The following is a 144,179-nucleotide window of genomic DNA, read 5'->3' as shown; positions in this document are numbered from 1 at the left end:
GATAATTTCCAGACTGAACTTGGAGGATAAAAAAGGCCGCATTATAGTCCATAAGGTTTAAGAAGCAGTAAGACACCCTTCATTTTTAAAGGTCATGCTACTCTCAGCTATTGTCCCAAGAAGGCTGGAGCTGAGAAAAGTAATGGAGTAGCACTAACATTTTAGTTTCCAACTTTTTTCCACCCTGTTTTAAAAATGTAGGTCCCACCTGAGCTCACGGTCTTGGTACAGGTGACACTTTCTTTGTATTCCATGTTAGGTGTAAGCTGTGTGTAGCATTTAAAGTGTTTTGTTGGGACTTAGTATCACCAAGAAATGAGACAGCTCTCAGTACCAAGGTCTGGAAACACACTTTGTCTCACCATACTTACCCAAATCCAGGCATTTTACTGTTTTTATGCCCATTCCACAATCGTGGGAGAAAATGCCACCCATTTTTTTTTTTTCTCATACAAATGTACAACATTAAAACTGTTCTTCTGGACTTCTTATTAATGCCTCATCACAGATTTATAACATTGGAATAAGAATTATATTGTCTTTTCCAGGCCCTGGTATAGCTGCATTTTCCTGCTCTTATGCATGTGTATGTTGACTTCAAATAAACCTATTAACGGAGAATTTACACCTGCCATTGTACCTTTATCATAGCTATGATACCTGGTTTTGATCATTCTTACTTGGTATTATTTTCTCCTCCTAAAGTTATTCATTTTTATCACGAATGGTATTATGTTCCCCTGTCAGGGACAAAATGTATTTTCAGTCAATTTACTAAAATAGTCACTGCTAAGTGCTATATCTGGACAAAGTTGACACCTTTGACATTTTCTAAAATGGCAAAACTAACTGTATTTAAGGTATGATTTATGGGTACTGCATGTCAAAGGTATTTCTGTGTTATTGCAGTTTCTGATGCAGTCATCCCAACTCCTTCAACAAACAAATTCCTGATAGTGCAGCTAATTAATGCTTTATTAGTTTTCTGTGGTCAGTTATAACAGGTTATAAAAAAGTAAAATGGAATTTAATAATAAAGAACTGCGTGAGTCTTGTTTCTTTCTCAGGACTGCTTTGTTTTGCGCATGTGGAAGAAACAATTTCTACATAGCTCAGTTTTATAAGACACGTTTTCCCCCACTAAGAGCAACTCCCATGATTAAAAAGTAGACTGGAGTCTTTAAATGTCTTTCTGATTGCTGGCCTCTATTAAAAACTTCTTAAAATAATAGATAGGTTTAATTCCTCAAGCCAAAGAAAAATTATATCATCTTAAGTATTTTCCATATTTATTATATTGATGAGACTTGGCTATAGAGAAAAAAAAAAAAAACGAAAGCAAAATCTCTTGTATTGCAAGTTTTAAATGTACCAGGCTAAGGTTTACTTAATTAGAACCTCCAGGCAATAAAGGAGCCCTTTTTTAAATTCTGTGAATCTTAATATGCTAAATAATGCAAAGCTTCAGCTCTTCAAGCATGAGACACACATCTGGCAGCTTAACATTTAAATTACAGAAAAAAACCCACTTCAGTAGTAATTTTCATGAAGAAAAGAATGGGAAATGTATTACAACTAAATTTAATTTCTTTTTAGATTTTTCATCCTGTCTAATTGCAAGCATTTCCCATCTTCTCCTTTATTTATTTATTTTCATACAGATTTTTTCTGTACTTTTTATTGATCTTTAATTTGAGCAGCTTCTTACTGTTACAGCCATTGAAGAATTACATTGTTTTTACTTAGCAAAAATTGTTCAGAGAAATCTATGAGGAATTAAAGTAATGAGCTCACTGGTATAGAAAGAAAAGAACATTCAGAGCCTTACAAATAAAATATAAAGGGAGCATGTCATGATTAAATAACAAACTTGAGCTCCTTCTCCCACCCATTTCTTAAATGTAGAATATAATTGTCTTCTTTATTCTTTTTATTGTGCTATTTTTTTTGGCCAAATTAGTTACTGCCTTATTCATTTGTCTCCAAAAACATTGTCAGTCTTCATCACTTCAGCAAAGTTATTTGGCAACCCATTTCAGTGAGCCAAAATAAAAAAAAAAAATTAAATAATGAAAACCACAGTAACCATCTTTACAAAGGTATATTTATGTTTTAATAATGTATTTATGGGTTCATACATGTATCACATATATGGAATATGTGGAGACAATTTTTAAGTGTTTATATTACTTGTGCACACACGTGACATACCCAGCAGCTGTGTTTTAGCAGTTTCACTGATTTCAGTAGACCTCTTCTTTCACCCCAGATGTAAATACTTGTAAATACCTCATCCACTGTGAATGCTCAGCATATATACACCTATATATGTGTGTATATATAGAAGGTAAGACACAGATATTCATACATATATATACAAACACACAGGCTCAAAGCTGTAACATTGTGTTTGTTTATATTGTATGTCTACAAGTATAGCATCTAAGAGCAGCTGCTTCCTGTAGTGTGATCTTAAGTACACTTCACTGTCTTCTACTGAGGGGAAGCAGAAGTAACTGAAAAAAAAATGTAATATAATTATTAAGTATATTTTTGACTTATCCTCCACATGCTGTGCATTAAGAAGTATAATACAGACCTTTATTTTTATCACACCACTGCTTCTTCTGATGTGGGACTACATTTTTGTTCACTCGGCAGGTCACTGCTTTGCAGAACTTTGAGGGACACCCTACTTGAGTCAATGTTGCTTAGAGAACTGGTTATTTTGGAACCTTGTGCCTCATTCTCAATCCACAACCATGGCCCTACAAGAAAACAAACTTTCTCCTCTTTTCCAGAGAACAGATCCTGAGGTGGTGAAAATAATCTTCAGTGACATACTTCTTGTTTCTATTATTTGTTTATTTCTACTTCCCGCACACACACTTCATGTCTATACAATTGTAATTTCCAGCACCACGGTATCTGAAGTCTTCTCTGCATTTATAATCCTAACATTTCTGGAAGGTAGGAAAGAACTAAAATCCTAACATTACTGGAAGGTAGGAAAGAACTAACCATCTATTTAAAACTATGGTGGAGGGGAAAAGATGATCTGCCTGGAGTCATGCAGGATCTTGGTGGAAGAGGGAACAAAAGCTAGCTCCTTCCTTTCCAGAACTTTGTCTTATGTACCAATATAAAAATGCTTTTTTTTTGTATTTTCTTACAGAAAATCATTTTTACCAAGATTGCCATGGCTGTGCAGACAAGTTTTGCGTGAGGGAAGGCCAAGTAGGACATCACAAGGTACTGGACTTGGTCTGAACATTACCATCTCACTTTTTAAAACATTTGGAGCTTCTGCCAGGGCTATTGAGGAATGATTTGGGGGCTTGCTTCTTGTTGTTGTGTTTCTTTAATATATCACTGTGAATTTTGTTATGGCTATCATAAGGCATCAAATGGCCAAGGAGTATTGCTGTCTCCTGCATAGATCTGCAGAAAGGTAATCTCTCCAGCAAAGGAATTTCAAATGAGTAATAGGAAAGGCTATCCAGTAATCAGACAACAGCAGCTAGATCAAGGTTGTGCTGCAGGATGATATTATTTCAGTAATGGTCAAACACAAGATAGATTTCCTATGCATCTATAATCAAGCTTTCATGTCCTTGTGCATAAGATCCCTACATTCAGATATCTTCACTATCCTTATCTGTAGTATCTTAGTCAAGGACATAATTAGTTTGTGAACAAATATGGTGTCATCAGTACAAGTTACCATGAAATCACATCTGTATCATGTCAACACTGGCTGGGTGAAATACTACTGATGCTTTTCAATATAATGTAAATCCTGAGAACTAAGACACAAACACTGTATGCCTGAGAATTTCCTCTACCTGTATTATCTGTTCTAAATTAGCTATTTTCCAGTGAAGGATGCAATTTTTCCCTTTCTGTGTTGCTCTACTTCCCTCCTTAGATATGCTTGGCTGCAAACAAGAATATTCAAATTAATCATTCTGGCAATTTGTCTCACCCTCTCCTAGATGTATTCTAAAACATTTTTAATACTTTTAGTTGCCCATTGAAAAAAGTCATCATGGTATTCAGAGTACTACAAACTTGTGTACTATGTGTTCATACCTGTACTATGGCACAAATACTCAATAGGTGGGAATTGTAATCGCAACTTTGACTTCATTAGTGTGATGATCTACATATAAATGTCCATAAGAAAAATTAGATAGGCCATCTGCAGATTTCCTCCATTTTAAATTACGGGGGTTGCAAGTGATTTATTTCTTTAGGGAGGAAATGATAACTTGAAGAAACCTAACAGCACACTGATGTTTGCAATATGTGCGTGTGTGTGTAGCTTTATACCTATAGGAAAACCAATTTAAGGACTGATGGAGTGGGTGTAATGGGCAAAGCAACCCAACCCATGGGAGTGGCAGAGTGAAATTCATTTCCTACAATCCCATAATAGCACTTTGCCTTTGATCAAAATGCCACGCTCTTATAGGAACCTCAGTTGTGGGTGGCTTTCAAAGCCACATTAAAGTGACCTGGTTTCAGTAAGGTGCGTAAGCCCATGGGTTATTCAGCACTGTCTAGTCCCTTTGGACTCAATGAAATGACTCAGAAGCTTACAGTTATTGACATGTTTAAATAGATTTCTAAACTGAGCCTCTTATGAGAATACTTCTGCACAAAAGAAAAGTGAGCATGTTAAATCTCTTTTCAAAGGTTGTAAGAGCCCCTCTTTTTTAATAGGATGAGAGAACCCTCATCTTCAGAAAGATCCTTGTTTTAGCATGTTCAAGATTTAGGCATTTGGTATGAATTATGTCATTTAGACCTAATTGTATCTCTGGAACTGAAACCATCTTCTAAAATAATGTTATGCAGTAATCATATATTGGAAACAATTAAAGACTAATGTAAAAAACAGACTTAAGGCAGAAGTTCACATAGTGGATTATTCTCCTTAGCTGTCTTTTTTTTTTCTTTTTTGTAAATATATATATTTAAGTTTATAATTTTCTTACAAAGGCAACAGAAAAACTTGTGTATGACCTTACCTTTTGAGGGTATATAGAACATATCAGCAAAACCAAAGGTGTTATTGCTCTTACCGCCATCCCCAAATTAATTTATGCTAGGGAGTTGCCAGTAGTCTCCCAGTGAGTATCTTCTGAGTGATATGTGTTAGTGACAACTCAGTTTTTGTTGGTGTGCACACCATTGCATGCATTAAAGATATCGAGTGGTGGCTGTAAAGGACAAAGTGCTCCCAGTCACCGACTTCTGAGACACGTAAAATATATTCTGTGGCCAGAATTCCATCCTCATGCAGATGATTGAACTTCTGCTTTTGTACTACAGACAAGATCAAACACAGTCTCAGAGAAATTCGCTCATAATACTAACACCTTTATGTCTTAAATAATGTTTTTGTATCTACTTTGCACAGGGATAGTTTCGTGGAGACAATGTCAGTACCAGCAAGGTACTTTGGACACACTACCAACTCTGAAACATTGACTTTTCCTAGGCAATTAAGTTGGGCAGTCATGTGGCTGCAGTCTTATCTGTAACTGCCCAGTCTTTGTATTCGAAAACAGCTTTGAGCATGCAACACAGTTCTGCTCTGTGTAACTATTCATGTTTGCATAAAATTGTTTTTTGGCAATATATTCCACTGCTTGTCGCAGGTTTTCCAATGACCATTGAAAAGAAGATGATTGTATCATGTTTATTGATACTATATTTAGCATTATGTAGGTATGCATATGAACTTTTATCTGTTATGTCCATGAGCCTTAAGTTAAAATTTAAATTGTAAATGAGGTCTATGTAATCCAGACTTCATAATACAAATTTGATTTTTAGAGCAAAGTAGTTTACTGAGTTAAAAATAAATAAAATCTTTGTAGTTTTCATAACTAGCAAAATATACAGTAATGTGGCTACATCTAATGACAACACTGCTTTCCCTGGAAACCTTAAGATTTTTTGAGAATGATAGAGTAAACCTAGACATTTTGTTTGTTGCAGATTTCATAAATGCAAAAGTCAAAACTGACCTGAAATCATTTAAGCTGGCTTCTAGTATAGGCTGGAAAATTTCAACCACTTGATCCAAGAAATTGGCATCAAGGGTTGGAGAACCAAAATTTCCCTTTGTGGTTATCTCTAAACAATATACTTTTCATCTCCATTTCCATTTTCCATCTCTGTCTAAAAAAAAAAAAAAGAACAAAAAAGGAAGTCCTGTTTCTAGTTTGGACATAACAGGTGTTAACTTCCATCACTTTGCTCTCACGAGGATTTTTCACTAAATGTTAACAAACCCTTACAGAGTCTGGTTTTGTGCCTATGAATGTATTAATAGATAGATTCATGAAGTCACCTTCAGATGTCTGTTTGGTGAGCCAAGAGACACAATGACCTCATTGTGTCTCTTGGTGGAAGTGATGTTTGGTTCTCTGTCCAGGGGTGACAACATCAAGCATGAGAGGAGCCCAACAGTCACTCCAGAGAGGGGCAATGCCAATGCTGAATTAGACCCAGTGCATGCAAACATGTTATTCCAGAGATGAGCACAGATTAGAATTCTGTACTTTGTAGCTCAAGTATTATTTTAAATCATTGTAAACTGGCACCAGCACAGATTCAGTACTGTCCCTCTCCTTCCTTGTTCTGGCACCAGTGCAGGGTGGCCTGGATCAGAATGGGTCCAGCTGAGAGCTAACCCAATTAATAAAAGAAATGAAAAGAAAGAGGCCAAGTGGAATTAATTCCTTCCTCAGATCAGTTCTCTCCGTATGTTTTACCATGTGGGTGTCCAAATTTTTGTACGGATGGAGTGTGGTGCACAACATGGGAAAAAGTGAGCAAGTAGAGGAAGACTGTGGATGATTTCTGGTGTCAGCACAAGCTTACGCCTTGTTGAGAGGGCTTGTCAAACCTTTTACAACATAATTCACTGAATTATACTGTGTGTGGTTCTGGGCCCCACAATTTAAAAAGGATGTGAAAGTCCTTAAGTGCATCCAGAGGAGAGCAACAAAGTTGGTGCCAGGGCTGGAAGGGGTGTCTTGTGAGGAGTGGCTGAGGACCTTGGGCTTGTCTGGTTTGAAGAGAAAGAGGCTTAGGGGTGACCTCGCTGCTCTCTGCAGCTTCTTGAGGAAAAGAAAAGGGAAGGGAAATGCTGAGCTCTTCTCCCTTGGATCCAGTGACAGGAGGCACAGGAATGGTTCTGCAATGGGAATGGAAGCTCTGCCAGGGGAGATTTAGACTTGTCATTAGGAAGCATTTTTTTTGTGGAGAGGGTAGCCAAACACTGGAACAAGCTTCCTGGACAGGTGGTTGATGCCCCAAGCCTGTCAGTGTTTAAGAGTCATTTGGGCAATGCCCTAAACAACATGCTTTAACCTTTGGTCATCCCTGAATTGGTCAGGCAGTACAACTAGATGATCTTTGTGGGTCTTTTCTACCTGAAATAGTTTATTCTGTTTTTAAGCATTTTGAGACAGCTTTGTCATTGATGTTTTCCAGGTTTGTTACAGAGCGAGGAGCAAAACAAAGCTAGAAGTTAAAACTAGGGTGAACTGGCAGCTCTTACTTTGTTAGCTGTGCCCAGCTAATTACCTTACTATTCCAGCTTTTTTTTTTCCCTTTTCATTTAAAGATCAACTGGAATAACTCACCTGACCAATGTTATCAAGAAAAGTCAGATCCTAGGAACAGAGGAAGCACAGAAGAAGGGAAAGCGTCTGCAGAGACCAATTTTTACTTGGAGGAGTTAGAGAAATATACTTTTTCTGTGTGGTAAGTAATCTCAGCGTCAAATAGTTTCGTAACCAAAAAGTATGCCTTGTTATTCCTGTGTTATAGAGGTATCTACATTCAGGTGAATGTTGTTAGGCTGCAAAATCCAGGACAGTTACAATTACCACTGCAATGTCAGTGTGTCCCCTTTGTGTGTGCATGTTATGGTTATGACATCATCTGCTATTGCTCCACAGAGCTCATTTCTCTGGGTGTGTGCTATTTATTTGAGTAAATATTAAGGATTTTGTTTTCTGCTTTTTGGTCACCGTGGCCCCATGCCTTATTCACAACATGCAGACCCTGCCTGAAGTTCAGAATTACTGATATTGTATTTTCCTTCACAATAGAACTGTGCCAATAAGAGTTACTTTTTCTTTGTAAGATCACTGTGAAGTAAGAAAGTGGTGTTATTTTACCTTCACAGATAGGGACATGAGGTAAGACATTTCTAGCACTTGTAAGTAACCAAAAAATATGGGGTTTCTTTGACTACTTAGTGTTATTTATGATTGAAGTTGATTAGAAAAAAATTGGAAGCATTTTTTCCTGACAGTGCAGTTTTGACATGCCTGCATTGCTTTGAGAAGTTGCATCAGAGGGTGAAATGAAAGAGGATTTCTGACAAAATCCTTTCAGCATTTTAAGAGCAATACAGTACCTTTCTTGTATGTCACTTTAAATACAACTTTTTGCTGTTATAAAATATGCATACAAGGAATGACTTGGTAAAGTGAAATTAAAAAGACTGTATCAAAATCAAATCTTTTAATGTACATGTAAATAATTATTTTTCTGGGATTTCAACTTTTAGGTAATTACAAAAGTTGCGCAGTTATTTGTAATTAGTAGAAAACAATGAAGACCCAATCTTTCATCTAATAAAATGATCTGAATCTTTCACACAGCTCTGTATTTTGTTTCGTATATTTAAAACCCAGCTGTAATGTACATCCCTGGCACCTATGGGCTTCTGCACATCAGCGCCTAGAGTTTCAAATAAAGCATCCAGAGAATGAGCATTAGAATAGGGTGGATGTCTGGGAAAATGTAGTTTTAAATTACTTCCCTGTCAAAACATTTGAAAGGGGGATTATCTAATCAGGCAAGCCAAGCAGCCTTCAGCATCACTAGTCCTGTCATTCCCTGCTCTCACTTGCCACATTCTCTTGGTGCCTTTAAAGTTTGGCAGAAAGTTATGTAAAGATCGTACAAACACAAAGTGCGTTTTCATTATAGAAATCTGAACTTGACCCTAGGGGTGGCCAGCCCTGAGTGTTGCAAGAGGTAGCAATCAAGTGGAGAAATAACACACGATCATATAGTTAGACTGCCATAATTCTGCCAAATTCATCATGGTTATTTTTGACAATTATGGACTCCCCTATCCTGGCCATAACTAAAGAACAGGTTTTAGAGTAGCAGCGTGCATTCCATTATCCTTGCTCACTCCCACTGTTTTTTTTAACCTACTTCAATTTTCAAATTAAATTTACCAAATTTTCATCAACCTTTTCTACCTCAAGGAGCTTGCTTTCTGTGGCAGTGAACTTCACTGCCTCTTCCCTGTCTTGCAGAGTTACAGTGATAGAATAATTTTTTAGAGTCAGCAGCACTGATCCTTTGTTATTTTCAAAGTTGTTCAGATTTAGAGTGTTGGGAAAGGTGACTAAGCCCATCCTTACTTAGCACTAAAGCCCCTCGGGAGTGCATACTGGTTTCTGGTTGTTGTCCCTGCAGCAGCCTGGCCCCAGGCTTTGAAGCTGGTGGTCTTTGGTGCCCAGAGGAGCAGAAGGAACGGGCTTTTTATTAAGTTGGCATGCACCTCGCTGTCTGGTTTGGTGACCAAGAAAAAAAGGTGGTTCTTTCTTCTGCCTGCTTTTCCTTTACTTTTCTTTGTCCATTCTTAGGAAGCCTAATTGACTTTGGAGCCCCATGCCTGTTGGGAAACTAGCTTTGCTGGGGTTTCCTGGGAAGGTAGAGGTATGTTTGCGCACAGTAGGTTACAGGGCATGAACCATGTATTCCTGGTATGAAACAAAGGCTACAAGGCACACTTCATGGTGACTGTGCTGCCCGTCTTTCTGTCAAGACAGCTGGAACTAGTATTTTATTATTTTAATATGCTTCTCTATTTACTGTCTCTGTCATCCTGTCTGAAAGAAGGACCAGCACTTGCTTTATTTACTTACTTATTATGTGAAAAAGGACCAGCACTTGCTTTATTTACTTACTTATTATGTGAAAATCCCATGAGGTGAAAACATAACAAGATTTAGAGAATATTTTTTGTTTTCTGCTCTGCTTCGTGTATGTTGGCATATTTATCAGAAAGAAAAAAATAGGAAAACAAATTATTCCACTCTTGGTCAAGCAATATAGGTATTACAGTTAGCATGCCATGTAAAGTGTGTGTCCTTAATAATATATATATTTTTTAAACTTAGAGTTAATTAAGTTTGCCTGTGTGATTGAAGGAGTATCCGATATCTTATGAGCTGTTAGTTCCATCTGTTACTATACCAGCATGATGTTTCAGTTGTTATTCACTTCTGTCTGTCTCTTCTTTCCTTCTCTCCTACTTTCTCCATCAAAGGGCATCAACTCCTCTTTGTCTGTTTCCAGACCTTCCTCTCTGCTAGGATTGTTACCTTTTAAAAAATGCAATGCAAGATAATTAGCTACTACAAAAATTTTTAATAGGACTGTAGATCTGGGGGCAGCTTAGATCTCCATAAACTTCAGAGTTTTAGATGCTCCAAGATGCAGTCTGAGCAATTTCCTTGATCTTTTATTGCAAATGGTAAACCATTTATTGGGCTAGGTTATTTTACAAAATCCTCTTTAAAAACAAAATCCCATAAAATGTATTTATCATAAAATACTGCACAAGCAACAGTCTTCAAAGCTGTACATACCCTGTATTAATTAAAAACTAGTGTTGTACTGTAATAAGTTAAAAGTATCCATTCTGTCTTGAGCCGTCTCTTCACCCCCTCTCCCCCATCTCTCCCTGTATATTTTTTTTCCTCTCTCTCATCTTCTCTTCTCTTATAGGGCTTGCCAAAGGGAAGATCAGTGAGTATGAGCAAAATATTCTTTTGTGATCACAAATATTTTTCTGATAATTGTATATTTTTCTTTTTGTTTCCATTGCTTTAGCATGCATGTCCTTTACCATTCATATTAATTTGACAGTGGTGTCTCACGTCCGTAGGCCATAGTCAAACCTCCTTACAGTGGGCATTACACCCATATGTAATACAAAGATCATTCTGGCTGCAGAAGCCCACAGCCTTCAACTTCTATCTTGCAGCTTGCACAGAGTGACTTTTCCACTGTGCTTGCATACAGCCTTGCTGAAAACAGCAGCTTTTGCTTAGGTCCAGAACTGGTGGTGAGGGGGATGAGTCCAAAACATAAGACTAAGAGAAGAGGTTAAGATAGCAGACAAACCTGGTCACATATTACAGGAAGGTGCATGCTATTGAAGTAGTTGGCCATGTTTGTGGCCCCGTAGATGCTAAATGGTCACTAACTGCTTTCCAGACTTTCCTGGAGAGCTGGCCCCAAGACCTTGCCTTGCACCATGGTGTCTCTCTCAGAAAGTTGTGTTTCTAGAGATAAAAGCCCATGTAACTTGCAGCAGAACATGAATATGTTTAGTGGTTATAGTCTAAATAAGACAGGTGAACTCTATAGACTTGACAGAGAAAATGTTTGCAGGAATTAGACTCTTTCAGCTCAAAACCTGCTGTTGGAAACTTTCTAGCTCTGTTCTTGTGTTCTCTGAAACAAGCAGAATTTGAGGAAGAAATGTTTTTAATAGTTTTTTTTTTTGTCACTATAGTACCATATTTTCTGAAAGTGCATAATGAATACAGATCTGGGACATAATTTCAGCACTTCAGCACTTTAACACTGCTTTTTATGCCTAGTTTTAGGAGAGAGAGGAAACAGATCCCAGATTTCAAAATCTGTCTTCATACAAAAAACTAAAAAAAACCCAAAACCAAAAAAACCCAACAAAAAAAAAAACAAAAGAAGACATAAACACTTTCTGTGTCTCTAAAAATCTTCAGGCTTGAGTTTAAATATAAATAATGAACTGGCAGTTTCAATCACTAGCAACTTATCATCAAACACAGCTCTTAAGGGTTAATATTACACACTGATATAAAAGTAACGATCATCCTTTGTCTCCATGCAATTAGCTTTTTAACAATGTGCCTGTAGCTTGTACCCAGGCTAAATGCTGCTTTGAAATATTTTCTCCTGAACTCCAAAAGTGTCAAGCTGACTCTGGCCAGCTTCTATAAAAATAATTTATTGTAGGGTGCTGCCTTTTGTAGGGAAATACCCAGTGCCCCACGCAGCAGTGCTGAACATTGCCCATGGTAGCTTGGCTTCAGGCTTGTCTGTACATCATCTTAAGATAGAAGATGAACCAGTGTCCCTCTTCACGCAGGCCCCAGTAGGAAACATATCCTATCTCTATTTATATGTTTGCCTCTCTGGAACCTGGGGTTGGGGTGAAAGATCAGGCATTGCTTCTCACTTGCAGAAGTCAGGAGCAGATGAACCCCCTCTCCAGGACAGATAGCAAAGGGAGAGTGGAGAATAAAACTCCTGTTGGCAGCATATGCCAACCTCGGTAGGGTGGATGTGGTTGAAGAGCCATTTGTAGCCCTGCCTCTGAACCTGTAAACGTTATAGTTTTACCTGCTGATTTCCACCCCCGATCCCCACCCCCACAAATTGATTAGGAAGCTGAGAGCAGGAAGAGTTAACTGTAAACAGCACAATTTAGTAAACTTGTTTTTTAATAAAAGCAATAAACTTTCCTTTTATAATACACATGTGATTTGACATTGAAATAAATGCAGATGCTTCTTTGCTTGGTGTATTCCCTGTTGTGCTTTCTAAAACACCTTCACATATGGTTTGCTTCACTCCTGTGAAACTATTTGTTGTTTATGTCATACAAAGAGAACAGATTGAATTTACACTGAGTAAGGAGGGCATTGGAGGAAAATCGTTGTCTGAGTGTTTAAAATTGGTTCAAAATTAGTGTTGCCTGTTTGAAATTTTTCCCTGGATTCTCCCTAGAGCTCTACTAAAGATTTCATTAAAATAAAAAATCAATTCTGTGGCTGTCTATAAATGCAGCCTTTTATTCAAATATGTAACATTTGCCTAAAATCAAAGGTCAAATTTTAACAGTTTTTTATAGCTGTTCTAGTAGGATCTGTTTCATACACTATATGTAAAATATTGCCATTAAGAGTGGGCATTCAACTTTCTTTGTGAAAAGGAAACTAGTTCTTTTCACTTGCTTTAAAAAGTGCTAATCATGTAAAGGTTCAAGAAACAGTTTGTCAGTAACTTCTGGTAGTCCACCTAAACAGTTTCATTTTTTCTGATTTAATTTTGAAGTGCAATGTAGTTAGTATTATTCAAGATAGGTATTTATTGGCATGCCAAAACTTACCTATTTGAAGAACTCAGAAGTCCACCATTTTCTTTGAATGCCTTCAAATCTTTCACATCATTCCTAAAAATGCTTAAGTTTTGTTTGTGTGAGCACAGGGTCACCAGGATTAGTCCTGATTATGGATTGTTGTGGGAGTTTTGTTTTGTAGGCAAGTCACAGCAGAACACAGGTCATGGATTTTATTTCTCATGTAGTCAGATGCCAGATTGGTGGTTAGGTTGGTACATGTCCTCACGTCTTTTATGTTCAGATTTTTATAGTAGAGTAGCCCATATCTCTATGAAGTATTTGCTTTAGTCTTAGTTTTGTCAGGGATTTTTCTGTTGCGGTAGAAGTTATGTTTTGGTAAATGATCCTATGGACAAATCATTAACTATATATAATAACATCTTTCCTATTCTGAAAGCTGAAGCTGCCTGTTGCTTCTTTTATTATATAGTATAACTCAAAAATGGACAAATTCCAACGCACTGCATATGTTTTTAGAGACTGCATTACTTTGCTGCCTTGTGCAAATCCTGTACCTGTGCATTGTCGCAAAATGGTGGAAGTGAAAGGTGAATGACAAATAAGGTGTATCTCCTGCTGATGATTCACATGTGGAGGTGAAGACTGACAGGACCAAACTGTTTGAAAACAAATTTGAAACCAATGATAAGGATTATGTCAAAATTTGGATAAACTGCTGGAAAAATAGGAAACAACTTTAAGTATTAAAAATACACGCTAAGTAAACATGAGTCTTTATTCTGAACTGTTTTTTTACAGGAGTCTTTTTGCAAAGCCTTCCACTTTTTATGCACACACTTGATCTTATCAGAATTCGATGTTATGATGACAGGGAGCATCTACTATTGTGTATGGTACTTACGGACTTCAGTGCAGTTATGCTTGATGATAGTTTTATTTATATGTTCATGATATAGGGTTGGAAGCTGCTGCTCTTCTTCCTGCAGGTTCCAGACCTGCAGAACTCCACTAGATGGGATCTGACCTTGAACAACAGAGAAGAGAAATTGGTGGTACAAATCATTGTAGAGAGTGTGAGTGGAGAGTCATCAGTGACAGATATTTGTCTGTTTTCTCTTTTCTCCCCTTCCATCCCCTTTCTGCTGGATTTAATGTTCTTGAGCAGAAAGGAGCAGTGAGCCCAGCTATTGAGCAAACTTCAGTACAAAGCCCAAGTTTTCCTGGAGATCCTGACAAGACACTTGTGTGGTTGACATCTGTTTATACATAATGGACCTGAAAGAGCAGGCAAATGCTCTCTGATGCTGGAAAAAATCACAGTTTGACCTAGCCCTCTCCAGGAGAGTATGTTTATAACTCCCTGCCAAAATGCATTTTCCACTCTGTTCTTCCCTGCTAGAAAATTCCTATTTGATAGAAGTGTAAGAAGATGGTTCAAATTTGGCAACAGTCAGGGGAAAACTGGGTATGTTGACAGAATATGGCTATCATGCAGATTTTTGACAGAAATCAGTAGTTTCTCTTCTTCTTTAGATACTGGGAATGTGGACTCTGCAGTTACTGAACAGCCTGGGCTCCCATAGTAGTTGGAGCCTTTACCATGGGGGCAAAGTGCCTCCAAGAGAATGTTGCTGGCATTTCTCCCTCACAGGCATTTCACACCATTCATCCTGATTCCTGCTCAGCACTAAAGCACTTTTTGATACAGCTGAATTGTTTTTTTGGTTTATTCAGACACATAGGAAGGTAGAAGACTTGGCAAGCTGGCTGTGAAGCATCGGGTAGAGAAGGATGTGGTTGTGTTTGTCATTTAATATGCATTTAGTTTTCATGAGCTAGAAACGATGACATTACTGATGTCTAGTGGAGAAAAGAAAAGCTATAAGTGCTCCATACACGGTCATCTCTAATGAATAGAATGAATAAAAATAATACGTGCATTACATAGCTAACTGTCACATCTTCAGGGCACTACAGTAAATAAGTGGGAGTTATATATGTGCATTAGTAGCAAAATGGGTACCACACTTTGGATCCTATTGAGTACAGTGTGGAGAGAAAAATATGATAGATTGCTGCTTTTTATCTGTCACTGCTGTGGCACAGAAGCATAGACCATATGTATGTAAAATGACTTTGTTATTTCAGTAAATTTTCTAACTCTTTCTGTCGTAGCCTGTAGCAAAATGAATAAGTAGCTGAAGATCCTGGTGGGATAGTTCTGAATCTATCAGAATAAAATACCTCTGCAGAGGCATAATTATTTTTAAATATACAATGATGTGTGACAAAACAGCCAGATAAGTTAGCAGAGTCTCTGCCCTTACAAGTTTCCAGTACAAAATGAGACACTTCACAAAGGGTGGGAACAAGAAGACGTGGTGGTTAAGCTGAAAAGAGGAGGAGCCAGGAAATTTGGGCAAATATGGGCCTAATTGTAATTGGTGACTCTTTTTTATTATCTCAGAGGTGATGATAAAAGCGTGAGTGACTCTGAAAATCATACTTCTCAATCACCTTGTGAGACCAGTATTTCGTCCTATGTATTTTCTCTCTGCTTTAGGTAGAATACAATATCTCCCTCTGTGGTAATATCAAGCTGGGGCAGGGAAGACATGAGAAAAGTGAATATGAAAGAACAGAGAGGATCTGCCATTTGCCTGGCCTTGTATCCAAAAATCCAACCCAACCTGCCAGATTTGGGAGTCTGTTTACAATATTCTGAATTAAATTCAGTCTATTTACCTTTTGATTCAAGAGGAAATCCAGCAAATGGGAAATTTGCAGTTGTCATGCTTAATTGTTATGAAGGTGTGAATCATTGTCTTTAGCTTAGTTTTAAATAGGCTAGGTAGCTCTCTGATGTTTTGTCCTCATAAGCTTTTTGTGCTGGTACCTGGATCTATCCCAGTTTTTCTTTTGGATCTCTGCTGAGTGATAATGACTGAAAACATGCCAGGCAGTTTGTTTTATGGGATTCACAGTGATGAAACTCCTGGTTCAGCTGTTCTTTCTTGCAGCTGTACTGAATACTGCATCTTTCTCACAAAGGGCAGAGATGCCCTCTCTGACGGTTAATCCTCCAGTCTGAACAATTGCAGGGGAAGCGAGCTGGAGATGGAGAAAAAAAAAATATCCCATTCCTTCATCACTTCCATTACTCAGAAATAAAGGACAAGCTACTTTACAGAGCTTTTAACTAACTACTGATGTAATTTGTTCTGCATTGTTTGCCCATTAATCCAAAAATTACTGTTCCCTTTGAAGCTTGCTTTATATAGAGGAAACAATGCCACTCTTAACCATCATATGTATCATCTTATGCAGGGTAACTGTATTTGCCTTGCATTTCAGTTAAATGTAGTACAGGGGTCTCCTAATGTCTTTGGTTGCTTGGTAAGTTATAGTATTTCAAAGTTGTAATAATTTCCTTTTAAAAACATTGTATAATGATCCTCATCTTCTAAAAGACATCAGGATGTATGTGTATGCCACAAGTATTCAATTTAGCCTTAGAAATGACAGGAATTTTGAGAGCATAAAAGATTCTTTCATCTCTGTGTATCTGCCTTTCCCTCTCTGGCTTTAACATACATATATCAGATATAGAGCTTGACCTACAAAATATCAGCAGGTGAAAGGTGCATATTCAGTCCAGTTCACCACACATTTCACAATCCTGCACAGTGCATCTGGAGAAATACTTCCCTGTCTGTACATTTGTTATATATGTAAGTACATGAAGATAACCCCCAGATTTCCTGGAGATAGCTATAAGAACATCTACTACAGAGGATCTCTTATTCCTCAACTTTCAGGAAAAAACATGATAAATAAAAGGTTTAAGAAATCCATAATGCCTATATTTTTTTCATCAAGGCCAACACTGAGTAAATACTTAATTTCCACATTTGAGGTCTCAAAATAAAGTTACTAGCTGGTCTTGGAAACCAGTGATTTTTGGGTGGCTTTACATGGAAATATACTTCCTTAATATTTTTATTCAGTCCCTAATAAATGAGGTATAAAGATTATGGCAGCATTGTCCAAACATGGCCCAAAGAATGGCTTCATCCAGCATCTCAGTGGCTTCCAGCAATTCGTTTTGATTGCATATATCCAAAAGCTTAGCGCCAGCTGTGTTGCAGTCACAGAGATGTGACTGTAGTCTACTGCCACTGATCTGTGGAGTCATGGGAGATTAAAAAGCCTACTCTAGTTCATTGGTAAATTGGCCATTATTTTTAGTTAGTTCCCCAGGTGAATGCGTCCATGCTATGCTAATAATCAGTCTGAATTAGTTCTGGGAGAGAGTTTTCAAAGCAGCATACAGCAGGCTGGTGTCCCAGTGGTAGGTTCTCTCTAGTGTATTACTGTGGAAATGTATTACATTAAAAGCTCTGTTTGTTAGACTATCCTGTTTCTCTGAAGCACTGTGCCCATTTAACCTACTGTGCTAGTTATTTTCCTAAGGATTTCCAGACTTGTACTTTTCTAATAAAAATTAACAGTGGGAGAAAAATGGGTAGATGTGAAATTCAGTGAAACCTGACTTGGAGAAGGTAAGAAATTCTCAATCATGGAATCAAGTGATAAGAGGAGTAATATTGTAAGCCTGGCCTGTGCAAAACTGCAGCCATGTGGAATGTTCCCATTTGCCTTCACTGGGCTTTGGATCAGTATACCTGGAGGTACCAGCCATATTTCAAGGGTTTATGATCATTGCTAACTTTGGAAACACTGCCAGGCTTCAGAATAAGGACCGCATTCCCATTATACCAGGAGTAGTCTTTTCCTTACTTTGAGTGGTGTTACAGGAACAATAAAAAATTCTTGCTACTGGAACGCCAAGCTCTGTGGGACTTAGATGTGACCTGACATTTATACAGTTCATCACTACTGTAGATCAAGGAATGCTACTTTGAGCAAAGAATGCATATTCATTCTTTTTTGTTAACCTTTGCTTCAGTGCATTCATGACAAGATTGTATGGGTATGTAGCTGTGTTTTAACAGTTTTTTAATTTCAGTTGTTGCTTGAAGCACTATGCTGGAAATTAGACACTTTTAGTAGTTCAATTATTGTTGATTTATTCATCCCTCTTGTAGATACAGTGAATGTAGTTACTATAGTAAGGTTATCTAGTTCTGAATGCCAAATGCCAAGTTTCAGAGATTACATCTTGGCAACTGCAAGACTTATTGGCTTGGAATTTGTCATGCCAGCAGTACTGCCTTGTAGCATTTATTTCACAGATTTCCATTAAATGGGAGAAGACAAGAGAGAATAGTGCTACTAGTGACATTGTGCATCAAACTGTTTACTAATGTTACAGGGAAATCAGCTCAAAATAATGTACTCCAGGCTTCATTCTGCCATTTTCCTAGACTTTATTGGAAGAATTGTAGCATTAAGCTGAATGTAAAGATGTAAAAATGCTAATTGGGAAAAATATTTGATTTAATATTGCCTTTTTTTAAAAAAAATAAAAAAAAAGGAAGCTTAGAACATCGAAATAAACCAAAATGCTGTATAATGCTCAAACATTCATTAGCATTGTTCTAATTTCTCTTTTGGAACAATGAGTCAGCAGAAACTTGCTTAAGTTCCACCAGATTTAGCATCTGCTCTTAGTATTTCTTTAAAGACAGTGAATGCCGCAGTAATACCAAGGGGCAGATCCTCAGCTGAGGTAAGTTGTTAAAGTGCCATTTCCAGTGAAGCGACCACAATTTACTCTGACCAAAGCGTAAACTTTCATGCTAACCTACTGCTACCTAACTTTCCATCACACTGTAGTCTGTCTATATGTGAAATATAATGCACCTAATAGCATTTAAATTAACTATAATTGGAGGCATCTGTCATCCTATAAACTTTCCCACTTCTAACACTTGGCTTCCCTCTACTTTGCAGTAGCATCTCTTCTGTTGATGTTACTGTACACCTGGAGATATCAGCTCTTATCTCCCCTTGCCAATACTTCCACATGCAGCTTTAACCCATGCCTTTTACCCAGAGATAACATCTCATGACATCTATGAAGTCTTTCCTCTAATCCCATCCTCTCTAAAAAGGCAGCTATAAATCATTAACATCTAGCTGTGCTTAGAGTGTTGATCAGCATTAGACTAACAAGACTTTGAATGAAAACACATCCTCATACATAGCTTTCATCTTAAATTTGTGTTTAGTTCTTCACTGTGCAGTTTCAGTGTTGTATTATGATCTCTCTGAAGCATGAATTAACAATGTTGTTAGTTCATCCAGCACCTTGGATGCTTCTGGAGTAAGGTGCAGATCACTGTCACTGCACGAAGCTGATTCTAATAGTTTAGGCAAAAAAAGTAGTAGTCATGTAAGAATAGCTGATACACTCAACAGTAATCCATAGTCAGCTGATAAGAACACTATGTACTGTAGTTATTATTTTGTTTCAACAGCAGTCATCAGCTAAAGGCTTCATCTTTGTTTAGGATTAAAATGCAAAATCACAGATTTTCTTTCTTAATTCATAGTTCAAAGCTTATCTCCAAAATAACTAAAGCAAAACTTTCAATTAGAAAAAGGAGCATAAATTTTTTGCTATTCTGCTTATTTCTTCCTAGACATTGATGTCTGCATTTTACACTTTAAATAGAAAGTTTGCATTGAAGTTTTCTGTATATGGTATTTGCTACAATTTGGAGATTTTAGCTTTAGAAAAATGACACCTTTTGAGCTGACATTGTTTTATTCTTTGTTTTTAAAAATGCCAATGAAATATACATATATATATAAACATCAAACCTAAAATTGATCCACATTTGAATTTCTCTTTGTCTGTGAATTCTTGACCCACTAATACAGTAGCTCTCTCTTCTTTATCTGGTTAATTTGTGCATGTGAAATATTTCTGGTTTCATTGCTGTCCCCTTTTCCTTTTTAGTAGTTCTCAGGTTTTCTCAGGGAGCTGAAGAACACGTGCCATTGCACGATACTTTCTAATCCATGTTTGCCACTAACTGAATTATACATGGGTGGTGTAGCACATATTCAGTCTTTCATCCTTATCTGTTACTTCAATCTGCAGTGAAAAATGTGACTAACATGTTGTGTGGTATAAATAGACACTGCAGTTTGAGATCATTTATGCATGGTTTGAATTTTGATGAAATTTTATACTGCCCTGTGGGCTAAACACTTAACCTAAGTGATTGTCCCAATAATTTTGTTGAATCAAACCTTTTGAGATGGAAGTTTTACCTTTCATTATCTTCTAAATTGTTTACTATAAAGCTTTCCAGGAGTGTTAGGGAGCAAATAAAAGGGACATGGCTGCTATTTATCAGTGATTCTGTGAATCATTATCTTGTCACTATAAATGACGGGAAATAGGAATATACAATATATTAACTCAAAAGACTATGTTCTTACATTATTGCAGGCCATCCTCAACATGTTTCTTTCTTTTACACCCGCAAAATTGGGGGTTATATAAATGTGAAAGTATAAATGTAGAACTACCTATTTGCAAGTATTTATGTATAAATATATTTTTATTTGGTACAGTGTTCCAATTTCTGTAATTCTTAATTTTAATTTCTTAATTGCCACAGTTGTGTGATCTTCCCAGTTTTAGTTATTTTCTATTAAAATATCTTCATCAATATTTCTGTTATTTTGAAAAAAATTATGCTTTGGGTCTCTATTTGGGTTATTTATTATTTAAGTTACATTCTCTCCATGTAGTTTTATGGGTTTTGATGTTTAAAAGTCTAGAATTTATTGTTATGAGCCAAAAGCAATCACTGGACACTGACATTTTAAGTATGATAATAATGCAAATAATTGTCATTCACTCAGTTATTTCTGTTTCTTGCAAGAACCAATTACAATACAGTGCTCTTAACTTTTAAAAAGCATCTCCTTCAGTTTTCGGCTAAGTCTCTGTAGAGATTTTAACTGTTCATAAGCATGGTGAGCTGCTCTTCCAGCAGCACTCACTACTTTGCCTCAGGTAGTCTTAATATCCCTGTTTGTTAACAAAACTTAGGGAAAGGATTCTCCCTACCGCCAGCCTCCAGAAAACAGCAACTTTTAAAGAAAGTTTAAATATCCAGTCTAGAAGAATTAAGAAGCTCAGTTCAGAAAAGCTGCCGCTTGGTTACATGTCCACCATAGACAGGCACCACGGTACCCTTCTGTCCGCTGGTCCTCTTGATAGAGGTAGATCATGGGTTGGTCTCTTAATCTGCCTGTCTTCCTGTATTTCTTTGACAAAATCCTGGGTACATGCAGTGAAGATGGAGGGGTGGCACTCAGGTCTCATCTCCCCATTTTCCTCCAAAGCCAAGGCTTCCCAGGTAGGCTGCATGCATGAACTCCATGCAGCATAGTCTCTTAGCTTTTGTGTTGCACATTGGGATATTTGGTATATCCAAGTGAGGTGATCTGCCAAAAGCTCCTCACACAGCATGTGGGCTGTGCAAATGAAGAGCTGGTTACCAGTTCTGGTGGGAGTGACTGCTGAAACAAAGCAGTTTTATTTTTTCAGCACCAAAATCTGAACATTTTTTCAAGAAAAAATTCCCACAGAAAGGCAGTTTCCTGGCAAATGCTGCTAGTCGGAACTCTCAGTTCACCTTCACACAACAGTCTCAATGGAAAATTTTATGGCTAGCCCTAGTGCAGACTCTTTCAGAGGTGTTGAGCGCCCACTGTGCCCATTAATTTAAATAAGCCCATAATGTGGTTTACATTTAATAAAGTTGCAGCCTCCACATGAACCAGGTTTACTGAGTGTTGCCTTCTTTCCTGCTGGGTCTGAGTCTGCTGCTCTGGATAGTGTAAAAATATTGGACTCAAAGCATGCCTGCACCCCTTGTGTCCATTAGAAATCTCCAAGCAAAGACTACAGACAGTGTGTTTTCACAGAGTAGAGATGACTTTAAATCAGGCATAAATTTGTACACGAGTAAATTGGAAAATGAATAGGTTTGTACTTGGAAGAGCCCTTTTGTTGGCTGCCTTACTACTAATTTATCAGAATTGAACTCTGAGAATTCTGATAAATAACGGCAATGCATTGCTTTAGTACTTACACAGCACTTGAAAGATAGCTTACTATTAATTTTAAAATTTTCACATACAGTGGTAGAACAGAAAACACCGAGTGCATATTAAGAAAATAAGAAAAATGAAAACAGATCAGATACTTCAAAAGTGTGAATTAGGTTGCAAGACTGTTGGATTCAGCAGGGCTGTTAAGTCAGCTGAAAAACTGTTTAGTTGCACTTTCTACAAGAGGAAGTATGTGCTCTTTACAGAAAGGAAGTGTGAAAAACAATGTATGTGTGATTGTGTGCTGATTTGTTCGTATCTGCAGTGAGAGAGCCCGAGTAACTGTAGCTCACAGTAAGCATTCCTTATCTTTGGCATTCTGAATTTAAATAGACTAGTGGTGGATGCTTTTGTAACCAAACCTGGTTGCAGGCTGGCTGCATGTATTTCCAGCATTGTGTCATTCAATTCTGATCATAATAAATCTGACCAATTTTTTTGTTCAAGCCTCTGCACCAAGCCCTTGTCTACAATTGAGTCCCAGCTTATTTGTTACTAAGGAGGAAAGATCTGTGGGAAAACATTTTTAAAGTCCAGTGTAGACAACTGTCCAGTATTTTCAGTACTTTAACATCAACTGTTTAAATGGATACACAATCACCTTTTAGGTGATTGATTTGCATGGTGAAAACTTAGTTTTTCCTTTCAGTGGCATACCTGGGTGTGCTTTGCTCACTGTGGAGCTCTCCCCTTCCCTGTCTTTCCCAGAGACTTGTGAAGTATTCCCCAGTCCTCTGACACAGCCTCTGGCCAAGTTAGAGCACAGCCTCTCAGAATAAGGACAATCCACAGATTGCTTGGATTACACAATGGAAGATATATTTTCAATTTGCACTCATCCTCCTCCAGTGCAACTTCATGCCCTGCATGGTCTGCCACAACACTTGCCAGAGCAGTGCCAGAGTGGGTGACACACCAGTATTTTGCAAACTGTCTTAAGCTACCCACTGAAGTGAAGGAACCATATGACCCCATCAGAATCAAGGATGTGTGGTATTACTGCTGTGATTGAGGTTTTTTGGACAAAGCACTTTTCACTAGAAAACAAAGGCTTTCAAAAAACGAAACTGTGGGAAAGAGCTGGTATTAAGTTTTCTTCCAGTTCATGAAAGGATAATTTTAACAAAGCTTAGAGACTCTTGAAATATTCCATCTTGATATGTTGAAAAGAACATTTGTTTTGAAATTACTTCTGTTTCACATGTTTTAACGTATATAGATGGGTTCATTTTCTATTGAAAAGGTCAAAATCATCTCAAAGCACTTGAAACTGTTAAAACAGGTCTTCATTTGCCAATATATCAGCACAAGAACATATTTGGGTTTAACATTTTCCTATCAACTCTTGTTTTCACGTGAAGGGAAAGCTACTTCTCATCCATCTTTATGCTGCAATTAAAAACTTCTAAGAGACATTTATGTATTAGTTAAAGTGAGGTCCCATGCAGCATGAAATAAGTAATGCAAGTTCTCTTTGCCTGTGTTGGTAATCACCTTGGGTAACTCCTATATCTCAGCAACAAAGAATTAGATTCAGCATGAAATAAGACCAAATGGAATCTAAGGACAGCTCCCCAACCTGCTACTGGCTTGCTTTACCTAGGAAAATATTCTTGTTGTCTCTGTCTCAGCATCATTATTATATTGTAATTATGATGTGTATCATGGAAAAATGTTCATTCTGCTTCCTGTAGATGGTTTTTACATGTCCTCATTCTTGCTTGCAAAATCCCTCTCTGCCATTTCTGCCCATTCACTTATATTTTCCATGCTCTCTTGTTTCAGTTTCTGTCAAAATCAACAGAGTTCAGGCCAATGAGAGCTATGGTATTCCCTGAATTTTTCATAATGAGCGGTTGGGGTATTCAACAGTTATTATAGAAAGACATTCAGAGAATTATACCAAATTTTGTCTTCAGTTTCTCACTCAACTTCACAGCACACAGCTTTTCCCAGATTCTCACCTTTGGGCCTGGGTTGAAGCTGAAGACTTTCAACATCTGTTCAAGATGTCTGAACTTTTAACAGGCCATGTGGCAATTCCAGGTGCATCCATTTGGCTATACAGACTTGCTCTACAGCACATGAGAAGGGACTCCTCTGTGCCTGAGACTTGTTAGATGTACTGTGTGGACTAATAGCTTTCAAATGTACAAGAAATCTGGGGCTCTCTAGATGCCTTGGACTCACTGCACACATACAGATCTCTCAACAGTACTTCCGTAGTGCTTTCTTAACTATTGGGTTGAGTGTGCCTATGCAGCACATGCAAATCTGTTTCTTATGGGAAAGCCCATAGATATGAATACTCCAAGAGTGTGGCTGAGGTTACTTGAATGTAAAATGAAAAATATCTTAATGATTTTTTTTTCCAAATAAAATCATAGAAATCTGACCTACTGTTCGGTAGTGATTTTCATTCTGCACAGAGATGTATTTTTAATATAGCTCTGTATTAGGATATTTTTTACTAACTTCCAAATCACATTACTTAATCTACGTATGAAAAACCAGTTCCAAAGAAATCATATTGTAAACTTCAGCTTCTGGAATTACAGCTTAAAGAATCTCTCAATGTGAAGTTCTCAAATACTGTTTAATTTTGGGAATCTCACGGACTTTTGTACCACATTACAAACTGTAGATGCAATATACAACACATCTACTTCTCTGTGTTTTCTTTTCTCCCTAACTTTATCTAGGACAGAAATACCAAACGATGAAATAGTAGGGGCAATTATAAATTATTAAGTAAACTTAGATGAGCCTATATACACAGAATAATCATCTTGATCAAAGGATTTGCTGTCAGGCAAAGAGTTGACTAACAAGCAAATGATTGGAAACAGCTTTTTTCCAGCCTGTATTGGGTGATAATAATGTGGAAAGAATGGAACCTCTGAGGAATGCATTTTCACTGGTTATGTTGGAGAAAGCATGGAAGACTCTCAAAGGATGGAAGAGGCAGTCTCTTTTAGAGGGGAGACCATTGCTGGGAAAGGAGCGATAGAGAAGATCCTGACTTACTGAAAGAAACTGACCTCTGTCTAAGGAATGCTCAAGAGTGGTAAGGACATGCAGAAAGGCTGATACATTTAGGCTTTGTAAAGCTGCTGCTTTTTTTTTTACCACCATATGCCTCAGGAAAGATGCATCATTAACACAGAACAGTCACAAAGCCACAGTACTGCATGCAAGGAGGTTAGATTTCATCTGGAAAAAAGCTAAGGCAACTGGACTAATGCATCACATTTTTCTGGAGGTCTAACACCCTTGCCTAGAAACTACACAGAGAGAGGCCAAGGAAAGTAATGTTACTTCTGTGGCCTAGCAGTGTAACACAAGATCACGGAAAGAAAGAATGCTGGGATAATTTGACAGCTGACACATCAAGGCTTAGAGGCTATATTAAGAAAACTACTAGACATGTCAATTAATTTTCTTTTGCCTCACTAATGAGCATCTTAGCTATGCATCTTCTGTTTGAAGCAGCAAGTAATAATTTTTCTGGGTTCCTTGATGCAACAAGTTGCAGTCCTCCTGAGACATACATGAGACATGATATAATATAGTATGATTCTTGTTCCTAATTTCATGAATGACTCTTAACTTTCAAACTGAAGGGAAATTTAATACTTATTTTAAATGTTAAATGATGTCTCTGTAAAAAATAAACTTTTGCAATTCAGTGCTTTTCAAAGCACCAGCTTGTTCCATACTTTTAATTTGATTCTTTTGCAGTAACTGAGTTTATCCACCAACTTCAGTCTCAGATTCTAATCAAAGCCCTAGAAGAGAAAAAAACCCCAAAGAACAAAACAACTTACACCCCAAAACCAAAGCCAGAGTACACTCTTTCTTTTGCTATGGGAACTATGAAGTTGTTGATGACCTTCGTTAAATGCCACAGCGACATGCTCAGCATGTGAGACCCGTGACCCACAAACAGAAGGCCAATTTAAATCATGGACTACTTGTATTTGTATTTTGTGTATAGAAACCTGCTTTTCTGAGTGTAAAAATGTATCAGAAGGTTCACTAACAAAAGTCATTGTCTTTGTAAATTTTACCTTGGAACCTTGAGACCAGCAAACAAAACCTATTTAAGATGCAGACTAACCCTCCTCCCACCAAATAAAAACCAAACCCTAAACCACCAAAATCTTCTTTCTTTCATTTTTGTAATGATTTGAATTCTTTAAGCTGAAAGAATACCATCAAATACGATCTGTGAGCTAATTTGCCTTCAGGTTAAAACAGAAGCAAAAAAAACCAAACCAAAACAAAACAGTGTTTTAACACAATTTTAAGGTTACACAACCAAAATATCAACAAGAAACTAGGATATGTGAAAACTAAGTTTTAGCATAAGTGTAAGTTCTGATGCGTTGTGGATCAAGTAAGTTTTAGGTCCTTTTAGGTCTTTTTAGATCCTTAAGGAAATAAAGAGTTTTAAAGTTACCTATTAAGCAAGAAAAAGAGCCTATAAAATACTAGGAGCCTGAGAGAACATTACTGTCTGAACCGAGGCAGAGGTTTTCAAAGTAGTCTGTATCCTGTTGCCACAGCACTCTTTCTAGTAGCAGCTGAATTCATTCGATACCTTTGGAAACCTCATCCTGACTGTCCTGCCTGACTCCTTGAAGCTTTTGCTTCTATATGCTGCTACCAAACCTATGGAAACTCATCGGAGGGTGAGTAGAAAGCTTAGTTAACAAAACTGATATTGTATAAATGTATTTGATTATTAGGCTTTGCAATTAAACAAAAAGCTCTAGGTAAGAAGGAAGGATCAATAAGGATTCTGCTAGACCACCAGCTGTTGGAAAGGGAAGGAGTATCAGACCTGATGGTGTTGTTAGACCATCACAGTGCATTTTTACAAGGGATGGTTTGCTCAGGTGAGGAAGATATAACTATTTTGTAGGTGCTTTTGTTTGAATGACTTATCAATAGCATCAGTTCAAAGCAGCATGGTCTACTGCAAGTCTGTGAAATCTTGTCTGAATTCAGACCAGTAGCAGAAAACCGTATGTATCTAAGATAATGGGATTTTGCCCTTTAGGATTGTGTGGATGCCTTTACTGCAGATAGAAAGGCAGCAAATTAGTAAGTGTTAAGGCTGATTGGCAAACTGACTGACACATTCCCCCAGTAATCCAGCCTTTCAGCAGAATAAAGGAATCCTAAAGCTTAAATTCAGATTCACCTCTGTGGTGCCTCTTGAAGGTTATTTAAGTGTTTCTTACTTTTATTGTCTGGCTCCTTGAAAAACTGCAGTTGTGTCTTTCAGATATTTGGAGTTGTTTGAAAAATCTAAAAGGTCCAAGAAAAATCAGTATCATATTTTTATAACAAGACAATTAAAAATATTTTCTGTGCATTTAACTTTTTTTTTCCAATGAACTACATTATTTACAAATACGTTTGCAGACAAATATGCACAGAAAAAACCCCAACAACAAACAGAGGAGTTATTTGCATGGTAAGTTCAATACCTACCAATTATTGTTTATCAGAGACAGCAAAACAACAAGGCTTTTGTTGCCCAAATTCATTATTCTTTTGCTTTGGAAGCTTTGGTCTAATGCCTTCTGAATATCGGGGTTTATTTCTTAGCCAGGGTTTTTAGGAAAGCAAGGTTATGCAGTAAGGCTACATGTCGTTCTACCTCTAGTAAATTCTGAACCTGCTGGCCAGTTTTGGTAGCAGGGGTAGAGTAGGTACGAAGTACCTCAGTTATTGCCCTTTCAGAGTGAAACACTGACGTGGGACCTACTAGAGAGTCAGTTCCTCTGTTCCTGGAAATCCTTACTGTATGGGTGAAGTCTCACAATTGAGTCCGTTTTAGACAGTCACTTTCTAGAAACTGAATTTGCTGGATAAATAGTATAATACTTCTTTATATTCAAACTGAAGAAACACATTTATTACCATCTTTAAAAAGGACATGCTCCTTTACTCTTGAGCAGAACTTTCTTTTGGTTATGGGTGCCAAGTCCAAAATATTCTACTGTCAGTGAAATACTGTTCAGTGAAATGTTTAGTCTGATGAAATTGCAATTACCAAGGAGCCATACTAAAAGCTGTTTGAAACTGCAAAAATGTATATGGATGTCTATTAGCTATGTATTTTGCCAGTCAAGCTTTGTTTTTAAAATATATCTTTTTTAAAATATATCTTTTTCTACATCCTTGCTTTCTGTTCTCTCAGTAGATAAAGCTTTCTCTGAGGATGCTAATGTCTTAGGCCAGCACACTATGCTTTCTCTCTCTCCTGTCTGTGTAGTTGCACATATGAATGTATTTTTTGCAGGGACTTTTTTGTAGGTGTAATCTCCTTTTGGTACCCCAACATTCTTTACTTACTCCTCTGCTTCTCATTATTTGCCGATACTTGGTGTTTCTCATGGTGACGCTTTTTTATGTTTTGGTTCATACTGGAGTCATTTGGTCACACCTGGGTTAGAAGTTTTGAACGTGTCTGAGAGGAAATGCCCCCAAAGGAAAACACCCACAGCACATTTTTAGCTAAAGCACACAAAACACATAGTGAGCTTATTATATTATATTTTCAGTATTGCCAAACAACATTTCTATGAGAAAAAGGATGGCCCTTGTCCCATTTGAGCTTATTTTTTTACACTGTTAGGGCTATGTAGTACCATTCCAGATGTGCAGTAATTAGCAGGAAGTTTCAGGATTTCTTAGCATCAAGCAGAAAGGTTTGCTTCTGATAGAATATGTCCCCTTTGGGAAAGAAATTTCAGATGAAGAGCATTTCACTGGATCAATAGATGACACCAACAGAAAAGGAAGCCTGCATTTGTCTTGCCATGTCTTACATGCAGCTATGGGCAACAGAGGAAAGTATGTTATCTAGAGATTGTCTCTGATAAAGGGATATCCTTCAAACTCCCAGTACAGCTAGCAATCACACATTGATTTTTGAGAAACAAGATGTGGCAATTTTTTAATTTCTGTTTTATACTGTGGAACCAGAGGCAGAAAACCGTGACTTCACATTGAAAGAAAATTTGTGAAATTTCTTTCCAAAGGCAGCAGGCAGCTTATTATAACACTGCTTGAACACCTTGAACACAACTAGTATCCATTGTGTCATGTAGTATAGCGAACAGGAAGGAAAGCACTGCACAAGAAATTACACAGTTTTTCTTTCTTTCTTTTTCTTTCTCTCTTTGTCTTCTTAAAGGCGAGAGACCTGATTTCTGTAAACAACCCCCTAAAGGTACTCCCCTACCAATAACAGTCCACTGTAAAATAGATAAGGTTCTCATTATGTATCCTCCATGTCTTGATCATAATTTCTATCATGGTTGACATTCTGGTCCAGTTATATCAGGTACATTCTGTGTAAGTCCTTTAGAAGACCGGGATAAAACCCTGCTGAATGCAGGATATTTTGCCTTGGGGAGAGAGTTAGTCAAAGTGCACAGTTCAAGGTGGATTTCTAGTCAGCTTCTGCAGTACTGGGACATTCTGAAAGAAATATTTTTGAATTGAACATAGCTCAGAAGGAATTAAATTAGTTCTTTAATGCTTGGTTTTCCTCCAGAGCCATCAACACAAATTACTTTCTAAAATAGGCAGCTAAATATAATAACGCAGCATTAAACTGAAAAGAAAAAGTTAATACTGTTGTTACATGATGCATTTTGTTTGACTAAATTGTATGGATAATTTCCACCATAATTTCAGTAGTGTTTTTAAAGATCTTTTAAAAAGATTTCAGTTTAACATTTCCTATAGCTGGCTTTTTTCCTAATGTAATTGAATTTATCAGTACAGTATCTAAGTTTTTTCATCTTGATAACTGCTTAATGATGTTTTAAATATAGTAGTATCCTCAAGTATTTTGGATATGCACATAACTCCCTTACCTTCCTTTCTAAGACTCTTAAAGATTTAATTAAGCTGGCCTGACACAGATTTGCTTCCTTCAGAAAACAGGTTGTATTAAGGCACAAATGCTTTATTTCAAATGCAGTGTTATAATATCAGTCATCTGCTTAAACCTGAGATAGCTCTCAGTCACCAAAACCTGGAAGAAAAGTTCTTCCAGAATGGTTTGTTATTTATAGCTACATTTGGACAAAGTATACCTTGTAAATACTTGAAATATTTCAGACAAATTTCTGGTTTTGAGGTTTCTTTTTAATTACATTTTAATTATATTTTCATTGTAGTTTTGTGAATTGTCATATCTGACAATGTTTAAATCCACAGGAATTTATTTTTAACTGTATTCTAATTGGTGTTACCAGAGTCATAGTATATTTCATTCTCTTCAAGGATTGCTATTCCTGTGTCAAGCATTTCTGTGCATGGACACGTTGGTGTACAAAATAATATAAACTAAAACAAGGCAACTGATATAAAGTAAAAAAATATTTCCCAATGTCAAAATTGCTCTAAATACATGACCCATCATTCCCTCTAGACTCTATCTGTTTTTCCTGCTTAGTTCTTACTTGTAAAATTTACCATGAAAAAGGAAAGGTAATTTTTTTGTCAGGTCAGTACAGAAGCTTTTAGAGATTTGACTGATATAACACTAATGTACAAGCTTGCAGCCATAGATTCACTGTTTCTTCTCATCTTTACACTCACTATTCTTATGGTGCAAGTCTTATGTATCTGCACATGAAGCAAATGGTGCATTCAGTTTCATAATTGGCATCCCAACTCCAGCACCTTCACAAATATACAATGTAACTGTGGCAAGGGGAACAATACAAGAATGAAGGAATTAGATTTCTGTTTCAGCCTGTTGCTGTGAAAACCAGGTACAGCTGACAAAGTGAAGTGGGTTTGACTTGTGGCTTGTCTGTGTTTGTATAAGGTAAAGTTTCATCACTGTGCAGCCAGACAGAAAAATGACTTTCTGAAATGTAGGACTGTGATGTGCAATGTGTCTCCTGTCCGCTCTGTCCAAGGCAGGCATGAGTCTGCTGGTTCTCACTGAAGGGAGGTGGCTGTACAGACCCACACTCCTAGTGAGATGTTGCTATTAATTAACAGCAGGATGGAAAAGATCAAAGCTATGCCCCCCCCCCCCCAACCCTTTTGCTTCCTTCCTTCCTTCCTTCCTTCCTTCCTTCCTTCCTTCCTTCCTTCCTTTCTTCCTTCCTTCCTTCCTTCCTTCCTTCCTTCCTTCCTTCCTTCCTTCCTTCCTTCCTTCCTTCCTTCCTTCCTTCCTTCCTTCCTTCCTTCCTTCCTTCCTTCCTTCCTTCCTTCCTTCCTTCCTTCCTTCCTTCCTTCCTTCCTCCCTTCCTCCCTTCCTCCCTTCCTCCCTTCCTCCCTTCCTCCCTTCCTCCCTTCCTCCCTCCCTCCCTCCCTTCCTTCCTTCCTTCCTTCCTTCCTTCCTTTTTTTTGCACCCCACACACCCCCCACAAGGCTCTTTCATATTTTGAAGCATCACCGTTCTCTGCTCCAACACTCACTGGAACTCACCTGTTTGTTTGGTGGAGTTTCGACTGGTGCTGGGATGCCATTTTAACTTGGCAACTTCAGACTCTTGTTTCCCAATGGCCTGCCAGCTAAATTGGTGTGTTACAGATGAATGCACAGCTCACAGATGGTGTTTGAGTGTTTAGTGGCTCTCAGAAGTAGATATGTATTTGGTCAGGAGGAAGATTGCATTTTTCCTCCAGACAGAGCAAATATCCTTGGGGAGGTTTTCTGTGTCAAGGTAGAAACTGTTCTACACATCAGGTACAGGGGACTCTTTCAGCTTAAGCAAGAGTACTACCTATATATATATATATATATATATATATATGTGTATTTCTTTTTCTCCTGGGTAGGGTATGCTGCTACTATTAACACAAATAGAACGTTTTTTTTATCTTGACTCTCCTGAACTTCTGTAGATGTTTTAAGCCTAACATCTCTCCTCCTTTAGTTTTTCTTTTCTTCTTAACTGAGATTACCTTGAGGTGTATTTATTACTCTCTCACTGTAGTCTTCCTCTAGGTCCTAAACTGTTTTGCTGCTCATGCACAAGGTTGAGCATTTGTGCTTACTTACTGGTAAGACAGCTTTAAAGATAGCATTGTGTGTGTGAGATCTACACCTCTGCTGACATCTCACATCCTCCCCTATGTGGGTCATGTCTTTTTCTCATTCATTAATTGTCTTCTTATTTACTTAAAGCAGTCAGAGGGCAAGAAGTAGGGGAGGAGTTACATGCTTTCTTTTGCTTCTTGACTGGCCTAGTCATGTCATGAGGATGAATAACAGAGGCTGTCCGCTGCCTTTTGTTCCTTTCTAGAATGAAATATAAACCAGAGCTTCTTAGAAGTTCTGAAAGCTGCAGTCGAGTTTCCTCGTTTCATGTTTGCTCCCATCCAGAGCTGGAAGCAGACAGGCTGGAATATTTTAACAAAGTCTGTTCTTGTAAGATTTCCAGACTGCTTTGCCAAGCCAAAGGCTCATGAAAATGCAGTTAAGCATGAAATAGGCAAAGTTTTAGTTGCCTACCTAAACTGCAGGCGTGACAGTAATAATTTGTTTTTTGTCATTTTTGCTTTGTCATTGTCAGATGCTGCTCAAAGCTGAAATATGCAAAGCTCTGCCAGCTCTCTGCAAGGAACCACACTGTCCTCCAGCACTATTGCTACTCTGCTTACATTTTGTGATTCTTCTTTCCTCCTATGCTTCCTTCCCCAGCTTGGTAAGAAAACTCTTCTTGTGAATCTCAGTTAGTTCCCTTAGGAAATTCTTAGCTAAAGGCAGGAGATGCGGTTCTCTGCCAGCCTTATACCATTGGATAAAGGGACTGCTGAGGACACAAAGCTGCTGTTGTTTGCCAGATTTCTGTTGTCATAAACTCTTTTATAGTGAAAGCTGAGTGTCCACCATTTTGAGTCTAGCTTAGATGCATCCAGAGGAATACGAAGCTGTCAGCACTTTCTTCCCTTCCTCTTTAATGAATACGTCTTGGCCCATTGACCCACAGTGTCTGTCACTCAGTATGGAAGAACACAGTGGTCCCTCCAAGGCAACAGCTGTGCCAGCGTATAAACCCATGAGCTTGTTGGCATGAGTAGGTTGTAGGAAAAGTTCAGCTGATGTGTTTGTTCTGGCTTCTGGCTATGCACGTGATGCAGAAACACCTGGGCTGTTGTTGATCCAGAGCTTGCTGCCTGCTGGCCATCTCCTTGTGAGCTGGCACAGCCTGGACCTTGGAAGGAACTCAGCTACCATCATCCTCCTCCTCCCCAGCTTGGTGGGGCAGTGTGGGTGTTGCCAGATGCATTTGCATACCTGTGTCATGTTCTTTGCAGCAAACCAAAACAATTTTTGCAGCTATTGGCTGACTATTTTTCCTGCTTTGAAAGGATGCTTAATTCCTAAAGCTTTCCTTCAGTGTTTTTGGATTTTGCATGCTTCTGGCAGTTTCTTTTTTCCACCACAGGTGCACCTGAAAAATAAACCTGTAATGATTTCCAGCATTTCTTCTGTACCATGATTTTTGATTTTTCAGCAAGCTGTAGAAAAAATTCTCTTATGAGCATTTGTATGTTAAGGAATTACCTAATGTCCCCTCAAGTCTTTTGTCACCCGTCTTACTGCAGATATACCCTAAACAGCTCTTGTAACTATTTGTGGTACCTGCTTTCTTGGCACTTGCAAACTGAAGACCATGATGCATAAGTGTGTCTTGGGAAAAGATGAGAAAAACCAGTATATTCATCCTAGGCAAATGTTCTCCCTGGTAATATTCACTTTGCATACAAATATTTCATTAGGAATCCAGTGGATAGAATAATGGACTGTAACTCAGCAGAGTGCAGTTCACAGCTCTGCTGTTTGCTTATTGGGCAAAGTCATTTGTACCATCAGGATACAGCCTGGGATAAAGACAATTTCTTTGTAATGTAATATGAGACCCATAATGGAAAAATACTATGCAGAAGGAATCAAATAAAAATAATAAATAACAATAATAAAATAATTATATATTTTATATATATGTTTATGTTGTGAAAAATGGAATGAACCAGATTCTATTCTGCCTCATTCTTCATCAGTGGTGCTTATAACTTGCTTTCATTTTAAGGGCTACATGTACTGGTGTATTATTTTAATATGTACCTTCAGATACAGGTGTGCTTTTCCACTGAAAATGTATAGTGTTTTATTGCAGTAACAGTGGGCAACACTCCCTGCATCTTCATTTCTTTGATAAGCCATAAAAGACTTTACACCAAATTTAAATACCTACCATTTATAGTGATAATGGGGAGGGTTTTTTTTATTTGTGAACTGGGTAAATATGTGGCACAGTTTCTTGGGCTGTCAGGACTGTAGGACTGTGATTCCCTGAAAGTAATTTGCATAAAGTAATTCATGTCTTCATTTGCTCTTAAAATCTTCTCTGGCTCTATGAGTAACATAAAACATTTATTTTGTCTTATTTTATGCAATGTAAATAATAGATATGTCCAGGACTAGATGTTGAATACCTTAGCTGGTGTATACCATTGTAGCTCTGGAACAAGCAGGGCTGCACCAGCTGAAAAACTACCCCACTGTCAGGTGTAAGTGCCACGCTTGAGATGCATTATGTACATGTTCATCATAGTTTGTCAGCAGCAAAGCTGTCACCCAACAGTACACACTGCCTTCTATCAGCCATTACTTTCCTGTCATCATCATCATCATGTGTAGCTTAAGAGAATCTGTGCATTGTTTCTTTCCTTCTGAACAATTTTCATTGAAATAATTGACCTGCTTTTATGGTAATCTGGTCTCTGCTGTTTGTTACTGCAGCATTTTGCAAGGAAAATGCAAAACTAATGCCCTAGAACAGAACATTGAGCCAAATTACTTACCAGTAATCCAAGGAATCTTGGATAAATCCATTGCTCAAGTGGCTTCTCATTTGGAGTTTTTTATAGTTTTTACCCAAGGGTTGAGATTTGTTGGTTTTTGTGGGGGTGAGGGGGTTGTTTTGTTTTTGAAAGGTAATACTCATGCTCTCTGCCCTACAGCAACTTTATAGAAATCTATTCAGAAAACTGTATCTGCCAGCACTGTGACTCCACCCACAAGCTTTCACTAGTAGCACCAGCTAAAAATATTTAAAGGGGCTGTTCCCACTTGTTTAGTGAATTTCATTTAATGTTTCAGCCTCTTCCTTTCTTCATTCTTCAAAACAGTCAATAAAGGATATAACTTATACAAGCGTTTTGAAGTGACAAGCAGTAAACAACCTTATAACATGATTAATGAGTACTCAGGAATAGTTTGCTGTAACTTACAAGTAAGTTGGGGGCCACTGAATTAGTTTTAAAGTAAGTAAAGAGATTCCAGTTATGAGTTGGGGCCTTCACTGAGTCACTGGATATGCTGTATTTTCCATCAATTTCTACTGTTTGCTGATGGTGTTCATGTCAGGGTGTTACACAGTCACAGGGAAGTACAAGCCAGTGCAGAAGTGACACTCAGAATACGGACTTCTGCCGAGTTAAACAGTAAGGAGGACTTTAATTTCAGTTTAAAAGCTGGAATGATGATCAAGGTGTATGATAAAATCATGAAGTCTTTAAAAAATAATTGCTGTTTAAAAAGTAAAAATTAATATTGTTTGGTTCTACTTAATGAATTTCTTTTTCTTTATTTCTTTGACTTACAGCAAGCTTGGCTTTCTGTGGAGTTTCTGGGCTGCTATTGCTTTTTTCAGAAGAAAGCTGCACTGAAATAAAGACATCATAGATATTCCCTGCTTGTTTAAGCAGGGTCATTGCCAGTAGAAGGCTTCTAGAGTTTGACAACAGCAAATGTGTTCTGAATTTATCTACTTTTCTTTGAAAGTTTGTTGAGTAGGTGGATTCCCTTGCTGAGAGAGCCAGCATCTCAGCAGGGATGACATAGCTTACAGATAGAGACATTAGGTCTCTTTCGACTTCTTGAAAGTGGAAGTAGGCTGGGGAGAAATAGTGATGAAGGCACAGGCTGAGTATTTTCACTGCTGCCTCAGTCTTAGATAAGTTTTATAGCCACACTTTATGGTGTGCTCATGGTTCTTACACAGGCAGCTTCCACATAATGAATAACAGAGCTGGAATAAGTGTATTCATGAAACTGCTGTGAAAGTACTGATTTCATTGTCAGTTCCTGCCTCTGTGAGGAAGAAGTTATCTTACCTTCCCAACGTAGTGTTTCTCAGTGTTGCTGGCACTCCAGAACTGTTGTGCATGAAATAAGACTCAGTGTTTTCAGCATTCTGAGCTGCATGTCCTCTTTCTCAATCTGTGTGTTGGGTTGGAGGAAGGATTTATGTCTTGAAACATTTACAAGTAGTATATTGAGCATTTCACTCTGGTGTTGCTTGTTCAGAAGTAGCTTCATTTAGTAAATTGATCCTAAATGATCTGATAGCAAATGGCTCTTACATGAAATGAGGTGGTGATCTAAATCCAGACTTTTGTGGAAAATACATGGTTGCTTGTGCTCATGGCACAGAGATGGGGATTGTCAGTGATCCTTGTTGGACGTGAATTTATGACATGGGTGAGGCTGGGTGGGACATCTATGTAATTCTGCTTGTTTGATGAGGGATCAGAAGTGTATTATGAGCTAAGATAGCATATATTTTTTTTCTTTTTGTTTTCACAAACAATAAATTATTTGGTCTAACTAAAATAACGTCTAATCCTGCCCTATTAACTCTCCTCAAGGACTGAATACCTTGAAATTAGATTTTTATGGAAGTTATTAAAGATAATTTCTTTATATTAAAGCAAATGTAGTGCAATATAGCTTCAGAGTTCAGAACATTCAGGATGCCATGGTTATTGTAGTATAGTACCACAGTCAATGATATTTCTTATTTTACATTTTTCTTTGTCTCTTTCTCACACAAGACTAGACTGTGATTTCATAACACTAATGAAATGTGTTGTGATGTTCCTGTAGACTTCTCTGGTAAATATCTACAATATGAGGAAGGTAACTCATAATGTGGCCTTAAGTCTGTAAATAGGACACTGTGACCAAGTAATTTTTAAGCAAAGTGGACTGCAGTGTCTTAAAAAGCCCTTCAAAAGCCCTGGCAGATCAACCTGCAGTCACTGCAAGGATCTCATCTCTCAGCCCAGCAAGTTGCTTCCGTGAAAAGTTTTGGTGATTTGTACTTGAGGCCTTCTTAGTGACATAAAACATGGGTTTTTTTTGTGGTGTGTCCCTGATGATTCCTCCTGTTCTTCAGACAAACAGGTAACTAAAGCCTGAGCCTTCTCATGAGAAAAGGGGTTGGCTGACAGCATGCCTTTTCTTGCTACACATGCATCCTGCTCAACACTGAGGATCAGGAGTAGCGTAATGCTGGTCTCAAAATCTAGACTTGCGGCTGGCAAGTTGGGTTTATTTTTTTTCTTTTTCATGCAAACCTAGACCAAATGCAGAATACTTTTATTTTCTCCACTGTTGTTCACAGTTCTTTTTGTGACTGCTGGGGAAAGAAATGTATGCAACAACTAAATTCATATGTGGAGGCAGGAAAATATTTTAAAATAGCATAGAAGATTTAAGAGTATAAAGTACAGTGCAAGTATTGCTGTTGCTTCTTCTCAAGTCATACACTACACTTTAAAAAGCCAGCATGTTTTCTTCCACAAAAAGATCTTTATATTTCTGAACTTTCAGAAGCCTTAATCAATATAAATAACAGCTTGAGCATGATGACATCATTTTTGGTTCTAGAGCACATCTCAACTGCTTAGTCATTTAAATCAGTGGAAATAATCATAACAGTTAGAAGTTTCAAAAGGTCAAAGAAGCCACTGTCTTTTCAGCTTTGAATCAGCTGAGATACTCCAGTTTCTTGGAAACATAATGCCAAGTCTGCATCTCTGCATCTCATTTCTTCTGCCTTCCCCCCTCCCCCCCCTCGCCTTTGAAGCATTATAGTAATTAGCTTAAAGGGCAAATCACGCCGCACTCAGTAGCAGAATACTGTACAGTGCAAGTTGCTTTATATTTTCTCTTTCACTTGAAACTAGTTTAAAGAGGAGTCTTAGCCCACATTGTGTGCTGAAATATTTGATTGAAGTTCTCTTACCCAAATGCCAACAAGCTGTTCACATTTTTCAATAAAGTGAATACTTTTCCAGTATGTATATGACAAGTTCTTTTACCATTTTCTCAGAAAGAAAAAAAGTAATAAAGTGTTCATTGGAGAGCGATCTGTGAAAAAAATTAAACAGAAAAAGAGAGCAAAAGGCTTTTAAAAACTTAGTTGAAAATGTTTTCTTTATAAAAGCAGAGGCATAATTTCTGGGAGGAAGCCATGTATCACCTAGACAGCAACAGAAAAAATGCGTTTTCTACTGTTAGATACATTGGTCTATCAGAAACTGTGCCATGTTTATCTGTATATCAGAACTCTACAGTGTTTTAGCAATTGCTATTTCTTGTATGGTTTTCTGAATGACTCTTATCTTTATTTTCATGTATCTCCAGCTGCCGTTCTGCTGCTGAATTGAAACTATCCAGACAGGTTGCTGAGCGTTTCCATTTCGTGGTGTACACAGCCTTCTCAGAGCTGGGAGCTGGACATTGGCACTCTGGGGACTTCTGGATGCTTGTGCTGCTGGTGGTTTTGCTTTGGTTTGTGAGACTTTACCTGCATTATTTGAGCCAATGGCTCTTCCTTCAGTCCATCTCAGTTCCTGTCACAAAGTAAGTCACCCTGCCTTCTTTCTCTGTCTGAATGTTTCTACAAATAGCTTCATCCAAGGCAGTTCCTCTGCACTGTTTAGAGACATGATGACTAAGACTCATGCTCTTAGGCTGAGGGCTCTGCATGCAAGCCCGGATAGGAGCCTGCACAGACAAGGAGAACAAGGACCACCTCCAGACTTCAGAATATCTTATATTTAAATGTGACCTTAACATAAATGTGAAGCTGTTAAAACTGTGAGTTTTCAACCCAGAACAGGATGTGTCCTTTTGTTTATCTTGTGTCATAACTACCTCTGTCCCTTCTGAGATACTCAGCAGGTTATGTATCTTCCACAGGAGTCATTTATCATTTTGGATCAAGTATTTAAAAATAACTAGAAAGTGCACAAAACTAAGGTATTTAAAACATATTTGATGTTACCAAAGTGATCTATGTGTAAAATACTTTGAAGAACTCAATTTTGATATATCAGTTTTACTGTGAGGGCTACAGTGGGTTGACATATTTTAACTGTATGATACATTAGCTTTAGCTTGGGATCCAGAGCTTAGAGTGTTCCAGGAAAATCATTACTTGTCACGGAAAAAAAAATAAAGATGGAGAACAGGTCCTCAAGGTGATACATACCTGATTCTCCATATCTCCATATGTTGCTATGGGCTAGAGAAGGGGTTTACAGAGCAAAAATGATCAGTCATGCTTAGGGAAGGGAAGATTTCTCCAATAGAAACTTCTTTTTATCCCACTTTCAAGTGGATGCAAAGCTCAATCAGTCAGTAGGAGACCCTAAGTAGCATACAACTCTGTGAGCTATGTCTGCTGCAGTACTGGGATTACTGGCTAAAATTTGAACAGTGTATCTGAGCAGATTGAGCAGCACTGGAAATTTTTAAGGTGGTCTTCTAAATATTAATATTAAAGCAGCTGTCTCTCACTTCTGGCCTTGGACAGTCCAGGTGGGCTTGGCCAGCTGGCATTAAAACTTCTGGGAGGCCAAACATCGAGAGTCTGAGAGAGCAAAAGAAACACAACAGAAGGAAGCAACATGTGAGAGAGAGGTGGTCATGTTCAGAGCCACTAATCACAGCTGTCCTTGGCAGTCAGCTAGATAAAGAATTATGTTCTCAAGCCAAGATGCCCTGGACCAGCATCCCAGTCTGTAGCTGTGTGCCTGCAGAACATGAGACTGAGTTGAGGGCTTCCTAGTTCCAGCAAATACAGTGGGACTGTTCAAGAGTCAGAACCAAAATGAGAATCAAACCACCCCACCTTTAGTTAGAAGAAGAATTTAAGCTACTTTGATTGGCTAGATATTTCTGCCTTAAGCTTTAGCATCTACATGTAGCTTACAATACCATGTAGTTCCTGCTTCCTACACTGCCAGCTCATGTGCTAATTGTATGAGCTTTGCAAGTCTCACCATCCCATGGTGGCAAGAGGGAAATTTCTAGTGACTTTAGGGATGTTAGAAGCTGTGTCTTCCATATCACATTTTCCACTTCGTGCAGAAAGGACTGAGCTCCTGGGGCCTGTGCTTACATTGGTGCTTCTGGGAGCTGATGTCTTTGTATAGCCCTTTCCTACACAGTCCCAAGGGCCTGGATATGCATCCACTGTACTGAAAGTCAGAGGGGATCAAAGGACATAGAGGCAGGAAAAGAAAAATATTTGTTTTTTTGAGTAGCTTCCCAGAGTTTTTGGTCAGAGGGTTGTGACCAAGAGAGGGAAGCAACTTTGCAATGCAGCATGCTGTATGCATGATTCTATTAATTTTAATGGTTTACCCAGGAGCACAGACAAACTCTCTCCTTTTGCTTATTTACAGATTCCAGATTTTTCCTCACACTGTTGAACTATGCTACCAGAACTCCTTGCTGAGGACCAGTGAAGAGTTGATCATGGTTGTGGTGGGACCCCTAACCTTGAATGCAGGGCTGCTTCTTATGGTCCTGATCAGATGGGGCTGTCAACAGCTGTTTGACTCATTCCCTTCCCTCTTGTCAAAGTTTATCATAGCTATGGGACTCTGGACAATGCTAGACCCCTTGGCAGTGTTCACAGTGGATTCATTCCTGGGGGTAAGTCACTTAAAATAACTTGGACATGAGACCTTGACGTAGAAGTTTGTTTTATTCAGTGAATCACTGAAAGATATGAAATTCCACCCCTGGCAATGGAACATGAAAGTTAAAAAGAAATTAAATAATAATGTTATACATTACCTTTTTATTAACAAAATTCCCATCTAATGGAGTCACTGTGTTTCTGCATAAAATTAAGAGCACTCTACAAGCCATATATGGTGATAAGAAAGTAAATCCACTAGTGTAGAGTGATTGCATCTGCTTTGAAAAGGATTACTGCAATTTTGGATGTTAATGGAGATGGGTTAATGAGCAGTCCTGGTTATTAGCACTTCAGACTTTTCTAAGCACTGAAACAGACAAGATTAAAAAATAGAGGTTATTGTGCACTTCTCTGACATGCAGGGTAGTTAATATAATTTGCTGGCACACCTAAAAAGACTTGAGATTGAAAGACTGGAATCTTTATGGAAGAACTTCATCATGTGTAATATCATCAGAGCAAAGCTCCCAATTCTACCTACGTATGCCCTGTGTATCCCATCTGTACATTGGTGGCTGGGAACTTCTGTCATATCTGAGGTAATGCCCAGTTTCCCAGAGCATGCGTTTCAGCTTTGGCTCTCACTATGTAGGTGACAGAGGGTCCTTTCAATGGGTGCAGAGTACTGAGAGCTTTTCTGGGGATGTGGTATTGCTGTTCTTCTCCCCTGGGCTGTTTTTCAAAGACATCTTTGTTTCTGTTGCTCATTTCAGCAGTAATGCACAGTCCTTGTGTTTCAGGTTTTCTCAGGTCTCTTGGTTCCTCATCTAACCTGTGCTTGGCTTTTAAGAAATCCTGTTAAAATGTGATTTTCCACTGTTTACATGCTGTTTCCCATTTCAGTGGCTTTGAAAATTAAAATTCAGCTGTTCAAGAAATTTAATTGCAGCTCACTTGGGTGGTAATTGTAATATTTTAAGCATGTGGCAACACACTGAAGTTTTCACTTGGACAGCCTGCTTTTTTTTTTTTTTTTAAATTTTCCAGTGTAAAACATGCACAGGATTGAATTCTAATTGTTATTATTCTGATTAAGATTTTTTTTCCTAAGAGAAAAAAAATTACCCAATATTCAGGCTAGATATATTTAAATATTATAAAGTCTTTTTGCTCTCTTCTAATAGTGGTGTATTCATAAAACCTGGAGGAAAGGCCTGTCTTTCCCACAGTTGTGTGGAGAAAAGTCATTGCCATTGACTTCAGTGGATTTGTGCTCAGTTATCATCAGACTGGATTTGTTAACAATTTCAAATAGGGCTTGGTCAGAGGGAAACATGAGATAGGAATAAAGTAACTAAGATTTTCATTATAGCATTAAAAAAGCACACTTCCATCTGTACTTCATACCAAAAATTTGGCAGTTTTACCCACCAAGATTATCTTTGGTAGAAACTCGTTTGTTCAAATATTACACAATATACTGTGTGTATCTTTTCCAAAACGAAACTATATCTCTTACATGTGTTTTTGTTATTGCATTTGTATTTTTTTTCTCCTGGCATTCTTTCAGCAACTATTTCAGATTGACTTGCCAATCTATTTTAGATCAAGCATTTTTAAAATGTTGTGTTATGGTAATATGCGTTATTTTAGTGCTAGAATGTATTTGGCTATCCTAAATAGCCTTAATACTTATGAAAGATGACAGATAGCCCTGGAGACAGAGGTTTCTCTGTTTACTAACTAATGTTTCTTTATTGTTAAGAGAAGACTAGAGAACAGTTGCAAATCTGGGGGGTTTCAAGGTATTATGTTGTATGTGTGATTTCAGGTTTGCTTTACTGTCAGCTTGTAGAGGGATGTTCCAGGGGTAAGAAACTTTCCTGTGATTTTGGAGAATGCAGTTCAAGTTCCAGTTCTGCCAGAGCTGTCCCAGGATGACTCAATTCACTCTTTGTAGATTCTAACTGTAGAGAGTAACACCACTTTAACCACATGTATATGTGTCATCATCAAAAACATTACAAACTGCAAGACACTGTGGTGTGATAAGTACCTGAGATAGATGTTGACAAATGTTAATTAAACAATTTAAAATGAATATACCTTTCTTAGATCATGTCTTTGAGGACCACAGAAAGATTGGCACAATCTCTTTGTTAGAAAAAACTGAGAGAAAATTATGCTTCCCCCACACCATTTTTGCCTTGCCAGAAAGAGCTGCTCAGATAAGAGAGGAATTTATTCTTATTTGCCATTCAGACTTTTGCCTCTCTGGAGGGATGTCAGAACGTGACTGCTGTACAGAGGATTTTCGTTGGTAGACAATTTCTTTGGTAAGAAAGCAGTGAAGTGAGCCAGCTTTTATTGCAAGCAGAGAAGATAGAACAGAAAGATAGAACAGAACTGGAGTATTTTATTTTTTTTGTGATGAATATGGAGAGATCTGAACTAGTGACTAGTCTTTATATGCTATTATGTGTCTCCTGGGGACCTGTAATTTCCGTTACAGAAACCTGACAGTGTTGCAAAGTGTGGAAAGAGAGCAGAAATATATTCAATTATCTCAGTCCTTGAATAGCTCATCATTGGATTTGTAACTGCCTTTCTGCTACTACACATGTCACCTCAAACATAGCCAAAAACAGGGAGAAAGATTTGACTGTTCCTAAAGATTAGTCCAGGCAAGTTGGTCAGGAAGGTGCTGGTTCCTTGAAGTCTAAAGGTCACAGACTCCTTCTCTGAATAATAACGACTAGAGTTTTTTGTGTTGAAGTTTCACATCCTTGAAAAATGTGTCAATGTGATTTAACAGCTGTCACTGTGTCACTTTAAAAAGCAAAAGGGGAAGAGAGAAATTTATCTCATCTCTGAGCAGAAGACCTATGATACGTAGCTGAATTCTTCTAAGTTGATCCAGCAGAGGGCAACAATATGTCAATACAGGAGCCAGTTCTTAATAGCTAGATATGGGGGGATAAAAAACAAAGTCAATAATAAATTTTTGGAAAACCTTTTTCTGCATCTTACTGGAAGTATAATAAAACATAGAGTGCTACAGAACCCTCAGGAATCTTTTTGAATCTTCGCAAAAATGAACAAACCACCTTATTCCCAATTAAATTAATATTTTATTTCTATGAATATTAATTCCTTATCATTATTTAGTATGATAAAGATTTATTTCAGCTTCAGTAGAATGAAAATAGTTATACATGTTTTTTATTCTAGAGCAGTTGAATATAAACTATTAATAGCATATCTAAGTAGGGTGTATGACAGTCATGTACCTTTGGAGAAGCTGTTAATGGTACAACTTGTGACTGCTATTTTGTAAAGGTAAGAGGTGTCTTTAATTCTACCACAGCAGTGGGAGTATGATACAGTCAGATCTCTTCAGAAGTACTGTTCTCTTTGAGTCTCTATCTCTTCTCAGGAAAGAAATAAATGAAGATGTCTGATGTTTGTTGGTTCTTCCATGTTACAGGCTATTCTTTGTGGCTTCCCAAACTGGACTGACTGGACACTAGGAATGGAGGATGAAAGGAATATCTGATTTTCTGACTTAAAACATTGCAAACAGACTTGATAATGCATGTACATAAATTAAAATACTGTTTCATAAGGAAGAATTTGTCTTTCTTTCACTGAAGAAAGGTCAACCCCTTTGGGCAAAACTTAACAAAACCCTTCTGGTGCCCCCTGTTGATCTACTTGTAGTTGCTTTCTCCATTTTTCTCACCTCATTGGGTATCAGTCAAGCTTTGTGAACCAACTACCTTCTTTGGCTGATGTTGTTATTTGCAAAGCTAGTGGAAAAGCTGTGCTAGGTGTCAGCTAGCAACAAGCACAGATGCCCTGACACTTCCATTTGGCATTTCAGATAACATGATGGTTACTTTTGTTTTCCAGTGGTAGCACCAAACACTGCTCTGAAGCTGGGAATTGGTGTGTTTACACCCCCCAAAGTGCACATGCTCAAAATATTTGGGATCTTGCTGAGTCTGAAAGGAATCAGCATTTTTCTTGTGACAAGGGCAAGTCATTTTGAGACTGGTCACTTTGGAATTATGCACTGGCACAAGTGTTTTCTGCTCACTCAGCACTCCTAAAAGCAGAAGTATAAATCGTTCAATATTATACTTCTCTGGTCATTGAAATAAGGCAAATTTAAGTCTTTTTCTTACTGCACTTTTCCTGAAATATGTTGATAAATCTCACATTGAATATTTTCCCTGTGACAATAAGCCACCTATATAGCCTAGGTTTTAATTGTACTTAAGTAAACCAGAAAACAGAAAATATCTGACGGTTAATTTCAAATTCTGTGTAGCAGAATCCTAAATTTCAAGCTGTGTCCACCACATATTACAGTTGAAACCTCATAAAGAAAATAATGTTTTTTTCGTGGTGCCTATAGGTAAAATAGTCTAACCAGGTTTGGCATTGTCTCATGTTGATTATTTTCCCCCATGACAGCGACTTGGGAACAGTGTAGAGAAACCTATTGCTGATGCTGCCAAGCTCTCTTGGGTCTTTCTAAGAGCAGAGGAGTCGTGGATTCCTGGAGCCTTAATCACTGTGATGCTTTATACAATCATATTCATCATCTCATCAACAGTGTTGTATCTGTACTTTTTAAGGTATGTCTCTTTATCTCATTATTCCCTCAGGAGTTTAGGCTCAAGTCCATTCTTCTGTAAGATAAAATAAGGTGACATGAGAGAAGACATATCAGAGTCACATATCCAGAGCCCAGAGTTGTAGACAATCCAGAAGGGGTTAACTCCTTCTTAACTTTTAATGCACTGGTATTTGGTGGGCACAGCGAGTCAGAGAAGGAGCCATTTATTTCTTCAACCAGAACACAACTGATATAATGATTTTTCACGGATTCTAGGAGCTTCGGTTTCTTTAGCTTTAGACAATGGTGTCTGTCAAGGGTTTAAGCTCTGAAGCGTGTATATCTTTTATACAGGTACTTTGGAGGACTTTTGGTCTTCCAAGCAGAGTTTTGTGAGAAATAGGAAAAATTCAGAAAGCAACATATGATGTGATGTACAAAATCTCTGAGTATGCAGTGACCCACTGAGTCTTACAGCCTTTTGATGAATAAGGATTTTTGATTTGATATGACTGAGGCTTTAACCCACTGCATGACATGTCTTAACCTAAATAATTTTTCCATTATTTTAGCCCATTATCAATATTCAGTTCATCCTGAAATTTAACCAACTACCTTTCTCTCCACTTTTCTAGTAGACACCATTAGCTGCATTAGTGATTAGGGACAGGTGTGGGACACTGAAAATGAACAAGATAGGTTGCCTAATATATCGAATGAAAAAGTGTATTTTCTTTTGTCTGAGTGACTCATCTATAATGCAGTGTGAGTTTTGTACTGACCCTCAATTCACTCAGTGATGAAGATTGAGTGGTGGCAAGTACCTTTAATGCATTTCCATATGGAAATGCAAGATGCAGGCAGGTGTAAGAATACAAAAGCTCAGCATACACCCTCCATCTGACAGAATCATCCCCCAATCTCCTTTCCACAAACTCCATTGCAGCAGGCAAAAAAAGATAAATGGCAATTTAAATTTCTGCAAAGTATTTCAAAGCTCCTGCATTCCTGGAAGCCGTACACAACTCCAATGTACTGGTAGTCTAGTTAATTAGTTTTTGAGATGTTAATGCCTTCTTAATCATTGACTTAATAGTTTTGAATAGCTTCATAAGTTTTAGCTGCTGTCGTTTATTACTCAGGAAAATTAATTTAAATTAAAACATTTGTAAGGCAGGTTTTTATGAGAATATTACCAACATCTTCATTGTCTGGGGAACAGGTGCATGATCATCAAAGGTTCCTTTTCCTTCTGGATCAATTTTCCCATAATGTTTTCCAATAAAGGGGTGGGGGAAGAATGTTACTAGGGGAAAAAAGTTGTCTTAGTAAGACACATTTTAAAAATGATTCATAGCAAAATGCAAAAGCAAAGGGAAGATAACAAAATCTGTTACGGTGCATAAGGTCTTTGAAGTTCTTTGCTTGATAACAAAAAATATTTTGAATACCAAAGTCTGTACAGAGTAAACTTAAACTCTGAGCTTCTGAATTTGGATCCACTTTGTCTTTCTTGTATGTCCACAGCCCAGCACACTGGGAATCTTAGACCTGGCTAGGGCTCTTGAGCAGCACATTGTCAGGCCACTACTGATAACATTAAAACCTTTTAAAATGTTTTTAAAGAAAGCATCTCTGCAATTTATTACATTGTTTCCTGAATATTGATGTAACAATAGTGGTGAGGCACTGGGGTGGGTTGCCCAGGGAAGTTGTGAATGCTCCATCCCTGGCGGTGTTCAAGGCCAGGTTAGACACAGCCTTGATTGATATGGTTTAGTGTGAGGTGTCCCTGCCTATGGCCGGAGGGTTGGAACCTGATGATCTTAATGTTCTTTCCAACCCTAACTATTCTATGATTCTAAGATAAAACATTATTATAACCAAGGCAGTATTATCCCTTTGTGTGAACATTTCTCAGGTATTCTATCTCAAATATATTCAAATTGTAATGTTGATTGATGCAGAAAACATGTTTTGTTTTGTTTTTTGACATAGACATCTATGACATCTTTATCTTGTGAGGTAAATGAATATAAATATTGAGGGATGTCTTCTGTGCCCTAACACACCAGTCTACAGGGAACACTTTGCCTCTTTGATAGTGGAGTTAGTAGCATTGCTTAGAATTACTCAGCAATTTCCCATTTAACTGAAGTCTTCAGCAGTGTATAAAAAAGAGATAAGAGCAGTGAACCCACCAGACCACCAAAGCAAACAGGGGAAATATCTGTTTCTGCCACAGCTAGAAAGCTTCATGGCAGCACTGATGAACAACCAGGAAGCTAATGAAATCATAGGAAGGGGATAAGAAGCAGAAGGCATCTATTTGTGTCTTTATAAACGAACATACCTCAATAAGTCTGGCTTCCCTTGGGTGTCTTGGAAGTCCATAGTACATCCGGCATGGAGAGATATTCTAATTACTTTTTGGAAAAATGAAGTGGCACTGGTTGCAATTCCTTCATTTTAATTCTACTAGAAGTTAGAAACAGTCAGGAACTTGCTGGTGAAATGTTTTCTGCACTGTGAGAAAATGCAGACCCATCTCAAGTAAAAGTGTCTGCTGGAAAGAGTTTAAATGTCCTGGTATTGATTTTTTTTATTAAAAAGCTCTTAAAAATATCTACATTTTTCAATGTTAAGAGAAAAACTATTTTTTTAGTTGTTTTCCTAAAAAGGAAAGAGAAAGGCAACTGTTTTAAACCACTGAAACCACCCTTCAGTTTTTGGTTTATGTAAATTTTTGAGAAGTCAGTTTTTCAATCTGACTCTGGATAGCAAATCACTTCAATATTTTCTTCCTTACAAATAAATGAACTTGTAAGGTATTATATTGGGTCTCATACATCTAGAAAATAGCACATGAGTTTTGTTTTGCTTTTTATTGCATTAGCAATAGAAATTACTACTGTCACATTTCTAAGAAGCCATGTTAAAGAACAAGAAGAAGTGTTTTATTATGTTTTGTGCCAAAGAAAAGAAATTAAACTAGGTAAAGGAGCAGGCTGAGTACTTTTGGGCAAAAGGAACAAAGCTGGAAGACAGGCTTCATGATTTTTAATTAATTCAAAGTTAATTATATAGTTTAGAACCATGTGCTTAAAATCTTCATATAGAAAATGTTTATGGCAGCAAATAGACAGTAATTTAACTGCATTAAATTTTACTTCATTTGAAATAAGAATGTTGCATTAAGTGAGCTTAAATAAATGGCAAGGTCTTTTTCTTGTTTAGCAAGATAAGTGGCAAGTCATTTAAACTGCTGACCTGGAATTTCAAAGGCGAACACCATAGAATATTGTTGTTTCAAGATGAGCAGAAGGCCAGAAAGCCCACCAGCTGGATTGCTAGTTTTTCAACTAAGCACGAGACAATTCTCATTTATGAGAACATTTGCAAAAATGTATTTATTGTGTCAAAAGAATATCTGATGTAGATCCAAGGATTAAGAAACAAACTTTTCTTTGGAGAGACTCCAAAGATTTTGGACTTTGGAAAATTAGGGGTATTAGGCATTTATAAAATAATTTCTCTAGTGTGTTTTAAGATACTGTCTTACTCTGCCTTAACAATGACTTGCATTTCACACTTTAAAGTTTTCTCCAATATTTCTTGGTAGCTGGTTTGTTTATATTTCCTACATCTTGATCAGTTATCTTCCAGCTGCTCTCCTCTTTTGATAAGAAAATCCCCAAATGACATCTTGGGAACTACAGCAAGTTTAGGACTGCAGCTTCAAAAAGAATGTTTCATAAAAGGAGTGTGGGGAAAAAGAGGTACAGAGAGCTCCTTTACAGCAAAGCAGGAGATACATGTCCCTAATCTGATGAGGCAGGCTGCCAGACTTCAGTATCAGAATAGCTACTCCACTACAGAAACTCTTGGATACGGACCTTGACTCTAAGATACGTATTCCCTTTTGAACCGAATGCTAAAGCTCCTCCTGAGAGCAAGTTGAAATACTTTCTGCTGGTGCATCTTATTTCTGTTCCACACTAAATCTCATTTGTGGGCAAAATAGTACTAAGCTGCTTATTGAGTGTGCTTGTCTGCAATTACTGTGTGCACTGTAAGGAGGGATGTACAATTACTGTAAATGTGAACTTCATTCTGATTTACCTCACCTGCACACATATTTATTAGCATATACAAGCCACTTGCAAGACTAAATAATACAGATCAGTCACAAGATCTCCATCTAATGCTGCCATACATAAGAAGGATGAGGGCTCAGAGGTCAAAGAAGGTCTGCCTGTGCTCTCTCTCAGACCTGCCAAGACATTAGTGACTTGGACAGCCCCACAGAAACTTTGGCTTTTTATTGATTGGAGTGCCACACAGCAATCCCTGAGCTTCTTGTGACTACCCAGTCAGACTCTGGGCAGGACAGAAAAACTGAGATTGGCACCAAGCAATGGCTGAATTGTAATAAAGTATTCGCTTGGAAAAGGCTACAAAAGGAAAGACCTCAGTTCAGTATCCAAGATTAAGATTCCAGATTTTCTGATCTTTATTTTCTGAACCCCTGGTTTTGGAATAAAAGTAGAATGAGAAAGAGATGAACTTGAAGAGGTTCCATTGAATTAAACAGCAATGTTTTGAAGTTCTAGAGTTCATCTAAGGCTAAAAATGTGACACTAGGCTTTTTCAAAAGCCTCACAATATTGGTTTCACCTACATTAAGAAATACCACACAGCAAGCTTTTCTTGTGGTAGAGAATTTTATTGTGTAGCACTTACTCAATTCCCTACCACAGCACAGAAATGTCATAGAAAAACAAAGCCAGCAAGCAAAATTAACTTTTCTAACATCAAAAAATTTTTAAATTGTACAGACTTCAGGCTTGGGGTTAAAAAAAATGGTGAGTGGTTCCTTTTTGTATGCTGTGGTTTGCCCATTATTGAACACTGGCATAGCAGGACTTCCATCTATGCCTAACTGAGGAACTCCATGTAAGCACTGGAACTCCATGTAAGCACTGGAACAGTGCTAAAGACAGCCCAGTGGTACCAGGCACTGGACATGTCTGAAGGAAAAAAATTATCAGCACCTTTTGGAGAAGTCAGTATCTTGAAATACTTAACAGAAATTGTCACTTATGTTTACGTGATTTGATTAGGGTATTGTAAAGTCTCAACATGGTTGGGGAAGGTTCTCTTGTGGGAGAGAAAAAAGAAGATTCTTACTTACGGGTAGAGAACACAGTTGGGAAACGAAACCCAAGACATAGAAGTCTACAAAAGGGTAAGACAAGTTTTTTTTTTTTTTTTGCATGAAAAGTCCTTTCAAAAATGAACTTAATGTGCATTTCTATTCTTAGGCTACACAGGGAAGGCTGGCTTTTGGATGTATTTCAACGTCTTCATGGTGAGGAAGGCACATTCTTAGTTCCACTGGACTTAGAGATTTCCGGTCAGGAGCTGAGCTACATTATGAAGAGGGCTGAGCAGTGGAGAGGAAGCAATGGTGAAAGACGAATGGTGAGTGGTGAATTGTCTCCAAAAGGAGACTGTTACATACTGGTCCAAATTAATGCTATGTAATTCTGGGTATTACTTAAAATGACATAGATATACAAGACAGTTATTCTTGGGGTCCTTCTTTGAATGGAGAAGCTAAGAAGCATGTTCAGGAGAATTTTGTGAGGTTGTATGTGCATTGTCTGAACATCCTTAGGGGTTATAATCTGCTTAATATCCAAAGTGTTAGCGGCATCACTGATGTAAAAAATTATCTATGCCATCTGATGGTTCCTGACGTGGTCATAGAGACTTACTACTTGTTTAAACAGAAGTATCATCCCAGATAACTTTTCAGCCAGCTCAGCAAACTGGGGACATGCACAAGTAAGAATGTGCTCCCTGCAAGGGCAAGGAGTAGGGGGTGTGATTTTGGTCAGTCAAATGTGACAGCCATGCTCTCCTTCCTGGCCCTTTCCTTCTAGAATCACACAAAGGAATGGGCCTAGCTGGAAATGTGGAGGGGAAGGTAGTAGATATCTGAAATTGATCTGCTCTACTTGGGTTGTCAAAACAATTCCTTTCTTTTCCATTAAGCCACTAGTCCCGTATACAGACTTTAAGCTGTGATGTGCAGGAGATATATCTGTTTGTAAAGTGTCCAGTGTTAGGGACGCCATCTACACATGAGGCTTCTGGTTATTACTGCTTTCAAAGAATTGAAAATAACAGAAGTAACATGGTGTCATGGTTTAAGCCGAGTCAGTAACTCAGAACCACACAGCCATTCATTCATTTATCCTTTCACCCTGCTCTGGGCTGGATGGGGAGGAGAATAAAAGAATGTAAGCCCCACAGGTTGAGATAAGAACAGTCCAATAACTAAAGTAAAATATAAAACTACTACTAATAACTATAACAAGGGGAGAGAATATAAAACTGAAAAGGGAAAGGAAAAAAATAAATTCAATAAACACAAGTGATGCACAATCCAACCTCTCACCATCTGCCAACTGATACCAAGCCTGCCTCAAGAAGTGATCTGGGACTTCTGGGTGACTTCCCCTATTTTATATACCGGACATGATGTACTGTGGTATGGAATACCCCTTTGGCTAGTTTGGGTCAGGTGTTTTGTCTCTGCTTCCTCCTGGCTTCCTGTGCCTCTCCTCACTGGCAGAGCATGAGGCTTAAAGTCCCTGATCAGAGTAAACATTATGTAGCAACAACTAAAACCATCAGTGTTATCAGAGTTGTTTTCAGACTAAAGCCAAAACAAAGCACTGCACCAACTACTGGGAAGGAGAAAAATAACTGTTACAGCTGAACCCATGGTCAGAAGTCTGTGAGGGACATTTTCTTCCTTGTTTTCTAGCTTTGAATCAGCATTATAGATTCCCATCGGACTATCTTATAAAACAGTTCTTGGACAATAGTGCTCATCAGTTGGATTTATACATCTATGAGTACCTCTGTGTACAATGCTTTGGTAACTCTCCTGCTTCAGTGCAAAAATGAACAGATTCCAGATAGGAAGCAAATTAGTCCTCTTAAGTATGTATGAGTTGTTTGTTTTCTTTGTTTTTCTAACCCATTCGAACAAGTGATTTTAGATTAGGGTCTGCAGGTTTTCCAGTCTCTATAGCTAGCTTTGAAAGATCAGCAGTTTATATAAATATATAGCCTCAGTTGTCACTGTTATAAACATCTGCCATAGCTGTAATTATTTTCCATCTTTTTTGTGATGACAGTTTGGACCCTGAAAGGAAAAATGAAAAAGGTGAATGTGCCAATTGAATGAAAAAGCAGATACTCAGTAAGCTTAGCTTTTGTAGGAAAGTACAGCAGCATCACATTGCATTCCAACAGAGCAGAGGGAAAAGGTTTGAAGGAGTGAATGTGCTACCAAAGCCACCTGACTCAGACATTCCCACTTTTTATACAGATAGCCATTATTTGTTTTACACCAGTAAGCAAATAATGTTATTTATTTATTTATTTATTTATTTTTACTTATGAAGTTTCTACAGTAAGTCAAAACATAACCACTGATGACTGGTTTCTATTACCTTTGTTACAAGTAAGGTCAAACAAAGAACGTAAGATATAATGGACCTCATTTTACCTGCCAAGACTACCAATACCATATGGAAAAATTGGTGGATAAGGCAACTGCAGACAACTACTTTTCTGTTTCAAGTACTGAATACATTTCTAATGATATTACCAGCATATAATTTCTTGCAGAAGTACAGAAAGGGCTGAATGGGAGGAGGAGAGGATGGGGGTACAGTCAGATGGAAAAGAATGGAAATAAAAATTACTTCTCTGTACACAGTCTGTCCCTGAATGGATGAAATTGGGATTGCCCAGATATAATAAGATATCATTATATAACAATATAAGACAACATACTTTAGAGGACAGAACACTAAAAAAAATGACCCATAGCTATCAACATATGTGTCTAGTTTTGCTCTCAGTACGCAGATTGACATGTATGAAATGCTACGCTGAAATGTGCGTACCTGACCATAGTCCAAGGTACTTTAAAATGAACCCAGATTCAGCCAGATCCAGCAGCACAGAGTTTGCAGTCATCATAGAGGGAAGACTCCCTACGCTGCATAAGGAGCAGTGTGCATCTTATTCAACAAATCAGTGCTGCACACTTTTGTCTTTAGGTCCCCAAATTTCCAATTCCTGTTCTGTTTACATCCACACTAATTTCATGCCTCTGCCTTTATATCAGCCCTGACCAAATGCTGTGAACAGCATTAAACATTCCTGGTCTCTATGGGAAACACTGTGCAGACTATACAATGTAAGCAGATAGGAGTAATGTGGGAAGAGTGAAAGTTTGCATCACTGGCATCAGTAGGAACTCTACCATTCACTTCAGTGGGCACAGGATCCACATCACAGTGAGGGAAACTGGTGAGTGGAGGCTACCGTCCGAAACTCCTGAGCTATCTGTAGGAAACATAGATACTGTAAAAAAAGGATCAAAGTTCTTCAGAAATTTGAGATCTTCCCCTTCTGCTCCAATTTTTTGTGTATCTTACCTTGATGGAAACATTAACCATCAAAACAAGTTTCAATAGCAATTTGGCAGATTTATCTTTGTAATAAAAACTTGCTCTGTTCCAGAAATATGTTCCCCACATGGAACATCTCCCTTCAAGACCGAGAACTATATTTTCAGGTCTTTTATGCTCCTAGGCATTGCAGATACTTGAAAGACCTTTTTTCCTGCCGTGAATTTGCATAAGGTATTTATCTTGTCCCTCTCTTTTTGTATGTCTAATTGTACAATGTAATCAGTATGGAAGACACATCACTAGGCCTTATTGCGTGCATTATTAATGTGTTAATTTTTAAATAAGATACCAAATTAACTGTGAGCAATTTTTATAAAGGGAAGCATAAGACTGCCGTATCATACATCACTCCATATAAAAAATATATTTTAAATGGAGGTCATTCAAGTAAATAGTCAGTCAAACCTTCTGGAAAAAATAGGTCTACGTTTTTGCAATATTTTCTTGCTATTAACCATGTGCTTCTCATTTTTATTCCCGGGATTAAAAATTGCCCCATAAATGGGTATTTTATAATATGCTTAATTTCCTATTATTAAATTGATAAATGCAGCAGCAGAGGACACATTTACAGTATGATGAGAATTTAAGGTTATTGCATTTTATAATTTTTATATTGTTCAGAGAAGCGATTTGTCATTTGTGGAATGACATCTACACCACCTTTTCGAAGTATTTTTAGCGTTCTTTAGATAGGAAAAAGGTCACTTTCTGTAGACTAGGAAGACATCACTCTGTTAAACTAATTTGCCTACATGCAAATTTTGTCATTTTTGCCTCATTAACTATTTATCATAGAGTAAAAAAATATATATATTCATGAAGGGGCAGCTAGAAGCCTGATGGAGCTGGAACTAATATTTTGCAACTCTAATGATTTTTTGCATCCTTAATTAGATAGCATGAGGTTGATATGATTAGGGCAGGATGTAGTGTTTTTCATTAAAATACATTTTAGAAGCTGTATTCATAATCTGCCCTTGCAATTAAATAATGAGCCTATGAGTTTAATATTATCGACCCAATTATTATCCCATGGAAAAGTATACCTTTAATAAATTTGTGCCGTAGGACCTTCATTAGCAACAAAACGAATTATTTTTCCAGGTACACAGATTACACGGCCACAATCACATTTATGTAGCAGTTTGGAAGGCACTGTGGGGAGAGAGCCACCAAAGCCCTGTACCATACAAAGACACACTTGATTGATTATTTCAGAAGAAGTAATTTACAATATCTTTAATGAGAAAAGCTGAAAAGAAGTAAAAATGCCACCTACAGAGGCAGACAGAAGCATCTGTAGAAACAAACATTTGTAGAAACATTGTTCTGGGCACCCTCTGCTAAGAGGAAACCTGGACCCCCATTCCTCAAGTTGTTATAAATATGGAGGCAGAGATGAATATTTACTGCTCTTTTGTTGAAGGTGAGTGTATGTTAAATGTATGCCAAGTTCTAGCATCAGGAGTATCAGGACCATTGGCAGATATGAATTCCTTAACCTGCCATTAATAACAGCAGATCAATGATAAGGTCAGGACTCTGGATTTTAGCCAAGCCTTTTTTGGGTTTGGTAGATGCGACTAAAGTGACAATGTCCTGCTGTCCTCACCAAGGAATCAGTTTCCCAAAGTTAAGTAACAGTTCAGAACCAAGGTATGAAGTGGGGTTTTCACCTCCCAAATCAGAGGGGTTTCATTTTATTTTTTTAAAAAGGAGGAAATTATTTCTAGTTAAGCAGGTTCTGACCAGGGATGATTTTCTGTTATGGCTGGATTTGCTGTAGTTGTACAGAGACAGTGCATCACTTCACTCATGTTTAAAGCCTCTGAACTATTTTTTGGGTCAATTGCTATCAACAGGGATAAAAAGAAAAAAATCTGTCCCTCGGTGATTTTTACTGGATTTAGCCCTCAAGGTACCACCACTGCTCGCAGTTGGACCTTTTTACATAATGCTACTAATAATGAGAAAAGTTGTACAAGCAGTAAGCTGAAACACCACCATTACTATACCAAGCGTAGGCCCAAAAGGTTTGCTCATAGAGAGGGTTTCAGACAAAAATGCAATCTCTATAGGCAAGAAGATAATGTGAAACTTACAGTTCAAATAAAGCCTGATGCACTGCAAAATTATTTTAATGAGACTAGGGTTAATTTTCCAATTCTAAAATTATATTATAGCAAACCATAAAAAATTACCCGGCAGTAGTTTTTTGAAAGGAAAATATATTTGTAATTATCTCGAACACAAGATTACTTCAGGGCCTATTATCGACACAATTTTTGGTACCACTTTACACTAATTTACATTTATTACTCTCAGGCCAACTATTAATATGTTAATAAATAAGTCATTAATACTTGTTATTTAATTGCTATCTATTTATTCCTGTTCAATAATGTATTAATTACGTGTGAATAGTTGAGGGCAAAATCCTGCCCTTGCTGGTGGAATCAGCGATGGTGAGAGAGAAAATTGACACAGGATGTGTTGGCATTCTGAAAGCTGGCAGAGAGCAAGTCATTCAACCCATTTAACATGAGGAGGTTAACTTCTTGTAGGGGAAGCTTCATGAGCCTCCAGGCAGTCTGCAAAGCTGCTTGGCCACAGGCTGCTGAAGGCAAGCAGTACCACACCTGAGATCACTGTAATTTGCCTCTTCTTATGGTCCTGTGATTGCTTCCATGCTGGAGTTTGGACTCTGTTTGGAAAGACAGGTTGATAATGGACAGGGAGAAACCAAGGGTAAAGACCGAAGTCCTCAGAGTGCCACCACTACATCTAGGAAATCATGGCACATAGGTTGTAGTGGGAAAGGGGAATAGGCACATTGCTTTCTTGCAGTTGGATATTGGATCCAGAAAAAGGAAGATCTCCTGTCCCCTCCTCCTCTTCCTCAATCCAAAACCCAGACACAAGATCTTTTTTTCCCCTTGTATAAGTAGACCATAGTGTAGATCAAAAAGTGCTAAAGAAAATATGACATAACATGTGTATTTTCTATTTGAAGGCTTAGCAGTACTCTTAGTGTGATTTCTGTTTTTGGAGAAAGATGATATCTAGAAATGGATAGCAAGGCCAGGTCAAGTTTTGAACACAAATTTCAGCCTGTATCTGGATCTGATAGGTCTGATCATCTTAAATCTGATCTCTCTCTGAAGTTGCAGAGTGAATTTTTTGCATGAACACAAATAGAAATTTTGTCATTGCCTTTGATGAAGCCCATTTCCAAAAGATGCATGAAAAGTTGCAAGCATATTTTGGTATAAAGCAAAATAAAAAAAAAAAGAAAGGAAATTATCTCGAAGAGTTAATACCATGGTACAAAACTGTGGGGTCCTGAAGGAAAACCTAGCAGAAAAGAATAGAAAGTGGCTCAGGAATTTGTGCAGAGGACAGAGCCATGCCAAGAAAAATAGAAAGAAATTGAATGAAATGCCAGGTAAGAGAAGTTTATGGAAAAAAATAGGTATACAATCATGTTACTTTTGATTCCCTTAAAAGAATACTCGCCTTCTCAAATTGCTAATTTAGATATGACTGGTCTGCAAATAAAGAAATGAAAACATGTTGAGAAAGCAAAAGATTCGAAAGTATAAGTTTCTTTTTATTTGTCCACTTCTGTTTGCAAATTGTTTCTGACTATGAGTTATACCTTATATATGTAAGTTTTACTTCAGCTATTATATCTTTAAAAAACAACAAATGGCTGAGATCACTGAAGCAGCAGTAGAAGATACGGTCTTATAATTTTGATTTGTGGTTTCTTTTCCCTAAACTTGCTTCAGTGATGTTTTAGAAGCTTAACATTTTGTGAGTTCACTATCAGGTTTCTCTTTCCTAACCTTAACCCATATCGTAAAAAAAATTAAGCTGCTTACTGGAGCTCTCAGTACAGTGTCTCCAGCAATTTAGATCCTACCAAGAATCAAAATGAAATTTTCTATGAGAGTAGCATGGTTGATTAGAAAGCAGTAGCAAAACTGACTTTGAGTATATCCAGAAAAACTGGCAGTTATATGGAATTTAATTCTTTAAGTGCCAGTATGAATAAATCACTGTTGATGTGGGGTAATGTACAGTTGTTTTAACCAGTACAAGTAAACCACCCTGCTATCCAGGACAATTCAGCTCACCATGTTGAGATGACAAGACCAGGCAATAAGAAGTAATCACCTATCTGCTACAGAAATTGTAGGAGGGAAACCTTGACCCCTTTACAGTCTACAGCAAAACTTGCACTGACTTCATTAGGGCCAGATTTTCCATCTGTCTAAGTAAAGGAGAAGGGAGGAAATAGGGCCATGTCTCACTGAACTTCTACGTGATCTGTGTATATAAGGTCAAATTCTCATCTGGGACAAATTATTGAAGGCAGAGTCTGTATTTCCTTTTTTTTTTTAAAGATTAAATAGATATTGAAAGTCATGAGATGAGCAGACAGAAGGCTCAGCCCAGTAATGGGATGTTGGAGAAAGGGATGTTGGAGAAAACAGAGCAAATGTAAGGTCAGAAAAGAGTGTAGCACTCTGTTGCCTCACAGATTTAAAATATAATCATTTCTGTATGAAACAAGGCCTTGAGCTGTGTAGTATCAAATTGGCCAGATGGTTCTGAAACACTTTGCTTGCTATTCTTTCAGAGTATTTAGTCCACAGGGATTGGTGGGCAAAAGGAAGAAAGGGGGGAAATGTGGATGGTCAGAAGCATCTGGAATAGCCAGGCATATGCTGACCATACCCAGGCATGCTATTAAACCTCACAACAGTTGATTAGTAACTTGTCAAGTGTGTATGTGCAGGCTGTGGAAAACAAGGTAATGCAGCCTAGGTAAAGGAAAAGTTTCCTTTGCCTGTGTGGATAGGTCTAACAAGTGGAACTGCTTAAACAGATGTGTACAAAAAAGATGTCTTGTAATAAATTGTAACAGTGGTAGAATAGGTATAATCAACAACTAAGCTAATGAAAACAGCAGTAGAAATTGAGTCAGTAGTGTAGCACTGCACTGGATTTTCTTCATTCCATCTTGTATACCATCTTAAAGAAGAAAAAACAAAAAAGGAAAGAGATGAAAAATGGATATAACCCCCAAACAGCTATGCAAGCTTCTCTGAATCTGAAAGTGGCATGACAATAAATTAATAAAAAAAAGTAAAAAAAAAGGCATACTATGCAGAGGCAAGTATTATGAGTTACAGCATTTATTTATTGGTTGCCATGCGATATCTCATATGATAAGGCTACAAATTGAAAGCAAAATGATATAGTTAAGCTTCATGGAATTTACTTAAGGAGATTGTAAACACAATCTTGTTTTTTGAAAACATGTATTTTGCTTCCCTTTTCAGTGAGAACTAATTTATTCAAGTCTCCTTTGCTGTCCCCATTAAATGTACAATATGGTATTTCCAGAGTGAATGGTAACAAATCATTTTAATCCTATAATCAATACATGAATTATATAAAGGTGTTAGTGCAGATGGACCAAATTAATTGTCTGCTGACATCCTTCTGGTTACTATACTGGCAGAAAGGTGCTAATTTCTGTAATACTTCAACAGACATCCAAACTGTTTTGTCAGAGAGCTTGGACAGTGATGGAGGAGGAGTACACTTAACTGTAATTTTTGTAGTAATTCATGGGAAGATTCATTGACATGTGCTAATGGCACTTCATTGCCCTCAAGATGTTTTCACAACAGAACTCTGCAAGTACCACATCAAGGTTTACGCAGTCAAATAGTTTTTTCTCCTAGCATCTAGATAATTTGTGACCACAGGCAAACTTTTGAAAATCCAAGGTGGTTTGCAACACTCCGTTGGGGTGAATCTGTCAACAGCCGGCTGGTACTGATCGGTGCACTAATGAAGAGCAAGCTCTTCGGGTTTTTTGTCATTTTTGTGCAAGCAATCCATTTCATTTCTCCTCAGTGGCAGGGCATGTTATACATCTCATCCCATATAATCTGACTTACATTATAATTTGATTCATACACAGCCTTTCCACAGAGATTAATTAGCAGCAGGTTTGAAGTTTGCAAGTGAAAATATGATAATTAGTTTTCTTGGAATGTTAACATTTCAGCACTTCAGGTTCTCTCCATCTTTGTCTTCAGTGAAGCTGCAGTAAACGAGCACTATTTCTCTTCTAAATCAGACTCTTGTGAGGTTTGAAATACAGACATTTTCATCAAGCTGGATAATTTCCATAGAAAATTTACTAGCTCATGAAATATTGCAGGAGTAATTCATACAATGACTCCCTCCTCCCCTTGGTAGGTTGAAGTATGATGTGAGCAGTTCTGAAAACCCCCAGGACAGTCACTTATTTAACAACAGTGATTCCTGTTCTTTGCAACAAAAATCAGCTGACTCTTCATTTTTGCACAAAGCAGAATTAACCAATAGGTCTCTCATGCAGTTGTCAAGTAGTGTTGTAAACAAGGTTACATTACCACCTCTGACTTCCTGCGCTCGTTCTTTCTGCTGCAGTGTATAATGCAGGTAACTCATTGACACATACAACATCTCTAAGTCCAATAACTTTGTAGGATCCTGAAAATAATTAGCAATTTAACTGAATAATAAGAACACTCAAAGTTACAATAGTGAGTAAAAATGTTACATGAACTATCAGCCCTGATGATTTAAAGACATAATGTAATTGCTAACAGATGGAGCTGAAGAAGAAACTGACATTATGGAAAAGTTATTGTGGTGTTGTCCATTATGGGTGGGTGTAGCTGTTTAAAAGATAATATTTGCTTAATTCTTTGTGATTTATCATCCTTGGTGTTGTACAAATTTATTTTTTTCCAATTATATGATTTAAAAAAAATCTCAGCCTTTTCTAATTACTGGCTCATCTCAACTTATATCTTTGACATCAGTCATCCTCTGAGCTTGGTCAGGGTACTGTCAATGCCTGTTGATCTACTCAGGTAAGGGGTGGTTCAAATTCTTCTACCCATGTAACATCCAAATCACCATGTGGTTATGAGCTTGCATATGCAATTGCATGAGTTTCATGTGCCAATTATGTTTGTAATTGCAAGCGTGTTTTTGCAGATCAGGCTTTTAATTTTCTTCCTTTAGAGAAAAAGGCTTTACTATTATTGTGTGATTGTTGCACAAAAGGCTGCTAAGAAAGAGTGAATTGGTTTAGGTACAAGTGTGTTAGATAATACTTGAGACATGTTACAAAACTGAAGCCTCAAATAGTTTGCTTTCTAATAATGACCTTTAAATATTCTGGGATCAATCTATATTCTTTTTCTTAAATGTAAAATTCCTCATAGTAACAGCAGAGACTACTGAAGACACTTGCACATAGCAAAGCAAAATCTTCTTGTCCACTGAATAGGGCTGAAGGGACATAACAAGCCTTGAACAAGGTCTGGTGGTATGTAAAACCAGCTCTAGGAGGCTCAATGAGGAGGTTGAGGTCTTGCCACTCTGTATCTGTCTGTGTGGTGAGATTAGCAAAGACTTACACATTCTTCTCAAGACCAAACAGGTCCATCTTCTTCTGTCTTAACCTGAGCTCAAAATAAGAAGCAAACTTCATGCATGAGCCTACAAGTGAACTTTGGCTAAGCTAAAGCCAAGTGTGGGCAGAATGCATGTAGTTCACTGGACTTAGCAAAGACCCATGTCTTTCCTGGTGCAGAAATTCTGTGGTCTACAAACCCCAGCTCTGGCACCAGATTTGAAGTAGTTGCCCTTTGAAGCTGCATGGGGACCATATTAGACTTCCTCTGCTGAAGCCTGTCAGCTCTGTCCAGCTGGAATTTTCTGAAGGGGTCATGATTTTCACCCTGACATGTCAGGACAGATATGCACTCTCACTGTGCTTCCTATTCATATATTTTTTTATCTTGGTGATACCCAGGGCGTTCAAACCAACAGTAGTTTCCTGGGTCTGTCTGAAGCCTGGGATAGTGTCTCTGAGGTCAGCCTGTGAAACTTTGTTGCACGGAGCCTTGTTTTCTGCTGATCCACAAAGAGGGAGAAGAAGCCCTGCCCCAGGGAGCTGAGGTTGTAAGGAATTCCTGCCAACAACACAAAAGAGAAGGAGGCAAATTGACTGTTTTATTAGGAACATGATCTGTAGTGTTTTTCGTCTGGAGAGGGGATTGTTGCATGCTGATGAATATGTGTATCTTATCACAAGAGTGCTAAAATGCCCCTGAGCAAGTATGTTCCTTCAGCTCTCCTTCAGCAGCTCCTGCTATCCCAGCTACTGACCTGTGAAATGTGAACGTCTTCTGGATTTTTCCTCTATTTTGAAAGCTGTTCTTTTCATTTCTTAAAATATCACCCTTAACAGTTAAATGGGAGTTGCATTTGCAAGGCTTTGTGTATTAGTATTAATGGAAAATCTGACAGGTGGTCAGAATCATGCCATTCAGTTGACATGTAAAAACAGGGCATATGGATTTATTGTTTCAAAACTTGCTCGATTTTGTCTGAAACAAAATGGACTTTTAAAAATCAGCATTTCTGAAATAAAACCATGCAATTTTGGAGAGGGTATAAAGAAATGATCAACAGGAAAGGTGGGAAGCTGCTAATTTTGGCCTGCTTTGATGACAACAGAGCCAAACTTTGAGCCTCACAACACCATGATGCTAGTGGGCACTGTTCAGACAGTCTCCCTTCCACATGAATCCTAGGAACCTCTCCTGCTGGCACTTCTCTCCTGCAGGTCCTCTATGGCTGGCTTTGTGAACCACTCACTGTGCCTGACCTAATGTTTTATGATGATCTTGACAGATCTTCTGAGGTGTTTTTCTCCTTCTGTTGACTGGGTGCAGGGACTTACATCTCAGGCTCACAGATTATGGTCCTAAATATGCATCTTTTATCCCTTAACACTAGCATCATCATGTTGATGTAAGACTTTTACTGCTACCATCAGCTACTAGGACTGAATTCTAGTGTTCTCAAAACAAGAGAGGGAAAGGGCAAAGGTAGGCAGTGCCCCGGGGATCTAGGCTCCCCCCAGGCCCTCCCCAGGCTGCAGCAGTAGAAGCAGCCTCTCTGGTTTTGCAGGGCATTTGTCTGGCCAGAATAAACATAAAGGGTTATTTAAAAATAGGAAAATTGTACTTGGTCATTTAAAACAGAACTATTTGTTGTGCCTGTCATATGAGCAGCCATCGAAATCAGCATGTTGGCCATGACATGAGCAATTCTTTGATAAATCAGTCTTTTTGCATAGAAAATTATTCTATCAGAAACACTTTGTGTAGCCCTAGTTTGCAGGCTTGAAGCATAAGCTCAGTCAAGGCATAAAAACCTCCCCTGCCTTGTTTTCTTTTACAGCCAAGATTACCCATTTAGGACTCCCCTTTTGTATTATGGGGTCTTGCCTGGGAGAACAAGCCTGACAGCTGGATCCTTACTTCACTAGTTCACAAAGAAGGATGCTTATTTTACCTGTATTGAACACATTTGGACTCTGTGTTTCTATTAAAAAAGTAGGAAATAATGTAATAAGGTAAAAAACTGTTTTCTGTCTCTTTTAAAGTCAATATAGGTGGAGAAAAAAAACACTCAATAGTGTCTTGTTAAGCATTTTTAGGATTACTCTACCCTTTCCCTTGATTAGTCCCTCTTTGCTGAAGTCTGATGAGCTTCAAATAAACTGAAGGCTTGTGAACCAGGGAGCCTAAGCCTTCCTGCTGCTAAGGAAAGGTTTATAGACTAGTTCCTTTCATTATCGCTTTATAAATGGCATTGTTTGAAGCAGTATGTAGTGCAGCTTGAATAACAACTTGGAGGATGTTAGTCAATTTGCTGTCTGAGAACTAGTGTCTTTTCAAGCAGCTTTTTGGAGGAGTCAGGTAATTGTTAGTATTTGAGACAGATGGGAAAACTTTTGTCAGCTAATGTTGTCCCGCATTACACTCCAGTCTGGTCTACGTCCACTGTATTATGCTGACTTTCAGGGCTACAGATACGCAATGAGTGCCTTTGGCTCTATACGTAGGTGTGATGCTGATTTAACTTATGGAGAGCCATATGTGATTCATCAGGTCCTTCTATAGGATGAAAGAGCCAGAACCTCCCCCAGCTCCTCCAGCTGCAGCCCAAAGCATGCAGCAGACTTTGTGGATCTCTCTTCCTTTCAAAGAGTAGTGCCATCATTGGAGCAGCATATTCACACAGAGCCTCAGTGCCTTCCTCTATGGGGTGATCTGATGCTGCTTGGTATCGGGAGTGTGCTCTGTTTTAGAATATCTGAATCTGGGGTGTCTACAACACCCAAATTCTTTTTCCAGGATCACAGAAAAAGATCTTTTGAGATAGAAAATGGTCTCAAACACCTGACTTTGAAAGCATCTTCTTAAAAGCATTGCTTTTTCTGCCATAGCCTCTTCTCACTTTCTTCCAAATAAAATTTGGTGCATGTTCCTGAAAAATTGATGTATTCTCTGAATTTCAGTCTCCTTTCTCAATACCATGCCTTCCTTGACTGTTTTTGCCATCTCTTGCCCCCGGCTATGAGACGAGTAGCTAGGGACCAGAGTAGCCTATTTGTTCAGTACCTGAACAGGTGTGTCTGATATCCATGGTAGTGCTGGCTCAGTATGTGTGTGTGTAGAAGGGTGATTTTAGGATTTCAGAAGAGTTCTTCAAAGAAAATAAATCTGCAATTCAATATTTGAAGGAGGATGAGCACCCTCTGTGGCACAGGTGAACCACAGAAAAGCACTGCGAGTATTTGTGATGAGTTTAACTAATCAGATGTCCTGACAGTAACTGAGAGAGTGCTTTAGCCTTAATGGGGAGAGCAGAAATCTACTGAAAAGCTTTCTAGCAAGTTGAAATGGCCACTTCTCACCACAGAGGTCCAGAAACATGCTGGGTCAGAGGCCAAGGTACTGTGGATCCCCATGTGGTATGATCTGTGACCAGGGAACCCTATACCATGTAGGACCTTGCAAAGCAGCTTGAGGCACACAGTTGGATATTGTGCAAAGTGACAAAAGAAAAAGAGCCCCAGCAATAGCAAAACATTAAAAGTATTTTCTTGTTCAGTTTTTACAAGTAAAAGTATAAACACATGTGTGTGAGCAAGAATGATGTGACAGTGGATTATGACTGTTTTGGAGTCTTTACCCTCAATTTCCTCTTGCTGCATTTACACTATGAAATGCATGCATGTGGACCAGGATTCTTGTCACTCATGTATACATCCAGCCTGAGGAGCTATAATCAGCATTCAGATATTACAGGAGCAGTTTTTACATTGCTTGCAGTGTCTCATTGGTGCTAATTTATCTGTATGTGATGTTAAATACTTGAAATCAACCCTTCGGGTAGCTTCCAAATGTGTATTTTGTAATGAAAACTAAAGACAAGTGGAATGAAGAGGGAGGGGAAAAATCAGCAATAGTGGCAAACAACAAACAAAAAACCTCAAAACCAAATGACAATAAGAGTATCTATGTGCAAATATAACATTCTTCTGCAGTGTTTGCAGTCCAAATGCTGGGCACTGGAGATGGTAAGCAATTGGCAATGAGACAAAACTTCCTTCACAGTTATTTACATTAAATGCTTGTTACTTTTTACTTCATCTTCCAAGGTGAATGCTAAACACCATAAAAATAAGTAAGTAAAATTTACCAGAAAAAAAAAAATCTGTTTGCTTTTGCACTGGTGATGATGCAAGAAATTGTATCTGCTTTAAAAGTCTGGACTCTGTCTCTCATTTGTGCTCCTCTGACATATTGAAAAAGCTGTATATTGGCATAATGATGTGCCAGATCTCTGTGAAAAGGCCTGAGTTTACACAGGGAAAGGAATTTATGATTTTCAAACCTGACAGGGGCTTTTAAGCTAAGCATGGAGGAACTCTGCTTCTTCTGCCATGTATTGCTTCATCTCTGGCCACTAAGGTTTACTATTGTCATTTGTTGAATGTGTAATAGGATTTAGAGATGGATTAAGCTAAACATCTTGGCTTTAAAAGTTTTGGGGTTTTTTTGTTTTGTTTTTCTTTATTTTCATGTAACAAACCTCTTCTCTGCTTGCACAAAGAAGGTTGTACAGTTTAAACAAAACCTAATGGAAATTCTTGAATGAGGCAAAGATGTTGTAGTTCAAATACACTCATTCTGTTTTAGTGGTGATGTGGCATCATCATGACTAAAGTTTGTTGTTTCTTTTTCTGATTGATGTGTAGCCAGGAAAAGATTCTGACTTAAAAGCTTAGGATTCAGACTCCCAGCCCAGGCTTTTTTGAGAATCATTATCACTGCAATTGGGCAAGGAGATGCTTTATGAAACAAACAAACCAACAAAAATAAACAGAGAGCTCACAGTATTTTTTCATGTTTTCAACCCCATGACATTTTGTTTTTCATATCTATATTAAGCATGTGCAGTTGAAAGTTACCACAGGTCATAAGCTTTTGCTTGTTTCCTGAAGGACTCCAATATGTCATTGTTTGTTTGTTGTTTTTTTTTCACAGGGGAGTAAAAATTGTTTTAGACAGTGTACAAGCAACTGTTTTCATAAACCCCCTAAATTCAGAGTAATAATGATTCAGTCAACTAGGATGTCTAAATGGACTACTAAACCATGTTTACCATCATATTAATCCCGTTCTAATTCAGTTCTTTCAACTGGAAGTTTTCTGCTCTAGTCTAAGCTGACTTGAAAGAGAGAGAAGGGACAATTCTTGTTTCTAAAGATCATGTACACACACATAAGTTGTTACTGTCAGGAAGCTCAAAGTCTTCCTGCTGCCTTGACATCACTCTAAGTACCTTTTCTGATCCTTTCAGTACAAAGTTATCAGGAGAGGCCTTAGGCAGATATTTTTGTGGCTGGACTGGCACAGCACTGTAGTGTTTCCCTGCCACATGGTTTGTCAGATCAGGCACAATTCCCGTATTTGCTTTGTTACCTCTGGAAGGCATTTTCATCTCGCACACAATCCAGGGATTTGTTGCTTTTCGACTGCAACAATCACAGAAAATACAAACCAGAACCATATCACTGCACTGCGTTATTCAAATGAGAGGTCAAATTACCCCCACTGATGTAAGCAGGGTTGCCAAGGTCTAAATGAAGACACAACTTGGCCAAAGGTCTGTTTCTAATGTGAGGTTTGAGGGTTGGTAGGTCTTGCATCTAATATCAAACAGCTGCAAGACAGTACCAGCTCCACTGGAGAATATGCATATATTTCTAAAAAAAACCCTACTAAAACAAAAACATAAACCCCAACAACCCCAAATCTTAACATATTATTTAAGCCTTGCCAGCTTAAAACTAAAACTATAATTGCTCATTATTGCCTGCTATTTTAGTTTGAGTTCCCTGTATGAGTTTACTTAGATACATTAAAGCATGCTAGGATATTTCAGTACAGTGCTGCTTCTCCCCCTGTTCCCACCTCTCCACCCCACCCCCAGAAATCTCAAGAGCCTTTACAAAAGTGCAAGTGCAATTCCTGTATCATTTGCACCCCTGTAGACCTGTGGCAGTTCCTCTTCATTTGCATTTGGTAACAGAGAACAAGCTCAAGATGTGAATTTGGTGTACCATTAGCATGAGCAAAAAGATAGCTCATTTATTAATCCTTAGTTTCATTTTGCAATGCAGCTTTTGGTGTTCTAAGATTACATGAAAAGACACTGTTATAACTATAATCACTCAGGAACTCAACTACAGGCATACACAATAAATATGAATACTTTGCTCAGAAATTGTTAATGGCCAGCAAAATATTCTTTTTCTGAATTACTGCCAAGTTTCAAAACTGCATGTGTCATCTTATCACGTACTATACATTAAGTGTTGGTCATGTAAGTCAGATCTGCCCTCTGGGTATTTTAAATTGCAAACATAACTTTTTGGAAACTATTGTAATGGTTTTATTTTGGCTTGGTTTCTAAATCAGCGTAATATGTTCATACCATTCTGTTGCTTTTACCTTATTCTTTGCCACTTCTAAATCCTTTATCTGAACAAGAAACAAAGATCAAACAATTTGTTAGGTAGCTGAGCATCTAACGCTGCCTAAACTCTCTATAATATCTGTAGTAAATTTATGGTATGCTCTTTTTCTTTATTCATATGGAACCAGTATAGAAGTGGAACTTAAACCAGCTTGCAGGTTAGCCATGAAAGAAACATAATCTTTTTTCCAACAAGTATTGGCAATAATAAACTTGAAACATCTAAGATAATAATCTCAAAACATTTGAGTTTATGCATTTTTTCCTGCTGTACAGTTTTATTTTTGTAGTTCAGCTGATACCATCCTCCTGCATAATGTAGCTCTTAGTTTAGATGTAGTCCCTGCTATGATATCTTTGAGGCTTCAAGCCATTGTAAGTCTTTCCTCCTGCCTGAGACTGACTGACTGTGCTGCACTCTAAGGATGCTCAGTTCCTTTTTAATTTTCCTTTTTTTTTTCCTACATTGTGACTGACTCTAGAAGCAGCCACCCTCTAAGTTCCCAAACCACCAACAGGAATGTGAGGACTTGAAGCAGTGTGGTGTACCTGAACCTAATGGGGCTCTTCCTCTCTAGAATGCTATCTGTTCAGGACATTTTTCTTATGTCACCCGTTTGAGAACTAGAAGCAGAAGATCTTGATGTGCAGATGAAAGCTTCGAATTTAAATAGAATTATCTCTGAAAGTTATGGGTGGATAAATGGATCACAAAACAGTCATGTATTTCATCTCGAAAATATTTGTGAGTTACAAACAAGCTGTGAGGCAAACACAAGAATAGAAAAGTTGTTTGTTTTTAGAAAAGAGAACTGCAGCATCTCAAAGCACAGAAGATTAAAGTAGTACTTCCAGGCATTCTGTTTCAATGAACTCTTGTAAATATAAATCCATTTGTGCTGGAAGTTGGGGAGGCCATTCATTTCACAAATACTAGTGTTATCCCAGGAAATGGGACTACAAAAATTATTAAACATCAGACTTTAGGTTTTAAGATAGCTCCAGCTCCAAGGGCTGAAATGCAATCTGACTCTAGGAGGCAAACTAGTGTTCTGTTGAAAAGACTTCTGACAGACAGGACACTATAACACTGGACTGCTTTAAACTACATCCAGAATAACAAACCTCATTGTCGTCAGTCTATGTTCACAGCATGCCAGTCCCAGTGCAGGGATCCTTCCTGGCTGCTGTAGCAGACATCAGTCTGGCTTGCAAGGGCACTGCTGCAGGTGAAGTAGAGAAGCAGAATTCATCTCCCAGACACCTGCCTGCTTTGCTTATACCTGCATCTGGTCCTGCTTCAAGGCTGCTAAAGGTCTGAGCAGAATCATTCATAAATATAACTTCCTGATCTTAACACCCAGCAAGTAAATTTTTCCTCAAAGTAATTTTTCCTCAATATTTTTTTCCCAAAATAAGTTTTAACAAGAAAAGCTGGAGCATCCACATTTTCTCTGTGTTAAGACTTTCAAAGTCAAAAGACTTTTGGTAATATTTCCATAAACCCAAGTCATAAAAACATGCTTGAAATTGGAGATATGCTGAGTATTTTCTGATCTTTGAATGGGATTTACCTATCCCATAAGACACATAACGAGAAAAGGAGCCAGCAAAAAGCCAAGAAATGGTACAGAGTGTTCTGGTTGGAAACTCACACTTTTACACGAAACAAAAACCTGGGACAGTCAATTGCATCAGTTTTAGGCAATCGGTACAAAGAAAACAACTCTTTTCTTGCTGCTTTCGATCCTTGAAAAGTATCAGCTCAGTGTTTGGTAACTGCTGACTTAAGAAGGCATTACACTGTTCTGGGGTATAGCTGCCCTTGTTCTTAAATACTAAACACTTTGAGTCATGTTTTTCTATGCTTAGCATTCTTTTGCATGATATGTTTTCCTACTAAGTGGGAAAAATGTTCTGATTACAGTCAAATAACGTAAATGTATAGAAATGATTCATTCCTGTACTATCACTTACTGTAATTTTACTTGATCAGAGAAGCTACACCAACATAAAATTGACAAAGTTGCAATGAAACAAGCACACATGTGAAGCAGAAAACCACAGTAGTTTTAAATGAGATATTAAATTACCTTTGTGCATTATTTAAACTACCGTAAGGTGTAAATTTAAACTGAAATTAAAGATGTATACAATTTATAAATTGTATATATAAATTTATATACTGTATATATAATTTTAATAACTATAAGAGGCATAAGATTTACATAGAACAAATAGGAAAAATATTTTTAAAACTCTTTTTGATTTTATTAATAATTTTCTCAAAGGTTGTCTTTTTGAAAGGAAACATCAAAGCTCTGTTTCTGATTTTATTAATAATTTTCTCAAAGGTTGCATTTTTGAAAGGGGTGCTTTTTTTTGTATTCTCCCATGTAGCATAAGCTGAATCAACTTGCTTTTTCTTAGGACAAAATAATTTTCAGTGTTCACTTTTTCTATATGTAACAAAAATCTAGTATAAAATAGCAACATCTCTCATTAGTTCTGTGAGTGGACAAGAGACCTGTCATCTATTAAGCTATCAAGACTGAAACAAAATCATTAGGGAGTAAACAGTTGTCTTCCTTTCCAGTATCTTTTATGTGATGTAATGAGGATGGCGGACTGACATGCTGCTTACGTTCCTTACATGACTTGTGGAAGCAGTTGCTATTCAAGCAGAGCAAGAAATAGACACTGGTGTAAAACTTTGTTAAAATTTAGACTTCCAGATTTGTTTGTTTTGCCAACCCAACATCCTGCATTTGTCTGTCTTCGCTACTGTAGTCTTCTATGCAGACTGAGCTGCCTTTTAATAGGTAATTGAAATGAAGCAAAGTAATTTATTTGAGTTTCTTTCCCACACTTTTCCATTCATAGCTTCTTATCATCCATACTCCTTATACATACATGAGTTTATGTACTTCTTATAATACAGGAGTGAAATATAAGGTGCATTCACATAGGGAAATGATACTACCTCTCCCTGTCGGGAACTGAGAGCTCAAGTTAGGTTTTTCCAGTTTGTGGCTTTCCCAGACTCTCTTCCCTTGGCCCACTTGTGACTGCTCATCAGTGCTCCCAGGGAATTTCATCTGGCCCACAACCTGACTCTTGCAGGCTCCTGAATGACTCCTATGAGAGAAGGCTGTCAAGGTTAAATTGTCTAGGCAGAAGCCTTGTCTCAGCTGCCCTCTCTCCAACTGCAGTTCTGAGCTGCTCAAAGCTACTCCTGGAAGCTGGTGCTGTGGGGAATACCTGTGCAGTGCATCATGTCACAGGCCTTGTGTTGCTTTTTCTCAGGCTAGGAGGGAAGAGATGTGCAGCAAACCCTCTGCTTCCTGGGGTTGGACCTCCTCTTTCCTGTTAGGTCAGAGGTTCAACTGTATGCCCTGGGAGGAAAGATAGTATATAGTCTTTCTCTGCAGGAGGGAGAAGTGGCATTGTGCTCCTTTCAGAAAACCTGGCCACCAAGTTAGAAGCAATCGGAAGGAAATGGGCAGTGATGTTTTCTGAAGATGATTAAGATATGTTCAGGGAACATACATTTTATTATAACAGGATCTTACTATGAGTAATATTGTTTCCTAATTAATCACAGGGATGCATGAGCTTTGCAGACTGAAAGAGTGAGCATAGGAAATGTCCCAGTTCTGTTTTTAATCAAATTTATGTTGTTGTGACTTGATTGCTTTTGCAAAAAGTTGCAGGGGTAGCTAGTCTTAGGAATTACCTGGGGGGCATGAAGGTACACCCCATTATATCCTTGTAACATCTCTGGGGCTGTACCTGTTTCTCTTATGAAATAATTTTTCTACAGTATTAGAACATGCTTTTGAGTAGACATGGGAATGGTAGATGATCTCATTACCTCTGTCCTCCTTAGATCTGTTCTAGGGCTTTTCAAGCTCACCAGGGACTGTTTTTCCAGTCCATGTACACCCTGGCTGGGTCATGAAACTGGAAACTGAACTTTTGCATGCAGATGGTGATGGATTTGTAATAATGAAAACATTCAGCTTTTGAAAAAGCTGTTTTGGATTTTTATTTTTTTTTCAATATTCAGAATGGAAAAATACTTTTTTCTTGTGTGGATCAGGTCAGAATTTGACTGTGTAAATACACACACCCACCAGTGAAGTACTGGGGACCTGTCTTAGGAATGAGGCAGGAATAGCTGTGTAGACAAGTACAAGGCAAAGCTGTGTGCTAGTACAGATGAAAATATCAAAGAGAGAAGAAGAAGAAATTGGAGCCTAGCTATGAAATTTAGTTGGGGTCAGCCAAGGGCTATGTGTCAACTAGCCTCACAGTTCAACAAAGGACAAGAAAGGGCAGCATTTAGCAGAATTAATGTCAATAGGGTGTGACTGGAGTACACATTTTAGCATGTTTCTTTTTCATGGCAAATCTATGTAAATAAACCTGTTACATCTAGGAGATGCATAATGTTTTTCTGGCTTATGGCTGTTCCACAGCTGAGGATATGCCACTCATTTGTGAAAATTAGGGAGTATTTACTTTAAATATAATTACACTAATCAAAAACTCTTAAAAATTGCACTGGATTTTTTCAGTGTTACAAATAAGACCTGCTGCTTTCTGTATAGGTATATGTAATTATTAAATAAAATAGTTAAGCAAGATATTTTTATATTAGCAGTAAGGTATGTGCATGTTTGGGTAGATGTGAGTACTACCTTCACACAATAAAAAGTAAATTCTAAAAAGACAAGTTAGTTGGACCATGCAGCAACTGCTACTGTGGGAAGCTGCATGCTCTGAGAGGAAAGTAAAGCAGACATGATAGAAGTCTGACTGGCAGAGATACTCTTCAAGGGCCCATGCCACAACTTAATGTGTTGTCATTGCCTTCCTCTCAGGAAAATAGAGTGAATTAGTGATCCAAGAGCACTTCTGTGATCTGTCTTGGAGGCACTGATTGTGCCACAAGTCAAAGTCTCTATGCTTATACAGTTGTGGCGATGCACAAGTGTTGAGAGGAGCTCTGTGTAGTGGGCACCTGCTGAGCCAAAGATTTGAGATGAATAGCACCCATATTGATTTGCCTATAATGGAGTGGAAAAGAAAAATGCCCAGGTTTTGTTGCAGGTATTTTCATGGGGTATTAAATTGGTGGATTAGTTGCAAACAGCAGTACTGATAAAGTCTCCTGTCCATCTTGATGGTTGGGCCTTTCTATTAAAATGACACATAAATAACCTATTATGTCCCCCACCCATGGAAATTCAAATGCACCTGTCAACTTGATAAAGCACTTGCCTGGAGGGAAGCATTGTTTACATTTTCACTCCATTCTTCAGAAAAAGTGAGATTCTAATTATTTTTCCCACTGTAAATTAATGCTGACTATGATGGTTAGCATATCTCTGTATTGTTATATCTATGCAAAAGTTAAATAATAGAACTGATCCATCATGTATTATGCAATGTGCATTTTTATGACAGGCTTCCCTCTGATCTTATTATGCCTTTCTTCATAAATACTTACTTCTTTTTTCCCAGCAGCTGGGGGAATCTTTGTTGACTGCTAGTTCAGAAGTTGAAATCTGTCCTGTGTGAAAAGGAAAATGCAATTTACATGTTTATTGGATGCTGAACTCTGCTATCTTCCGAGAAGGAAAAAATAAGAATATAAAAGTACATTTCATTAATAATAATCTTCATTATAATAGACAATTGGTTACAGTACACTATTTTTCTACAAATGAAGCACACCAAATTCAGTAGTACAATGCAATTGTTTGTGGAAATCTTAGACAGTAAATTTTAATTCAAGAAGGGCAAGCTAGTTAAGGTGAAATCAAAAAGCAGCACAATCTTTCTTCCATGCATAAATTTACACCACACTTTTGGCCAAAACTTGAAGCTGAAATATAAACCATTTGTGAGGGTTCTTAGTAGTCAGTGTTACTTTGTTTATAATTTTTTTTTTTGTGATGCATTTAATGGTTCCTGCTTGAGCTGAAGGCAAAACTGCTGAAATACCACAAAGGGGGCTGTTTTTCCAATACTGTGCTACAAGTGGGAAATATTACTGTCAGAAGAATTTTTGCTATCTGCTTTCTTAACTCAAGCAGGGAAGAAGGCATTGCTTAGGGGCCTTTGGTGCACTCGGAGGGCCCCAGGAGGCAGCCTGATCTTAAAAGTTCTTTTGACAAGTTTTGCAGACTCAACTGGTTTGATACACTGTCGAGAATTTATACAAACTGCGCTGACCATTTGGCCTTTTGTCTACTTGCTACAGTAGATCTCCACCTCTAGATTTTTAGAGAAACATCAGTGCCAGGCATGGCTAAAACATTTGTAAAAGAAAAAAAACCCAAAACCCAACCAACCCAACAACCTAGGTGCAGAAAAAGGAAGGAGTAAAATAACAAGGAAACACCTTAGGAATTGAGGCACTTTTGGACTATGTTCTGTTGCTTGCAATTGGGGTGGTGGCCCTATGGACACAGACAATCCTTGGGCTGAAGATAGCAGACAGGATGGGATGGGAATGGGGAACACTAATCTTGACCACAAAGGAAGACCTGAACTTTTTATTGTATTCTTTTTTTGTTCTTTCCTTCTTTTCTACAATGAAACCAGCATTTGTTTTACTGTCATGGAACATCAAATCCTTAGATAAATATGCCAGGCTCTTCCACTATTGTCTGTTCTTTGAGGAGTGCCATGAAGATGATCAGAGGGCTGGACTTACCTCACCTTTGAAGACAGGCTAAGAGAGCTGAGGTGGTTCAGCCTGGAGAAAAGAAAGTTGCTTGGAGACATTGTAGCAGCCTTCCAGTACCTAAAGGGGCCTACAAGAAATCTGCAGAGGGTTTTTTTGCAAGGGCAGGTAGGGATAATACAAGGGGGAATGCCTTTATACTGAAAGAGGGTGGATTTAGATTAGACATTATGAAGAAATTCTTCACTATGAGGGTGGTGAAGCACTGGAACAGGTTTTTCAGAGAAGCTGTGGCTTCCTCATCTCTGGAAGCGTTCCAAGACCAGGCTGGACAGGGCTTTGAGCAACCTGGTCTAGTGGAAGGTGTCCCTGCCTGTGGCAGGAGGGTTGAACTGGATGATGTTTAAGGCCCCTTCCAACCCAAACCATTCTGTGATGATCCTGCCAGGAAAATGGCTCTGAAGCACTTTTTATTTTCATTTTTCCCTCTATGGCCTACCTCTACAGTGATATCTGCAAGAAATCAGCTAATTACTGGCGACTATTTGGAATAAAGGATATTATAATTTAGGGACAGTTGAAGCAAATAGCCATATATATGGGCTACTGCAGCTATTATTTTACCTCACTGTGGGTTGCTCTTTTTAATGTGGGCAGCCTATTTTTATCTGTGTGTAGTGCAGCTGCAGCAGTGGGGCTGCAGTGTGCATGAGAGTTACTAGATGCCTCTGTGGTAAATGTGTTTGTATGCACGTGGTCCTGAACACAGTGAAGGAAATCTATGAACACAGACTTACTTCTTTTAACTAGCTTTTCTTTGTATTTAGTCTGTTCCAAACACTAAATGTCTAAGATAAAATGTGCACTGCAAATAGGTTAATTGACAAACTTAGCTTCTTTGTTTTCTGTTTACAGATTTTTATTACTATGTTGTTTTTCTACAGATCTTTTGGGGCTATTTTCACATTTTTTTGGTAAAATGTCTTCTGTGGGCAATTTTTAATCCATAAGATGAACTGGTCCATTAATCTACTTACTCTTTGTTTTTTTCTGGTGTACGTTTGGTCACCGAAGTCATATAGTAGTATTTCTGCTTTCTGAATGCATTACGTTTATAAACAGATGAGTAATGAATAACAAATGTTGATGAGCAGATAATGAATAGCAGACATTCTTATTTACACAGATATGCCCTTGTATGCATTAAAATCCTGACTTCCATGGGGAAAATAGCTTTTCCTAAACACTTTTGTATATAAAATCCTGTCTGTATGAAGTTACTGAAGATGCTTTCTTAAGTAACTGATTCCAGCATCCCTTATAAAATATGGGAAATGAGGCATAGAGAGTGACTTCTCTTACCCATATGAACCAAACCCATTCTGGGCTTGAAATACAGCAGGATTCTCTGGAATAGGAAGGGAATGTATTTTATCTCCTTTCCTTAGGGCAAATCAATGGACAAAGGCACTGCTAAGCACAAGGAAATGCAAGAAAGCTGTGGCCTTTAATTTTCTCTCACTAAGATTTTTTCTGAATTGAATATCAGTTTTCCTTGACTTAATATTGAGATTACTTTTTTTTTTCCCCAATTTGTTGCTGTTTGGCAAAATCTATTTCTACATTTGTGTGTTAGTTATGGAAGACTCAAATTTTGAGACTTAAAACCACGTTAAATCTGAAATGACGGAATGATAACCAGCAGACTACAGTGGCAATGGGAGCATGGTGGCTAAGAAATATGTGACTGCACTTTGTAATATCTAAAACCAAAAAGACTGTTTCCTAGTGTTACGATGCTGAGCAGCTTGCCATAGATCTATTCTGGGACTTCTCCTTAGTCATTTACAAAGAGGTTATTCTCAGTATATGGTTATTTTAATCATTTAGTCTGTCCATGTCAGTTTATTAAATAAATCAGGGAAGACTGTAACAACAATGCTTTAGGCATTCATAATTTGACTGAAATGAACAATTTCCAGATACTACCGGTCCATTATGTTGGTCCATTATGTTCATAAATAGGACAATTTAGAAACAAGTTATCTATCTTCAGAGTTACTACAGGCAGTCATAGGTGGGGATATTGCACTGGTCTGAAGCAGTTTGCTGCCAATATGGTTTTGTAGGTCAGAGTACAACAGTTACATTACATGTGCCTGCAGACCTTTGTTAACCTAAGACATTTACATACTTCACTATTGCCCCAGGCACGAGAGCAGCATGCTATCACCCCAACACATTACAATGTATATGCATGTGTACATACTTATATACATTTAAGTATTAAATATGAGAGTCATTGGTGTAACCAGCCATGACATTCTCATGATGGTATGACTTTTGCCATTCTTAATAGCTTCTCTTGTTCATGCTTTTGCTTTTAATTTCTCCAATTTAATGATTTATTCAAACTGAGTTTGTTTTCACTTCTTGTAAGGTACCATATCCTTCCTATGTTGCCTTGAAAATCTTCCCCACTGTAACAGCTAGTCCTGTGTGAGGCTCAGTGTTAACCTTACTTGAACATGGATGTCACCAACGAGCTTTTGACACAGCCAGCAATGGTGGTTTTAGGAATGTCCATGTAAGTACTTTTCCCAGAGTTGCTGGCAAGGTTTTCAACAACAGCACGTTGGAGATGGGGTTTGCAAAACTTGAGGGGTGCTGAGCTTCCCTCAGAGGTTAATACTAGCCAGCTTTTGGGTTTTTTAATTGTAGAGCTGCACTGGTTTAACAAAGATTGCCTCCAGGACAGTAATTCCCATATTTACAACTCATACCACAGAAAATGTGCTTACCGTGTTTATGAAAGTTACTTGAAGTAACTACAGCACTCTCAACTTTTGATTTTTTTTTTCTATGATTTCAACACTTTTGCCCTTTTGTCTTAAGTTAACAACTTGTAACTTTTGCTAATTATTTGTCATGACGAGCTCACAGTTCTGCCTATTCTCAGCTGGTGTGTCTGGTCTCTATTGCTCATTTTATGAATTTTCTTTGAATGCTGCTTTCAAACATATTTATATATTTTGCAATGCATAAAGCTGGACTTGGTTCACATGACATTGCTAATAATAAGGCTTTAAGCAGTTAAAAATCAGTGCTCCTCATAATAAGCATGGACATGTATATTTCTCAACTTCTTTAAAATAATATTTTAATGCTGATGTCTTTGTTTCTAAGACACTAAAATTCAGTCTTCATTGCCAATGTTGCTCAGAAAATTCGAGCAATCTTTTTTCTTCTTTATAAAAGCTGTCAAACAATAGAAAACCTCAGTAACTTTATGCACTAGCATGACATCTTCGGTACCCTGACCTTCGAAATATTAATAGCAATTGTGTCATGAGTATAACATATTTATAAATATACATTTATTAATATATTTGTATTAAAAATGTGATTGAGTTCTACTTCAATGACATATTTCTATACACTTAGTATAGCATGATACAGTTATGCAACAAAGTACACTTGTATGTGTACTTTGAAATGTATTTTTGTATTTTGTTCTAGGTTATGAACTGGAATTTCCAAAGGGTGACTTAATTTACCTTCTTTACCTTCTTACCAAGAAGCATGTTCCACTCCTTTAAAAGTCTGTACATTTTTACGTCACATTATACGTTAAAGGAGCAGTGATTAAAATCATTGTTGTCAAGGAAGAATATATTAAAATTATTAATAAGACTTAAACCCACATGAGACTTACTGAATCATCTGATCTGACCTAAATTTATGACCCTTCCTCCCAGTTCTTTCCTTTGCATACTTGCACAAAGACAGGAGGATCGAAAGGAGAAAAGAATTACCACAATAAAGATGAGTGAAAACTGCATATTTACATTGTAACATGTTGTGATTATAATACTATAAACAAATAAACTATACGGGCATTCACATCAGACCTCATTTCAAGCTGAACTATTATAAAGCGATTAACAGCCTCACACTCCTGCTTTAATTAAGTTATGTTGTGAAATATTCAGCATTTGAACCTGTTCTGTCCTGCCTCTTTTATCATTGAATTACCATGCTTAATGTGTTTTTCTGCTGAAAGATGAATTTCATTTAAGGATTACTGTACACTGCTCTGGCATTTTGTGGTTTCTTGTCAGCCCTTGTGAATCTAGATCATAGCCAACTTCAGTTCCTCTGACATGTCCTATATGCACAGTCTCTTGACTAGCCTGTCTCGGTGGATTTATTAACTCATATTGTGTTCCTGTAGAAATGAATGGACATTTTTGATTAACTTAATGATAGAAATTTCAGATGACAGCAGAGTTTACTTTTGGAGCTTATTTCAGGTTATGTAGGCCACAGCAGCTCTCTAGTGACCTATCACTTCACTGAAATGTGTTTTGAAAGTTTCAAGGCAGTGGACATCTGTCTGCCAAATACTTTAAGATGGTGCTAGTAAGGAGGGAACTGAACAGTCCTTCAGAGCTGGGGTGTCTAAATTCACAGCCAGCCCCAGCACTGCTCTTTCCTTTCCCGGGGTTGGTCTCCAGCTGCTTTATCCCACTGCATACAGCAGATTCTGCCTTTGGGCAAATTCATGCTACCAGATGACTTTGAGGAAAGGTCAATGAGTGATGCTCCACCCAAATGTCCCGTTTCCCTCCTTTATACTTTTTGCCTGCTCTGGACCAAGGCAATGCAAGATGGTGCCTTTTCATTCTCAGTTGTCTGATGATCAGACTGTGCTTTTAGGAAGGGGAGAACATGCCAATCAATACTGTCATGTTCTCTTGGCTAGTCATGTAAATGTCCTTAGAGGGAGTTCATTAGATCTTGAAATGTGAAAACAGGTCAGGTGGCTTTGTTTACTTCTACCACCTTGCAGATCTGTGCTCTCAGGGTGGGTGACAAGACAGAGGATCCTGATGCAGTACCTGGTCCTATGTGGATATGGTGCCACAGGGATGGCACTCAGAGCCAGGAACTACTGAAGGAAGCCTTTGCCCTGGAAAGGCAAATGTTTGCTCAAGCAAAAAAGGTTTAAACGGCATGGCTTTGGCTTCTAAAATGGTAAACTGACAGCTCTGGAACTGACTGAAAATATGTGTGGTAGTTTACTTGTGTGAAGATAATCTAAGGTCCATACTGTCCATACAGCATGCATATCTCTGTCCCAGAGCTCACAGCTTGAATGGGCAAAAGAGAACCTCACAGGAGGGTGTGGTGTTCACAGTGAATGATCCATGGCTTGCAAAACACATGGTAAATAAACCCCTCTACTTGTTGGTAGAGACAAAAACAAAAGAAGGACAAGCAGAATTAGTGAAAGTGAGCTATGATGAAGGTCAGAGAAGCATCAGGAGAATGTGGACGGTTGATTTAGGAGGGAGGAAAACACTCTGAAAAAGCAAGCAGTAGAGGTGAAAATACATCTAGCATAGTAGGATCATGACAGAGATCTTCCTGTTTGTGCTGTGGATCCCCTGCAGACTGAATTCCTGACCTGGTTCTCCCACTCATTTCTGTTCCCTGAAGTCAGAGATCAGGGAGAAGGCACAAGGCCAAGAAGGGCTTGGTAGTCTTGATCGGACAGGTCAGAACTCTCTGTTTTGAGACACTGGGATGAGAGGGGAGGGTAACCATAACATGGTCTTTGTTCCTTGTTTCACAAGGTGTGGTGTGGCAGCTCTTGCAGCTGCTTGTCCCTGCTCTAGCCAACACTTCCAACACAAGCTGTCTTTCTGCTTTCATGAGAACATTGGCCACCTCAGTTCTTAGGCATCAACTGTGTATGGCAGTCATGTGAGACACGTTTGATTTGCAGGAAAAAGAAAATGCAGGGCTTGTCCTGTCCCTGTGGCTGCTGTGTGTTCCAGATAAGTTTTTCTGAATGAAAGCCTTTTAATCCGAGATTTTGCTGGGGGAAACTCAGATTTTGCATATTTTACCTTAAATTTCAGACAACCTTTTCTTGTTTTGAAATGTTTATAATTGTTTAGGACCAATGCAAATGAAAGCTGTCACTAAAATGGAAGTTTCCTATTGTTCTGGTGCTCCTGGAAAAGAGTTGGTGATAATTTTTAGTGCGTGTTCTTTCTTTCTTAACTTACGTAAAACCAATTCTCTCCTAAGGCAGTTGGTCAGAATAGCAGCATGCATGTCAGGATCGTGGCATCGGCATACTGTGTTATGGGATTCCTCGTAATGCGTAAGAACAGCTAAGGAAGCTTGAACTGTAACGCAAGCAAACTGAGCTAAATCTAACTTTTCTCGAGTGTGGGGAAAAATTTGTATCTGACAATTTTGGTGTCTCTTGTAAAAATCTGAGCTGTTTGTTTCAGGAGATTTTGATGCACCTATCTTAAAGCTTTTCTTTGGTAACTTCATGGGTGAGTTCCAATCAATCATTTCAGCCAGTATAGTAAGTTTTCTTGAAAGAAAAACCATGTGCTAGACCAGCAAAAGAGTAATTTCCTCTGCATTAAGTAGAAATGTTTGGGAAGAACATGCAGGTGTATTGTAAGGATTTATCAGTGTCACCGGTCCCTTCCTACTGTAAACCGTTTGTAGTTTCTCATGGGAGAAAATGAGTGACACAAAGGTCTTGCAGAAGTGAAAGGTTAAAAAGCCTGCACTTCAGTGGGAGTATAAAAACAATGTATCTCATCATCAGTTCAAGTTAAGAATAAAGGGTGCTTAAACTGTGCGCTGTGATCCATCTGAAGTCTTGAATTCTGCTCAGCCTGCATAAAGAATTAACACAAAAAAAGGTTAAATGGAAATTCTGGCTGATATTGAGAGGTACAAAACCTGCCCAAACAAATGTGTTTAGAGCTAACTGGGGAACTCTGTAACTCTGTCAACAAACTAGCTTTATACAACATGCTAAAATACACCTTATTTACTCTGCCTCATTTACAATTCAGTTAGCAGTGCAAGGTTATTTTAATACTATACAGAGATCAGAGATGAAATAATGCTTGTGGGTACAGGTGCAAAAGCTTCTCAAAGAGACAGAAATGCAAATACTGGTTCACAAAGTTCTCAGGAAGCTTTCTTTTTTAATCAGCATTGCCATTTTATTGTTTAACCTACCCTGCTTGATCTCCCTACTTTTGGTTAATACGGGAGTCAATTACAGCTTCATCTGGCAGAATTAACTTTATAGAATATACACTAGGGATTTGTCTATCTCCTCTATTTAGATCTATGTCATAAAAAAATATGTAGTAGAGAACTCTGTGCAAGCACTGCATATGGTACAGGCTTTGCAGATTTATTGTAAAATCATTTTAAATCGGTTAAGCTCTTGCCAGAAGTTAATTAAATATGTTCCTTTGGTGGGGGGTGGGGGATTCTCTGTGCGTGTGTCCGTGTGTGTGTGTATGGGGGGGGGGGGGCTTCTGTCTCACTAGGTGGCAGTGTCTGATTACATCTGGAAGGTCCATGCCAGCAAGCCTGGTGTCTCCAGCTGTGACCCCCAGCACCAGGATGAAATCCCTGACTCTGCAATTACTTCAAGAGATAGCACCACTGTTCACATCTCTGTCTACACTGTTCACCTCAGCGGCTTCCAGGTGCTTTACAGACACTTCCTCAGGCTACCTGATGGGGCTATCATTGAGGTAGGTGTAAGCAGACTCCTCATATCCAGATTTTGCAGGCAAAGAGGTGCACATCAGAAGTAGATCAGTGTCCAAATAGAAAAATAGGCCTGCTTGACCCTGCACAGTATATACACTGAAATCTTCCATAGGAAGACCTTACTCCTAAGCAGTAGTATAAAATCAATGCATTAATGCATTTGCAGTGCAAAGTAGCAATTTAGAATTGTTTGTAGAGCCATTAAAAGGCAATTGTGCAAGATACACATTGAAACTACGCACATAGAAATATTTTATAAAAATAGATATTGCTTAGAATCACATAAGGAATTACATATAAATATGTAATGTAAGTATTGTGCGCATTTATTATACAGCTAGTATTACAGGTATGGTTATTCATTTAGTTTTTCCTCAGATACACAGAGCTAAGGCACAGTTAGATTACTTACTGGCATCTTGCAAGTTTTAGATTGAATCCTGAATGTTGTCAGACTTTTAGCAGCTTGTGCACTAAAATACAATACAGGATGGCATTAAAAAGAAGTATCACCCATTACTTGTTTCATAAGCTCAATTTTGTTTATTGCATTGTCATTTTTGTTCTAAGTGCTTAGAAGTGCATTTCCTTGCTACCTTTGGTCTTGCACTGAGAGACCTTTAAAAAAAATTGCATCTAAGAGAAAGCAGAGTAAAAGGATATTACTTTACCTACTCAGATAAGAAATGGGAGCATCATCATGGAGGTCTGTTTGCTATCACAAATGAAGTTTTCAGCTTCTCACTTCTAAGGTGAACATTAAAGTTCATCTTTCCAGCATAGGGAAATGTTGCTTCTGCTCTTTTGGTGAATATTTCAAGGCTGTTTTCTTCATTAAAAAAAAAAATTTATTCATAATGTCTTTGCCCTACTTGGCTTTTTAAAGAAAATTTAATTTAAAGGAAACTGTCCTCAAGGAATCCAAACATAATTTTCTGCCCCGGGAACTTGTGATTCACCAGTGTAAAGACACCAGAGTTTTAGAGCTGGCCAAAGAAAACAAGAGAAGGCATGTGGCCTACATGAAGTAGAACTTAATTATTGAAACAAAGAAACTGGCAAATCCAGGTCCATGCCTAAGTCTGTTAAAGAAACTCTTCATACAAATAATTGGCTAGATTTTTGCTAGAACACCTTTCCTGTTTGAGGTCAACATTCCTACTTTCTGTCTGTTACAAACAGTAGATTTTTGCAGAATGATTTTCCCCAATTCAGTTCTCAGCTTTTTTGTTCAGGAGATTTCATTCAGCTTTCACAAGGCTATGGAAGGCTGAGCTTCGAACACCTGAGGCACTTTTAACCCAGTGTGTTGATTCAGTTCATTAATCCCTTCTGTATTTCTGAGAGAGGAGAAACACATTCCCATACAACCTGATCAGTATCCACAAGGTGAGCTCTGCAAAATGTGTCTCAAGCCACTTCTGTAGTTTTCTGCACCAGATCAGAACATAGTCTATCCCTAAAACCTACATGGCTGAGGCTTTTGTCATTGTCTTGACAGCTGCATTTCTAATTTGGAGGATCAATGCCTGCTTTACAGACTATGCACTTGTAGATTTAAATAAACATATAAAACATAAAACATATAACATATAACATATATAAACATATAAGAAATGTGCTTAACTAAAAACTGCAATAAAACTTATATACAGGACTTATATTTAGCTGATAATGGATGTAATTATATATTTGTGTATTTTATAGGTCAGAGCTTTCTACTTCAGTTCCAAATTATGAATATTGTGTAAGTTAATGAATTTAAAACTATACATTGACTAGTGAGAATCTTGCTGCCATGGAGCTAATGCACCTAAGCTTCACCACTTGGTGTTGTGGTTACCCCTTAGGAACAGATTTTTTTTGCATCTGTTCCAGTTAGACAAGTGGTGGTACTTGAGTCGGTTTAGAAAACCTTTTCAGAGCTAAAAGGCTCCATTGCAACCTGTAATACATTTTTAAGGTTGTAGGAAATGAAGACTACAAGGGCTTCTTGGGATAATCTGTCCAGTCTGCTTTTTCTGTGGACAACTCTGTGTATAAGCATTTTCAGTCTGAATATTTAGGCCTAGTCCTAGATGTTCAGGCAGTTTACCTAAACCTAGTCTACTTTGGGTATTTTATTCCCAGTGATGCAGTGGAAAGATCATTCTGGAATCTTACAGTCTATTCTACACTCTTCCCTTATTCTCCAGCCTCAATATATTCATTGTCAGATTCAATGTATTTATTTGGAACATCCTTTAGTGGAAATAAGACTTATCTCTTTCAGAAGTTTACCTACGTAATCTAATTCCGTAAACATTCATTTTCTGCCAGAATGGCTGCAACACTTCACCAGAAGAATCAAAATGGGCTCCCCTTTTGGTTTTAATACCGCTCCTCACTCTAGCAGCAGTGAAGGAGCCACAGTAGGGATGGCAGAGATTGCCACATATCCAGCTGCCTTTTCTCTTTCTTCCCACCAGAGATAAGACATCAGTATGAAATGCTGCCTTTGGACTGTAGGAACTTGACCTGTAGGAACTGGGGAGGTCTGTGGAAACTGTGACAAGTTCTACCTTTGTACAGACATCTACTTTGTCTGCAGAGTCCACAGAGGAGAAAAATAATCAATTTTCACTTATTTTTCCTCTCTTCTGGGTGAATTAGTGCTATTGTACAACTGCGGAATACAAGGAGTAATTCAACAGCATCTAGGAACTGGGGGCTGCATGCACCTTCTTCCTGCAAAACAGACATGCTTTTTATTACAGTAACCTACCAAAGGTGAAAATGTAATTATTTCACTGTAACTTTTTGTTTCCTTGCTCACTTTTATTAAGAAGTTCTGAAGGCAAATAACTCTGAAGACAGCAAGATGAAAAGGCTTTGATTTTCTAATTTCTGTGACTTTCAGGAATCCTACCTGAAAGAGCCATAACACCTATTCCTAATGAGTGGGACCTCATTAATCCAAGCATTTGGGACCAAGATCTCTCCTCTGGATGTGGAATGTTTTGTGCCATCATAGCATGATGGTTACTGGTATTGGCAGATGTTCTTCAGAAATAATATATATAATAGTAGGAAATGAGCTATTTGGCAGAAAATTGCACAGAAATGATAATAACTTTACTTGTGCAAATATAGATATTGTTCAAAGAGTACCACCAGCATGAGCAGTAGGGTCTTAGCATTCAACTAAAGTGTGTGTTCAGACTAGCAAGCTCTGGGTTATTGGGGTGGCAGTGTATCTTGTCAAACACGCTGATATGAGAACAGTATTTAAATCACCAGGCCAAATTCCTCCTCAAATTCATGTGTTCACTTCCTAGTGACTTTAAACTCAGATATGTTTTTGTAGATGCAGACATTCTTTGACAGGCATAAGAGGAATTTTGCATAATCTTGATTTAAAGTCCTTGGATGATTGTAGGGAATTTACATTATATTCACAACCTCTTCCTGCTCTTTTTTACTTCAGTGAGAGCAAGATTTTCTTCTAGCCCTAATTCAGCAAAACACTTCAGCATAAACTTCCTTTAATCCAAAGAACTGAGACACTTACTTTAATAATACCTTTTTTTTTTTTTTACTGTATGTAAAGCCACTTTGTAAATGCTGTCTGCAGAAGCACACTGGCCAGGAATAAGTGTCTATCTATGCAACAATTTCCTTAAAATACTTATTTCTTTAAGTATGGTATTCCTATTAAAGGTCCAACTTTGCTGGTACAACTAGAAATTTCATGTCTGGTATGAAAGGTAGTTTTATAGTTTTCATAATCATGAGGCAAAAATAACTATTTTAAAAGGAACATTAAGCACAAGGTGACGTATAAATTGCCCTAGAAATGTTAAATAGAAAGATTTCTTTTTGAATGTACAGCATAAAAATTATAGAGGTTAAACTTGTAAGTGCAGTCCTTTTATCATAAGCATTGTAAAACTCAAAGAATTCACATGCAGTAAAACCCATTTCCCTTTTTGCCTATAATATATTTCTCCTTTATAGTATTCAGTTTAAGTGTTAGCTAACCAAGGAATGACCTTCCCAAAATAAATCATTTTTCATGCTTTTCCTTAGTCATTAATCTTTTGTTATTTTAATACACAGGAAATTATTGAGTTTTAGCATTTTAAATGTATTTGAAATCCATGCACAGAAAAGTTAATGATAGTGGTACGTGCTTGCTGTCTACGTGGTGATAAGACTAACTCAGTGATTTTTATCTTGACTTTTGCTGACTGGAGTTGATTTCTTATTAAAAGGGCAAAGATAAGTCACCTTAACTCAGCAAAAAATCAGTTTCTTATTATAGGCCTAGTAAACCTCAGTGTTGTAGAGAAAGTTTTTGTATAGTACGATTTTATCTATCCAATAAACCTACACAAATGTCAAGAATTCATCCAATTTAAACTTACTGGATAAGAGAGATCTGTTTTCCCTAATTGCTTGAAAAGTACCTAGTAGTAATAGGATATGACAGCGTAGGTGACTAGCCAATTACTTAGTTTAAGCTATTTACATCAATCCATATGCTATAAATTATGTCTAAACTCTCTTACACTTCTGGAAAAGTGAATAAAATCATATAAGTTTATTTTGAATACAGGATCAGATATGGTATGCCGAGTGACACTTAAAAAGAATGAAACAGTAACTGTAGCTTATTTTCTGAAGCAAACTTGACACTAATGCTAAATTACAGCTTGGAAACATCTAGCATTTTTACCTTTATGAGAAAAGGCTTTTTACATATTTAACATAATTCTAGGGAAAATATACTGGAATTATGTATAAAGATATGTACACTGTAACCAAAGGGCATTTATATTCCCCAGTAGAATACTTACAACAATTTTATTGCCATTTGGTGTCATTTTCTAACAGATATAAAATACAGCCGGTAAACAAACTAGGCTTTAGATTTAAGCTGACAGCTGTTCCTTCAGAAGCAATATTCAGATATTTAATCTTAAGAATACTGAATATTTTACAATTGTTTGAGCAAACTATACCTTCAGCATGTGAAGGACTGCGTGCTTTTACATACAGTTCTTGGATCTGATAATGACACTAAAAACAACCTTAGAATAATCTACACATTTGTTGTTTCTTTATATTCCCTGGGCAAATCAACAAATTGCCTCATGTTTTATTCTTAATTCTATAAATTCTTTTTATATAAGCAATGTTACTATGAATATTGGGCCCTATTTTTTTCCTGTATGTGTGTAAACAGTTGACTCCAGTGCAGTTTATGCATGTATCCGAGTGCATCTTTTCCTGGCTTAACTTCATTAAGGGAATAAATTGGCCAACTTTACTGCAAAAGCCCTGCATGCTGTTTTCATAAAGAGTCTCACTGCGGTGGTTACTAAAGATTTATAGAGATGAGAAAAGGTCAGATTACTCTGGCTCAGTAACTGAGGTTAGTACACTACCTAATGGCTTCATCATCGTATGGCTTCATCATCTCACCGGACTGTGCAGAGGGAGCAGAAAAGCTCTGGTGTTTCCAAACCATAAGCTGGATCAGTTGAGGTGAGTTGATGATGACTTCTTGGCTGGGCAGAGGCTAGGCAAAGGTAACTTGGTGTAAATTAACCCATATTAACTGGCTTCAGCAGCATTATGGCATATCATCCACAAACATGGCCAGTTGATGAATCAATTTACTGGAGATCCAAAAGTAGAGATTAACAGCAGAGGTTTATCCATCACAAGAGTGATTCCACCCACAAATAATGCATGATTGTACGTACTCCTGGGCTGAATGGACTTTGCTGCATGCTGCCCACGTAACTCTAAGATGTAATCTTGCCCCACTGAAGACAAATAATATTTTACAACTGCTTTCAGTGGGAAGATGATCCCTCCCGACATGCACTGAGATTCAGTTGGGAATCATAAATGATAAGTCAGCTAAGAGATATTCCCATGGACACAGGCAAACAAATCAGTAAAGCCTGAAAACTAAAAGCACTTTTGTGAGGGTCTGCAAACAAGAAGTAAACCAGACTGTTTTAAGTTATCTTTACCAGCGTATATTTCTCCTTTAGTCCTATAATTCAATTAAAGATAATCTGTTTAAAAAATAAAACAGTTGTCCACATAGCTCTTTTTACCTCACTGAAAAGAGTTTTCCTGGAGAAATCTTGCATTTGTGTGCTTTTCTCCTAAACTGATCCAGCTCATCTTGCATGTGACATGTGAATCCTGTCCTGAAATGGACAGAGTCTATTGCTCCTTGCCCTTCTGATGACTAAGCCAACCAATTTGCTGCAGATGAAGAGGACATTCACACTGTGTCTCAGCCAAGGAGAAGTTATGTCACTGTACCTTTTGGTTTTGGTTGTTGACCCTTTCAAATATAAGATTAAGTCCTTATTTTTTTTCAGTCAATTGAGGTACAGTCTTAAATGGAAACTGTCTATTAATTATTAATCTATTAAGACTGTGATCTACAGTCAAGGCTATGCTGCTGCATGAAACAGGATGGAAATGTAGGAGGCAGCCTTGCATCATGTGGCCATTTCTTCCCTTTAATTTTCTCCAAATCCCATCTATGAGATTTCTGTGAGTTTCTCTAGAAACTCACAGAGCCATGGGGAAGAAATGTATTTCTATCAAGACGCCATGTCCTGCTTGTCTGTGGTAGAGGCTGCTGCCCAATAGAAGGATCGGGAAAGTGATGACACCAATGGCTTTCAGCAGGACATACAGGATTTCTGATAACCACAAAATGACTGAAACGCCTACATTGCAGCACTATTCTGTATACGGATATGCAATTTTAAATCATGCTGGCTTCTTCATTACTGGCAGAGAGCACGGGTGAGGAGCAAGGGTTACATATCTAGCCAACAGATACACAAATATTTTATGGATGTTTATTGTTCCATGGGGGGCTGAGGAGTTAGAGCAGTTTCCTTTGGAAATGCATTTATTCAGTCTGAGCCAATGCTCATGGGAAAAGTGTTGTCACATAGTTGTGCTGTAAAATGAACATAAGGCTGATATTTAAGGGGTATGTTAAAGTACTATTTTGTATTCAAACGCTTCCCTTTCAGTTCAAGCCCACTTTAAGCACACAGATTTGCTGTATTTTTAGTGATTTCTGAATGACTTTATGCTGCAAGGGTAGTCACTGATTGCTGCAGAAGGTATTTTGTACTCTTAAACACTTATAATCTTTATTCATCTATCACATAGTTTTACATGAATCAGCAGTAAAATCTCTGAAGTCAAAGGATAATTGCCAAAGCAGCATTAAATTATTTTATCTGAATAAAAAAATAACCTTTGAAAAAGTACCTTGCAGCTATACAGATTGACAAAATGCATCAATTATATTTTTTCTCACTTTATAATTACACTGCAGTAACTGAGCAATGAACTTTACTATATGGTTGATTAACCATAAGCTTACTGCTATTAAGCCACTCTCAGAAACAACAACGTGGACTTTAAGTTAAGAACAGAACTCTGCATAACATCTGATCAAGTCTAAAAATCTGATATATCTATATAAGCTTCAGTTCAAAGTATACAAGTAAGCAATAGTACCTTAAGTGTAGTAAAGGGTTTCTGTTGCTTTGGTCAGGCATTCTGAGTGTGTGAACTATTGGATTTGAAAGATCTTTTGGTATATACTAACCAACACCAATGGAAAGGCTTTTCTATATCACAGAATTATAGAATCAACCAGGTTGGAAAAGATCTTCAACCTGTATCCTCTTTTTTTTGCATAGAAACAAGTCATACAAGGAGCAGCTGAGGGAATTGGGGTTGTTTATCCTGGAGAAAATGAGGCCCAGGGAAGACCTTATAGCTTTCTATAGCTACTTGAAAGCAAGATGTAGTGAAGGGGGTTGTCAGTCTCTTCTCCCTGATAACAAGTGAAACAGCCTCAAGCTGTGTCCAGGAAAGTTTAGGTTGGATATTAGGAAAAATCTCTTCACAAAGAGGGTTGTCAAGGGTTGGAACAGGCTGCTCAGGAAGTTGTAGAGTAGCCTTTCCTGGAGGTATTTAAAAGATACGTAGATGTGACATTTAAGGACAGGGTTCAGTGGTGGATTTGGCAGTGCTAGGTTAATGGTAGTACTTAATGATCATCAAGGGCTTTTCCAACCTAAATGCTTTTATGATTCTATGAAATTGGTGTTCCAGCATCTGGGGATTTAGGATTAAATATCCAGGTATAGTCTGACAATATTTCCACTTTTTTTCTCAGGTTATTGCAACAGGAAAAATGTTGCTGTTTCTTATAGCTCACTATAGGCCCCCTTTTTGTCTTCTGTTTTCTTGACTTTGTATATCGCAAAAGTGTTGCTATAAGGCCCTGCCATGATGTATCTCTGACCTGCCCTGAAGATCATCTATGCCATGAGAGAAACAGTTTAGGACAATCTATGACTGGACTATCTCTTAGTGTAAAAGAATAAAACTGAAAAGTAGTAGTTGTTCTGTGTAAGTGGTACCTAGCTAAGAAGAAAGAGTAGCCTGGTATAAAGAAACTAAAGGATGTAGGATGCACAAGATTACTCCAATGATCAGTCACAGTTGTTTATATGAGGTAGGGAGTATCCCATTCATTGCCTATATCCCCAGAGGTAACAACACTTCCCAGCTTCACCAGCTATCAAACCCAGAAGTACAACAAAGATTTTAACATGTTTCATCAGACAGACCATAAAAGTACACAAAAATACAACAGAAATTAGAGAATATTCTCATACATAAGTAAGTCTTTGTATAATTGATTACAGCTGAGCTAAATCAGGTTGAGAATAGCAAAATTCATTAAAACATTATGGTATTACTGGAGCAATCTGCTTGTTTCATGCTAGAATTTGCATAACAGCAGCTAGACAGAGCTGAGGCTCTGTTACTTCTCAGCATCTGAAATCTGATTTCTGCTTACAGTCATCTAAGCAAAATTTCCCTTATACTGGGCACTCCAGAAAGTGAAAACAGTTGGAGCCAGGACACATTTGTGCAAAATGCCACCCACATGACACAAGCTGAGGATCTGACTTGAGATGTGGTAACTGCTAATGAACTGAGCTGGATCTGGTGCAATGTCTTGGCTTTATAACCAGTTTCCAGTTCTATGACATCATTTCCTTCTCATGGCCATGAGTTTCTTTTTTGAAGCTCTATTCTTTATTCACTCAAATCTTCTCCATGTGTCAAGAACATCATAAGAAGAAATTATTAAAAGCAACGGGCGTAAAAATCCCCATTCCACTGCTTTACTAAAGCATTTAGAGTGAGAAAAATTAGGTGAATTCACATTTCACATGTGTTTAAATTGTTAATCTCACTGCTCTATCTGTATTAGTGAATACATTTACAGTAACTTTTACTTTATAATATTTTGGCAGAACTGTTAGAAAAATTGTTATAAGCCTAGAAGTGGAACTGAACCATGAAAGCTAAATTGTAAGCTGCTGTAAAGCTGGGTTATTAGTATGACAGAATAAAATTTCACACACACAAAAGCTTCTAAGTGGCAATATTTTGAAAGCAACACGAGAGGGGTGGGGAAGTGTAGTCAAAGTCATCTATGTTCCCTCTGATATTTCCCTGAACGCTACTGTAACAGTATGTTTGGTTTGTCTGTTCTGTTTTTTTCAGGCATTTGGTGATATTACTGGAGAAAGTCTTCTGTGTAATGAAATGAGCACAGCCCAGGAGCGCATATGCAAAATGGGCAGCGTGCTGCATACATCTTCGTCTATCAAGTTGAGGGAGAGGAAGAGTACCACAAGGTGGAAAGGTATTTTCAGTTTCTGTACCTAGCTGGAAAACAATGCTGATACCTAAGCATAAAAATGTGGAAGGGGTAGAAGAAAAGAGATCATTTGAAAACAGTTTATTTTGGAAAGACTAAGGTGTGATTAGATAGAGCTGGAATTTTGCATTTGTGTTTTCCAGTGGGTTGCCATCCTTGGGTAGTTTCATAGGTCTGTTACAAGAGTCCTGAAGGCTGAAGAGCTGTAATTTACCCAAATGCTGTAACACTTTCTGTTCAGATACTCAGTATAGTAATGCAATCCAGAGTGATCTATCTTGAGCAAGGGCCAGCATTTAAAGTATGCTGAGGACTGGTTTACATCAGCTACGTTATATATATTATGTATGTCCACACATATTAGTCTGAGTGTGAAAGTCCTAATCTGTCAGACTTGCAGTTTGTTTTTCATCAAGTACTGAGAGCCACTGGACCCATCACAGTACCTAGAGAAATGCATGTAGAATGGAACATACCCATGTGCATCAAGTTGGTAATGAAGTTGCTGCTGATCAAAGTTAGTTGATGAGAGAGAATTATGAAACATACTGACTGTCCTTAGACATCACTGTTATTGCAAGTTACCAGTTTCCTCTCATTCCTTGCCCAGCGACTCAGTGCCAAATCTGGTCCCACTGGATTCCAGCACTTGGCTGAGTCCTATTGTTTTCAGTTTTCTGATGCTGTCTGAGGAATAAAGTTCAGTTAAAAGCATCTTAGTGTTACTTTTAAGTCCACAGAAATCTTGTCTGCTGACAGGGAAACCTTGGAAAGTTCACATGAGCATATAAGACAGGTTTTCAAAGGAAAACTGATAAATTTACTGTATGGGATCTTGCTTCTGTATTGCTTTTTTAGGGGAGGGAGGTCATCAGTACACTGTTGCCTGTTCATTTATTTACATCATATCTTTCTCTACATTGTTTTTTCTGATCTTCAGGAAATCACATTGTCTCCAACAAGAGCTAATTCCTGCAGTAATGCACAGTCCACAGAGTTGTTTACATCCTGACCCACATCCATAGTATGGTTACTGTCTGACAGGATTTACGGTTCTGAAGTCCACACCTCTGTGTGTACAGTGTTGTCCTACAAATGCTCTGTTCATAACCCTTCTGTGACTTCAACAAGCTTTTCAGTATGGTGAGATCACTGGATCATATCATAGATTGGATCATGTAAATATTTTTTCTAAAGATTTTTCTTCCCTTACCTAATAGTGGGACATTCCTAGATAGGTTTGCTTGCTCCTGCTTTTTCAGATTTGCTTGTACCCACTAATGGTGGTGGTGGCAGTGAAAATGTTGCTGATTTGTCTTTCAATTTTCATGACTAAAATGTTGACAGTGTTTTCAGTAATTGTTCAAAGCACAACACTATTGTAATTGCAAGGCTGCAAAGATGCCCAGAAGAGGAACAATGATGGCTTCATGCCACCAGTTCTGTAGCCAAGCCCCAACAGGCTGCAAAATTTACAAGATCCCAGAGAAGATCATTTTGCTGGGGTCTTAACACTGATCAGATCTGCTTCCCTAGGAGCTATACCAGCTTAAAGCATCCTGGAGGTTACCCTCATGCTTTCTTAGTAGTGTTAAATTATTGCTTATTAGTTTGAACTGGTTAGTGCCTATTCTATTTGGCTTCATACAAATACATCCAAAATTAAGTTCATGCCCCAAAGGCAAGGACTATGAGAGACAACAGAAGGATAAATTGGGAAGGGGAACAAAGACAAGAAAGGTGAAGTCATTTGTCCAATGCCATCAAAGTCAGAAGCAAATGCAGAAATGAAGGGCAGACTGCCAATGCCCTGACTCTTGGTCTTCCCTGTAGTAGGATCCTTTTTGTCCTAAAAATGCAGATGGAAAAGGGAAAAGTCTTACTGTCCTATTTTGAATCATTCAAGTAAAACACTGTAATCAATTAACATAGTGACATTTTTCTAACACAGATGACTTCTGGTGTTTGTTTGTTCACACTGGAATGGCAAAACTTTTAAAGATTAATTTACCCTTGTAAGATCATTCCCAATGTCTTGAACATTGTTGATTAATTTTGGTACTTAAATCTATGGTTCTCCTCCATCTGAATAATCACTAAATGACATGTAACCTGGAGGTTTAAATGTCACTTCTGAAAACAGTTTTTCTTTGGGTTTGCAAGGTAACAATTTGTTTTCTGCTTTTTGGTCTTACTTGAATAGATTTCTGTGCATGTACATATGTGTGTTTTTATGAGTTAATCGCAGGAAGAAATGCTGTTAAAAATCTTCTGAATGTCTGCAAGATGTGATGTGATTTTTGTGGGTTATGTTGCCTCAGATATTATTTGAATGACTTTTCTCTGTTGTAACAGGAATAAATTTGCCTTTTTAATGTTTTGGCTTGCCTGTTGACACTTTAAACTGTTGTACATAATTTTAAAAAACAAACCAACTGAAGAGAAACCATCGAGTTCCAGAATTTTCTTTGGATTTTTTCTACCTGAGTAGAGTTGTGCTTCTCATGAATCACCCCTGATACTGGGGTAATGGCAATTACACCACAAAGAGTGAATTACACAGTGCTTGTTTACCTGACTATCCTCTGCTACGAGTTAAGGTGATCTGTAACCTGCTGCAGTTTCTGGGTGACAGTATCAAGAAGACAGCATGCTGTAGGCAGCATCCTCTTGATCTTAGTTTTGTCTTTGAGCATGACTGAATGTAACGGTAAAAATCCCTTTGGGCAATGTCATATCCTAAGTTTCCCCACCACTGAGTTATCCCAGTCTGGTTATGTGAGATTTTGACTCTGATATTGATAATATGCTGTTATTTAGTCTGATGGTAAGACTGACTTTACATGTGGAACCATAGAACTATGCTGATTTTTTTCATAAAGGTGGATCTGGTCCTGAGGCTTCACTCAGGATGAAGGGCTTGACTGACCACTTTTACTCCCCCCGTTACATTGGCATGTCTCCACTGACTACCATCTGACCTGGGATGTTTAGTTCTTCAACATCACATATTATTGAAAAAGCCAAATTTAAAGTATGCTTAAATATTAAGTAAATTCACATTACATTTTTGTTGAAAATGTAGCATCCTACCTATTTAGGACATATATTATAAAATATTGACAATTAATTTTGTCTATAATTAATATTTTAATAGCTTACATAAGATTATTTTAAAAGCATATTATTTATAATAATTAATGTTGACTATATTAATTTTGTTTACTTACATCTTATGAGTTCCCCTGGTTGTTGGTCAACATACACTGGCTGGCATTGCCTTTGAAAGTGTTTTCTGAAGTTCTCTTCTCACCAACATCATCCATAATGCTCAGTTAGAGTTGGATAGTAATTGCCTGTCTATGCAGTGTTCCTTTGCAGCAATTTTCTCCCGTGTAGCTATATATATGCAGTCATTACTGAAAAGTGTAAATAAAGAATCCTTTTAGTGGTGTAGTTTCCCTGGGTACCTACTGTGCTCTTATTATCTAAAACATACTCCCCATCTGTAGTTCTGTTCTATTAAAAGATAAAGACATAAGTATGAATTAAAAATTAAAATGCATGTTGTAGATTGGAGATCAAGGTCTATTAGAATATATCTGGTGCTAGGCTCATAGTACAGTAGATAGATTATGCTGAGCACCAGTTAAGCAAGGGGATGAAAAATGAGTGATTTTCATCATTCAGTTAAATATAGTGCTAAGTGGTATGTGCTAGCATTAAAAGTAAATTACTTAGCACTTCACCAATCACAGCATGAGAGCATTCCATTGGAAGCAGTATTTCTAGTGATGCTCAGTCCTCAATTTTATTAAATAAATCAGCTGTTAATGCTTAAGGAAGCAGTTGAAGACTTATTGCTATGATAATAAAAAGATTGAAAATGTAAAAATAAAGAGAAGCAGTACCTCATTTTAATTAAATGCTCTAAGAAAACCTCCCTCTCTCTTCACAACAAAACTCCAAAGTGGTGGTAGATCTGTAATATTTGTATCTTCTGTACCTTCTTCGGGTCTTCTTACTAATGAATATGACCTTTCAATTTTTTTTTTCTTCATTTTTATAATGACATCTTTTTTCCTCATAAATCTGCTGCCATGTCATTGAACATTTTGATGAGCTTTTCTGATTCCCTCTTATATCTCCTTGATAGGATATTATTATGCAGTAATTTAGAAATGGGGAGCCTGATTCTCAGCACAGATACTTTTTAGCTGCTCAGTGAAAGATGATGGAGATGTGAGAATTCACACCAGAAGAGCTTTTGACATTGAGAGCTACCTTTATATCACATTGCAATATTATTTCCTCTACAGCAAAAGGCATTGGGATACACTCAGATCTGCTGTTTGAGCACATGGAAACTCTGAGAAGTCATAAACCTTTCTGAGTCTCTGATCATTTCTAAGCCTTCTCCTTCTCTTAAACAGGAGTCACCTAGCAGGAGCCACACAGCAAAAGTACTGGGGATGACACATAGAGGAAATGGCCCAAAGTACGAGCCACAGGTGCATCTTCACCAGCAAGACAAAACATTAGAAAGATAAAAAATTACAGCTCAGGTATCAAAATTACAAGATTAGAGACACTGCACAAAGCTATCTTGAGTCTTTAATTTTCCCCCTAGTGTTATACCTTGGGGAATCCTATTTTGAGTTTTCTTTTGTGACTAGGTTTGAAGCTGTTTTCTTTATAAAGTGTATAGTGTCTGGCTGAGATGGAGATAATTTTCCCCATGGCAGCCATCATAGTTCTGTGCTTCGTACTGGTAGCTTAAAAAGTGTTGATAGCATATCAGTAGGCTGGAGATGGGCAAGACCTTTGGAAGGAACATAGCCAGGTCAGCTGACCCAAACTGGCCAAAGGGATATTCTGCACCATATGGTATCTTCCCAGGAACAAAAGCTAAGAGAAAGGAGAAGGAAGAGGGGGCATTCATTATTTACAACATCTGTCTTCCGGAGCAACTACTATGTGTAACCTTATTTCCCAGGAAGTGGCTGGATATCACTTGCTGATAGAAAGTATAGAATAAAATATTTTGTTTTCATTTCTTTCCACATGTGACTTTTACTTTCACTTTATTAAATTGTCTTTCTCTTGACCCATGAGGATTTTTTCCATCTTATTTTCTCTCCCCTGTCCTGCTGAGGAGGGGAGTGATAGAGCAGCTTGGTGTGCAGCTGGGGTCCAGTCAGAGTCAACCCACCAGATAAAGATAAAAGGGTAGGAAGTGAGGGACAAAATAAAAAGATGAAAACCAAGAATCTCCTGTCAGTAGATCCATCTTCTGGGATTCATTGTGAAAATGATAATCGGTTGTTTTCTGTGGGCAGGAGAGGAAGGATAAAGGCAGTCAACTTAAATTTCTTGCAAATAGTATTTCTTTCTGTTTTTTGGGAGACAGGGCAAACAACCATACCCAAGGGATAAGCTATATATAGTTATTCAATTTTTAGTACATAGGTTGGATGGAGATGTTTTGGGTTTTCTTCTGGCCCTATTTTCTCTGAAAATTATGAGATCTGCCCAAAACAAGTAGCTTCTATTTGTTCTTCACTTATGTTTCACTCATTTTTAACTTGGGCTTAATACTTCAGTGAAATCAGTGTAGCCTTATACAGGAAAAATCTTTCCACTAATAGTGTAGGATGATAATGTTGGACCTGAAATAAATACTTTGTGAAATCCTGACTGATTTCAAAATGTTTCCTTGTGAAAAAAAAGTCAATCTTTTATATGTCCTAAAACAAAGCGTTTAAACAATACTTCTTTCTTTTGCTACACCAGATTTTCATTCTCATTTCCCTATCATCTGTTACTTAGATATGCACTCAGAAGATCTTTTTTTTTATGTTGTTTTATGAGACCTTTATTCAAAGTATTTCCTTAAACCTTAAAATGACACACATTCTTTTTTTGTACCAATATAACCTTTTCTCCTTAAAGTATTGAACGACATGATATTTAACCTAGTTTTCAAAATATAGAATTCATTTTTTCATTTTCTTAGCTGACACATAATGGTTCTGATGCATCTTTTCTGGGTATGCCAATCCTGTCATATACACTAATATGAAATAATGACACAAGGTTGACTTAACTAGACATAATAGGGTGTATTTCTAAAACATTCTCTATGTGAGGTATATGCACAGATCTTGCTACTTGTTAATGAAATTGGAGAAGTTCCTCATCTACACTACAGCACATGTTTACAACAGCCTCTACTCCAAAGGTGCGGAGTCCTTACATAATAAAATAATAAATATAAGAAAGAAAGAACTCCACACAATTTGTTCCAGACAAATTTTAGAACTTCACCATGCAATGGAAAACATAATTTGGAGCAACAGAGAACTATTGTTCCATCTAAAACCAGTGCATGAATTTGTATGTATGTGTGTTTTCAAGTGTATAGAATGATAGCAGGATAGATTTCAGTGGTAAGGCAAACCTCTTCAGAGGTTTATCTGATGTCCATTTTGCTTAAGTCTTTATTACCTATTTTTTAATTAAAAATTGGTGTTTGAAGGCTTTTGCTTTGTTTTGTTTTGTTTCCCAGAAATATTATCTGTGAATATACTACAGAAGTTCTAAACTATTGGAGAATGTATGTTACCTTTTCATAGAATCTTTCAAGTTAGAAATGGAAAAGTCTAAGATTTTTAATGGTCTCATCCAATGAGTTTTTCTCTTTAATGAGTGGTGGATAGGAATTGGTTACAGCCTCCTCTTTGCCATTCTCCTCCCCCCACCAAGCATTCCCATTTAGAATAGCTTGCATTTTGGTTTAAAAAATTGCATTGACACTGGGAAGCTGACCACATTACATTGACCTACTAACAACTTTAAGTGCTGGTTTTTCTCTGTGAAGCAATGGCCATATGCACATGAATCCAGCTTATCAGGAGCACATTTCACTCAAGGCTGGGTCTGTACTTATAAGCAAAGGTCTTGTCTGTGCTCCTCTGGCAGCCAAGGATTTCACAAGAAATGTTGAAAGAGCTGTTGTGGACACAACTTGGTCCAGAATGAAAAAAGCGAGACCAGATTGAGAGCTGTGCCATTCAGGTTTCTAATTTTTAGCTTTCCTCCTGTACCCTTGCTATTGTTGTGGACAAAAGCTCTCCTTTGAGCACAGCTGTGCACCTGAAAACATCATCTGCTGCAGATTTTTCATGCAAGAGGAGCTCCCATGGGAGCTCTCCCTCACCCATTTTAGGATGAGCAGCAAATACCTTCTGTTCCAGGCATTTTACCCAAAACAGGTGACAGAGCATTTGCATGAACAACTCTACTAGCAGCTCTTTGAGAGAAGGCTGGTGAGGACAGGTGAGGCTGATGCTGTTATTCCTTCTTCTAGCACAGCTGGCAACTGAAGTGTATTTCTGCTCTGTGTGTGTCTGTCTCGTTTAAAAGTTTAATTCAAAATCCTATATTTCTTATTTGACTACAAATGTCACAAGTGGTAAGGCACATCTTTGGGCTGAGACTCCTTAAAGACAGCTAAGTGGCTGGGAATGAAACATGGACTTTAATGCTCATTTTAGAGATGAAAAAAACTTGTATGCTGTGAGAATACAACACTAGGAGACTATACATACATCAGCAGTAGTACAGGACAGTAGGAATGCATCTATACAGGAGCACAGCTAGTGCTGAAGGTGTGGCATCTATGATTGTTGGATTCTACTTCAGACTAGTTGTAATCTGGTCCTGTGGACTTAATGCCCATTAGGCGCTGGAGTAAAATAGATTGATTTCTGTAAGAAATTGTCAGGAATAAATTGGAATAGCATTCCAGCCTAGTTTCAACTAAGGAACACAGTAAATGTGTCCCAGTACTGCTACAGGGCACAGTAAGTGCGGGCATTGGGAAGATTTGCCCTGAAAGGTCATCTAAGACACTAATGTAGAAATGTCCAAAGTTACCCATGCCACCTGCTTTGGGAGCAGGCAAGACACAAAATGTCAGTCCAATGGACCAAAGGTGACGGCTGTCCACTAAGGTTACCTTATCAGCTCTGTAGTGGCTTATGCTCCCAGCACTACTAGGGTTGTCAGCAAAGTCATTAAGCAGCTATATATTTTAAAATTCATAAATAATCCTACTAAGGTATCAGATTTCTCTCTAATATTGCCATATCACTGGTCACATATGTCCTCTTTCAGTGATATATGGGGAAGACAAATGGAGAATTAGCTCTATTTAGTTCAAAGTTTTGTCCATCCAGGTATGTGACAACCATATATTAGGTAAGAATATGTGAAAAATATGTTTTATTTTTAACCACATAAATATATTTTCAAAAATAAAAAAAATCAGCTCTGTTTTATGATTTCCTTTTATTGTTGTTCTTTCAATGATGCACTCTGCTGCTGCCATTTTCATAATTCCTTTTGTCTGCTCTGAGGGAAAAATTCAATCCATGCTTAATCTGCAGCTCATGTACTTTGGGATAGAAAATAGCACTAAAATGAGAGTTGCTAATTAACTTCAAATTTAGCAACACTGAAGAAAGAATGGAATCATTTGCATCCCCCTTGAACACAATGGATATTACTCTAAAAAAGCAAATAGGCTATCGGTTACGCCCTTGGCTTTCTCTAGTACCCTTGCCAGCCGCTCTATGTGGCTGTGCCTGATGATGTGCTGTGGATGCAGAGTCCCATTCAGCCTGCAAAATGCAGCCCTCTGCTGCCTGCTCAGATGGGGCATAAGCAGTCCTAGCTGTTGTATCCCCTAGTAAGACAAAATGAAAAGATGCTGTTTCAAGTGAAGGACCCAATTGGAGGACTTTTCAAAGCTTCTGATCGGATGGGACCTGAATGAGAGAGGAAAAGGGCCTCATACAAGGTCAGAGCTTTGTCAGCAAAGGCTACAGTGTTTTTACTGGCTTTACAATGTTCCTGAAAAGGAGAGTGATTTGCCTGAGTAATTAGGTCAGGATTGTAATAGTTTGGTTTCCTTCTATCCTTGTTATATGGATAACTCAGATTTATATTTTCTTCTCCACAGAGTCAGCAGTACAATTTCAAAATTGACACAGTGCTTATCAGAAGTTAGTAATTGGACAGTGGAACCCATTTGTTTGATAAAAGTGAACTGTTCATTTTCAGTTTCTAAAAGCTAATAGGCATTGTTCCTTCTCTGACATTTGATTTTAATGGCTGTAATGTTGCTCCTGTCTCAACAGCTATGTGTCTGGGTGTTTTCCTTGACTCCACGCTTTCTCTGCAGGCTGCAGTAGAGCATTTTTAACTCTTTAGCTTCTGGCATCTGTGGTAGTTTCCTCACTCCTCCAAATGCTGCTGTATCCCATGGAGCTGTCAAAGGCAAAGTGCTGAGATTCAGTAGCGAATTCAAAGCTGAAGGCAGAGGTACAGTTTTTGCCACACCTGCACTGCTCTAGTTAGTTCAGAAATAGTGTAATCTCAAAAAAAATCTTCATTATAGCTTTGTGCCAGTGTGATCCTATGAAAGTCAGTGGGGTGAGACAAAACTTGTATAAAAAAGGATGCGTAAAACTCCTCTGACTGTACCATTTGCTGCTGATGGAGTTCTCCGAGGTACCACTTTTGTAACTATTGTACTGCCTTACTGCATCTCCTTTTACTTCGGCCTTCAAGCAAAATCAATTCATGAACTATGCAACACTGCTTTAAGGCTCTTTTTATGAGACTAGCCTAATCTACATATGGCATTGTCCTTACTTTACAGTCTTTTAATTGGCTACAAGCAGCTTACCATATTGATTGAAAAATTCTTCTTGTTCCATTTAGAGCTATAGCTAATTATGATCTTTCTCCCCTCCTTGTCTTCTTGATTTGTAGTTCACATCTTCTCAGGAGCTCCCTCCTTTCTCTTTCAGCCCAGAGTCTTCTCTAGTAGAATTTATTCCCACCCCAGTTTCATGAAACCTCATGTTTAAGCTTCTGCTGTCAGCAAGATACTGAATAAAACAGACCTGGGGCTGGATGGCAAATCCTGTTTGCCAAATATACTGGGCAGCTCTTGATGGCATCATTATGTTAGAGAAGATTGGCTGTTTAGGGAGTATTTCAATAGTGAAATAGAAAATATAAATAAAAAAAAAATTAACCTAAGTATTTTGTGTAGTTTTATGGGTCTAAGGTCAGCTAAAAGTTCAGTCAGTAAATAAAATGCATATTTCTTTACAGTTAAGTAAACAGAATCCTTACTGAAAGGGCTGTTAAAAACAACAGTTGTCACTTTTGATAACTGTAAATATGTAGCAAAGTTAATTTATTAGCATTATTATGGAAGAAACACCAGAATAATATGCTATGATGAAGTATTATTTTCCAAAGCTCTGACTGTAGTAATTTCTTCTAGATTATGATCCAATGATCCATGAACTTCTAACTCCTGCAAAAGAAGGTGATAAATAATGCAGAATATCCACCTTATTTTTAAGACTGGTGTGTCACATTGCCCTACAATCCTCACTGCTGATGTAATCAATGGGAAATCCATCTAAACATGAAAGATGTGAATTGGCATACCACACTTGTGTCATGACTAAAGGTGATTGATTGAAAAAATTCTACTTGACACCCTGTATCACAAACTGGGGACAGCAATTTTAGCCTAATTCAGGAATTCAAATTTCAAGATCTGGAAAATGTTCCCATCAATCTCTTTGGAGGAAAGAGTATAAATTATTTTTATCATTCCATGTCTTTAATATCCATATTTCCATCTCTTATGTCTTATTTTACACATTTAATTCAAATAAGAGCAAATGTGTTCTGGCTGAATGTCATATATATATATTGTATATAATAGAACTATGATTAACAGTATGAATAATTACCACTTGCAACTAAACAATTCAGATTGATAGTTTCATTAACAAAACAACATGGGGTCATTATAAGGTTCTGGTCGCTGCCCCCAATCTTAGAAAAAAATATAGTTCTCTGAATCGCCAATCTGATCTGGTGATAAAATATCCCAAGTAGGCTCGCATTAAGCTGGATAATATGCAGGCTGCTTGATTTGTATTGAATATGTGTCTGGTGGCTGGAACCCACTGTAATGAACTACCCCACAAATCACAGCTTAATGGGAATCTACTTATACGTATTGCTTAATTAAAAGTTGTGAGCTTATTAACATGTGTCTTTGGCACTGAGCTTTGGGGATGTAATCTCTGTGCAAATAACTCCAGGTTGTAAAAGTTTTATAGATTGACAATGATATTAAATTCCATACCTTAATAACCCATAATTTTCTCAAAGCACAGCTCCTATTCTGTATTTATTCAAAGCTGTGACAAATTATTTGTTTGTAATCCTTTATAGTGTGGGAGTTCATGTTCTTGTTTTATCTCAGAAAGCTAGTGCTGCTGATGTTTCATTACTTCTGTCTAGTTTTTTGGGTGTTGCTAGCTATTCTGGCTGGCATACAGGCTCAGAGACTTTTTTTTTTATTACAGAGACACCCCATGGCACAACACCACTAGTTAGGATTGTGCCAGTGTTTCCATTATAAACCTCTGTTTTCATGGGTTTATAACTCTACTGTAAAAATTTGCTTCGGGCTCAAACTTGGACTAGAAGTTCTGAGAGTAGGAGAAAACATTTTTTAACAATTAGAACAAAAATCTGCAGTATGTTGCTCTTTACTTGGTTACATGACTTTCTTCATTTCTGTATAACTAGTTTCAGAAGTACTTCTATCCAATTTTATTTTTTATTCTTGCTTTACGTGACATCTTAGCTGGACAGTTTTTCCATCTCAGCTAATTCCACTTAATGCTCATTATTGCTTTAATTTTACTCAAAAGAGAATAAATTAAATAAATCAATGTCTTGTAAGACTAAAAAATACTTCTGAATGCAGTAGCTCGTCATGCTTTATGGAAATATTTAAGTTATTTCACCCTATTTGGCAACTCCCTCTAGAGTCTTTGCAATAAGATGGTGCTACAGGGGAGAATAAGGCGCAGAATTCATAAATGGAGATAGAGAAATAAGCTTTCAGAGGTTGTTACAAGTCACAGATTCCAGTGGGTTTTATGAATATCACATACACTATAGCTATCCTTTCAGAAGAGAATCACACATTTTTGCATTACACCCTCTAAATCACAGCTCTGTTCTCCTTAGTTTTGATGGCTTCCTCTTCAAGAACACCACTTAAGGAAAGGACTATTAGCTGCGGTTATTCCTCCTCCCTTCATTCCTTATCCCCCATCCCCTGCTTTAATGTTGCGCTCAAAATTGGTTGGTTTTCCCCAGCAAACCTTTTTGCTAAAAAAGGGTTAGAAATTCAAATAGATGTACTTGATCACGTGAGAAAATTGTCTTCATTGCCAGCATCAAGTCACGGAGTAAGTGCAAATGAAACCAGCTCTCTTTAAAGGACTTTAATGTGCAAGGTGAGGACTTGACTCTCTATGAAGGACTTGAACATGGGAGGTGACCATCAGTCTGAGGGGAATTGCACTGAGCAGCATGGTGTTTACCAGAGGCCTATAAAGTTGTTCTAGCCTTTGGGAGATTGGAGGATGTGTGCTATAGCTTTGTCTCTGTGCTTTACTATCACGTAATCCCTGAAAAATATATCCAGGGGGCAAAGGGGGATGGTTGTTCAAACATGTAGACTGGCAGGATTCTGCTGTGGCAGATCCGTCAGATCTGATATAGGCAGTCTGAGACCTGTGCAGCTGAGTCCAGCCTGAAGTTTTTCTGCAACAGCACTGTGGTATCTCTTTCGTGGTATGCTGTCACCAAACTAGGATGGTTAGCTGTCTTTGGAGACTGACACCATGACACAGAGCAGAGCCTCATGTCTGAGGTGCCTTACAAGAAGGCATCACTTCCAGATGTGCTAGAGTTTTTTTTCAGCCACTATCATGACACACAAACGTTCTTGTGCCTCTTAAAGCTTTGGGCTGAAAGCTTTTAGTTAGATCATTACCAGAAGCCTACTACTGAGTGAGATTTTTCTTGAGGAGAAGGAGGGAAAGAAGGGTTTATTTCTGCAAAAGGCTCCTGAGTGGCCCGGATCTAGTTTCTAACCCAGTCCTTGGTACCTTGCACCGAATGCTGCAGTAGGTCCCATCACAACAAATTGAGGTCCAGCAGCCAGTGGACCTGGACTAGGCTGTGATATTTCACAATCCTGATCTGTACAGAACCTGACACAACAAGGCTTCCTCCATCATTTTTTACAGCGAGCACTATATAATGTGGAAGTACTAATCACAAGCGACTAACAACTAGATATTTCTTCCTAGAATAGAATGCAGATGATATGTCATAGTTGAAGTGAAGATGTAAGTATTGTTTTCAATATATATGCTAAAATAAACTGTGTAAGTACTCTGTGCTGACAGCAGTTAGCATAACTGCATATGACAATTGAATGAGCTAAGTTATAATAAAATACCTGTGAACGATTTTGTTTTGGAAGCCCACAGATTTTGAGTCCTGTACATAGACTGCTATTATTTCAGTTGCTTTATTTTTGCATTTATCGGCCGTTCTGGCAGTTTAAAAAATAATTATTTCAGTTTGGCACAAAACTCAGTTATTCTGAACAACTGATTAGAAAAAGATCAAGTCAGACGTGGTTTTGATTTCAGACTTCACAACTGCACAGCAAAAAGGAATTTTGAAACAAATGGTTGTTTCAACCTGATTTGTCAAAATGTTTAATTAAAAAATGAAGGTACTGACAACTGAATGTTCTTGAAGGAAATTATTTTTACAAGACGTTCAGCAACACTTTTATATTTTCATAAATCCATTTGACGACACATTATTGTCTGACAAAAATTTTCCTGCTTTAATACCAAAGCCGTACTCTTAGGACCTGTCTCAAGAAAGCAATGAAATACCACTGAAGTCTGTAGAATTTGAGAAAGTATTTGAAGTCTTGAACATGCTAAGTTTCTGGCCTGATTCCTTCTGAACCTCGTGCTTTAAAATCTACTCCGTCTTAATTAATTTGATTAAGTAGCGTTTTGTCTGAGACACCCTCCATTGTGAAGAAAAGGAAAGTAAGAGCTGTTGGCAGTTAGACTAATGAGAAAATGATAATTTCTCTAATACCCTGCCAGGGTCCAGTAAAATACTATTTGCATTAAAATAAAAGTTATATTTCCCTAATCTTTCAGAGATGTGCGATTCTTTCAAACTTATATTAAAATCAAAGACTTATTACTATCCCAACCCTCAGCCTATTAGTTCTAAGAGGTATGTTTCAATTCCAGGGAAGAAAAAGAAGAATTAAGTGCAAATCTGTCTTACATGCTTTTGTATTGTATTCTTTCCACTTGTATTTTTCTTTTAGTAGTAAAAATGAACTTATGTATGCCTTTTGAATACCCTCACTAATTGAGCAGCCAAGTATTGCATTAGAAGCAATGTTTACATGCTATTTTACTTAGGTAGGAAACCCAGAGACAATAACCCCAGCCCTCGCTGTGTAATACAGACAGCTGAGCAATTAAACCTGAGCTGAGCATCCTCACTTAGTTGCACTTCTCATGCACATACTGGTTGTGAGGAAGTCTCACGAAAGGCATCCAGAGAGACAGCAAAATCAATGTCAGAGTGCTAGGAGAACAAGGGACAGCCAGAAATGGTGTCACCATATGGGAGGTGTCCAGGAACCTGGGGAGCAGCAGTGTGCTGCTTCTGGAATCAGCCAAACCTCATCCTCTCACGCTGCCATGCTCAGTGGCTCACCAAAGCATTCAAGGAATGTGTACTTGTCCCACAAAGGGAGTATCCTTATTCTGTAACCGCAATGGGCAAGACCTGAGTAAAAGCCAGCTATTAGTGTGGCTGACTTAGGCAGGAGATTCTCTGTTGCTGCTCCTTCTGTGCTTCAGCAGCTGAACATAAAGCAACATGCCAAGGCCAGAGGAAAAGCCAGACCTAAGCAAGGACCACAGACACTCCTTAGCCTTTACGCATCACACATAGACAATCAAGGACAAGCTGAAGTCATTAACTCCATGCTTTTCAAGTCCTCTGTGTATGTGACTTAAACTCTCCTTAATACAGCATATGAGCATACTTTCTCAAAGCTCTAATTGATATGCAGACAGAATTTTTTTGTATTAATGGAATTCACAGTTAATCTTCAGGGGAAAAATCAGCATTTTTATGTGAAATTAGGTGTATATTGCTTAATCAAGGCTTTTCTGCTTTAATTCACTAAGTATTCATGCTGGTTCTTTTTCAAAAGTCCCTTTGTTTCAAAACAGCTAATAATTTTCACACAGTTACAGCTAATTGTCAAAGAAAAACTGATGAGGCTGTTCATGGCATAGTGCAAGAAGTATTTCTGTTGTGATATACATTTTTTGTGAAATACATCGTTTTTTGCATTTGTCTTCCATATTGTAGGTATCTGAGGAACAAATTGTGTCTTATCTGCTACCCCAGAATGTCATTGAGCAAAATTCTATTTCCCACCAAAAAAACCTCTGAATACCCCAGTGCTTCACAGAAAGATGACTCAAATCCTTCTTTCATGAGTACCACATCAGTTTTCCGCCCAGACACTGGACCTTATAGAAAAGATGTTATGCAATCCAGACTACAGCACCAGGAATGTAACTAGAAGAATAATAAGGCAAAGAGAGGTGAGACCTAGAGAAGCACAAGCAGGTGGGCAGTAGGCCTTAAGGCCAAAATGTTGGCTTTGACCTGGCTGAAGTTTTCAGAGTGGGAAATATGGAAACAGTTATTTTAATCTACAGAGAAACCCTGCTCCCTCCTAAATCAGCTGGAATGCTGCCCACCTCTGCCAAGGAGCTGGCACTAATGCTACACCCGAAGCACTACATAGCAATCAAACAAAAGCGGCATGACAATATTGTAGGACATGATTCCCTTCACCTCACTCAGGCAAATAAGCAGCAATTACTCAGGCAGTGAAGGCAGAGTTAAATTTCCTATGTAATTAAGACAAACAAGATAGGGCTGCTGTTGTAATGCTCTGAGAAAAGCAACTTGTGCTAATAGTTCCCATGCAAAAAAAGAGAGACAGAGAATAATGATTCTCTGGATTTTTGAGTTCCTGGATAAAAAATGAGATCTTGTTTGTATTATGTAAACTTCTTGAGCTTACTGAGCAAGAACTGGAGGAATAAGAGGTAAACTTTCATTTATTCAATCCTGGTCTCGGAGGAGGTCAGTGAAGAGATAGAATGAAAGATGAATGATAGATAGAAGAGATAAATGAAAATGTTATTTTTTAAAAACAATAAAAAAAGAAATTTATTCTGAACTTAAATAGGTTTATAAAAAATCAGAATATCCAGTTTCAAAGTAAATCCACATACCCATGTGGGCATATCTAAAACACTCATTGAAGGATATACATTATAATGCTGATGATTTCATTGTTCTTTCTGGCCTTTCAGAACATGGAATCATAGAATCATAGAACAGTTAGGGTTGGAAAGGCCCTTAAGATCATTTAGTTCCAACCCCCTGCCATGGGCAGGGACACCTCACACTAAACCACGTCACCCAAGGCTGTATCCAACCTGGCCTTGAACACTGCCAGGGATGGAGCATTCACAGCTTCTGTGGGCAACCCATTCCAGTGCCTCACCACCCTAACAGTAAAGAATTCCTTCCTTATATCCAATCTAAACTTCCCCTGTTTCAGTTTCAACCCGTTACCCCTTGTCCTATCACTACAGTCCCTAGTGAAGAGTCCCTCCCCAGCATCCTTATAGGCCCCCTTCAGATACTGGAAAGCTGCTATGAGGTCTCCATGCAACCTTCTCCAGGCTAAACAGCCCCAACTTTCTCAGCCTGTCTTCATATGGGACGTGCTCCATTTCCCTGATCATCCTCGTCGCCTTTCTCTGGATTTGTTCCAACAATTCCATGTCCTTTCTATGTTGAGGACACCAGAACTGCACACAATACTGCAATTAGGATCTCACGAGAGCAGAGTAGAGGGTCAGGATCACCTCCTTCAACCTGCTGGTCACGCTCCTTTTGATGCACCCCAGAATATGATTGGTTTTCTGGGCTCCGTGCACACACTGCTGTCTCATGTTCATTTTCTCATTGACCAGCACCCTCAGGTCATTCTCAGAAGGGCTGCTCTGAATCTCTTCTCTTCCCAACCTGTATCTGTGCCTGGGATTGCTCCAACCCAGGTACAGGACCTTGTAAGATACTCCTTGAGCCATCTCTTCACCAGGCTTAACCGTCTCAGCTTTCACAGCCTGTCCTTATAGAAGAGATGCTCCAATCCCTTTGCTGGACTCTAATGTCCATGCATGTCTTGTACTGGGGAGCCCAGAACTGGACACAGCACTCTGGGTGTAGCCTCGGCAATGCTGAGCAAAAGAGAATGATCATGCCCCTCAACCTGCTGGCAACATTCTTCCTAACGCAGCCCTGGATATTATTTGCTGCTTATGCATCACATGCACATTGTGGCTCACATTCAACTTGGGTATTCACCAGAACCCCAGGACTTGCTTTCTGCAGAGCTGCTGCCCAGCTGCATGTTCCCATTGCCTTTCCTACTCATGGGTTACATAGCCAGGAGAAATTAGTAATGTCACACAAAAGCCTTTTCAAAAGATGACATGAGTTAACAGAAGTTGTTTTCTGGCAATAACTGTGGAGTGGTGATGCAGAGCTTAAGTTCATTGCACTTGCTTAGCTTCTCAGCTTCTGTTATAGTCCAGAAACTCCTGCTTCATTTTCACCTACTAAATACACTGCCTACAGCTCCTCTTTGGTTTATATCCAGAAATTAAAGGACTCTTTATTCATCATGCAACTACAGCTGAAGTGTTGCTAGGACAGGCTTTTCTGTCATGTCATACTAATCTATGTACCCCTAACGGTGGGATAATCATTAATTCTCTCTATGCTAGAGCACTCTGGACCGTGATATTAAGTGGGGGAAAAATGTATGTCCTATTTCTGAGAGATGAGACAAAAATACCAGTATTTTGCATTGTTCACTGGGTAATCATATATCAGTAAATGCACCTACAACCTGACTCATTATCCACAGAAGACAAAGGAAATATTTCAATTAGCTTCAGCTGGGTCCTTTGTGCTCTTGGGCTAGATTTTATCAACTGAAAACCACAAGAGAGATATTTGTGCTGCAATAGCTCCCTTCTGAAGCAACTACATAAAATCAACTGTTACATAAATATTTGAGTGAGACAGCTATAACTGAATCTTTATGTTACATTATTTGCTGTGTTCAAAGACAATCTAAAATATGCAGTATGTAAAATAGAGGTCCATATTTGCAAACATGGCAAGTGGCTTCTGGGGTGCTCTGTTTAGAGCGCTAAAATGTGCCGAAAATCTGAGATAACCAGACTCATAGGCACCTTTTGAAAATGCAAGACTTATTAGAAAACACTTACATGTAGTCATAGTTAGGACTGGACCAAAGCTGCCCAGCCCTTTTTAAAATTTAGGTTTTGTTGTTTTCATTATTCTTAATTAGAAGTCTATTTAAAATAGTGGAATGACTTCTTGCCAGTTTGTTATATTAAGGATTACAAAAATATATTTAGGAATACCTAGAATTAAATGCTCTGAATTAACCTTTCTAAAAGCAAATATGTATACTTGAGTAAGTATTTTGTTCTTTACAATCTTGGAAGTGCCAATTATAGGGGAAAAGAGGCTTTTTAATATTTTTAACATTTGAGCTCAGTTGATATTCTCACATCTGATTTTCACAGAATTTCTTATCTAATAGTGTAGAATCAGAAGGATTGAATAAGCATCTTAACATCTGAGATTTGCTAATTGCTGGCTATAATGAGCACCTGATGCTCTAAGATAACCAGACCCCTTTTCACCCTTCCCTTGTGAGGGCATATTATGTTGTGTTTCTTCATGCTAAATGGAAGACAAAGAGTGACTAGTGGTGCCAGAAGAAATAAAATCAAGATATCTCCCAATAACTTGAGAGCCAATATATGTCACTGCTCTAGCTCCCTATGCTCTTGACATTGTTTAAGGAGTTCTCTGTGAACTCACCTGGGAATGACAGAGACAGACAGCAATCAAGGCAGTCCTTCTTGAAGAAGCAACTGTAAATCTGACAGAGAATGAGTTTATTTACTCCTTTGCTTCCTCAGACCTTCACAAAGCCATTGGGAATTATACCAGGATGGATATATGAATATGGCCACTGTGAACTACTGGAAGAAATTTCTTATACTTCTTATTGCACACAACCAGGAAATGAAAATTCCTTGGGAACATGCAATATAAGGGATTTTACCTCTAGTCATCTTAAAATGTAATAAACCCAACATTTTATGATAAGAAGGAACTTACATTTAGGCAATGAGTTTCGCTTAGCACTGCTGACTGCATTTCTGCACATGGGATCTGAAAACAGCTGCTTTGTGAGAAAGCAAAGACTGCAGTGGATAAAGATCGTAAGGTCTTCCACAGGCTGCATTTTACCCCTTCTTAACTTGTGGGATCAGCAGTGCTTTACAAAGAGAATCCCTCCTGCCTTAACTCTGCATTCATATTTGACAATAGAGGTCTTATTTTAAGAATGACCAGCACTGGAATGAATCTCATTGCTGTTCACAAATGCTGATAAGATTGCATATGTCTTTCACTTATTAACCTTTTCAAATGTGATTGTACTCAGCAGCGCTGAGCACTGTCAGATGTAAACCATCAAGTAACTCATTACATTAGGCAATGACCAGCTGCAGATTCTGAGACTTCAAGCAACAGACGTTAGATTTATACAAGGGATGGAGGCAGAGCAAACTCTCTTGCCTCCACATCAGCCTGCAGGAGCAATTCATTTCCAGTCTGGAAGCAGCAGAGCATAGTGCTAGGTCCATACTGGCATATATAAATATATCATGGTGTTGACTTTGCTGTTCTTTCTCCATTCAATACTATATTTGCATGAAGACTGATCTCACAGTAAATCACTGCTCAGTCTGAGGAGGGGTAGGATCATATGCTTGCACATTTAGCTCCAGGAAACTTGGCTTACTTATGCCTTTGCCTCCAGATACTGGGCTAACTCTTTTTTTATATTTTGGTGAAGTTATTCTAGCTGTTAGGCTTTGTGCTGCTTAGCACGCAAGTATTTTCTGCCCCTTGTTGTATTGATGTGAGGATGCTTTCTTTTTTTTCAGAAATTTTTGAACTGTATTTCCACTAATATTTTAGTTTGCAACACTTGGATGAAAAGCACTTAAAAATGTGGTATGGATATTACTGTGTGGCTTTGGTTTCTACATATTTAAGCCTCAGTTAAGACTGTACATACAAGCTGCTGAAACAGTTTACAATTACTCCTTGGGGTTTGGCCATTGACTTCTACATGTCAAGCTTTCAACTCATGTGCAAAGTGAAATTCATTACAAATTCATCGATACTGTCACAATTTTAAAATTTCAATTGTATTGCAATGACTTTTAGCTAAAGCAGTGCACTCAAGCAGCAGCAATGTTGGTGAATTTCTGGGAGAGAAGAAAGGATAAGTTCATACATTCAATGCAATAAGTACTATAGATGTTAAAAACTTGATATCAGTAAAAATTGAAATGCTTCCAATAAGATAATATCTGATTTCTCCCATTCCTAAAAACCCAGGCAAAACCCATGCTAAGTATTTTTTCTCTCAAGTCAGTGCTTCTTTCTTTCTTTCTCTGGTTCTTCTCTTAACTCTCTTTTTACTCTTTCTGTATCTCTCTATCTTTACATAGACTCCTGTCCTCAATGCCTTTTATACTTATTTCTGAGTACTGTCAGCACAAGCACAAACTCAACTTCTTTTGCTCTGCTACTGATTCCCATCACTTCCTTGCCTCTTTAGACCTGCTTCCTCCTACCCTAAATTATCAGTTCCTCTCACTCTGCTGCCTCTGAAAGTGTCTCATATCTGCTCTGAAGACCACACAACTTGCAATCTCTTCATTTTCCCTGTGCAACCTCTCCCTCCTCTTCCTCACAGAACCACTGCCTGGCCCCCAGGGAGTGTGTCTCTCCCACCCGAGCCTTGCAGCTAAGTCACATCCCTGCTTTTACAACTCTTCATCTCTTTGAGAACGAGCCAGTTTCTCAGAGCCCTTCCAAAGTGACCCAATTGTCTTGATAAACTGCTGGAAGGCCGTCCCAAAGAGAAGTCTGTTCGATACTTTAACTCCCCTCAGTCTTCTGCAGCAAGCAGTTGTGTTGGCTTCCACATACCACAATCCCTTTTTTTGCACTTCTTGAAAGCTCCAATGCTTTTCTCACAATTCCTTCACAACTCTGCCTCATGACTCTCCTTTCAGTTCCTTTTGCAAGCTCCTTTCTTACTGCACTTAAATCTGCTGGGGTCTACAAAGTGCTCAGCAAGAATCTGACATGAATTTACTGTTATTCTGCAAAAATAAAATAATAAAAAAAAAACCCTCTGCTCTCCCCAGTCTGCCTGCCTGCCTGACTTTATCTCTTGTGTCTATTGGTTACAATCAGAGTGCACATGCAAGTTTTCTGAGGCAGAGGCCATACGGCTGTACCACCTTTCTGTGAATGCATGTTCTCCAGCAGAAAAGCCTGATCCTGGGAAATGCTGAGCCAGCAGCAGAAAGTGCTTGGTTTGAATAAAGGTCTTTGCTGTTCTTGATTTCTGGAGAGTTTTATTGTTTTCCTTCTTTTCTTTACATTGTTTCCATTTACTCATGTGGCTAAGAATGGCTTTAAACAGCAGTGATAGATCCTGGTCTAGCTCTTGATACATAGGTGTCTGTAGATGGGTTAATGAAAAAGGAAAGTAAGGTGCTACACAGCAGAGATAATCCTAATGTTGACATCACCGAGTGCCTCTTAGCTGGCAGAATAAACCCTAACAATACTCCCATGCAATATTTACGTTTAAATCTAAATCAGGACATACATATGGAAAAACTATATATGATGACATTGCAGATTGCTGTTTTTTCAAATAGGTCCTTCAGGGTAGCAGCTGGATTGGTTTTAAGATAGGAGCTTCTTAATCCAGGCAGATGTAGCTCTCATCAGAAGTTAATTTGCAGAGATATTCACATATGCAAATCATGTCACAATGCTGAAATGCAGCCACGTAATGACTGGAAAATGTTATACTCATAAATCATACTACCACGATCATCAAAATTTCCACTCAGCCAGGACAAATTCAACAGCATTTATGTCTTTCCAGCTTTTAGCCCATAAAAAATCTGTGTTTTTGGAGAGTGTGTTACACTGGTGATCTTAAAACTCCCAAGTCTGGTATAATGAGTCCTCAAGTGCATTATAACTTACCAGTAATTACATTTCAACATTTCTGCTTTCAGCAGTTAGTGTTTTATTCATAAACATTTAAACACTGAATTAGGCATAAAATAAGAATGTTGGCAACAACCTGGCTTAATTTCATTAACTATTAGGTAAATGTAGTGCTGCTTCTTCAAATAATCCTTGGTTTGAATGCTAAAGATGTAATGAACTTCATGGTTCATAGCATCTGACATTGCTTAATTAATGGGTGCATTTATAGTACATAGGCCTCAGTAATTGATTTATATGCATGATTTGCACATACAGCTGTTAGTTCCTGTAGGAAAGTCATAATTCAAATGTGTGCATATTTTCTAGATATAGGGAAAGGGGGGAAAATACACCTCTCAAACTTGTCAAGTTCCCAAAAAACATGATAGCAAATAAATAGCACACGAAAAATAAATAGAACCGGAAAAAATCTACCAGAAGCAACATTAGTGTTACAGCTTTGAGTTTCCACAGCTCACACGTTTCAAATGGAAAACATGACAAAATGCTTCTCAGCATTTTTTTTACCTCTTTACAGTAGATGTGGTTAAGTCTATATATGCTCACACACCTCTGTGAGTCTGTTCATATTACAGTGTATGCAGGATGAATGGAGTCCACATTTTCCATGCCTGTTTGAGTTTTTCTCCCTCACTCACATACACATAAACACACACAAGGTTTACATAATTTAGATTTAGGAGCAAGTACAATAAAGCTAAGAAAAGGTTATGCTTAATATTACACATGTTTAGTCTTGGGGCAAATCTTCTCCTAACTGAAGCCAAATATTGGAGACGAGGGAATTCAGCACAGGTTTTCTAGCCTGTCCTGCAGATTACTTGTGAAAGCCAAACTGGTGTGTTGAGAAGTTGATGCTGAAGAATAACTGAGCTCTGAGTGGAAAGAGGTCTCCTGTGGCAGTTTAAAAAATGTTGAGGAAGAGAAACAGCTATTTCTGGATTATCCATTACCTTGGAGCTAAGACTGCATCCTTCTTAGTCCTTTTCTTGCTGTTTGGTGTATCCCAAGCAACAGTCCCATGTGCAGAAGCAAGTATTCCCATTCCAGCACATGGAGTTCCAGTTCCCCATCTTTTTGCCTTACACTGACAACTACCCTGCACTGGCAGCAAACCTTATTTCAAGGGTTCTTGCAGGAAGCTTTTGTCATTTTAGGGTTTTTGGTTTCTGTTATCAAAGCATTTCATTGTACATTAAGGAATGCAGAGCGCAGGCAGCTTGATGGCTTTCACAACCCTGGCTCCATTTCCTGGTGCTCTAAGGCAACACTTAGCTTTTCACTCTCCAGCCCCTTATACATTCTACATCTGCTATTCTAATGCCTGCATTCATCAGTAGACTGGCAATAATAAATTTTCTTCTTTCCTTTCTCCTTTCTTTCTAAAGGCTCTCTTTTGTGCACACGTTTGTCATTTCTTCACTATTGACTGCTGACTGGCCAAACCTCCATGAACAATAATTCCATTATAATGTAAGCCAGGGGCATGGTTGGCTTTATAGTTTGACTGGAGGTAGGTGAAAGGGTGGGAAGGAGATTATTTTAAACTCTTAATCATCACTCATCTTTTTTCAATATTCATTGACAAGCTGTAGTGGAAACTATATTTTTTTCCTGTGAACCTGGGAACTCTTCCAGATTCTTATTCCTTGGTATTAGCTCAGTGCTTTCCTTCTAAGGGCATTACTGCAGTCTTCTGAATGCAAATATTTCCCATGGTGTTAGTAACTATGTTCATACAATACATCAAGGCCTTGCACTCAAGTTGGTGGGCTAACATGCTGTCATGGTTTGAGCATGTTTTGAGGGTGTTTTTGTTCAAGGTTTTTTTTTTTTCCAGCCAGGGGGAGTCTGGGAGGAAGGAGAGACAGGACACCTGACCCAGGCTAGTCAATGAGGTATTCCATACCATAGCACGTGATGCCCAGGATGGATACTGGGAAAGAGAAGGCTGGAGGGGTAGAGCTCTGGAGAAAAATGGAGGAGGGAGCACATGATGCTCGGCCGGGCAGGGTGGAGTGAGTTATGGGTCGATGGCTGGTGGGGTGTTGTATTCTTTTCACTTGCTGTTTGCTGTATCATTATTATTTGTAGTAGTAAATGGCAGTAGGGGTTTTGTGTTATGCCTTAGCAATTAAACCGTTCTTATCTCAATCCGTGGGGGCTACGTTCTTTGGATTCTCCTTCCTAACTCTCAGGGAGTTGGGGGACTTGATTTAAACCACGACATTTTTGGCGCCCAACGTGGGGCCCGAGGGATTGAGATAAGAACAGATCTGAGCGGATTTATGGTCTCTTGTCACAATGCTGATTTATTGGCTCTTAGAGGTTTTTCTCTGGATCTCGCTGTTTCGGGATTTTACCGGGTACTTGGTGTATGGATTGGATGTGTTTGTGTTTGTGTCGGAGGCTTGTAATACGGTGGGGCTCCGGCAGCAGGGGGGGATGGACGTGGCCGTGGACTTGGACTTGTACCAGGCCGTCCCGCTGCTCTTCGCTGTCCTTGTCCTTATCCTCGTCGTCGTCTGCGTGAGGCTGCGTGAAGCCAGGAAGGAGCGGCCCCGGGAGCTGCCGGCAGCTGAGGCTGCCAGGGAGAGCGGCACGGGGAGCCAAACGGCTGTGGCAGAGCAGCGGGAGCAGGCGGGGGAGGAGCGGAGCAGGGCGGTAGCTGAGCAGGGGGATCAGGCGGTGGAGGAACCGAGTCCCGCCGCCGTTCCCGACCCTCCGACGGCCGAGAGTGTCCCCCGGAAGTCGCCCGCCGACCCCCAGCAGGATGCAGGAGACTACGCAGCACTTCCCAGCAAGGCAGAGGAGGAAGATCCGGACTCGGGAGAAGAGAAGCTGGTGGTGGGAGAGCTGGCAAGCAGGGCAGCTACATCAGCCCCAGTGACAAGTGCAGCAGCATCATTTGAGAGTTCTGACGGTTATGAATGGCTTTTGGGTGCCCTTGGGACCTGCCTGCTGATTGTGATGGTTTTCGGCATGGTGGCACACACACAGAGTGTGTTCCATCCACAACCATTTTGTCTGATCCCAAAAGTTAAGCAGAGTCAGGTCTGGGTCTTGTCTAAGTTTAGACAAGTACATAGGAGCACCAGTAGACTGTTCCCAAGGCTGGACAGTCATGAGTGGCAGGGCATGTGGGACAGTATAGCCGGGTATCTGATCCACTGGGCCCCTCCAGTGCTTTGGAAGCATTGGAGGTGGAAGGCAGCTGTATGGAGTCCCCAGCAGCAAGCTGTAGAACTGCTGAAGGGGACGGTGAATGATTTTGGTGGGCCCAGATACTTCAGGCTATCAGTCCAGAGATGCAACTTAGAGATGTCTCATGATCGAGGGGTGGACTTAAGAGTGATGGTGTATTGAAAATGTGGGATCTGGGCATGACGTGAATGGTATGGAATAAGGGGTGGATAATGTCATGGTTTGAGCATGTTTTGAGGGTGTTTTTGTTCAAGGTTTTTTTTTTTCCAGCCAGGGGGAGTCTGGGAGGAAGGAGAGACAGGACACCTGACCCAGGCTAGTCAATGAGGTATTCCATACCATAGCACGTGATGCCCAGGATGGATACTGGGAAAGAGAAGGCTGGAGGGGTAGAGCTCTGGAGAAAAATGGAGGAGGGAGCACATGGTGCTCGGCCGGGCAGGGTGGAGTGAGTTATGGGTCGATGGCTGGTGGGGTGTTGTATTCTTTTCACTTGCTGTTTGCTGTATCATTATTATTTGTAGTAGTAAATGGCAGTAGGGGTTTTGTGTTATGCCTTAGCAATTAAACCGTTCTTATCTCAATCCGTGGGGGCTACGTTCTTTGGATTCTCCTTCCTAACTCTCAGGGAGTTGGGGGACTTGATTTAAACCACGACACATGCCTTACACAAAAATGTTGTTTACATCACCAAGACCTAAAAAGTGTGAAGAACAACAGCTGAGAGCCTGAACCATGGATCTGGTCCCTGCACACTGTAGATAAGTTTACAGTGCAATGTGGATGGAAAGTCTAATAGTTCAGCTATCACTTGAGAAATGCTCAGATTCATTTAAATGAATCAATGCTTCCATTTGATTCAGAAGGTAGGTAGGTTAGTTAAAAATAGAAATGGTGGTGTGAGGTAACATCTTCCTTTCTACTTGTGGTAAATACACATGTAGTGAAGTAGAGGCAGTTCATGAAGCCATGGAGTGGTAAGGACCAACTCAGCTGTTAACATCTCCAATGTAGCACTGATGGGTATCATAGAGCTATCACAGAATGACTAAATTACAGAATAATTTAGCTGAAGCAATAAGGTGCACTTCATGAATGAGCTTAGAGCAAAACTAGATGACTAGATGAATCTACCAATGCTCACATTAATGGTATGTCCATTTTCCAGTATCTACATGAAATTACACACACTGTTCCAGCTTTCCTGGAAATGGGCAGAACTTAGTCCATGAAGGAAATTGCTTTAGTTGCTGTTATCTTTTGTAGTGGAGGAAGCTGACAGGCAGAGAGTTAAGCTACATTCTATCGACTTTGATTGATTCATATACATTAAAAAAAAAAGTAATTCGATATCTTAAATTTAAAGAAGACTAAAACTGGGAGAAGAAAACAGAATGAATACATTGCAGCCACTTAGATCAGATGATTAAATGGCTTCTCCTCTTGGCCTCTTCAGCCTGCTTTTACTGATCTGAAATACTGTTGCAAGTATTTTGATCATGGGCTTAGATTTTCGGGGGGTTTGGCCTCTGAAATTACCTTCAAATCATTATGTATTTTTCAGAGCAACAGAATGGGTTTCTTGGAAAAGCAGAAATAGTGATTACCAAAGATAACAAATACCCAGTAATATAAACATTTTCTGCTAAAGCTTCCTCCTCTCCAGCACATAATCCAGTTCTCATCGATTTCAAAAGCAGTTGGGTTTCATCTGATCACTAGTTATTAAACAGCTTCTGAAGTTATAAAAAAACCCCAAAGCTTTGCTAGAAATAATCTTTGTTTCCTTGGCAGACTGTAACAATAATAACAATTATATATAAACATGCACATACACACATTTCCTTTCCATTTTTATATCTTCAATCATCTGGAGTTCTTCAAGCATTTTATGCAGGTGAGTAAAAAATAATTATCTTTGTTTTGCAGACAAGAAGGGAAGGTATGGTTAAAGTTGGCAGAAAAAGGAAGAATATTGTGAATTTTCCACTGAGATTAAAAAAATCAGAATTATATGAAAACTGTTCTGGGTTTGTTTGACCAAAGCACACTCTGTTCAGCATTTTAACCTTCTCCTTTATTCTTCCTAGCCTCTCAGGTCTCCTTGAGACAAAGTTGGAACTCTCATGGCACCCTGAGCATCGCTCTTGATGTTAAATTGGATAACTGGTGGAGAATATCTAGTAAGCATGTGTTCTCTCTGTTCAGATAGGACTGTTTTAAGGTCTACTTTAAGGTCCACTCATTTCTAAGAGTCCAATTCTGATCTACTTGCTCCCATCTAGTGTGCTTTTTCAGTACTGTGCTGGCACTGCTAGCAGGGGCTGGTCCCTCACTGCTCCATATCTGTGTCCACACTGTGCAGACAGGCAGCAAAGGTAGTCAGGCAAAAGTGGAGCACTGGGGCATGCCATGCCCAGGAACTCCTCTGTTTGGCTCCAAACAGTTCCCTGCCATTTATCCACAGGGCACATCTTTCTTGTCATGCTGCTGGGCAGAAGCTGTAATTCCACAGTAATGTGGCTACAGTCCTTCCCCTCCCAAAATCTGTCCTTACCCATGCAGAACTATTAGTATCTGCAGGGATAATGGTAAATAAGGGAACAGACAAGACTGAAAGCATTAGCTGGTTTATTAATGTGGCAGGATTCCCGTTATATGTATCACATAGCACTAGAAACCTGATTTTTCAATCAGTATTGATGTTTCTTACTTGCATGGTACATTTTGCTCTACACCATGTCCTCTTGACTGGTTCTAGACCTTGTTGTTTCTCATGCAATGGCTTTCAATTCTGTGGCTTTTTGCACAGCAGGGAAATATGCTGAAAGCTGCTGAGGTCTCCTTTGGACTATTTAAAAGCATATGGATGTGATCTTGTGATTAAAAATAAAGTTCCTGTAAACAGGTTCCTGGGAAGTATTCGGCTGCTCTGCAAAGGGATTACAGCTAATTCTAACTAAGGAACACTTTAAAACTATTAAGAGAGAGTAATTTTAGCAGTTCTACTGATGATTAAAAAGTAATTTTCTAAAATATTCTCACTGGAGGGTTTTTTCTTTTCTTAAAGAAAACATTTAATTGCTACAATCAACCATAACTACTTTCTGTTTATGATGTAATTTGTATACCCTGATCACAAGGTATATGGCTATTTTTCATATTTGCTTATGACCGTATTCCCTGCAGTTCCTATCAGTCACTTTTAATTGACTGTAACTCACTGCCTATTAAAGAAGAAAGGACTGAGAGAAAAAGGGGTTTTACATTACACGACCTGACACACTTTATAATGCCCCTCTGACAGATAGAGTTTGTATTATTTTTCACCTCATATGACACCAACAGCTGAATTCCCACCTCACAGACAGGTGAGTCTGACTTTTATTTTAGCTCCAGAATTTGCTGTGGCATCATCCACCTGTGTACTACTGGTACAGGTTTAGTCTCTTTTACAGATGCCCAAGACTTGAAAGGTGTTCAGTCTCTGTAATACTTGTCAACACTTGATAAACTAAATAGCTCATGTTGTCACAGAGTGGGACTCCTCTTCCCATCATGGATGCTGAAGGATGCCGAAGTTAGGCAGCTCCTTTACCATGTGGCAAAGAATGCTGTTTCCCACACACCACTTCTCGAGGATGCAGCATGATAAGTCACAATAGTGTCCACATATTTTATTGTGTTGTCGACATTCTGTTCAAGCCCTCAGTTTTTCCTGATAAAATATCTGCAGGTCTTGGCTGAACAGCAACACAGGTAAATCAGACACACTGGCAATCTCACCTGCTTTTGGATCCTGCCTATGTAATAAATGCAGCACAACGGCATTTCAAAATTACCATGTTGCATATGGTGAAGTGCTATTGGTACTGCCTTTAAGTTGCTATTGCAACCTTTTTATTTTGCAGCACTCAGAAGCAGGCAAATTCAAGAGTTTCATATGGCAACTCAGATTTGACAAGCATTTTGACCATAGTATTTGGTGAGCAGTATGCACAGAAGGGCAGCTGGGCTATCACTTTGTTGTGGTTTCTTCTTGGGATAAACAGCTCCATTTCATTATGAAAACAAGTCACAGTAAGTGAGTGCCATTACAGATCTATGAAGTTCATTCGGTATCGGGAATCTGCATTATCTCATGCCTCATCCATGGGACACTGTTAAGCAGTGTCTTAACATCTATTGCTTTATGCTTTATGCTTTCTTACAGATTTGTTTCCTGACTAGAACAGACCCAGAAAACACCAAGTGCATTTTCTGTGATATAACTCCCAATAATTTTTTTTTTGAGGGAACTGCTTTTCCCTAAAGATCACTGCAGCAGCACAGCAACACTGAACTTTTGCCCATGATGGAGCAGATCCATAAATGAGCCTTTGGCATGGTACCTGGCACATCTGTTGCAATGAGAAAATAGCTGCCAATGGTTTAATCACTAGGACCAGTCCAATATTTTTGAGGGATCCAAAACCTAAAGTTCTCCCAGCATTTTGAATTTTCAGGCCTTGCACGAGAGCCCACTGAAACCCAAAACTTCAGTATGTTTTTCCCAAGAGTTCTCATGGATGTTTTGAAAGTTGGAACATTTTTACTTGCTTTATAATAGCTCCCAGGAGCACCTGCCAAGGACTGGATACCCCAGTGTCATAAAAACATGAAACAACAGAGTGCCTGCAAGCAAAAAGCAGCCATGGTTCAGAGCAGCAGAGTGCCAGCAGCAACTTGTTGGGCTCTCCCTGCTCACGCTCATGGTGCCCAGAATGCCTTGGTTAGGCCTTTGAACTAGTTAAAAAAAGATCTGGTGCTGCCCAGGCTTTTCCATAACATGCCTGGCCCTGCCAAGTGCAGAGTGTGGCTTCCCCTTCACTTGTAACTTTGGGCTGGAAGTGGTCACAATGCTCATGCTGACACCCCAACCTGCATCCACCTCCCCAGATTCCTTGAACTCCTTCCTTACATGCAGCAACCTGTCTAGGCTCCAGGTGGTTCACTAGCAGAAGGCAGTGCCCACACCTGCGTGGCTGTGACCATAGCTAAGCTTTTGCTGACACAAGCAACATCACCCTTTTGAGTCACCATGAAAATTGACCTCACCCAGGATGACTTGTACCTTTAACAGCTAGAGGACTCATTGCTAATGTGAGATTTGTCCTTTTCTTAACCTTCTGGCTTAGCACACAGGAGTCTAATGGTCTACAGGAAACGGGGGGGCGGGGGGAGGGGATAATCAGGACACCTTATTAGTTCTTTGTCCACTCTTTGCTTTTTTATGCTCCAGAGTTGCCACTTTCCCATTACACAGTAGCTTTCAGGATAACAGAGAATACCACACTGTGTAGTCCCTCCCTGTTCTGTAATAAAGCCTTGTAACAATTAAATACCATATTTGTATAACTACTTAGTATATCCATTTTTCTCCCTGAAGATCAAATAATTAATTATGTGTTCCCCTAATCCCTGCATTTGGTGTGAACTGTTGTATCTACACCAACCTCCAAACTTTAATCAATTTATGCTCCCTTTGGCATAGCCTCTTCCCTCTGACCTCACCAAAAATTTATGCCTTTCCCTAAATCAGTTAATTTTGGCCTCACACCAGCTGTGGACACCTCCCTTACTAATAGGATAAGATACACCTATGTGAAATAAAGAGTAGGATTTAACAGGGCAATAGATAGTTGGTTGCAACACATGGTAGGTGAACTTCTGACTTGGCTGAAATTTGTGGCAAAACAAAATGAAGGCAGGATTTCTGTTTACAGTGTTGAAAGAATACCATCCATTATACAGGCTTCTTAACTCTTCCCATATACTTCCCTACCAGGCTTGTAATTTGCTATTAAAATTTACAGGATGCTTAAAAAAAAAACCAAATGAGCTTTAAAAAGAATAGTTGTTGATCCTTTATGTTAACAGTTTTTCCATGAAATAATACTGAAGTCTTTAACTCATGATTTCACAGTTCCTTTCAAACACTGCATTTGAATAATGTCGACTCACTTAAAAAAAAACCCAAACCAAACAAAACCAAACAAGAAAAAAACAAACCAAACCAAAAAACAAATAAAACCAAAGCCAAAGAAAACCTAAAACAAAGAAGTAAGCTCTTATTTCCATTCCTATTAGAGAAGTTTGCGTGTTGGTTAGGTGAATCGATTAAAAGAATATAATTCTTGAGTAAGTTCTACATCTGAAATTTCATTAAAGCAACCACAAGCTTTGTCATTTGTTTCAGTGTAAAGAAGATTTCAGGGTACAGGTGTCTTGAGTCAGATGTATAAAAATTCATGGGTGCCATTGTGACCCACAGTTTAGGAGTTTTGGCATTTTTGGTATTGCTGAAAGTCCAGATCAGCTTAGAGTCTGATTCAGCTCATGTAGATGCATATTTTTTTTCTGCCTTTTATGAGGTCTTTAAGAGAAAGGAATTAGCAAACATCCAAATTTAGCTAATCTCTCTACAAAACCAGCTGAGAAGAGAATCACAGTCCTTCTTCCTCTGTTTTTTTGTGTCAAGACCTCTTTAGTTTCACCTTCATGAACAAACCTAAGTCCAGCTAAATAGCTGAGTTCCAGCTTTCATAATGAATGATCCATGCAGCTTAAATACTATCCTCAGGCACAAATGACAGAAAGCTAAACTTGTTCATGAGAAGTGGTAGATCTTGGACCTGTATATTCAGAGCTCTCTACCCAAAAATTATAACCCACCATGTTATCAGCTTCATGGCCATCATCCAAGATGGCAATAGCACATTTTCAGTACTTATAGATTCCATGGTATCTGTATTTGTAACAGGAATCACCAAATACTTTTTCTTTTTTTTTTTTATCAGACTACGTACCAGTAAAGATATAATTGACCAAAGCGGGCCTGTCCAGTACCCACTCATCCCAACCATTCTGGCCAGAAGATGATCAAAGACAATAACTAAAGCTAGGTTAAATCCTCAATCTGCATCATCTGTTGATGACTAAAGCTTATGGAGAAAGCCTGAGGCAAAACCACTAGAATATGCAGCACTGTGCCATCCATGACCAAGGCTCTGGAAAATTACCCTGAGACAGTAATTTTTCTGCCTCTTTTCTCATCTCTGAAATCTCCTTTGCAGAAACTCTTTAAGTCTTTTAGCTGAGTAACCTTTTCCTGAAAGCTCAGCATTATGGTAATTAACAACAGCATCTCTGTATCCTTCAAGGTAAGGAGGGCTGCCTGGCCCATGTGAAATAAGTCCTGAAGGAGCATGCAGAGGGGTGAGGAGAAAGGAGGGATGCCTCATCTCTGTGCATTGTACTAAAGGTACAATCATAGAATCATGGAATAGTATGGGTTGGAAGGGACCTTCGATACAGAGCCTCTGTTGACAGTTATCATCTGCCTACTAGATGGCACCATGAGTAAACAAGAAGGGACATACAAATGGAGATTTCTAACTATTGTCTCCACTTTTTGCATTTTCACACATATGTTTATAAGTGCTCTTGTGATTACTGCCAAAAGGTGACTAAATGGAAGAGTCGTTAAAAACCCTTCAGAGCAGAGGTCAGTATACCAGTATAATTCATATAGTCATTTGCAAACAGGTCTCCAAACATGTACTTTGCTATGCAGGATTTTACAGTTGCTGAAATGTTTAGAGTAACTGTTGCTAGAATACCCAGATGTTTGCTTGATCAGGAATGTCAAATAAATGTTTCAAGAACTTTACAGCTATCTCTTTCTTACACTGATGAATCCAAACAGCTCTTAGACTAACCTGGTAAAACCCATCCTGGGGAAATGTGCTAAACCAACCTTGCATTTAAAAGAAAGCATCTGATATAAAAATGTTACAGTTTATTTATGTGTATTGACTTATTCCTGTGCCAGAAATGGAGGTAGAATTTTATTTATCTGAAAATCAAAATTTTGCAGAGCTCTTCCAAACTATAAACTTCTAAATTCTCTGATCCTAGCACTCAGCACCATGTCCAACAAAGATTGTATGTATCCAGAGACCACTGTGATTTTGCAGTTGTTGGCTTTGGTCATCTCTACGATTGTTTACATAAGTGCAGACCTGGGAGCAGTGACATTAAGCCATCTAGATGGTCTCCCTTTCCCAGAATGGGTGAGGGATGACACAGCATCTGATATTAAAATATCTCAGATGATGAGATCACTGAGACCACACATAAGGCAGCTGTGTCCTGGCAGTGCCCCCTTGCCATGCCCTAAACCAATGCTGGGGTCTTCTGCTGATGGAGAAGAAGAATCAAGCTAAAAAGCTTTTGGCCATCTTGGGATGCCTATTCACACTAAGTCTCCTGGGAACAGAGGTGTGGCTCTCTGTGAATTTTTATTGTACTTTCCTGAAAACATCAGGTTCAACTAAGAAACAAGCAGTATTGTAGCAAGGGAGGAAAAAGGGAAATGGATAATGAAACCACAATAAAATTGAAAGCAAATTCAGTTTAAAAAGTTTAAACGCTTCCACACATCTCACATTCACTGTGGGAAACTCAACAGTCAAATATTAAACAGTACACCATCTCACTGAATTTTATGTCGTTAGAGTAACAACATTATTAAACTTAATATAGTTTTATTTTTAATTTCAATGAAACATATTTCCAGATCTGTTCATAAAAATGACCTTTGGGAACCATAGCAATCTAGACATTTCTTTATTTATCCTGCTGCATCAGCTAATACTTCCAGTCAGAAGCTATATTGAAAAGCATATGAAAGCCCTTACAGGGTACTGTAATGTTAGTAGCTAAATGTTTTATTAGAACATTTTAAATGAACAAGCTGAAAGCTGTCTTTTATGAAATAACTTGATGTGTTACCATGAAAAAGATAGTGTCAGTGGATCTGCAGTCTGCTTTTGCAAAGATTGCTCTATAACCTTCTGAAATCTGATACCTGTTTTTCTGTCTTACAAACTTTTGTTTTATAATACATCCTTTTCACAAAGTAAAGAAGGGCAAATATGCAAATATATGTACATATTATTTAGGCTAGCCATTTTTCATCCTCAGAAAAGATTTTTTTAGATGGTTTTCCATTATGTGGACAGAATATTGCTAACAATTTCCTCTGTTGGTTGAATTTCATAGATGGCTATAGTTGCTGAAAACTGTCCAATAGCAAAACATCTTGCAAGAATCAGGAAAACTTGAAGGTTGGGCTTAACCTAGTCTTCCCACTGACTTTCTGCATAGGACTGTGGAATTCATTGAAGAGTGTTTGAAAATCAGAGCTTTCCAAAATACCTCAGTTTGGGGTTAATAAAGAGAATAAGCCTAAAGGATCTAAAGGACACTGAAAGCCTTGTTTGTGCTTCAACAAGCTTTCTGAGCATTCTGATTATTAGAAAATCCAGCAGTTGTCTAAACTGGACCCCAAAACTGCCAAGTCTCCAAAACTTACAGGCAGCTTCTGAGAATATGAACTTTTAAATGCAAATCCTTAAATCTTCATTAAATAATGTCTCAAAAGAAACCCACTCCAGTATTCAGAAAGTTAGGAAAATGATTAGAAAGAATTGGTCTCATTTTTGAGCATTCATAAAGTCAGAAGAAGAGCACTAGAAAACAGAAAAGAAATTATCCCATCCATACAGCTTTCAAAGCAGGTCAGGAGTAAAAGGGGGATTGCACTACACAAGAAGAATTGTGATATGGATTGGAAATAGGATTATTTTTCCCCAGAATTGAACCATTAATTGGGAAAACTATGCATTAGAGAAGTTGCTTTCTAACTTACCAAGTGACAGAACAACTAAATTTAACATATGACTCCTCTGTTTCTCTACTGCATTTTAGGATTTAGTGGAATTTAGTATCATCCAGCTAAATCTAGCTCACATTTCTGATAGAAACAAGGAAATAATTGACTTGATGCTGGAATTTTTCTGTGCAGTTGTCTTGAATTGTCTGGGTGACCACAAATGGAATTTACTGCAGTTCTCACTAGAAAAATAAATTTATTGAGAGAAGACAGAATAGGACAATTTTTTTCCTTCACTTATAATACTACCTAGAAGCCTATTTCTGTGTTTACAATTTCAGTGGTGTCAGTATAATAAAAGGAAGAGTGTTGTGGTTTAAACCCAATCCCAGGCTCTCTCTCCCCCCCCTTGTTCTTTCCTTCCATCCTCCCCCCCCCCCCCCCCCCGCTCCCAAAGGGATGGGGAGAAGAATCAAAAGAATGTAACTCCCATGGGCTGAGATAAGAACAATCCAGTAACTAAGGTATAACACAAACCACTACTGCTACCACCAATAATAATAATGATAAGAGAAATAACAAGGGAAGAGAATACGATACCACCCGCTAAAATGAGCCCGAACCAGCAGAGAGCGAGCCCTTCTGGATAACTCCCAGTTACCTCCCCGGGCGTGATGTGCTATGGTATGGAATACCTCTTTGGCTAGCTTGGGTCAGGTGTCCTGTCTCTGCTTCCTCCCGGCCTCCCCTCCTCTCTGGCAGAACATGAGACTCAATCTCAGGGTTGTGGGTTCATGCCTCACGTTGGGTGCCTAAGAAGGAGAAAACTTGACTGCTACTGCTAAACCCAGGACAAAGAGTTAGACCTATACCATTTTTCACAATATACTTTGACATCATTGTATGATTTTTGGTCTGGATTTTTGTTAGCACAAAAAGTTAATTCATTTCACTGACCACAGCATTATGTTTTAATTAGATCTTATTTAACAGCAAGTCGTTAACTTATTGCTGGCCTAATATCATTCGGATAAGTCAGGTCAAGTGAGGAATTTGGAAATCTGAGGTATCTAAATAGTTGTAAATACTGTTCAGCAGAAATGCATATGAAGATGCAAACCAAAACTAGGCCTAAACCCTATGTGATTTTCAGGTAACACTGTGCACAAATCACTGTATGTCATATCCATCCAAAAGTAAGTCCATTAATTGAACAGGTTTGCACCTGCTTATCTTGGGATGAAGTTTATCTGAGGGCATCAATTAGAGTAGGCAAAGTAACAAAATGAAATGCTGCAAATCAGCCCATTCTTTTTTAACAGAACAGGCCAAATGTTACCCTTAGTTACATTCTGAGGCCTCAGATAACATGAGTATAATTGAAAGAAGTTTTGGTTCAATATTTCTTGTATTTTAGAAGCTATGGAGCAATCAAGCAATATGACCTTTAGTGGTCCACCAAAGAATCAAGGTCTGCTCTGTATGGGATCCAGACTAATCAATATCCTATTATGAACACAGCCTGTTTTTTTACAACTAAGATATACTGGGAATAGTCTGGACAAAGCATTTCTCCCTGCAATGGCTGAGATGCAGTGGATTCACAAACTGTTAGCTTGTTAAATCTATGCTTTTCAATAAAATGACATAGAAGTTTAAGCTGCAGTGTATGATATGGTACAAACATACCCAATCTTAACTCCCTTAAGCACTCCTTATAAAGCCAAATCTCCAAATATCATTCATGAAGACTTTCTGAGTTTGTAAAGCTACATCAGTCCATATAAACAAACAAATAAATAAATAGAAACAACAAGCTCAAGTCATTTTTTCAGGTGTAATAGGGGTATAACAATCAGAAGCATGGGATAAAAGCCTCATACTCGCAGGTCCTTGTTCTCATGGGGGACTTCAACCACCCTGACATCTGTTGGGGCGACGGTATGGCCCGGCACAAGCAATCCAGGAGGTTTCTCAATTGTGTGGAAGACAACTTCCTTCTGCAGGCAATAAAGGAGCCGACGAGGAGTGGTGCTCTGCTTGACCTTGTGCTCACCAACAGGGAAGGGCTCGTTGGAAATGCGACTCTCCAGGGAAGTCTTGGATGCAGTGATCATAAGATGGTCAAATTTGAGGTTCTCAAGACAGTGAGAAGAGCATGCAGTAAGCTCACTGCCCTGGACTTCAAGAGAGCAGACTTTGGCCTCTTCAGGAACCTGCTTAGTAAGGTTCCATGGGATATAGCCCTAGAGGGCAAGGGGGCCCAAGACCCTTGGTTAATATTCAAGGATCACCTGCTACAAGCTCAGGAGTGTTGCATCCCGACTAGAAGGAAGTGCAGCAGGAGAGCCAGGAGACCTCCTTGGATGGATAAGGAGCTGCTGAGAAAAATTCACAGGAAAAAAGAGGCTTATAAAAGGTGGAAGCAAGGACAGGTGGCCTGGGATGAATACAGGGATGTTGTCAGGGTAGTTAGGGACCAAGTTATGAAAGCTAAGGCCCAATTGGAGCTAAACTTGGCAAGGGATGTTAAAGATAATAGGAAGGGATGTAGGATATATACATATAGGTATATATACAGGGATATACAGGGGGATATATACATATAGCTATGTAGTGGCTAAAAAACAGACTAAGGACAATGTAGGCTGCCTCCGGAAACCTTCGGGAGAACTGGCTACACAGGACTTGGAGAAGGCTGAGGTTCTGAATTTCTTCTTTGCCTCGGTCTTCACTGGCAAATGCTCTGACCGTAGCACCCGAGTCTTGGAAGGCAGATGCGGGACTGTGAAAACCTAGACCTTGGGCCCACTGTACGAGAGGATCTGGTTCGAGACCATCTTAAGAACCTGAACGTACACAAGTCCATGTGACCTGATGAAATCCATCCGCAGGTCCTGGAGGAGCTGGTGAATGAAGTTGCAAAGCCACTGGCCATTATACTTGAAAAATCATGGCAGTCAGGTGAAGTTCCTGATGACTGAGAAAAGGGAAATATAACCCCCATTTTCAAGAAGGGGAAAATGGATGACCCAGGGAATTACAGACCAGTCAGTCTCACATCTGTGCCTGGCAAAATCTGGGAGCAGATTCTTTTGGGAGGCATGCTTCAGCACATGAAAAACAAGGTGCTTGGTGACAGCCAGCATGGCTTTACTGGGGGAAAATCCTGCCTGACCAATTTGGTGGCCTTCTATGACGGGGCTACGGAACTGATGGACAGGGGTGGAGCAACTGATGTCATCTACCTGGACTTGTGCAAAGTGTTCAACACTGTCCCACATGACATCCTTGTCTCTAAATTGGAGTGTCATCAATTTGATAGGTGGACCACTTGGTGGATAAAGAACTGGCTGGATGGTCGCACTTAAAGAGTTGTGGTCAACACTTCAGTGTCCAGCTGGAGATCAGTAACGAGTGGTTTCCCTCAGGGATTGGTGTTGGGACCGGTCTTGTTTAATATCTTTGTCGCTGACATGGACAATGGAATTGAGTGTGCCCTCAGCAAGTTTACCAATGACACCAAGCTGTGTGGTTCAGTTGATACGCTGGAGGGAAGGAATGCCATCCAGAGGGACCTTGACACACTTGTGAGGTGGGCTGATGCCAACCTCATGAAGTTTAACCATGCCAAGTGCAAGGTCCTACACCTGGGTTGGAGCAATCCCAGGCACAGCTACAGGTTGGGCAAAAAGGAAATCCATGGTAGTCCTGCGGAGAAGGACTCAGGGGTGTTAGTCAATGAGAAAATGAACATGAGCCAGCTTCAGTGTGCGCTCACAGCCCAGAAAGCCAACTGTATCCTGGGCTGCATCAAAAGGAGCATGACCAGCAGGTCGAAGAAGGTGATCCTGCCCCTCTACTCTGCTCTCGTGAGAACTCACTTGGAGTATTGTGTTCAGTTCTGGTGTCCTCAACATAAAAAGGACATGTAACTGTTAGAACAAGTCCAGAGGAGGGCCACGAGGATGATCAGGGGACTGGAGCACCTCCCGTATGAAGACAGGCTGAGAAAATTGCATCTGTTCAGCCTGGAGAAGGCTGCATGGAGACCTCATAGCAGCTTTCCACTATCTGAAGGGGGCCTATAATGATGCTGGGGAGGGACTCTTCATTAGGGACTGTAGTGAAAGGACAAGGGGTAACGGGTTGAAACTTAAACAGGGGAAGTTTAGATTGTATATAAGGAAGAAATTCTTTACTGTGAGGGTGGTGAGGTACTGGAATGGGTTGCCCAGGGAGGTAGTGAATGCTCCATCCCTGGCAGTGTTCAAGACCAGGTTGGATGAACCCTTGCATGATATGGTTTAGTGTGAGGTGTCCCTGCCCATGTTAGGGGGGTTGGAACTAGATGATCTTGAGGTCCTTTCCAATCCTAACTATTCTATGATTCTATGATTCTATCTGAAGGGGGCCTGTAGGGATGCTGGGGACAGACTCTTCATTAGGGACTGTAGTGATAGGACAAGGGGCAACAGGTTAAATCTTAAACAGGAGAAGTTTAGATTGGATATAAGGAAGAAATTCTTTACTGTTAGGGTGGTGAGGCACTGGAACGGGTTGCCCACAGAAGCTGTAAATGCTCCATCCCTGGCAGTGTTCAAGGCCAGGTTGGATGAAGCCTTGGGTGATATGGTTTAGTGTGAGGTGTCCCTGACCATGGCAGGGGGGTTGGAGCTAAATGATCTTAAGGTCCTTTCCAACCCTAACTGTTCTATGATTCCATGATTCCATGTTCATGAAAGGCCAGAAGGAACAATGAAATCATTAGCATTATAATGTAAAGCAGACCATGAAGGAAAACTTGTAGAGGGAAAGACTTTTTGTTTAAGCTTCATAATACACCATATGTAGTGTGCACTTCCCAGATACTTGTTTGGGATAGGAGTATCTGTAAGGACAGTGAGGGAAGAAAGAAAGGAATAAAGAAGAAAGGCATCTGGAGGCTTTCAGATTCCTATTTGAACTTGGCAATGTGCTAAAGAATCTGTATGAAGCAATATTTTTTAATTATTCTTTTATTTTAAAACACTCCTTCCTCCTTCCTTACCACAGCAGGCTAGGGGATCAGTAGTACATCACTCTGTAGTCTGCTTCTACTTAATCACTTTTTGCTATGCTAATGAAAGCCTAATAATATTTGACTTGCCTTTTGGGGGGAAACAGGAGTACTTCTGTAAGAGTGAGTAGAATTTTCAACTGTATTTGAAGCCTACTGGAGTGAAAACCATGTGTCCCTGAGGCCCTGGCTTGAGACCTTGCAAGCCATGAGGTAACACTGTATGCATCCTGGAAACTGAAATAATGGGAGGTCCAAAGCTATTGTGGCATAGACACATTTGCTGTAAGTATCTGAATGAAGCTGACCTTTTACATACTAATGTTACATTGCTGCTAATAAAAAGAGAAAAAAGGCATTTTTTTCAGAGATGGGAGTAGAAAGAAATATTACTAATACTTTAGTAAGATCTATGTATTCTACTTGCAATGAAATGAGAAAGGTCAAATTTTTCTCTCCTATCTTTTTTTTTTCTGTGTTCTCTAACTTCTCACCCATCTTTGTTGCACTAATGAAATTAAGATATCCTTCATGATATAACTGTGAGCTAGGGGGATCTAAATTACCTTCATCTGGCATCATTCCAGTATACTATAAATGAAGTAATTGTCCTTGACTATAAAATTTGCATTTTCAAGACTTAATTGCTATCATTACATCTTTTTGTAATTCTATTAATTTAACTGAATGGAGCATTTGGTTTTATGGTAAAAATTTGCATTAAAACATTGTACATCTAAATAGAATTTTAATATTTGTGTCGAAAGCTCAGTACAGTTGTCCCACAGGACCTAAATAATTTCACGAGAAGAGAATAGGCAACAGTCACACTTAGGTCAACAAAGAGGTTTTCCTTTGGTGAATATTGATAGAACTTGCCGTGACAGATTTCATGTGCTAAAAATCACTCCTGCCTGAGCTTTGCAAGAGTCTTTATTAATCTATGAAATGTATTTGCTCAGATGCAGCCTAGATAGGATGTATGTTTGCTCTGTCTGAGAAGGATGCGTGCCCAAGAGTTCTGTCTCATAAGGAATCACTCCTTCCCAGAGTCCTTCTATCCTTGCTAGGTTATATGATTTACTACTGCTTGAGAAACCTCTGAATATGCAAGCAACACTACCTCTACAGTCTTACTTGTGCATATAGTAATCTAGCCAAGTTCCCCCATGCTATGAAATTAATTAATTAGTATGTGAATATCTCTTGGGAAAATATTTGTCTTTGCACTGGACCCCCTTCACCCATTACACTTGCTGCAACAGGACCTCATGTCAGATCTTTGGAGGTAGTTAAGCCACTAGATCCCTTGGAAAATAGGTCTCTTGTGGGTCTGGGATCCCACTCTTGGCTGTGCTATGTAGATAATGACTGACACATAGATCAGCAGACAGTATTTCACTTTGGTCAGAAAAGTCTATGCTTTTTTCCATGCAGTATGAATAAATATCATTGAGTTGTGTAACATATTATTTATGGAAGTAATCAAGCTGGATTTGTTTTATATTGAATATGTCTGTGTTTTTCTTTCGAAAACATTTTTTTTTGCAACATGTGAGTAATATTTCACAAGAGATAGAGTCTGCTTGTGACAGAAATCTCATTAACTACTCTTAATATATGTTGTATTTACTGGGCTTCATAATCATCATGTAATTAAGCTTCACAACTGGCTTGTGAAGCAGAAAAGATGAAGGATGTCTCCATTAAAGAGATTTATGGGATGGTGAAATTAAAGACAGATTTCTGAAAGTCTATAGGTACCACTTCTCGTTGGTTTCAGTGTTTAAATATCTCTGAGGGCCTGAAGCTCTTGCAAAGCTGTGTAGTGAGATACTGGTGCCAGGCTAGACCAGACACTGGGAACAAAGGGTGAAGCTTCTATGCAAGATCAAGACTTTTGTGCAAGTGCCACAGTCATTTTGCCTTCTGTCCTTGTCTCTTGAATGTGAATCATGCTTCTTCCCTTTGGGAACTCTGTGATGGTTCAGGGTATGCTGGAAATGCAATATAAAAGTGATAAAAGCAGGTAACCCTTCAATTTCTTCTACAGCCATGTACATATGCAATGTTTCTATAGGGGTCTGGGCCTTTACTGGAAAAACTTCAGTGTCACAGACAGGGTAGAAAGGGCTGCTAAAAGAGCTATAGCTCAGTGCTGTCTCCCAGTCCTACAGGCATCAGGTTTATTATGCCATTTGAGTCTGCTGTGTTATTCTTGGCATGTGCACAGGGTAAGAAGGCTCACAGGGGATCTTCTCTACACAGACTGCTGTTTTTCCACTTCAGACCCTGTGTACGTTCTTTCTTAATGGGTAAATTTCATTTGATGTGAACATTATGCTAAGGCTGAATTTCTAGGCAGTTTATATTATAGTGCATTCAAAGAAGAAGAAAAAAAAACAAACTACCACCAACACAAAAAATCCAAATCCAAAATAAAACACACATTCTTTTGAAAAATCCAGGTCTAGCTGTTAGCATCAATTATTTCAAACACCTACCGACTTTTCTGGCACATCTATCTCATTGAATCTTGGAAGTGATTTTATGTGCTTTAAGCATTTGATCACATAATCAGCTTCTGCAAAGCAATGCAAAGGATCCTGAGCATTGTCCTGGCAGATAGTCACGTCAAACCTGACACAGAAACAAACATAAGAGAACAATCGTTGTCAAAATGCATCACATCACTTTGCATACTAAAACATTTGCTCTGGTAATCCACCATGCTGACGTGTCCCTCTGCTGATGTCATTTGAACAGGGACTGCATCCTTAAAGTTGACATGTGCATCACATTATAGCAGTGATTTTGTTGTAGATCATCGGCATAATGGATATTCAGAAGAGATTCGTAATCTTGAAAGGTGGCTTGAATCCACAGATTTCAGCTATGTTCTGGTGACTCAGAGCATTTTGGAAACTAATTTTATAACATCTCACGCTGGCTTGGGCAAAGGCAAAATAAACAGTTGCCTAGGGCAGCAGACTTGGGAGAGAAGCAGTCCAAGTCTTGTTTCCTCACTCTCTGCTGACAAGAACAGGAATACAATCCTTTAACCTGCCTTTCTGCCATCCCTCCTGCTCTCATTTTTCCAGTTTAATTCTTGTGGAAACCTAAAGACATCTTTCTGCCTTCTCCCAGTTGCTTTTTCTTATTTGTCCCTCCCTCTAAAACTCCTGCCAGTTTCTCCTAGCTTTTCTCTCCAGCAATGCTCCACTGCTTCTTACTTAGGCTGTTGTAGGGGTGAGGGATTCCTTGTTCTCTCCCAGCCTCACATTTCTTTCTGCAGATAACTTTCTTTTTGCCCCCTCATTTTTTTGCCACCTTAGCTGAAGAGTCTCAACCAGTCTTGGGTTTATGGTAGAATGAGCTATGTGAGAAATACACATTCCTGTGCAAAAGTATACCAGGTTATTCGCCAGTTGCTAGCCATTACATTAAAAGACCATTTTCATATTGGAGAAGAAAAGCAGACAGATGTAGAAATCTTTGCTTTCTTGCTTATGATTCATGCGATTAAGTGAAACAAAAGTGAGATGGTGTCAGCATGTTACTGAATCCCTGTAAAGGTGCGGCTTTCTCTGTTGGTAATACTGTTTATGCAACATAAAGTCAGATTGCAGAATTCATTGCCATGGGATGTTATAGAAGCCAAAAAGCATAAAAGGCTTCAAAAGGGAATTAGGCAAATTGTTCCATCAGCAACTGTTGAATACAGTTATCTAGATGTAGCATCAAGCTCAGGAAACCTCTAAAACAATGGTAGCTGGAAGCTATTTGGCTATACCAGTACAAGGATCACACTCTCCACCGATCAAGAGTTCCTGCTCTGTCTTAAGAACGGGCTTTTGGTCTCCCTTGCTAACATGTGCCTCATGTTTAAGGTGCACTATTACTGATTTAGTCATCCATAAAGTTACGTCATTTGAAAGTGAAGTTATTCCAAGGGGCAGTTCCTCCTGTCTGTGTTGAAAACACTTTAGGATGAGATAAATTACCTAAATTAAGCATCCCCTACTTCTCTTAATGACTTGTACTTTTGTCCAATGAGCTTCGTGGCTTTGTCTGTAAAAATGAGCAGAGTTCAGAAAGGAGTTTGTTCTTCCAAGCAAGAAAGCAAGACCTCAGTCTGTGTGGGTGTTGGTCATATACGTATTGTGTCCTGCATGGATTTATGTTTACACTGTTTCAAAGATTTGGATTGCCTTAACTTGGCCAGTTCCACCTCCTTCTGGCAAATGTGATACTCACTCATTCCCTCAACCTGCACTGAAATAAGCTGCAGAGGTGTGCCACCCTTTTAGAATGACAAAATAGCAACCTTCCTCTGAGAGTATTGCAAGTTCCTGAAACCTGTAAACTGACAATTTGAATTATCACTTACACAAGCGATGACAGAAGTCTCTGTAAGGCTTCTTGCACATTGGTGTATGTATAATTATCATACATAAGAGAGCAGCAGATCCTTCTCTTTTGGACTCATAATTTTTGCCTAAGGAAGTGGAGTTCACATATATAGGCATTAGTTTATTTATTTATTTGCTGCACCCACTGTCTCAGATCCCTGCTGGCAATGGTTGTTATCGAGACAATCTTCTGAAGGAAAGCAGGGAACTGTAATTTGCCAAGTGTGAGGTCAAACACAATGTTTTTTGCTTACTGCTCTTGAAATCTTCATTAGTGCAGTGCCTCCACTAAGTGTTGGAATCTCTTCAGGAGTCAGTAAGGTGGTGCCAGTGGTGCCTTGGCAGAGGTTTTAAAAAAGATGGGGAGAAAGCTTTCAAGGTGGCAAATAATACACTGATCATTGGCACTGATCTTGCTCTGTGTTCTTTTAATGCTCAAAGGGGCTCTGTAAGCATGACTGAGGATAAATTTGTGGCCTGGTGTGAATGGAGTTAATAACAGCTTGCTGATGCCTTCTGGGTGCAAGGTAGATTAGGGCCTACACATGTCAGTGGGGTTCTAGCAGGACCTTTGCCTGGGGCTCAGGGAAGTTCAACGGCGATTCAAGGTTTGAGCAGGCAGAGTTGCAGCGAACTTAAGTGGTATAAGGAAGCATTGCCTAGTTTTGACATTCAGAATGTAACAATACTCGCTCTTTCTGGGAAAGATGTATTATTTCTTCTGTTGAGCCTGAGACTTCAGTGGGATTGGTATCTCATATTGTTCTTTCTTAGCCTATCTTCTGCTCAATCAAGTAAAAATTGGACTCCATATCTCTTCTTCCTTTAAGAAATGCATATCTGTAGATACACATCTCTAAAATAAATCTCCAAACATTTGGAGGCTTATCTTTCATTAATTGTATATGGCTATCTCTTCTCTGTTACTTTCTAATCTCTTAAACAGTTTACTTATAGAAAAGTGATAGGGTTTTAACAGATAATTCTGCAGGTAATGAATTGGACTTTGACAGACACTCAGCAATGAGCCTCTGAATGTAAAAATGAAACTGCTGGTGTGAAAGATATATCTGTACTAACCACTGGAAGCAGGCTGCAAAAATCCAGGTTACTGACAATGCCTGTGTTGGAAAGTAAGAACATGGTCAAGTACAAAAAAACATGTTGTCCGTATGCTGCCTCTCCCTGCCAGAGTCTGTCAACCCCTGTAGCTGAGATCTAGATCAACTACATTACATATTGCTAAGATCATGGTTTTGCTGACAGACAGGCTCATATCCTACTCCCTCTCGCCTATCTCAGCCATGCTGGCAGCATCAAAGCCACTAAGGAGTGAGCAACCCTGTCTTCTCAGCTCTATGTGAGCTTGGGGAAAGTTGGTTTTTTCACCACTGTGTGTGTGTGGACAACACAGATGGCAGGTTAGCCTAAGTAGATGCTATGAGTAAAGCTGAATTTCCTTGGGTGCCATGTGAGGGTTGATATGTACCACAATGAGCTACGCACTGAGGCATACTGAATGAGTAAGTAGAATTTTTGAGAAGGTGTAGTTCAGTCTTTTCAGTCCTTGATACTGATCTGTAGAGTTAAGCTCCTCATGAGTCAGTTAAAGGTTTGTGGAAATACTTATGCTTAAACAGCATAAATGTATTTTTTTGTTGTTGTTTTTATTTTAGCCACTTGATCTGAAACTGTTTAACAAAAACAAATTATATTAAATACAATTTTCTCGAATATTCTTGCCTCATAACATTCCAGTTTAACAGCTAAGGCAGAAAACACACACCCTTTTTAAAGCACTTAATGTTGTTACTTTAAGAAAAAAAAAGAAAGGAACTTTGCTCCTGTAGCGGTCTGTTAGTTCATTTTAAGTTGTGATGAAACACCAAACAATTATTTGTCTAACCACTTGTGGCTTAGCCCCACTTCCTGAAGTTTTCCTTCCATGTATGGGTGGCTTTTTTTTCCTCATCTCCCAGTGCTCTGTTTATGATTCTTACAGCTTAAAGTTGTCTTCTTTCCTAGCCATCAGTTTGTCAGTTATGATCAAGTGTCAAAATGAAAGCAAACATAAGCATCAATTATCAAAAAATTACATGGTCTGTTTATATATTCCTTAGCTGAAAGGATTTCTCTCTCAATGCATACCGGATGTGAACTGTAACTAGACATGCGAGTTGTCTACATCCTCATTTTCACATCTGAAATCTAACAGCCAGGTTGGGTAATCCAGAATTTACCTGCTAGGCATTGAGTCCTTGCAATAATACTTTAAAATGTTTTAATACTGAAGGTTATTCAACTATATTTTAAATATCATCTTTTCTGCAGGAAGAATTCTTTAGTCTCTTCTCCATAGTAAGGCTGTAATAGCATCTCGGGTTACATGATCTTCCTACTTTAAATTCTTTCGCATTTTTTTTCTCTCCCTCCAACACTTTTTTTTTTTGCTGAACAAAATTATAGGCACCAGGAAAAATTGCCCTGGTCATGCAAGCTTTACTCCTTTATTTGTCAATTGCAAAGCATTCTTAACCCACTCTAGAAATGCAAAAAGTTTGCTCCTCATTGAAATGAGCCTATTTGATGCCCACTGGGTCTGCCCAATTCACATCGGCCTGCCCAGATGGAACAAAATCAAACAAAAGCCCAGCTAAGTGTTCCCATGGGTTGTCCATTTCTACCTTGACCTCTGTGCCAATCTTAACTGCTTATTGTGTGAGCTGAAGTAGATCCCTGAGTTCACAGCAGAACTTTGGAAAGGCCTTTGTGGCTGTTTCAGTATAACAACACAGCTCCATAGACTGGATGTCAGGAATGTGGATTTAGGCTGTAAACTGGTTTAGGCAGTGATGCCATTATTCTTTTACTCAGTGAATGGTGGTTCAAATCATAAGCTAATACTTTTCACGTAGATGGTAGGGAGAACAGCTGCTGCCTTTAGGAAAAATGGAAACATTCCACTTTTAAAATATCTTTATAAAGCCATATATATACATTTTTCATTTTGTGTCCCTGGGAATATTTAAGTCCAAGCAGGGTTAGGAGTAGGGTTGCTGAAATATTGCAGTGAGAGCTGTCAGCAAGCCCTTCCTAGTGTTTGGGTCACTTTGGCACCTGCAGTCTCGAGATTTTGAAGCTTGCAAACTCAATTCAACCTTAGTGTGAATGCAGTCTGTGCTACTCCTTCAGAGATTTGCACCTCTGACAGGCAGTTTTGTTGAGACTGGCAGCAAGCCTGCTAATTTTTGACAGTCATGCCACAGATTGTTTCAATGTTTATTACCCTTAATATAAAGATGATTTACTGGAATCCATGGATTTTTGTGTTTGAAGACATTACCTTTCTTCACTGGTAAAATCATATATCCACTCTGTTTTTTCTTGTAGCTTCCAGGTTATCTGTACACATAACTGTGCTGCAGGTCTGTACCAATTCCTAATTTCCTAAAAGACTTTGAAATGTCCCTTTTCCCTGTCACTGAAACATCTAGAGCACTGCTTGGTACCATGACTGGGCTGTACACGGAGCTAGGCTCCATTTGTTATGTCTCTGCTGGTTTAAAAGGATTGCAGAAACGTCTTGGTGTGGATGAGCAGGAGCACAGAGCCATGGCAATCCCTGGCTGGCCAGTGGCCCCTTAGGGTGCCGATACCATCTAGCGTAATGCAGAGCAGCCCGTAATAACTCATGTCTGGTTTGGGTATGGAGGCAGAAGAAAGGGAACATATGACTTTCTTCAATGTTTCTTCAATGACTTACTGCTCTGTAAAAGGATTTTAAAGAATCTTTGGGGAAAAATTTAGGCCTCAAATGCAGACATGTGGATCTCATTGATTTCATAGGAGGCCATGTGAGTGTGTACATTAACAGACAGAATATGGCTTTTGATCTTTAAGAGCAATTAATATAAAATATGGAATTACACTACTGTGTAATAGGATACTTTTTACTACTTTGTTAAAAGTACTCCCTGAACTCACATACAAAACAACATAGCTTCCCGGGCCATGGTCTTATAATGGCTTATCTTTGCCAATGCTTATCACCTTCTGATGCTGTTTGCAAATGTGTTTGGCTGTTACGCTTTGAACTTCAGTAAAACATTTGTACTTAATAAAAAACCAAGACCAAGCTCTTTCCTATCCTCACATCTGTCTATGCTTGAGAATGGCATTATAATTGAAAGAAAAGGGAGAAATAGTTGTCATTAATACCTGCAGGGACTCCCTGTGACCATTTCTTTCCTGCAAGCATGCAAGACAGAACCATGATGGCTAAGCCCTTCTTCCACAAACCTGTGAGCATAGAGTGTTTCAGCATGTGCTTACAGATATGAGCCTGTAGTTTGCCTCTTGTAGCTAATATCTGAAGGAATGCAATGGATTAGAAACCTCTGCTGGCATAGACCTGACACCTTGAAGGTGGCTTCCCAGGGTCTGCACCCTGAAAGTGCTGCAGCCACACCTACCTGTCAGTGGGTGGTAATAAAATGAGATGAACCTCAACTGGAGGCGTCTTTGCTTTCATTTTACCTACCTGAAATTCTCAGTGTGTTAGGCTGACAGATGTATTCACTGTGAAGTCCAAAGCAGCTTCTGCCTGGAAAGGTTCCATAGGGAAACAAGTCAAGAAGTGAATAAGAAGCACTGAACAGGGTACACCTGCAACAGGTTCTTAGGGAGAACAGCAAACCCTTCTCAAAGTGCTTCTTCATCAGGAAAATGGCACAATGTGCCTTTCACAGAAGAAACTAATTTAAGAACTTTTTAAGTCTCTTTATTAAACTGTTGAATTGCAAATAAAAGGGAGATAAACTCTAGGAGTCACTTTGTCAAGGTAACAGTCTGGGGGAGGCAGGGGTGGGAAAGAGGGATTGTTGTATCATCTCAGAACAAGAATTTACATGTTTCTGTTTGGAATGACCTGTGATCTTGTTTCCTGTTCATGGGTCTGTCAATTACACAAGAGGCCTTTCTCCTGAAAGGTTTCTTTAAGTCTTCCCAGCCATAAGACTCTTTTTGTTACTGCTTTCGTACTTGAGTGTTTCGGGATTTTTTGCTCAAGTGTTCAGTATATGTTCACCTTCAGGCAGAAACTAAATCTAGAAAATTTCCATCTGTTGCTCCAAGTGGGATTTTGGGACACTATGAACAATAGAAGGGAGGGTAATAACAGACGTGTGCATGCAGACCTAGCCATAAATGGCACTTGCATTTTAGCAATAATAAATATCTATCTATTACATGTCTCTATTTTGCTGAATCTCTAAGTCCAATAGACTGAATATTTTTTGCTGTTAAGCTTCATAGATTACAGCTGAAGTCATATTATTATATGAACAGCCACCTAGCTCAATGTGTTTAGATTGTTTCTAGTTTTATTTAGTTGATTGTATCAGATAATATTTATTCCACCCAGATCCACACCTATAAACCGTTTATTATTTAGATGAAACTAATGTGTTGTATAAAATGACTTTTTTGTTCTCATCCCTTCAAACAACACTGCCTGCAAAATTTTGCTGAGACAAATAAAGCTGTGGAGAGCTTAACCCCCTGCCAAAAAAAAAAAACCCCAGATAAGACAACCCACAAAAAAATCCCACCCAGCCATTTTTCATGTCCTATACGACTACTAGAAAGTAGTTCTTTTGCAGCAAATTACTACAACTGTATAAGTAAGGAATAGAATGCTATTGCTGATAGTATTGACATAGCTGGAGATCATGTAATATGGATCACCTGCCTGTTTGTAGTGGGAAGATATGCTTGCACTGCTTTGGAGAAAGCAGCCAAAACCAAAAGACACTCTATATAATGCTGTATTACAGTGAACCTTTTCAGTGTATACTACAGTAAAATCCCTGTTATCTGAATTCTCTGTTTCTCAATTACAATATCTTGTGATTCAGATAAATGGGAATCACCAAGATAGAAACTTGCAGAGTTTATTAACTCGCTGAATATTAATCTCTTCCTAGTGTTATTTATATATTCTGCAGCATGATCTGGCACATAAACACAGAAGGCTTAGTTTATTTTATCAATTCAGTCCAAAATATCTCTTGCACCAAGAAATGCTTTCAAGTTAGATCTCAGTTAATCTGAATTTATCTGAATTTATGTTAACTGGACTTCATATGTTCAAGGTTTTTGGTATACCCTAACAGATTCATCCAAAAGAAGGATAGTTAGTACAGAAGAAAACTAAGAAATTGCTATCTTTGTTGTAGCATGTGTAGAAGTGGAGATAGGATCTCCTTTCATTCTTTTCCAGCTCCAGGAAGATTCTAGATAGTAGTTTGGATTGGTTCTTTCTTCTATTTATATTAGCAGAATGGAATAGAGAAAGTCTTGGGGGAACTGAAGCCCTGTGGAAAATTGACTGAAGTAGATGCAGATGAATTTGTGAATTTTGTTCCTGGCACTGGAAGTAAGTAAGGATGCTGAAGGTAGCTTTTTTGAACATCAAAGGTGCAGATAAAGTTTATTCTGTGGGTGTTCTGTGGGATACCTTAGTTGGATGTAGAGCTGCTCCTCAAAGATTAGGCCACCATAATTAAAAATGGATGTACATTAAGCACTTAAATCTGCAGCTTCTGCCTGCCTTTATGCTTAGCATTTGGTTGGTGCTGACTGTTTATTTCATCTGGGGGTTTAGCTTGTTCATGCAGTTAAAGTTTTTCTGTGGAGGAAAATGTGTACACTGTCATCCAGAATGCCTTACCATCTTTTTGGTGCTGTGCTACCATCTCGCTGACTGGCAAGGAAGGGGCATTGTTATTGTCCCTCACAAAATGAGTGAATCAGGTATGCTTGTTTTTGAGGTGGGAAGTGTCACCCAACCCTGGTTTTCATTTTGGTGCTCAAAGATGACATAAAAACTGGGTGCCAGGGAGGAATATCCACTGGGGGGACAGAAACCAGCTCAGCACTCTTCTGTGATTGGGACTGACTGTGTTGCTGGGTGGAACAGCATAATGCTTTTGCAGCTCCTGTTCCAGCACAGTGATGTTTCTGTTCCAGATTGTGCTGACTCACATTCA

General features: G+C 38.6%; 2 protein-coding genes across 2 annotated transcripts in view; both read left to right on the top strand.

The window, feature by feature from the left end:
• Window positions 1-7,794, top strand: part of LOC101880992 (uncharacterized) — a 78,284-nt gene extending 70,490 nt beyond the window's left edge. The window contains exons 13-14 of the mRNA XM_031049751.2: window positions 3,176-3,252; window positions 7,646-7,794. Of these exons, the coding sequence (XP_030905611.2) occupies window positions 3,176-3,252; window positions 7,646-7,789 (221 nt within the window). The 3' untranslated portion in view covers window positions 7,790-7,794. The remainder of the gene's footprint in view (window positions 1-3,175; window positions 3,253-7,645) is intronic.
• A 19,240-nt stretch (window positions 7,795-27,034) lies between these two features.
• Window positions 27,035-94,778, top strand: LOC115946659 (uncharacterized). Its single transcript, XM_034070207.1, has 8 exons — window positions 27,035-27,045; window positions 38,844-39,062; window positions 40,892-41,144; window positions 45,613-45,776; window positions 51,082-51,241; window positions 82,414-82,596; window positions 92,243-92,384; window positions 93,340-94,778. Exons 2-8 carry the CDS (start codon window positions 38,962-38,964, stop codon window positions 93,366-93,368), a joined length of 1,032 nt encoding a protein of 343 aa, XP_033926098.1. The 5' UTR covers window positions 27,035-27,045; window positions 38,844-38,961; the 3' UTR covers window positions 93,369-94,778.
• The last annotated feature ends 49,401 nt before the right edge of the window (window positions 94,779-144,179 follow it).

This window comes from Melopsittacus undulatus, chromosome 1 (genome assembly GCF_012275295.1).
Source record: "Melopsittacus undulatus isolate bMelUnd1 chromosome 1, bMelUnd1.mat.Z, whole genome shotgun sequence".
Taxonomy (NCBI): domain Eukaryota; kingdom Metazoa; phylum Chordata; class Aves; order Psittaciformes; family Psittaculidae; genus Melopsittacus; species Melopsittacus undulatus.
The sequence above is the reverse complement of the archived record's forward strand: the minus strand, read 5'-3'. Positions and strand labels throughout refer to the sequence as shown.

Excerpts from the sequence above, each read along its gene's own strand:
- LOC115946659 (XM_034070207.1), top strand. The coding sequence starts at position 38,962 with ATGCTTGTGCTGCTGGTGGTTTTGCTTTGGTTTGTGAGACTTTACCTG. Across the intron at positions 45,777-51,081 it reads TTGTATCTGTACTTTTTAAG|GCTACACAGGGAAGGCTGGC; the intron begins GTATGTCTCTTT and ends TTCTATTCTTAG. Across the intron at positions 51,242-82,413 it reads GCAATGGTGAAAGACGAATG|GTCCATGCCAGCAAGCCTGG; the intron begins GTGAGTGGTGAA and ends TACATCTGGAAG.